This window comes from Molossus molossus, unplaced genomic scaffold (assembly GCF_014108415.1).
Source record: "Molossus molossus isolate mMolMol1 unplaced genomic scaffold, mMolMol1.p scaffold_m16_p_8, whole genome shotgun sequence".
NCBI lineage: Eukaryota > Metazoa > Chordata > Mammalia > Chiroptera > Molossidae > Molossus > Molossus molossus.
In genome coordinates, this window is record NW_023425402.1 from 4,357,273 (window position 1) to 4,499,214 (window position 141,942).

At 46.4% G+C, this 141,942-nt stretch overlaps 5 protein-coding genes and 1 pseudogene across 9 annotated transcripts; 1 reads left to right on the forward strand and 5 right to left on the reverse strand.

Moving 5' to 3' along the window:
• Positions 1 to 18,304: 18,304 nt before the first annotated feature.
• On the reverse strand, positions 18,305 to 32,975 carry LOC118621319 (annotated as a pseudogene).
• An 11,908-nt stretch (positions 32,976 to 44,883) lies between these two features.
• On the reverse strand, positions 44,884 to 50,213 carry LOC118620932 (HLA class II histocompatibility antigen, DO beta chain-like). Of its 2 annotated transcripts, none has more exons than XM_036248018.1 (6): positions 50,077 to 50,213; positions 46,599 to 46,868; positions 45,916 to 46,197; positions 45,405 to 45,515; positions 45,132 to 45,163; positions 44,884 to 44,979 (listed from the first exon to the last, which is right to left on the reverse strand). In XM_036248018.1, the coding sequence occupies exons 1-6, from the start codon at positions 50,165 to 50,167 to the stop codon at positions 44,932 to 44,934; spliced, it is 834 nt and encodes a 277-aa protein (XP_036103911.1). In that variant the 5' UTR covers positions 50,168 to 50,213; the 3' UTR covers positions 44,884 to 44,931. The 2 variants fall into 2 exon arrangements, with proteins under 2 accessions (XP_036103911.1, XP_036103912.1); XM_036248019.1 differs by lacking the exon at positions 50,077 to 50,213 and adding an exon at positions 48,272 to 48,451.
• A 10,977-nt stretch (positions 50,214 to 61,190) lies between these two features.
• On the reverse strand, positions 61,191 to 72,964 carry TAP2 (transporter 2, ATP binding cassette subfamily B member). 3 transcript variants are annotated; one of them, XM_036248942.1, is made up of 12 exons: positions 72,871 to 72,964; positions 71,963 to 72,462; positions 71,757 to 71,871; positions 69,722 to 69,852; positions 69,331 to 69,536; positions 66,241 to 66,438; positions 64,417 to 64,545; positions 63,190 to 63,378; positions 62,867 to 63,040; positions 62,540 to 62,699; positions 62,156 to 62,292; positions 61,191 to 61,817 (listed from the first exon to the last, which is right to left on the reverse strand). In XM_036248942.1, exons 2-12 carry the CDS (start codon positions 72,453 to 72,455, stop codon positions 61,641 to 61,643), a joined length of 2,109 nt encoding a protein of 702 aa, XP_036104835.1. In that variant the 5' UTR covers positions 72,456 to 72,462; positions 72,871 to 72,964; the 3' UTR covers positions 61,191 to 61,640. The 3 variants fall into 3 exon arrangements, with proteins under 3 accessions (XP_036104835.1, XP_036104834.1, XP_036104836.1); XM_036248941.1 differs by lacking the exon at positions 72,871 to 72,964 and adding an exon at positions 72,565 to 72,630; XM_036248943.1 differs by lacking the exon at positions 72,871 to 72,964 and adding an exon at positions 72,565 to 72,631 and having other exon boundaries at positions 61,660 to 61,817; positions 62,079 to 62,292.
• Positions 72,965 to 74,477: 1,513 nt separating this feature from the next.
• On the reverse strand, positions 74,478 to 78,087 carry PSMB8 (proteasome 20S subunit beta 8). 2 transcript variants are annotated; one of them, XM_036248405.1, is made up of 6 exons: positions 77,882 to 78,087; positions 76,992 to 77,139; positions 76,162 to 76,273; positions 75,613 to 75,742; positions 75,179 to 75,227; positions 74,478 to 74,798 (listed from the first exon to the last, which is right to left on the reverse strand). In XM_036248405.1, the coding sequence occupies exons 1-6, from the start codon at positions 78,026 to 78,028 to the stop codon at positions 74,713 to 74,715; spliced, it is 672 nt and encodes a 223-aa protein (XP_036104298.1). In that variant the 5' UTR covers positions 78,029 to 78,087; the 3' UTR covers positions 74,478 to 74,712. The 2 variants fall into 2 exon arrangements, with proteins under 2 accessions (XP_036104298.1, XP_036104297.1); XM_036248404.1 differs by having other exon boundaries at positions 75,023 to 75,227.
• A 1,115-nt stretch (positions 78,088 to 79,202) lies between these two features.
• On the reverse strand, positions 79,203 to 87,194 carry TAP1 (transporter 1, ATP binding cassette subfamily B member). Its single transcript, XM_036248531.1, has 11 exons — positions 86,540 to 87,194; positions 85,972 to 86,086; positions 85,731 to 85,861; positions 84,625 to 84,830; positions 83,997 to 84,194; positions 82,681 to 82,809; positions 82,341 to 82,529; positions 81,593 to 81,766; positions 81,238 to 81,400; positions 80,530 to 80,666; positions 79,203 to 79,797 (listed from the first exon to the last, which is right to left on the reverse strand). The coding sequence occupies exons 1-11, from the start codon at positions 87,135 to 87,137 to the stop codon at positions 79,585 to 79,587; spliced, it is 2,253 nt and encodes a 750-aa protein (XP_036104424.1). The 5' UTR covers positions 87,138 to 87,194; the 3' UTR covers positions 79,203 to 79,584.
• A 491-nt stretch (positions 87,195 to 87,685) lies between these two features.
• PSMB9 (proteasome 20S subunit beta 9) lies at positions 87,686 to 92,261 on the forward strand. The gene is made up of 6 exons (XM_036248453.1): positions 87,686 to 87,818; positions 89,541 to 89,608; positions 90,325 to 90,456; positions 91,040 to 91,169; positions 91,391 to 91,532; positions 92,092 to 92,261. Exons 1-6 carry the CDS (start codon positions 87,759 to 87,761, stop codon positions 92,217 to 92,219), a joined length of 660 nt encoding a protein of 219 aa, XP_036104346.1. The 5' UTR covers positions 87,686 to 87,758; the 3' UTR covers positions 92,220 to 92,261.
• Positions 92,262 to 141,942: the final 49,681 nt, after the last annotated feature.

Sequence of the window (141,942 nt, forward strand, 5' to 3'; positions counted from 1 at the left end):
GTTTGAAGAAATAATGACAAAAACTTCCCCAATTTTGTGAGGGGAAAAGTCACACAAGTCCAGGAAACACAGAAAGTCCAAAATAAGAAGAACCCAAAAAGACCCACAGCTAGACACATCATAATTAAAATGGCAAACATTAAAGACAAAGAAAAGCAGACTACCAGTCAAGATGGCGGCGTAGGTAAATGCGGTATCCTGTCCTCCCACAACCACATCAAAACTACAACTAAACTACAGAACAACCATCATTCAAAACCCCCTGAAATCAAGCAGAATGGAAGTCCTACAACTACAAAATTAAAGCAACAGCCACATCAAGACTGGTAGGAGGGGTGGAGGTGTGAGGGGCGGAGGTGCAACGGGCTGGTCGCACACCCACATGTGGTGGATAAAAATCAGGAGGATACCTTGGCTGGGAAGGTCCTTCCTGAGGACTGAGGGGTCCTCGTCCGACACCAGGTGCCCCGCTCAGTTACCTACAAGGGAGTTCCCATAAGGCTGTCAGCTGATTTCTCAAAAGAAACTTTGCAGGCCAGAAGGGAGTGGCAAGAAATATTCAGAGTGATGAAAAGCAAGAACCTACAACCAAGATTACTCTATCCTGCAAAGCTGGCATTTAGAATCGATGACCATATAAAGACTTTCCCAGACAAGAAAAAGTTAAAGGAGTTCATCACCACCAAACCATTATTATATGAAATGATTAAGGGTCTTTTTGAAGAAAAAGATAAAATATATGAACAAACAAAATGGCAATGAATACATAGCTATCAACAACAAAATCTACAAACAAAATGAACAGGTAGAATAGAAACATTCTCATAGATACAGAGAACATTTTGTTGGTTGCCAGATGGGAGGGGGGTTGGGGGAATGGGTGAAAAAGGTGAAGGGATTAAGAAGTACAAATTCATTGCTAGACTGACAAACCTCAAGGGGAAAGGGGTTGCAGGGGGAGGGAAGAGATAAACCAAAGAACTTATATGCATAACCAATAGACACAGACAATAGTGTGGGAAAAGGCAGGAGGGGCGTGGGAGTGGGGAGGAGGGGGTCAATGTCGGAAAAATGAGGAACATCTGTAATACATTCTACATTCAACAATAAAGATTTAAATTTTAAAAAAGACAAAGAAAGAATCTTAAAGGAAGCAAGGAAGAGGCAAAAAGTTACTTACAAGGGAGCTCCTATTAGACTGTCAACTGATTTCTTCATAGAAACACTTCAGGCCAGAAGGGAGTGGCATAAAGTATAAAAAGTAATGAAAGGCAAGGGTTTGAATCCAAGCCTACTCTATCCAGCAAGGCTATTATTCAAAACTGAAGGTGAAATAAAGAGCTTCACAGACCAAAAAATAAGAGCTAAATGAATTTATCACCACCAACCCAGCACTGCAAGAAATCCTAAAGGGTCTGCTGTGAGAAGGAGAAGAAATAGAGAGCGAGAGAGGAACACAGGCATAAAATAAAAATGGCAACTAAAAAGTATCTATCAATAATAACCTTAATTATTATTCCAAAATGGCAGTGGAGTGAATGGAAGCTACACAGACCATGTCCCAGGACCAAACTGGAATTACAACGAAAATATAGACAAATCATCAGGAAAAAGCAACAGAAAAGCAGCTTGGAGGATCATATAACCAAGGACACTGACTTGATCCTGGTAGGATTACAGAGGCACAAAAGGGGGGCTGGGAGCCCACAAAGAGCAGCATTCTTAGCTGTGACCAGTGCCCTCGGGGTTAAAGTCCCAAGCAGCTCCATGACTCAGAGCTGGGACAGATGCTAAAATAGCCACAGCTACTCACCTTGGGCTTTGGCAGAGGGAGAGCAACTGGACTGAAACTGTGTGGGGACACTTGGGATTTCGAGGGTGCTCAGAGCTTTTGCTGAGGTGCAGCCATGCAGGACGGTGGCCTTCTTACTCCTTCCCAGGGCTCTGAGGAGAGGTGGCCCGACCCTGTGGGTCATTGAAATGCAAATTGAGGCTCATTAACAACCAGCATCTGCCCCACCCTCGGGAAATACCCTTATGCTAAACACCTGAGGGAGCTTTTAATTCAACTGAGAACCCAAAGCTGTTCAAGTAACTGCGAATAGTAGGCTCCAGACAAAAAGCTAGAGAATAACTGAGGCATTCCTGGGCTAGCAACTCTAACCAGAAAAGTAAGACTTGACAGTGCTCTTTACATGAATCATCCCACACTCATCCAAACCCAGTAGAGGAAGCCACAAACCGCAGAACACCAACACCCACACGGAAAATTTGGCAAGCTCCAAAGCCCACTGTGATAGCCAAAATGGTGAAACAAAGAAACAAATGCCAAATTAAAGAACAAGAAAACTCTACCAAAAATGAGATAAATGAGGTGCAGTTAAGCAAGTTAACAAAACTAGAATTCAGAGCCATGATCTTGAGGCAGCTCAACAGCATGAGTAAGGACATCAACACCATGAGTAAAGACATAGAAACGTTGAAAAGCAACCAACTGGAAATTAAAAACCACCAAGAAGAAATGAAGAATGACGTATCAGAAATAAAGAACACATTGGAAGGCCTAAACAGCAGAGTAGAGGAAGCTGAGGACTGAACAAGTCAATTAGAAGATGGTGTAGAAGAAATCAACCAATCAGCAAAACAAAAGGAAAAAATAATTAAAAAACAGGAAGACAGCTTAAGAGAACTGTGGGGCAACTGGAAACGTAATAACATTCACATCATAGGAGTCCCCGAAGAAGAAGAAAATGAGCAAGGGATAGAGAATATATTTGAAGAAATAGTGACAGATAATTTTCCTAAATTGGTGAAGGAAAAAGGCATTCAAGTTCAAGAATCACAGAGAGCCCCAAGTAAGAAGAACCCAAATAAGCCCACACCAAAACACATAGTAATTAAAATGACAAAAATTAAAGACAAAGAAAGAATACTAAAAGCAGCAAGAAGTAAGCAACAGGTTACCTACAAAAGAACCCCCATAAGGCTCTCAGCTGACTTCTCAACAAAAACACTACAGCCAGAAAGGAGTGGCATGAAGTAATCAAGGTCATGAAAAACAAGGATCTGAATCCAAGACTACTCTACCCAGCAAGGCTATCATTCAAAATAGAAGGTCAAATAAATAGCTTACCAGACAAAAAAAAAAAAAAAAGGCTAAGGGAATAATGCTTTGATAGAAAAACACAGAGTAGCCCTGGACAGTTTTGCTCGGAGGTTAGAGCGTTGGCCTGTGGGCCAGACAGTCTCTGCTTTGATTCCTGCTAAGGGCACGTACCTCGGTTGCAGTTTGTACCCAGCCCTGGTTGGGTCGTGTGGGTGGCAACCACTCCAGGTTTCTCTCTCACATAGCTGTTTCTCTCTCTCTCGCCATCTCTCTGTCCCTCCCTCTACCCCTCCCCTCCCGCTTTATCTGAAGATAAATGAAAAAAAAAAAAATAGAGGAGCTGATTGGATAAGAAAGCATGACTCATCTATATGTTGTTTACAAGAGACCCACCTCACAACAAATGACTCACATAGGTTGAAAGTGAAGGGATGGAAAAAAAGCTTCCAAGCAAAAGGAAAGAAAAAATAACCTGCGGTGGCAATACTCATATCTGATAAAGTAGATTTCAAAATGAAGGCCATAACTAGAGACAAAAGAGTCCACTACATAATATTGAAAGAATCTATCCAACAGGAAGATATAACCTTGATAAACATATATGCAACTAATATAGAAACACCCAAATATATTAAAAACCTTCTGGAGAACTTCAAAGGAGAAATTGACAGCAATACGATCATAGCAGGGGACTTCAACACCTTGCTGACATCACTAGATAGATCCTCTAGACAAAAAATTAGCAAGGAAACAAAGACACTAAATAAAGCACTAGACCAAATGGATTTAATAGATATCTACAGAGAATTACACCCCAAAACTACAGGATTCATATTCTTCTCAAGTGCACATGGGACATCAAAGACAGACCACATGATAGGACACAACCTAAGTCTGTACAAGTTCAAAAAGACTGAAATCATATCAAGCATCTTCTCAGATACAAAGGCATGAAACTAGAAATCAATTGCAACAAGAACATGCAAAGACATTTTGACACATGGAGGCTAAATAGCATGTTATTAAACAATGATAGGGTTACTGAGGAAATCAAGGAAGAAATTAAAAACTTCCAGGAAACCAATGAAAATGAAGACAGAACAACACAAAATCTATGAGATGCAACAAAAGCAGTTCTGAGAGGAAAGTTCATAGCACTACAGGCCTACATGAAGAAGCAAGAAATATTTCTAATAGACTATCTAAACTCTTTCTTAAAAAACTATAAAGCAAACAACCCCAGAGCAAGTAGAAGGAAGGAAATAGTAAGATCAGAGCAGAAATAAGTGACATGGAGACCAAAAAACAATTCAAAGGATCAATGAAACAAAGAGCTAGTTCTTTGAAAAGATAAACAAGATTGATGGACCCTTCGCTAGACTCACCAAGAAACAATCTAAGCAAAATAGACAAATTCCTAGAAAAACATAGTATCCCAAAACTCAACTGGGAAGAGATAGAAAACTTTAACAGACCAATAACAACAAAAGAAATTGAAGATGTAATCAAGACTCTCCCAACAAACAAAAGCCCAGGTCCAGAAGGCTTCACAGGGGGATTTTACTGAACATTCAAAGAACTAATACCCATTCTCCTCAAACTATTTCAAAAAATTCAAGAAGAAGGAAGACTTCCAAACTCGTTTTATGAGGCCAGCATAATTCTAATTCCAAAACCAGAAAAAGACACTACAGAGAAAGAGAACTACAGACCAATATCCCTGATGTACATAGATGCCAAAATCCTGAACAAAATACTAGCAAATCAAATCCAGCAATAAATCAAAAAAAGTATTCACTTTGACCAACTGGGATTCATCCCAGGGATGCAAGCCTGGTACAATATTCACAAATCAATAAATGTGATACACCACATAAATAAAATGAAAAGTAAAAACCACATGATCATATCAATACATGCTGAAAAAGAATTTGACAAAATTCAGCATCCATTTCTGATAAAAATGCTCTGCAATGTGGGAATAGAGGGATCATATCTCGACATAATAAAGGCCATCTATGAAAGCCCTACAGCCAACATCATACTCAATGGGCAAAAACTAAAAGCATTTCCCTTAAGAACAGGAACAAAACAGGGATGCCCACTTTCGCCACTCTTATTTAATATAGTACTAGAAGTCTTAGCCACAGCAATCAGATAGGAAGAAAAAATAAAAGGGATCCAAATTGGAAAGGAGGAAGTGAAACTGTCATTATTTGCAGATGGCATGATACTGTACACAGAAAATCCTAAAAACTCCATAAAAAATTTACTGAATTTAATAAATGAATTTGGCAAAGTAGCAGAATACAAAATTAACGTCAAGAAATCAATGGCATTCTTATACACCAATGTTGAAGTCACAGAAAGAGAAACTGATAAAACAATCTTATTTACCATCGCAGCAAAAAAATTAAGATACCTAGGAATAAACTTAACCAAAGAAATAAAGGAGCTATTTGCAGAAAACTACAGGACACTGAAAAAATAAATAGAGAAAGATATTAAAAAGTGGAAGCACATACCTTATTCATGGATTGGAAGAATTAACATCATTAAAATGTCCATATTACCCAAAGCAATCTATAGATTCAATGAAATCCCCATCAATATACCAACAACGTATTTCACAGAACTAGAACAAATACTTCAAAAGTTCATATGGAACCAAAAAAGACCCTGAATAGCCACGGCAATCTTGAAAAGGAACAATAAAGTAGATGGAATCACAATACCAGATATCAGATTATACTACAAAGCTATTGTAAGCAAAATAGCCTGGCTGGCACAAGAACAGGAATATAGACCAGTGAAACAGAACAGAGAACCCAGAAATAGACCCAAGACATTATGCTCAATTAGTATTTGACAAAGGAGGCAAGAGCATACAATGGAGTAAAGACAGCCTCTTCAACAAATGGTGTTGGGAAAATTGTACAACTACATGCAAAAAAAAATAAAACTAGACCATCAACTTACACCATACACAAAAATAATGAATAAAAGACTTAAATGTGACCCATGAATCTATAAAAATCCTAGAAGAAAATATAGGCAACAAAATTTCAGACATCATACGCAGCAGAATTTTCACTGATACATCACCTAAAGCAACAGAAACAAAGGAAAAAATGAACACATGGGACTACATCAAACTAAAGAACTTCTGCACAACAAAAGAAACAACCATCAAAATGTAATGGCAACCCACTGTATGGGAGAGCATCATTGCAAATGATACAACAGATAAAGGATTAATTTCCAAAATATATAGAGTACTCATACAACTCAACAAAAGGAAGACAAAGAACCCAATTTAAAAATGGGCAGAGGAGCTGAATAGATACTTCTCCAAACAGGACATACAAATGGCCAAGAGACATATGAAGAAATGCTCGACATCACTAATCATCAGAGAGATGCAAATTAAAACAACAATGAGGTATCACCTCACACCTGTCAGAATGGCTGCCATCAACAAATCATCAAACAATAAGTGTTGGTGAGGGTGTGGAGAAAAGGGGACTCTAATACACTGCTGGTGGGAATGCAGACTGGTGCAGCTACTGTGGAAAACAATATGGTGTTACCTCAAAAAATTAAAAATTGAACTTCCATTTGACCCAGTGATCCCACTTATAGGAATATACCCTAAGAAGTCTGAAACACCAATCAGAAAGAATATATGTACCCCCATGTTCATAGCAGCACTATTTACAATAGCTAAGATCTGGAAACAGCCCAAGTGTCCATCAGTAGAAGGATGGATAAAAAATCAGTGGTATATATACACAATGGAGTACTATGCAGCTGAGACAACATAGAGGGACCTGGAGAGTATTATCCTAAGCGAAACAAGCCAAGCAGAAAAAGACAAATACCACATGATCTCACTTATTTGTGGAATATAATGAACATAACAGTCTGAGGAATAGGGTAGACTCAGAGACGTGAAAGTAGGGTACAGACTGACAACACTCAGAGGAGGGAGTGGTGGGGGAGGGAAGAGATAAACCACAGAACTTCTATGCATGTACACATAACCAATGGACACAGACAACAAAGCCGGGGATGGGGTGGGGGTTGAAGAGGAGGTTGCTAAAGGGGAAAAAAGGAGAAACATCTGTAACAAAATTAAAATTAAAAATAAATAAATATAATAAATAAAAATAATAAAATAACCTTAAATGTAAACAGCTTAAATGCTCCAATGCAGACATGGGGTAGCTGACTGTATGAGAAAACATGATCCATATATATGCTGTCTACAAGAGACCCACCTCACAACAAAAGACTCACACAGGATGAAAGTGAAGGGATGGAAAAAGATTCTCCAGGCAGATGGAAAAAAGCTGGTGTAGCAATATTCATATCTGATAATATAGACTTCAAAACAAAGGCCATAATAAGAGACAAAGGAGGTCACTACTTAATATTAAAATGATCAAGCCAACAAGAGGATATAACCCTGGTAAAAATATATGTACCAAATACAGAAGCACCAAAACATATCAAAAAAAACTTCTGGAGGACTTCAAAGGAGAGATTAGCAGCAATGCAATCATGGTGGGTGACTTTTTTTTTAACTCATCTATATCGTTGAATGCATTACAGATGTCCCTCTTTTTTTCCCATTGACCTCTTCCTTCCCAGTCCTGACCCCCTACTGTCTTCCCCACACTATTGTCCGTGTCCCTTGGTTATGCATATATGCATAGAAGTTCTTTGGGTTATCTTATTCTGCCCTCCCTCCACCCTCTCCTCTGAGGGTCATCAGTCTAACAACCAATTTGTACTTCTTAATTCCTTCATCTTTTTTACCCAGCCCTCAGCCCCCCCCCCCAATCTGGCAAGCAACAAAAAGTTCTCTGTATCTATGAGTCTGTTTCTGTTCTGATTGCTCATTTTGTTTGTAGATTTAATTGTGGATAAATGTGTATTAATTCATTTTATAGTGCACATTTTTGTTCTTTTTCAAGAAGACCCTTCAGCATTTTATATACTGGTTTGGTGGTGATGAACTCCTGCAGCTTTTTTTCATCTGGGAACTCTTGATGTGTCCATCGATTCTAAATAATAGTTTTGCAAGATAGAGTAATCTTGGTTGTAGGTCATTGTTTTTCATCACTTTGAATGTCTCTTGCCACTCCTTTCTGGCCTGCAAAGTTTCTTTTGAGAAATCAGCTGACAGTCTTATGGAAGCTCCTTTGTAGGTAACAAACTGCTTTTCTCTTGCTGCTTTTAAGATTCTCTCTTTGTATTTAACTTTTGGCATAGTAGGTGACTTTAACAACCCACTGACATCACTGGAAAGATGATCTAAACAAAAAATTAACAAGCACACAGAGTCCTTAAATGATTAACTAGATCAGTTAGATTTAATTGATATTTACAGAAGATTTCACCCCAAAGCTGCAGAATATACATTTTCTCAAGTGTTCACAGGACATTCTCAAAGATAAACCACATGTTAGAACACAAAGTAAGTCTCTACAAATTCAAGAAGATTGAAATCATATCAAACATCTTCTCAGATTACAATGGTATAAAACTAGAAATCAATTACAACAAAAACATGCAAAACATTCAAACACATGGAGGCTAAATAGCATGTTATTAAACAATGAATGTGTTATAAAGGAGATCAAAGAAGAAATTTTAAAATTCCTGGAAACCAATAAAAATAAAAATACAGCAACACAAAATCAATGGGAAGCAGTAAAAGCAGTCCCAAGACAGAAGTTCATAGCACTACAGGACTACCTCAAGAAACAAGAAAACTTTCTAATTCAATTTCTAACCCTACAACTTAAAGAACTAGAAAGCAGCCCTGGTCGGTTTGGCTCAGCGGTTGGAGCGTCGGCCGTGGTCCAGAGAGACCCGGGTTCGGTTCCCACTAAGGGCATGTACCTCGGTTGCAGTTTGTCCCCGGCCCTGGTTGGTCGTGTTGGTGGCAGGCACTCGATGTGTCCCTTTCACGTCGATGTTTCTCTCTCTCTCTTCTGATCTCTCCCTCCCACTCTGTCTGAACAAAAAATGGAAAAATGTCCTCAGGTGAGGATAAGAAAAAAAAGAACTAGAAAGCAAACAAAAAGAAAAACCCAGAGCAAGTAGAAAGAAAGAAATAGTAAAAATCACAGACATTCAAAAGATCGATGAAGCAAAGAACTGGTTCTTTGAAAAGATGAACAATATTGATGGATCCTTAGCCAGATTAACCAAGAAACAAAAAAAGAGGACACAAATAGATAAAATCAGAAATAAAGGTGGAGAAGTAACAACTGACACCACAGAAATACAAAGAATCATTAAAACATACTAAGAACAATTATACACTAACAAATTGGACAACTAGGTGAAATGGACAAATTTCTAGAAACACACAGTCTCCCAAAACTGAACTGGGAAGAGATAGAAAACTTGAACAGACCAATAACAACAAAACAAATTGAAGATGTAATCAAGGCTCTCCCAGCGAACAAAAGCTCAGGCCCAGATGGCTTCACAGGGGAGTTTACCAAACATTCAAGAAGATCTAACACCCATTCTCCCAAAACTATTCCAAAATCCAAATAGACGGAAAACTTTCAAATTCATTTTATAAGACCAACATATTTCTAATTCCAAAACCAGATGAAAACACTACAAAGAAAGAAAACTACAGGCCAATATCCCTGATGAACGTAAATGCCAATTTTTTTTTTATTATTCTCACCCGAGGACATTTTTCCATTTTTTGTTCAGACAGAGTGGGAGGGAGAAAAAGGAATAAAAAGAGAGAGAAACATTGACATGAAAAGGACACATCAAGTGGCTGCCACCCACATGACCAACCAGGGCCGGGGACAAACTGCAACTGAGGTACGTGCCACTAACGGGAACTGAGCCCGGGTCTCTCTAGACTGCAGGCCGACGCTCTAACCACTGAACCAAGCCAGCCAGGGCGATGCCAAAATTCTTAACAAAATATTAGCAAATCAGATCTAGGAGTGCATCAAAAAAATTATTCATCATGACCAAGTGGGATTCATCCCAGAGATGCAAACCCATAAATGTGATACACCACATAAACAAAATGAAAGATAAAAAGGCATATGATCATGTCAATAGCTGCTGAAAAAGCATTCGACAAAATCCAGCACTCATTTCTGATAAAAATGCTCAGCAATGTGGAAATAGAGGGATCATATCACGACATAATAAAGGTTATATATGAAAAACCTACAGCCAATATCATACTCAATGGGCAAAAACGACAAGCATTTCCCATAAGAACAGGAGCAAGACACGGATGTCCACTCTCGCCACTCTTATTTAGCATAGTACTGGAAGTCTTAGCCACAGCAATTAGATGTGAAGAAAACATAAACGGAATCCAAATTGGAAGGGAGGAAGTGAAAGTGTCATTATTTGCAGATGACATGATACTGTACACAGAAAATCCTAAAAACTCCATCAAAAATCTGCTAGTTTTAATAAATGAATTTGGTGCCCTGTCCAGTTTGGCTCAGCAGTTAGAGCATCGGCCCACAGACCACAGAGACCCTGGTTCGGTTCCCACTAAGGGCACGTACCTCAGTTGTGGTTTGTCCCTGGCCCCAGTTGGGGTTGTGTGGGTGGCAACTAGTTGATGTGTCTCTCTCACATTGATGTTTCTCTCTCTCTCTCTCTTCCTTCCTCTCTCCCTCCCACTCTATCTTAAGATAAATGCAAAAATGTTCTTGGGTGAGGATTAAAAAATAAAATAAAAATAAATAAATTTGGAAAAGTAGCAGTATACAAAATCAGAACCAAGAAATTGGCAGCATTCTTATACACCAACAATGAGCTCATGGCAAGAGAAACTAAAACAGCAATCCCATTTACCATTGTGGGGAAAAAAAAAATTAAGGTACCTAGGAAAAAACAACCAAAGAATTAAAGAACCTATTTGCAGAAAACTATAGGTCATTGGGAAAAAAAAAATAGAGGAAGATATAAAAAAGTAGAAGCATATACCTTGTTCATGGGTTGGAAGAATTAACATCATTAAAATGTCCATACTACCCAAAGCAATCTATAGATTCAATGCAATAACCATCAAAATACCAATGACATATTTCACAGAACTAGAACAAATACTCCAAAAGTTTATATGGCACCAAAAAAGACCCCAAATAGCCACAGATATCTTGAAAAAAAAGAACAAAGTAAGAGGGATCACATTACCAGATATTAGGTTATACTACAAAGCCATAGTAATCAAAACAACCTGATACTGGCACAAGAACAGGCATATAGATCAAGGAAAAAGAACAGAGAACCCAGAAATTGACCCAAGACATTATGTTCAATTAATATTTGACAAAGGTGGCAATAGATGAGTGGATAAAAAAGCTGTGGTACATGTACATAATGGAATACTACGCAGCTGTAAGAAAAAAGATCTCTTATCCTTTGGGACAACATGGAAGGTCCTGGAGAATATTATCCTAAGTGAAAAAAGCCAGTCAGAGAAAGACAAATATCACATGACCTCCACTTATTTGTGGAATATAATGAATAAAATAAGCTGATGAACAAATTAGACCTGGAGACATAGAAGTACAGTTAAGACTGACAAACATCAGAGGAGGGGTAGGGGTAGGGAAGAGATAAACCATAGAACTTACATGCATGTATGCATAATCATAGACATAGACAATACTGTGGGGGTGGGATCGGGAGGAGGGTGGCAATGGGGGGAAAACATCTATAATAAAAATTAATTAATTAATAAAAATAAAGAAAATAACAGTATATAATTAATAAAATACAAGAAATAATTATGTTTCTCTTCAAGCCAATCCATCCAAAAGCATAGATAATAGTCCTTTTTGTTAAGAGGCACTCTTTCTGACCTTGACCAGATTCCAAGATAACAGTCAAATAGTTGTGCAACGAATGGAACTGGTAAACATGGGTTTGCTCCACAGAAACATTCTGGGAAGTGAGTTTGATGAAAAGACAATACATAGAAAGAGAAATGATTGATACCCAGAAAGAAGCAAGGAAATATGTGTGAAGGTGTAGAATGACCATTTAAGAAGTTTCCAAATGTAATACAATGTAATTCTTCCCTCATCAAGGTACAAATGTCTCCCACTTAACAAGCCATTTACTGGAATGTGTCCTGGGATGATGACTCACAGGAGTCTGCCTCTTTGTCCCCCTTTCCTGCCCATTCACAGGACAAGAAGGAAATAAGTACATTGGAGACCTGAGACTATGGTTAAAACAACTAAACCTGCAGTAAAGAGAGAGAGAAACTACAAGAATTGAGGCTGCATTTAAGGACTCCCCATTTGGTTGGGAAAATGCTTTAAAAATAATTCAGGATTGCACACAGGATTGCATCCAGTGTGCCTCACCAAATTAAACACACCAAAATATAAAGGACTACTAAACTGTGGGACTCACAGAAGAACCCAGGCCTGACCACCTCACAGAGACGGCCATGTAGGATGAGGGACAATGCGGACCCTCCTCAGGAAAAAAGCTGAGATCCAGTGCAGTTCCGTACTCCTCCTCCCTCCTCTGCCAGCGACATGAGCAGGACTTGCTCTGAACCTTTTCCCAATTTTCAGATTGTAGTTTTGTTGTGGTTTTGCTCCTGTTTCCTACTGTAGTGAAGGGAGCTGAATTTATTAATTCATTTATTATTTCCCCCTAGTTGGCAGGGCCATGAAAGCCGCATCCACAACAGAAGGGGAAATTCATATCACTCGAGGTCCTGGACTTGGAGGGCAATGTGATTTGGTATTTTCTCCTTTTAGACTCTGACAAGTGAAGCTTTGCTTATACATAGACTACATAAATTTTACTTGGAGGGAACACCTTTTGAATTTTTTTTTTTTAGGTAAAGATGATTTTTATTAGCTTTTTATTTCAAGTTATCTGTGTGTATTATATACAAACAACAGAAGTTAAAGAAAGAATAACACTCATATTAGGCATATCAGTCACTATACTATCATTAAAACCAATATATATCACAAACAAGCATAGGTCTCCAACAGTTTTAGTCATTGCTTTCTCTGGGCAAGTTTCTTGTGCCGTAAACCACAAAGAGGAAATTAAAAGAAAAATAGATATTATAGACAGTGTATATATGGGTTATGTTTTCTTCTTCATTCAGTTACCCTATGTCTTTTGATTGGAGCATTTAATCCATTTACATTTAAGGTTATTATTGTGCTTCTTTAATTTCATTTTTTTTCTTTATGTCTATGTTTCTTTCTCTACCTATTTCTCCTCCTCCTCCTCCTCTTTCTCCTTCTCCTCCTCCTCCTCCTTCTTCTTCTTCTTCTTTTTCTTAAAGCAGTAACCTCTAGCATCTCTCGCAGTGCTGGTTTGGTGGTACTAAACTCCTTTATCCTTCTTTTGTCTGGGAAGCTCTTTATTTTACCTTCGATTTTATTTTTATTTATTTATTTTTTATCCTCACCCGAGGATATTTTTCCTTTTTTTTTTTTTTGTACAGATAGAGTGGGAGGGAGAGAGAGGAAGGGAGAGAGAGAGAGAAACATCAATGTGAAGTGACACATCGAGTGGCTGCCACCCGCACGACCAACCAGGGCTGGGGACAAACTGCAACCGAAGTACATGCCCTTAGCGGGAACCAAACCCGGGTCTCTCTGGACCGCAGGCCAACGCTCTAACCGCTGAGCCAAACTGGCCAGGGCTTTACCTTCGATTTTAAATCATAGCCTTGCTGGTTAAAAGATAGGTTCTTGCTTTTCATTACTTTGAATATTCCATGCCAATCACATCTGGCTTGAAGTGTTTCTGATGAGTAATCTACTGACAGTCTTATGAATGCTCTCTTGTAGGTAACTGTCTCTCTCTCACACTGCCTTTAATATTCTCTCTTTGTCTTTAGCCTTGGCCACTTTAATCATGATGTGTCTTGGTGTGAGTCTCTTTGGGTTCATCTTGATTGGGACTCTTTGTGCTTCCTGAACTTGTGTAATTTTTTCTTCCACCAGGTATAAGAAGTTTTCTGTGATTACTTCTTTAAACAGATTCTCTATCCCTTGCTTGCTTTCTTCCCCTTCTGGTACCATTATGATGCAGACATTGTTACATTTCATATTGTCCCACAGTTCCCTTAAACTATTCTTGTTCTCTTTTATTCTTTTTTCTTTTTGTTGCTCTAATTGGGTGTTTTTTCCAACTTCGTCTTCCAAATTGCTGATTCTATTCTCCACTTAATTCACCTACTTTTAATTCCTTTCAATATTTTCTTGATGTCAGATAAGCTATTCTTCATTTCTGACTGGCTCTTGTTCAGAGTTTCTTTTTTTTCATGTTAATGCAGCTTTCATGTAGTTCCTAAGTTGTCTGAGCATCCTTACAACCATTATTTTGAACTCTGTGTCTGATAAGTTGCTTCTTTCCATTTCATTCAGTTCTTTTTCTGGAGATTTTCTTTTTTCATTTGGGTGTTGTTTCTTTGTCACCCCATTTTAGCTGTCTCTTTGTGTTTGTTCCCATGTGTTAGATAGAACTATTATGACTCTCTTATATAGTAAATGCCCTGTGAAACACAGTGGTGAAGTCTCCTTGATATCCTGAGCTGAATGCCTTAAAAATATCTCTTGTGTGGGTTATGTGGATCCTCCTGTTATAATTGGGAGCTGATTGTTGTTGGTCCATTCATGGGTGAGATTGACTTTCACCCCTTGGAAAAGAGTTTAGCAGGCTGGGGTCAGCAGGATTTGGAAATGCAAATCCAACTGGCCCTTTGATTGGGCTGACATGGGCCATTGCCCCTCGAGAGGGGAGCTAGCTGCTTACCTTCTAGCTCAGCAGTGCCCTGCCAGAGACCCTGAGGGGAGGCTCCAAGAGGCTCACACCAGATACCCCAGTTTTGAGTTGTGTCTCCTTTCACCTGTGAGGCTGCACCAGCAGGATGTGTCAGCCAGGGCTTGGAGGAAGAAAACAATGCTTCCCCCTCCAGTTGGGGTAGCACTGGCCCTTGGGGGAGAGAGAGCTGTTCTCTTTCTATCTCTGCAGAGCACAGCCAGAGGCTCTGGTAGAGTGCTCCAAGGAGGTTGTGTCCAATGTCCAAGCTCTGATTTGCACCCCTTTCCCCCAGTGGATATGAGTTTGGCAGGGTGGGACCAGCAGGATCTGGGAATGCAAATCCAATCTACCTTGCCCTGGCTGGTTTGGCTCAGTGGCAAATCCAATCCACCTTTTGATTGGGGTGGCATAGATTGGATATGCGAGGGGAAGGTTGAGGAGGTAGCTGCTCTATTTCTAGCATCATACCAGAGCTCCTGAAGGGATGCCCCTTGGGGGTCACACCAGATTTCAAAGTTCTGAGTTGTGACCCCTTTCCCCTGTAAGGCTGCACCTGTAGGAAGGTACAGACGGGACTTGGAGAAATAGATCAATGCTGCCCCCTCTGCTTGAGGTGGCACCAGCTCTTGGGAAGGGAGAGAGCTTGTCACCTCCTTCTATCTCTGCAACTCACTGCCAGAGGCCCTGATGGAGGTCTCTGAGGGGTTGCTCCAAAGGTCTCTGTTCTAGTCTGCACTTTCTTCCCACTGTGGGACTGTGCTTTGAAGGTGATGCCCACAGATTTGGGGAATGCAAATCCAAGCAACCCTTTGTTGGGGGTGGCTTGGGTCCTCAGCTGGGTAGTTAGCCACTTGCTTTCTAGCTTGGCGGCATCCTGTCAGGGATCCTGAAGGGAGGCATGCCCTTAGCTCTGCAGCTGCCTGCTGCCTGAGGCTGTGACCAGAGTGCCTTCTATTGAGGATGGCACCTGCCTAGCCCATGGGAGGGGGGGAAATTGGCTTCTGTTCCCAAGCCACTCAGTTCAATATTTGTCTGAAACTGTTTATAATTTCTCCAGAAAACAGTGTACCTCAGGTCCCTTATAGGAACAGACAAAAGTCCTTTATTCTGGACTTTAGCTTGGCAGAGTGGAGTCACCAGTACTTGGAGGTCAGGGTTAGTGCACTTTCTGCAGCTGGTGCTGTAAGAATAGAAATACTGGACCCTGAATGATGGCAGCTGAGGGCGGTGTGGGATGTTGGCTCAGGACTGGGGCCTCAGAAGCCTAACGTCCCAACTGATCTCCAGCATTGTGCCACCCAGAACTTCTCCTTATGGCTTCCGTGTACCCTGACTCTCCTTCCCTCTACCACAGCCCTGGGTGAGTGCCCAAAAGCAAGTTCCTGTGTGTTAGCCTTTAAGGAGATTGTCCAGGATTCAAGCAGACCCCTCCTCTCCCGGTGGACAAAGTCCCCATTTACTTTTGCTGCCAAATATTTATGCTCTTCTTCCAGGCCTTGGTGCTCTGGGTTAGGTGTCCCGACATGGGATTGAGACCCCACTTTCTTCGGGGTGGGGGGCTTTTGCAGCTGCAATACTTCTCCAGCTTCACAGCGGCTGCCCCTGGGTGCAGGGACCAGCTCTTTCCATGTCTCCACCCTTCTTACCAGTCTCTGTGTAGCTTCTTTTTTTCAATCCTTGGATATAATACTCCAGTTCAGGTGACCTTCTATTGTTAATTCAGGTTAATTGCTCTAAATTTTATCTGTAACTCGGGTTCATTGCCGAGAGGAGGTGTGTGTTGCTTCCACCTATTCCACTACCATTTTCCAGTATCCCTCATGTCCCATTCTCACATGGGCCCTGAGTGAGACCAAGAATGGAGACCCACGATTTTCTAGTCTCCTTGCCTGGATAGCAACTGAACTTGAGAATCTGATCTTAGTTTTGCTCAGTGTTCCCCAACCAACCGTCATCATACACAAGCAGAGTTGGAATACAAGTGATACAAAAATTTATTTAATTTTGGAAAAACTTTATTGAAAGATAAGAGCTTGACACTGAATTCATGGGCAGTCTTCTAAAAGAGAACAAGATCTGAAATTCCTTGAGAATACTTATTGTTCAAACAGACACAGAAAGCACAGCCTCTAGCACCAGGGTACCAATCAGAGCCACAGGCTGAGATGCAGCAAAGACAAGAACATAAGAGATATGGCAGCTGCTTCTCCATCCCTGTAGGAGCAGGATCTCAGGGGTGACAGCTGGCACAGGTGGCTTGCTCATAGGCCTGATGCAGGGGAGGCTGGGAACCACAGACAAGGGTAACAGCAAGGCAAGACCAAGGAAAAGAGGTGTCAGATCCCAGGAAGAAGAATGGTTGGTCAGTGCACAAGTCCTGGAGGAGAGAGAAGAAAGAGTCATAAACCACACCTTCCCTGTGTAAACTCAGCCCCTGCCCTCCCTCAGGGTCTGTCTGCAACATCAGGACATGAAGGATGATCTTGTGTCAACACCTGCTCCTCATTCCCACTCCTGGCAATGAGTAAACACCATGCTCTGCTAACGTGAGCACAGACTTCAGCTTGAAGGGGCATAGAGAAATGCTTTGGTGAGGCCCAGCCCGGGACTAATGGACCGGGTACAGACTGTAATGCCCTGTCGTCCCACCTACTAGCAAGTTCAGCAGCATTTCCTGTCATTTGGATCCTGAGGTTCTGTCCTCCAAACCTCACTGAATGGAGGGTCTTAGTCTGGGAAATGACTATGCAGAATGTTCCAGAATTTTCTCCAGCCCCAACTCACATGAGAATGAATGTGGCATGAAGCCAGGACAACATAGCAGAAGCATGTCAGAGTGTCCAGACAAACCCACTCAACTCCTTTTTCTATTTCATGTGAGTCATGTTTCTGCACAAGAGGAGTGAGAACATCACCTGTGGGCAGAGCCTGGGGCTGTTCTATCGTCAAGAAGAATGAAAAGAGAAAGGGAAAGAACTATTAACCTGGGCAGCAGGAAAATGGTACCTGTCCCTCCTTATCTCACCTCCACAAGGAGCTCTAACTCCAGAGCTCCACATGTTTCATCCTGCAGCCGCACCCAGGTACAATAGGCTTCAACTGCCATAATGTGAGCTCCCCCCAAAGTCACTGAGCCGGTCACTGAAGGAAGGAAGGTGAACAGAGACTATGCCTGTTCTAAGGAAGGGAGCTCAGAGCAGGAAGTTGTGTATTACTAACTGCCTGGCAGAGGTGAGGACAGCTGGAGAGGGGCTCTTCTCTACCTGAGAGCCTTTACCAGTCACCTCTGTGATGAAGCAGACATGACCCAGAGTGAGGAGATCTAGTCTCTCAGTTTCTGCAACCTCCTACCATTCCCATCTCAGCTCCCCTTCATTTTGGGGTCAGGTAGGAAGAGTTACAACAGAACACCTCTGTCCCAGCACCAGTCCTCCCCATTTTCTCCCAAGGTGCCTTACCTTTCTTCTTCCAGAGGTGGATGATAAGGCCCGAACCAAGAAAGGCCAGCCCCAGCACAAACCCCCAGTTCCACTCAGCATCTTGCTCTGGGCAGACTCAGACTGTGCCCCTGGGAAGTAAAAGTCTGTAGGTCAGTGTGTGTTTCCACACTCCACAGTGTCCTCGTCTGGAAGCCTAGAGTCTAGTCCAGGACACAAGACACAGAGGCGCTCTGGAAGCAAACAGAGGAGGGGGGAGGGCATGCAGACCCCAGGGAGGCAGCGTAGATGGATGAGGGGGAGGGGATGGCAGCTCCTCAGGAAGTACATCCATCTATAACCCCACAGACCTTCTCCTAGGCACCAGCCTTACTGTCAGAGCCCAGAACTCCAACCCTTGAGAAGACACTGCTGAGCCTGAATTGCAGCCTGGGGGGTTATGCAAAAGGATCACATCAGGTCTTGGGAGAAGATGAGATCTGCACTCAACACATGCCTTTCGGCTTGAGATAATGGGATCTCAGTCTTCCATAGTCCCACCCCAGAAATTAGATTGGAGAATGAGCGAAAGAGAAGGCATGAGATATGCCGACACAGCAGGGATAAGGAGGGGCCCCACCCCGCCAGACCCAAGGTCCTCCCTGCCCTCTGTGTTTTCTGAGTCCATGGTGTCCGAAGTGCCCCTTATGCCACTCCACTGTGATGGGGTTGCAGAGGCTGAGGGGCTCCACTTGGCAGAAGTAGGCATCTCCACCTGTGGGACTATTTCTAGCATCAAAGAACCTGGTAGGCCCAGTCCCCGTTCTGAATAATAGGTGTGGACACAGCTCCAGCTCTCTCCTCCTGGTTATTCCGGAACCACCTGACTTTAACTTGACGAGGATGGAAATTTGTCACTGAGCAGACCAGCGTGCTGTGGTGGTTTAGCACCTCCGTCCTGACTGGGGAGATGGTCATCGCGGGCTCCACGAAGAGGCATAACAGAAAGTTAGAGGGTGAGGCAGCAAAGAAATTCTCACCTTGGGCTCGAGTCCTCTCACGGGAAAGCAGTTGGCTAACAGGTTTTAAATAGTCGTGTGTTAGAATCCCAGCTCTGGACATTAGTCAGCTCACTTGTTAGCCCGCTTTTTCGGAAAATCATACCCTATTCTGTGTTTACTTATTTATTAATCAAGATAATTAGTGTAAAAACTCTTTGCAACATGGGCTGATAATTTTTAAAATATGCATATAGACATACACAGGCATGTACACATACGTGCAGTGTTGGGAGACCAACTCTACTCCACCGGGCAGCTGACAGAGTTAGATGTCGCAGGCACTGTAGTAGTCCATCAACCTGAGGGACTCGGAGCCGCCACATAGGGCTGGACCTTCGGACCTTGGAAGGACTGGGGTTCAGAGCAGTGAGGTGCCACCTGCGGCCCAAATGCAGAGTTCCTCCTGCCCAGATGGCAGTGCCCCTCCCCAGCGGGCCCAACACTCTCCCCTGGAAGGTGAAACCCGCCCGCAATGACCGAGATCTTAGGCAGCCACAGAAGGTCCCTTGCCCAGGGCCTGCCCACTAGGTGCTGGGCGGAGCTTGGGCCACCCGGGGCCGCTCTCCGCTGAGCCGTGAAGTGAGCGGTCTCCTTGCAGTTGTGTCTGCACAGCACGTCCACCTGGGCCCGAAACTGCGCCAGGAGGCCCTTCTGGCTGTTCCAACTCTCAGCGATGGCCCGCCCCAGCTCTGTGACAGCCACGAACACCCCCAGGTCGCTGTCGAAGCGCACGATCTCCTCCGGTTGTAGATGTGTCTGGCCCGGAGCCGCCGGCTGGGTCCGTGGCCGAAGCAGCACTGGCCCTCGAACTGGGCATGAAGTCCTCTGCGGGATTGAGTCCGCTTGCGGCGCCGCCAGCCACTTAGTGTGGGCTCGTCGGGAAGGGAGGGGAGACACCAGTACAGCCAGGTGACTACACAAAACTTGTCAACCCTCAGAATTATACCCAGGAAGAATTAGATGACTTCTCTGCCTCAAATCCTGAACTGAACATTTATTAGAGAAAACCGAACATAAAGCGTGCAAAATAATGGAACAATGAATGGTTGGTAGTGAAGAGATAAAACTGTCAGTTTTGCCCAGCCGGTCAGTGGGTGAGCGTGGACCCCTGCACCAGGAGGTCGCTGGTTCGATTCCGGTCAGGGCACATGCCCAGGTTGTGGGCGGATCCCAGTGGGGGTGCGGCACGCAGGAGGCAGCTGATGGATGTTCTCTCTCACGATGTTTCTGTCTTTCTCTCCCGCTCGCCCTTCCTCTCTCTCTAGAACCAATAAAGAAAAAACATTTTTAAACTGTCAGTGTTTACATATGAGAAATCTGTGAATAAAGAAATCCATCCACTGCTGAGCAAACTTAAAGCAATGGCTTAGCAGGCAGCTGGATAGGAGATCTATTTCAAATACATAGCCCAAGAACGGATTTTCGGTTATTTTATGAGACATATTAAAAGATTCATAAATTAATAAAAAGATACATTTTGTGCAAAGATTGAAAGACTCAGTATTATAAAGGTGACAATTATCCCAAGTGAATTTATGGATTTTATGCATATCAATTAAAATTTCTAGTTTGTTTATCATTTAAAACTTCACAAGCTACCTTGGGCTCCGGCAGAAGGAGGGCAGACTGGACTGGAACTGTGTGGGGACACTCGGGATCTGGAGGGTGCTCAGAGCTTAGGCTGAGTGGAGCCACTCAGGACGGTGGCCGTATTGCTCCTTCCCAGGGCTCTGAGGAGAGGCAGCAGCCCCTCCCTCGGAGATCCAACCCCACCCTGTGGGCCATTGAAGTGCTAATTGAGGCTCACTAACAACCAGCATCTGCCCCACCCTCGTGAAAGCCCCTTGTGCTGAGTACCTGAGGGAGTTTTTCAATCAACTGACAACCAAAACTCATCAAGTAACCTCGACTGCTAACCTCCAGGCAAAAAGCTGGAGGATAACAGTACATTTCCTGAGCTGGCAACTTTAACCAGGAAAGTAAGACTTGACAGTGGTGTTCAACCTGGGTCCTCCCTCGCTCATCTAAACACAGGTGAGGGAGCCACAAACAGCAGAACACCAACACCCACAGGGAGAACTTGACAGGCTCCAAAGCCCACAGTGATAGCCAAAATGGTGAAACACAGAAACAGAAGCCAAATGAAAGAGCAAGACACCTCCACCGAAGATGAGATCAATGCGGAGCAATTAGGCATGTTAACAGAGCTAGAATTCAGAGCCATGATCTTGAGGAAGCTGAACAGCATGAGTAAGGACATAGAGACACTGAAAATAAGCCAATTGGAAATTAAAAACCAACAAGAAGAGATAAAAAATGACATATCAAGAATGAAAAACACACTGGAAGAGTTAAAAAGCAGAGTAGGGGAAGCTGAGGACCGGATCAGTGAATTAGAAGACAGGGTAGAAAAAATCAACCAATCAGAAAAACAAAAGGAAAAAACTATTAAAAAACAGGAAGACAGCTTAAGAGAACTATGGGACAACTGGAAACGTAATAATATTCGCATCATAGGAGTCCCCGAAGAAGAAGAAAATGAGCAAGGGATAGAGAATATATTCAAAAAAATAGTGAGAGAAAACTTCCCTAATTTGGTGAAGGAAGAAGGCATTCAAGTTCAAGAAGCACAGAGAGTCCCAAGTAAGAAGAACCCAAACAGGCCCACACCAAGACACATAGTAATTAAAATGCCACAAATTAAAGACAAAGAGAGAATCCTTAAAGCAGCAAGAGATAAGCAACAGGTTACCTACAAAGGAAACCCCATAAGGCTCTCAGCTGACTTCTCACAAGAAACATTACAGGCCAGAAGAGAATGGCATGAAGTAATCAAAGTCGTGAAAAACAAGAATCTGAATCCAAGACTACTCTACCCAGCAAGGCTATCATTCAAAATAGAAGATCAAATAAAGAGCTTCCCAGACAAAAAAAGGCTAAGGGAATACATTAGCACCAAACCAGCACTGCAAGAAATGTTAAAAGGACCGCTGTAATTAGCAGTAGAAATGGGAAGAAAAATAGAACCACACTAAACAAAAATGGCAATAAATAAGTACATATCAATAATCACCTTAAACATAAATGGATTGAATGCTCCCATAAAGAGACAGAGTAGCTGATTGGATAAGAAAGCATGACTCATCTATATGTTGTTTACAAGAGACCCACCTCTCAACAAAAGACTCACATAGGTTGAAAGTGAAGGGATGGAAAAATATGTTCCAACCAAATGGAAAGCAAAAAAAAGCTGCGGTAGCAATTCTCATATCTAATAAAATAGATTTCAAAATGAAGACCATAACTAGAGACAAAGACGGCCACTACATAATATTGAAAGGGTCTATCCAACAGGAAGATAAAACCTTGATAAACATATATGCACCCATTATAGGAGCACCAAAATATATTAAAAATCTTCTGGAGGACTTCCAAGGAGAAATCGACAACAATACAATCATAGCAGGGGACTTCAACACCCCGTTGACAGCACTGGATAGATCCTCTAGGCAAAAAATTAGCAAGGAAACAGAGACTCTAAATGAAGCACTAGAACAAATGGATTTAATAGATATCTACAGAGAATTACACCCCAAAACTACAGAATACACATTCTTCTCAAGTGCACATGGGACATTCTCAAAGATAGACCACATGATAGGACACAAACTAAATCTCTACAAGTTCAAGAAGATTGAAATCATATCAAGCATCTTCTCAGATCACAATGGCATGAAAATAGAAATGAATTGCAACAAGAACATGCAAAGACATTTCAACACATAGAGGCTAAATAGCATGTTATTAAACAATGAATGGGTCACCGAGGAGATCAAGGAAGAAATTAAAAACTTCCTGGAAACCAATGAAAATGAACACACAACAACACAAAATCTATGGGATGCAGCGAAAGCAGTTCTGAGAGGGAAGTTCATAGCACTACAGGCCTACCTCAAAAAACAAGAAAAATTTCTAATTGACTGTCTAACCTCACAACTTAAAGAATTAGAAAGCAAACAAAAAGAAAACCCCAGAGCAAGTAGAAGGAAGGAAATAGTAAAGATCAGAGCAGAGATAAATGACATAGAGACCAAAAAAACAATTCAAAGGATCAATGAAACAAAGAGCTGGTTTTTCGAAAAGATAAACAAGATTGATGGACCCTTAGCTAGACTCACCAAGAAACAAAGAGAGAGAACCCAAATACACAAAATCAGAAATGAAAGAGGAGAAGTAACAACCAACACCACGGAAATACAAAAGATCGTTAACAACTACTATGAACACCCATATGGCAACAAATTCGACAATCTAAGCAAAATGGACAAATTTCTAGAAACACACAGTCTCCCAAAACTCTTCCCGGAAGAGATAGAAAACTTGAACAGACCAATAACAACTAAGGAAATTGAAGAGGTAATCAAGACTCTCCCAGCAAACAAAAGCCCAGGCCCAGATGGTTTCACGGGGGAGTTATACCGAACATTCAAAAAAGAACTAACACCCATTCTCCTCAAACTATTTCAAAAAATTCAAGAAGAAGGAAGACTTCCAAACACGTTCTATGAGGCCAGCATAATTCTAATTCCAAAACCAGAAAAAGACACTACGAAGAAAGAAAACTACAGGCCAATATCCCTGATGAACATAGACGCCAAAATCCTGAACAAAATATTAGCAAATCGGATCCAGAAATACATCAAAAAAATTATTCACCATGACCAAGTGGGATTCGTTCCAGGGATGCAAGGCTGGTACAATATTCGCAAATCGATAAACGTGATACACCACATAAACAAAATGAAGAATAAAAACCACATGATTATATCAATAGATGCTAAAAAAGCATTCGACAAAATCCAGCATCCATTTCTGATAAAAACGCTCAGCAATGTAGGAATAGAGGGATCATATCTCAACATAATAAAGGCCATATATGAAAGACCTACAGCCAACATCATACTCAATGGACAGAAACTAAAAACATTTCCATTAAGAACAGGAACAAGACAGGGATGTCCACTTTCACCACTCTTATTTAACATTGTACTGGAAGTCTTAGCCACAGCAATCAGACATGAAGAAAAAATAAAAGGGATCCAAATTGGAAAGGAGGAAGTGAAACTGTCATTATTTGCAGATGACATGATATTGTACATAGAAAACCCTAAAGACTCCATCAAAAATTTATTAGACTTAATAAATGAATTTGGCAAAGTAGCAGGATACAAAATTAACGTCAAGAAATCGACGGCATTCTTGTACATCAATGATGAACTCACAGAAAGAGAAACTGAAAAAACAATCCCATTTACCATCGCGCCAAAAAAATTACGATACCTAGGAATAAACTTAACCAAAGAAGTAAAGGACCTATTTGCAGAAAACTACAGGTCATTGAAAAAAGAAATAGAGGGAGATATAAAAAAGTAGAAGCACATACCCTGTTCATGGATTGGAAGAATTAACATCATTAAAATGGCCATACTACCCAAAGCAATCTATAGATTCAATGCAATCCCCATCAAAATACCAACGACATATTTCATAGAACTAGAACAAATACTTCAAAAGTTCATATGGAACCAAAAAAGACCCCGAATAGCCACAGCAATCTTGAAAAAGAAGAACAAAGTAGGTGGGATCACAATACCAGATATCAGGTTATACTACAAAGCGACTGTATCCAAAACAGCCTGGTACTGGCACAAGAACAGGCATATAGACCAGTGGAACAGAACTGAAAACCCAGAAATGGACCGAAGGCAATACGCTTAATTAATATTTGACAAAGGTGGCAAGAGCATACAGTGGAGTAAAGACAGCCTCTTTAATAAATGGTGTTGGGAAAATTGGACAGCTACATGCAAAAAAATGAAACTAGACCATCAACTTACACCATACACAAAAATAAACTCAAAATGGATAAAAGACTTAAATGTGACCCTTGAATCCATAAAAATTCTAGAAGAAAATGTAGGCAACAAAATTTTGGACATCATACGGAGCAGAATTTTCACTGATACATCACCTAAGGCAACAGAAATAAAGGAGAAAATGAACACATGGGACTACATCAAACTAAAAAGGTTCTGCACAGCAAAAGAAACAATCATCAAAATGGAAAGGCAACCCACTGTATGGGAGAACATCATTGCCAATGATGTATCAGATAAGGGGTTAATTTCCAATATATATAGAGTGCTCATACAACTCCACAAAAGGAAGACAAAGAACCCAGTTAAAAAATGGGCAGAGGAGCTGAATAGACACCTCTCCAAACAGGACATACAAATGGCCAAGAGACATATGAAGAAATGCTCAACATCACTAATCATCAGAGAGATGCAAATTAAAGCAACAATGAGGTATCACCTCACACCTGTCAGAATGGCCGCCATCAACAAATCATCAAACAACAAGTGTTGGCGAGGGTGTGGAGAAAAGGGGACTCTAATACACTGCTGGTGGGAATGCAGACTGGTGCAGCCGCTATGGAAAACAATATGGTGCTACCTCAAAAAATTAAAAATTGAACTTCCTTTTGACCCAGTGATCCCACTGCTGGGAATATACCCTAAGAAGCCTGAAACACCAATCAGGAAGAATATATGTACCCCCATGTTCATAGCAGCACTATTTACAATAGCTAAGATCTGGAAACAGCCCAAGTGTCCACCAGTAGACGAATGGATAAAAAAGCTGTGGTACATATACACAATGGAGTACTATGCAGCGGTAAGAAAGAAAGATCTCTTATCCTTTGAGATGACATGGAGGGACCTGGAAAGTATTATCCTAAGTGAAAGAAGCCAAGCAGAAAAAGACAAATACCACATGATCTCACTTATATACGGAATATAAAGAACACAACAGTCTGAGGAATACAGTAGACCCAGACACATGGAAGTAGGGCACAGACTGACATCCCTCAGAAGAGGGGAAGGGGGGTGGGGGGGTAGGAAGAGATAAACCACAGAACTTATATGCATGTATGCATAACCAATGGACATGGACAACTAAGCCGGGGACGGGGCGGAGGTGGGGTGGGGTAGGGGGTGCCAATGGGGTAAAAAGGTAAAATATCTGTAACAAAAAAATAAATAAAAATTCTTAAAAAATAAATAAATAAATAAAACTTCACAAGCTAATCCTAAAATTTAATAGGAGCAACAATTAGCCAAACTACTCTTGAAGAAGTAAATACCATGAAAATTTTTTGTCTACTAAATATCAAATAAAACTGTGGTAATTACACACTGTGTTTTTGACACAGACATAGGAAAACGGATGGCAGACTATATCCCAGAATGAGTTCCATGCATATATAGACACTAAATCTTCAACCAAGGTGACATCGTGGCTCAGTGGGGAAACAAGGCTTTTGTTCGTAAAGGGTGTGCTTGATGGAGAAGAGAGGAAGAGGTCAGCCGCCTCACGCGTGCAGACTGCTCCCAGGTGAGGACTACATCGTCACCTTCGTGACTGCAGTCATAAAGGACTTGCTAAACAATCATTAAAAGCACTAACTGTAAAGAGATAAGGATAAATTCAACTTCATTAAAATTAACTTCTGCCCATCAAAAAGATATTATTCAGAGAGTTAAAAAGATCAGCCCAAAGTACAAACAAGTATCTACAAAGCAAGTATTGACATGGACTTGATTCACATTACATTTTTTATTATTACTATTTTTCTATCTTCACCCAAGGATATGTTTTTGTTGATTTTTAGAAAGAACGAAACATTGAGGTGAGAGAGAAACATCAATCAGTTGCCTCCTGTACGCGCCCCAGTCAAGGATCGAACCCACAACCTTTGGGTGCACAGGACGATGCTCCAACCAGCCAGGGCCACAGTACATTTTTATATCTTCTAAAAAAAAAAAAATAACAAAAGACAGATAATATAATAGAAAAAAAAGAAAAATATGTAAATAGATACTTCAACAAATAATAAATCCCGATGGATGATAAACGAGCAGCATGGCTCGTCCTCATCAGTGAAAACATGGTGAAGCATCACTGCGTACCCACAAGCAGGGACACACGGGAAAGCCTGAAACACCAAGGGCTGCCAAGAAGGGGCCTGCCCTGCACTGCCTGAGTGGTGGAGACAAACAACGTGCGGAACCGCCGGCCGTCCTGCTGTGGAGCCCAAGGCGACCATAGCGTCTGGACCCACCGATTGCAATCCGAGTATATACTCTAGTCTGAAACAGTTCATGCTCGCCCTGGCTGGTTTGGCTCAGCGGTTAGAGCGTCAGCCTGCGGTCCAGAGAGACCCGGGTTCGGTTCCCATTAAGGGCACGTACCTGTTGCAGCTTGTCCCCAGCCCTGGTTGGGTGCCACTTGATGTGTCCCTTTTATGTCAATGTCCTTGACAAAACATGGAAAAATGTCCTCGGGTGAGGCTAAATAAATAAATAAATAAATAAATAAAACAGTTCAGGCTCATATGCTCCAGGACACATGAAAAACCAGAATCAACCCAAAAGTGTGTCCACGTGAGAATCAGTCAGCAGCACTGCACCCTGGTAAACTGGAATCTAGTCCAGACAGGGAGCATGGGTGGACGCTGTAACACGAGAGGTCTGCGACCCAGCTGCTCAAACACAGAGTTAGACAGAAGACGCAAGACAAATACCACATTTATGGGACATTTAAAGGGTAAATACTAATCTATATTGTGTAAGGATACATTCATATATGTTAAACTCATTAACAGAAAGCAATAACATTAAGATTACAAGGGAGATATATATATATATATATATATATATATATATATATATATATATATATATATTTTTTTTTTTTTTTTTTTTTTTTTTTTGGTACATGCCCCTAGTGGGAACCAAACCCGGGACTCTCTGGTCCACAGGCCGATGCTCCAACCGCTGAGCCAAACCAGCCAGTGCTCAAGGGTCATATTAATGCTGGCTTCCAGCAAGTAGAAGTGGGTGTTATTGGGAAGAAGCACATGGGATTGTTTTGGGATGCTGGTAATATTCAGTCATTTATGACCTGGTCATTAATTATTTGGATATTTCTTTATAACTTTTGTTAAATTTTATATTTGTGCTTTACATAATGCCTGTATTGTGTTATATTTCAAAATAGCTAATTTTAAAAAGTGGGATAATGCCCTAGAGCCGTGTGTGTGTGTGTGTGTGTGTGTGTGTGTGTGTAGAAGGGTTAGTGACATGGTTTGTATAATTGATATCACCACAGGATTTCAGAATTAGTGGGTGCAAAATAATTATTCATTTCCTTGTTTTTTCATAATTCTCATTTAGCATCAATACTGACTCAAGTTTGTACATAAAGTCAAAATTAGTGAGTCACCGCCGGTCCTCAGCCCATAAGGATCCGCATCTCAGACGCCAGACGTTGTCTCCGCAAACCCGCAGCCCGCACCGAGAGGGGTTTGCCCTCCTCAGACAGGAAGTGCAGAGACTGGCTGTCGGGAGCCCCCGCAGCCCTGGGACCACCTGAACACCGCTTGGCCCTGGAAGTCCCTCAGCAGGAGACTCCTTTAAACTAACCCTCTAGGTTTCTTAATGCTTCTCAAGTGGTCTCAGAAACCTTTTCCTTTTCCTTCTTTATTTACTAAGGTGTAGTAGCTTACAGCATTGTCTTAGTCTCAGGTGTGCCGCACAGTGACGTGACACTCGCACCTCACGACCTGCTCACCACATGCAGTCTGGTAACCACCTGTCACCAGGCAAAGTCATTGCCATTTGCGGCAACATGCTAAGTCAGACAGAGAAAGACAGGTACTGCATGATTTCACTTAAGTGAAGAATATTTTTTAAAAATCAAAACAAACAAGCAAACAGAACAGACTCTAGAAACAAAGAACGAACTTGCCCGAGGAAGAGGAAGGGGTGGATGAACAAGGTGAGGAGGAATGTGGTGAGCCCTAGAGCGGCGGCCTGGCGGGTGCTCAGTGGGTTGGGGTGCAGTACTGAGAAGGTTGTGCCTAGGTTTCGGGTCCCGCCCCGGTCAGGTGCATACAGGAGGCAACCAATCGGTGTTTTTCTCTCTCTCTCTCCCTTCCTCTCTCTAAAATCAATGGGCATATCCTTGGGTGAGGATTAAAGGGCAAAAAAATAATAATAATAGTGGTATATAGTAGTTTTGTCTTGCATGGCATAAAAATGCACTTTCTCTTTTTCTTCCAACTCTGAGATCCCAAAGTTTTTTCCTGAGAGAAACTATTCTCCCTTCAACTGCAAAGGTTGAACAAAACAATCTAGCAACATTTTTTTTTTCCTAGGGAGGAGAGATCTGGACCGTCACAGCAGCCCTTCCCAATGCTACCTGGGACTTGGTCAGAGTGCAGCGTACCCAGCCCTGAGCCGCAGAGCCCCAGGAAACCCCAGATCTGGGCTCCCGGGGGAGTGGCCGCCCAGCACTTACCTGGAGCTCTGTGGGGTGAGCGTGGGCGACCTGGCACTGTGAGAACAGCCAGCACCACTCCAGCTCCCGCAGGGGTTCCTGGGGATGGCTGCGGCCATCTGTCCACACTGGAAACAGAAACAATGTCACAGAGCGACGGCGGTCGCGACAGCTGCCACCAGCTCACCAGTGACTCACTTTGCAGGGAATGAGAGTGAGGAAACCTCTATGAATCTTAGGATTGGACAGTTCTTAGGGGAAAAGCCAGTCAACCCAATAACTTAAGTTCTCATTTTCTCTGGGCAAACACTTTTAATGAAAGCTCTCAAGGCAAAAAATTACCCACGGACCATCTTCCTGGTGCCTAGCGCTAGGTCATCACCAGAGAGCACTGAACTCTGTGATATGCTGAAATATATTCAGAGGTTTGGGGAGCCAGGAGAAGAATACAATTTGAAATATTTCTTCCTGAGACATTTATTTAATTTCTATGGTTTTTATATTTAGGGTTTGACAGTAGGGAGGTAGATGGAAATGAAATGTTAGTCCATGGGAGAGAAGATACTTAAAACCTGTTTATTTCCTTCCTTGACTTAGCACTGGGACACCATGGGATATAGGGCAGATGATATAGATTAGATAGATAGATGATAGATGATAGATAGATGATAGATAGATAGGAGAGAGAGAGGGAGAGGGGGAGGGGGAGATGATAGACAGACAGGCAGACTCACGGCGGGAGAGGAAGGAGAGCTGTGTCTTGGCCCCTCCGCCCCCGTGTCCCCTGCACAGAAGCAGCAGCAGAGACTGTTGAGCGGCCACAGCCTGGGCTGCTCTAGGCCCTGCCGGTGTGGTGCTCACAGAGGGGGGCCGGCTTCCTCCATAGAAGTGAGTGTGGAACAAAGGGTGAGGGTCCGGGAAAAGTCTAAAACATCTCACTGCAGAAGGTGAGGACTGGCTGGAGAAGGGAAAGTTCAAGGTCGGGGTCAACTGCAAAGGAAAGGCACCGCGTGGGGTGTCTGCGTTCCAGGGCTGGGACCTCCCGTCCTTGTTGCTCCGGTTTGTAAGGCACCGGTGGCCTTGTCCGTGGAGATGTTCAGATTACTCTGGGGCCAAGAAGAGAGGATTTGGGCACAGACGTTTGCAAGAGTTGTCTGGGAACACCTGGGGAGCACCTGGGGACCTTCAGTCCGAGGGGAGCTGTGAGGAGGGAAACCTCCGGTTGACGGGACGCTGAAGACTGGCCTTAGGCATCCAGCTGGCGGAAGAGCCCCAGGCGGCCTCTGAGCTCCTGGGTGCGGGCCTTCTCCTTCCCCGTTGCACAGTGGTCAGTTAGGGTGACCTGCGTGGCTGCTCCCTGCACAGCACCGTGGTCAGCAAACAAACGGCAAATGGTGCCTTCAAATGTGAGCCTCTAATTTTTTTTTAAATGCAAGGTCAGAATTGCAGAAACTGGTTTGCAGTCAAGCTGTAAGTCACATGAAGAAATCTTATAACATATTCTAGAGCTGATAAGGTCAAGGTTTTTCATATGTCTCCTAAGAAACACCATATAGTGCCTGTGCCTATGTATCTGTCTGTGCATTTGTGTGTGTGTACATGTGTGCATATACTTAGATGAGGGGTCAGTGCTAACAAAACTATTCGTCTGGGAAGAAATAGGAAAGGAGAGAACAAATGAATGTGGTCAGGATCGAAGAAAGAAAATAACATCATTTAGGTACTGCTGACAAGAGGAAAATCTCCCCAGTTCTCTGGCCACTGACCTGCTTTAAGGGGAGATGAAGGGCGGTGATTGTGGGGCAGCGGTGGTGGGGGAGGAGGATATGGGGGGTAAGTGGTGATGGAAAAAATGAAATAGAGAGAACGAGAGAGAAAAAAAGAGGAATGGAGACTTTCACACAGTAATTAAGGCTGAAAGACTCTAAGTAGAAACATTGTTGGTGTTACACAAATCAGTGAAAGGAGCACCGGACTGAAAACCCGAACACCTGGGCTCTGGGACTGGCCTTGCCTCCATCTGGCTGGAACAGTATCGCCTGGGTTTTTCCACTTCGTTCAACAAGTGTCTGTGAGCAGCACTGTCCTGGGCACTGGGAATGCGTCAGTGAAAAGGAAAGGAGGGTCCATGCCCTCCCCGAGCTCAGTTCTACCCTCTGCAAAATGTGTGGTCAGCGCCGGGTCCTCTCTGTTGTCCCTCCTGGGCCTTCGACCTGTGATTAGATGCCCGAGGTCATCTCATGCTGACTGGGAAGCTGGCCAGTGCCCGGAGGTCACAGAAGAGCCAATTCGCCAAATGGACTTGCTTCTTGTAAGTCTTAAGTTTTAGTTAACCAGATTTTGTCTTATAGCCATAAGATCATCTTACAGAATATTACATCTAATTTGTCTTTGACCCAGGTTCCTGACACTGGAGACTTCAGTGATAAAGGGGTGATTAAGAACGGCAGCTGGAGATGGATGGACCGGAGGTATTGTGCTAAGTGAAATAGCTCAGTAAGAGAAAGACAAGTACCATAGGATTTCACTTGTATGTGGAATCTAATGGACTAAATAAACAGGCTCATAGACACAGAGAACAGACTAATGACTGGCAGATGGGATGGGGCTGGGGGCTAGGTTAAAGAGATGAAGGGATTGAGAAGGACAGGTTGGTAGTTACAGCATAGTCATGGGGTTGTAGAGCTCCTCATAGGGAACATAGTCAATAATGTTGTAATAATTAGTATGGTGCCAGGTGGGTACTAGAAATAGCAGGGGGGTCACTTTGTCAAGTGTGTGGATTGTCTAACCACTATGCTGTACACCTGAAACTAACAAATACAAATTAATGTTGAATGTAAACTGTAATTGAAAAAAATAATTTAAACAATTAAAAAAAAAAAAAAAAACAGAACCGCGGGGAGAGGTGACAAGGGCCCGGCAGACAGCACCAGGAGCTGGGCTGGCAGATTCGCGCTCCTCCCTTTCCTACATTTCCACACTCCCACCTGTCTGTCAGAGCCTCGTGGACAGAGGCAACGTGAGAAAGGAAGGAAACTCAAACGCTGTGTGGAAAGCCCCCCGTAAACGTGGGTTTCCACGGATTCCCTCCGCAGAGGAAGTGAAAAAATCAACTCAAACTTCGATCTCGTTCGCCATCTGGCGGTCGAAGTGCCGCATCACAGCCTCCAAGCCTCGTCTCCTGCTGGGCTAGAACACCGGGCTCCTGTAAAATGTTTCTGAACTTTTCCCAACGGTAATTTGTTTGAGGTTAATCTCACATCATGATGATGTCCTTTGCTTTGACATAAAACCCCATCTTCTTTCAGCTCATTCCTGGTGTCAATGTAAGAAACATTCAAACCTATGAAGAATTTTTGTGAGTTTATTTGAGCCCAAACTGACAATTTTCAGTAAGCAAAATCTCAATGCACCTTATTTTATACATTATAATCAAAAGAGAAGATGCAAATGGGTTACATAAAATCCACTGGTGATGGATTAGGGAGGTAGGAGAAAGCAAAGGGGGGAACCCTCTGGGATTGGATAAAAAGCACAATGATAAACACACACATCTTTTACATAGGCAGGTACAGGCTAATTAACAGTCAACAAGTAACTCAGTACCAGTGAAGGGATTTGTGGTCTCTGCAGACTGGTGCCTGTGCTCTGAGGAGCCCAGAAAAAGGAAAATTACTTTGACATTCCAAAGATACGTTACCATAGATGCAAAAAGACAACACGCTTAATTAAGGTAAAGATTGATCTTTGTCAGGGAAGGTGCTGGCCTAGGAGGACATGACTACCCACCACAAACTGCTTTTAGTTACAAAGTTTTAATTTCACACCACCCTGTGGTTACTCTAGGTCTCTGAGTCTGCAAGGCCACCACACGGGCCTCCCTTGAGCCTGTCAGGTTGGCATGTGGCCCCTTTTCGTCCACACTGGTTTATCAAGGATGTTGGTTTATTAAAGGAGATCTTTCTGCCCCAACCACCCCACCCACAGAGGACCTGTGACTGCCTCTCCCACCTTAACCTTCCCCTCCCACAGCAAGGCTGGGGCCCAACCCTAAGAGGTGCGGGGCTAAGTATAGACAGACATGTCAATACTTCTCCCACGTGAATGCCCCTGGCTGGGCTAATCAGCTGAAGGGGCAGATTAGCAGGAGAAAACCAAGGTTAAATACATGGGAAAGTCACATAAAGCATGGCAATTCCAAAAACAGCGAGGCAACAGTGGGCATTTAAGACATTTTTGGACAAGGAAAGTGAGAATGGACGATTTACAGGTAGTGGAGGAGAAGCAGAACACGCGTGGCAGGTAACTTCCTGCCCGGCGCTCAGAGACCCCGGGGCGCAGAGGACCTGGGATCTGGCTAACAGGCTGGAGTCCTGGCTGCAGCCGGGGTGAGGATTCCGTGGGTGATTAAGCCAAGGCTCCTTCCCAACGCTGGTTTCTCTGTCTGCATCCCTTGGGCAGGAAAGGGGGAGGGTCAAAGTCTCCTTCTAAGTCTTGTTGCTTAATAAACAGCTTAAAATCAACATTCTAAAAAGCAGCTTCAGGGTGGCAGAACTCGTTTCGTTCAGAAGCCACCACACTCCCTGGTACAGTGATGAAAAAGCAAGGCAGCAGGAGCAGTGTCTGGCCAAATTCTGGGCAAGTCCCCGCTGCCAGGGACACTCCACAGAGCCTCCCTCCCTTAGGCACCCCCTGGGCACGAGCAGCAGCATGGAGCACGGAGAGCCGCGGTCCTCTGTGACACTGGCGGGAGGCCGGGAGAGCCTCTCACTGACAGTCCGTCAAAAGTTGAGCCTCCAGTAAGATCTGGAAACAGGCCAAGTTCCCATCAGTAGATGAGTAGATAAAGAAGCTGCGGTACATCTACACAATGGAACACTACGCGGCTGTAAGAAAGAGAGATCTCTTACCCTTTGAGACAACATGGAGGGACCTGGAGAGCATTATGCTGAGCAAAATAAGCCAGTCAGAGAAAGACAAATACCATGTGATCTCACTTATATGTGGAATATAATGAACAAAATAAGCTGATGAACAAAATAGACCCAGAGACATAGAAGTAGGGTTCAGACTGACAGACCTCCGAGGAGGGTGTGCGGGGAGGGAAGAGATAAACCACAGAACCTATATGCACATCTGCGAAACCAATGGACGTAAACGACAGGGCTGGGGAGGGGGGTGGGATAGGGAGAAGGGTGTCTGGGGGAGGGGAAGGAGAAACATCTGTAACAAAAATAAATTAATTACTTTTTTTTAAGTTGCACCTCCCAGTTCAGGATCACACACAGAAGAGCAGACAGTGGGGCTGTGGGACCAAGGCTGCTGCTCACCGACCGCATCAGAGCGAAGAGCCATGGAGTAAAACCTGCACTCGGAGCGGGGAGAAAGAGGCCGGGCCCAGGGGCAGGAGACTCAGCCATCTGTGCCGTGGCCCTGGGGGGTGATGTGGCAACACAGGCAAGAACAGGAGAGACTGTTCGGGTGGAAGCTGGGACACGGCAGGAGCAATGAGGTGGCGTCACTCGTTACTAAAGTCCTGCGTGCGGAACAGCCAGCCGAGCTCTGGAGATATAGAAAAATGAATATAATGCAGAGCCCTGCTCACCATCTAGAAAACATGAACACGGGGGCTCGGCTGCAGTCCGTCTAAAACACAGTGGAGTCACAAGGATCAGGAAAATGTTCACGTGGAAGAGACATTCCGGCGGACCCAGGGGACCTGGAGAGGGGCTGCCGAGTGTGGCGACGCCGGAGAGGCCTGCACAGAGAAGGGCACGGGGTTTTGAGGGAGGTGTCGTAGTGTGGGATTGGTCAGTAGGAGGGGACGGTGAAGCTAAAGGGTTGGGGATAGATGTCTCATCGTCAGGCTCGGTTCTGTCACTTCATTCTGCAGGCAGCAGGGCCAGTGTGCAGGTTGAAACAAGGGAAGTACGGTGAGGGTTTCACGTCCCAGGAAGAGCTCTGCGGGAAGGTGGTTGGAGGGGGACACGCTGGAGCAGGGACAGCGGGGAGAGGACTGTCAGAGCAAAACGGGCCAGACCTAAGCAGGTCAGGGTGATGCCCAGGGCCAGGGCGATGTGAGGCGTGGTCGGCCTGCCGTGTCCGTATCAGCCGCGTGCAGGAGAGCCCAGGGCAGCAGCAGACGCGGGGAGAGCAGGGGGCGGTTCCAACCACCACGGACAGCAGCACGGATGGAGGTTCAAGGGGGAAGAGAACATTCTTCATTCAGATGAAATTTGCCCTGTGTGGAGGGCAGAATAATGCGTCTCCCCGTCCGAATCCCTGGAGCCTGCGCAGCTCACATGGCAAAGGGACTTTGCATGGGTGACTAGGATAAGGAATCTGACATCAGAGATTACCCCGGATTATCCAATTGCGCCCAACATAATCACAGTGTCCTTGTAAGTGAAAGAGGGAGGCCGGAGCATCAACGAAGGAGATGTGATGACGGAAGCAGAGGTCAGAGTGTGAGCGGAAAGGGGACCTGGCCCTGAGCGGGTCTGCCTGGGGCCGGCTCATAGTGTGTGGGTTCTTGAGCTCGTGCAGGAAAAGTTTCACAACAGGAGTCCGGGTGAACTTTAGGGGATGTTTATTAAAGCTGGGGACAGTGCAACAAGGAGGGCTGGGAACTGAGCCCAGGCTGGGCTGCTTTGGCTCACTGAGAAGTCAGAGCAGAGGGGGCCTTGGGGTCAGGTTCAGGGGTTTGCCTGGATGAACTGCTGCCCATTGCTGCCCTGGTTGGAAACCTCATGGGGTCCCTTAACTCCTAGGAGATGCTGCCTGTTGGGGGGGGGGGGCACAGGCATGCTCCTGGGAAGGGGAGCTCACACTGGGTCCTTTGTCTTGAGGATTTCATCTCTCTCTTGAGAGGGGAGTGGGGTCGAAGGGGAGGTCTCTGGGAGGGTTCAGCAGACTGTTCTCAGTTCTCTAGGTGTGTCCTGCAGGTCGGTCCTCACTGATTGGTCAGTGTCAGAAGGGTGCTGCCTCACTGCAGCTGGTGCCGCCCACCTGGTTTCGCTGCCTTCTGGGCCTGGGGCTGAAATACAGCTGAGGCCTCGCTGTTATCCTAGGGGGGGACCTTCTGTGTCTGCTATAATTGCTCTGCCAGCTTGTTCAGCCCTGCCTCAGTTTCCCTGTCCCACCTGTCCTGGCCCGCCGGCCTGTCCCAAGAGCAGTTATTTCCGGAAGGAGGCCTCTGGAAGCTGGGTGGGAAGCAGATCCTCCTCCACAGCCCCCAGAAGGGGCACAGACCTGCAGACACCGAGTGGCCCCATATGACCCATTTCAGGATCAGAACCTCCAGCACTGTCAAATGAGGCATGTGTGTTGTTTTAAAGACACTAAATTTGTGGTCATTTGTTACAACAGAAACAGGAAACTGATACATGTTGTAATTGAGACGCAATATAGCTCAGAACTCAGGCTCTGGGTCAAAAAGATTTGAGTTTTATCATAGCTCCGCCGCTTCCCACCATGTGACCTTGGTGTGTTCATTAACCTCTCTATGCCTCTGTTTACTCATCTGTAAAATGGGACTATCTCATAGAATTGTGCCCGGAAAGAGAAAATGGGGAGGCAGTAAGGTCTGCTGTTTTTCCTAACAAGCATACAGAAATGTCTGACACTTTAAATCATATCCATGTGTAACTATTTAAAAAGAGAAGTGATTCTAAAATATGGAAATACCTAGGGAAGTAAAAAGACTTTCATTTCTATTTTCTCACACACTTCATTTTTAATCTCCTCCCAAAGCAAAAGTAACTACCATACTTGTGAGATTTACAGCAAGTCCACACAATTAATATCAAATATATCAGAATATAGATCCTATCTCAAAATGTGTTCAATACAAATTTAACTGTCCTAGGCTAAAATGTTAACAATATTCTGCTCAATGATCACCGCAGTATCCCGCTGAGCGGACTGACCCAGAGGAAACAGAAGCGGCCCTTCCCACACCACAGCCAGGCGCAGCGGACCTCCGGGTGCTCGCCGCCAGGCCGGCTCGGCGCAGCGCTGCCGCCACGTCGTGGACAGGGCTAGTAAGACACGGACAACGGTGAGTCACTTTACTGCACAGTGAGCCACCCTCTTTCCGAACTGCATACATAGAAATTCCAGGGAATCTATGTATAAACTACCAGAACTGCAGTGGGTCCAGCTAGGTTACAGGATACAAGATAAACATATAGAAATCAGTTGTATTTCGATATACTAGCAATGAACTCACAAATACCAAAATTAAAAAATACAGTGCCACATGAAATCATTGGGATTTCTGGGAGGAACAGTCTCCCCATGACAACATGCCTCGCGCCAAGGCTCCCCTTCCTCCCCCTGCCGAGAGGAAACAGAAGAGCACGTGGCGGGATCCCAGCTCCCACTGTGTGGATGGGACCTGCCCCGACGCTGTAAAAGCACCGCCGTCCGTCAGCACAGACTGCGGTTGTGTGTTGGCTGCGCCCCGCCCCCTGTCGGCCCACAGGAGGAAAGCAGGCTGACAGAGGAGGCTCCCTCAGACGGAAGCAGCACCAAGCCCGAATCAAGGTGAGTGGGAGCCATCCCAAGAAACACCTTTTGGATTTTTTAAATCACTCAAAAATTAAAATGTAGGTATTACTCTAACAAAATATTCAAAATTTATATGCCAAAAACTACACAGTACTGTCAAAGAAATAAAAAATAAGTACGTAGGAAGACAAACTCATTCATGGATTGGAAGAGTCAACCTAACAGATATGCCAATTCTTTCAAATTGGTATACAGTTTGCACTCAATTCCTATTAAAAATAGCAAGATTGCCTATATATATGTACACACACACACACACACACACACACACAAAGATTATTCTAAAATTTATATTGAAAGACAAAACAATTAGATTGGTGAAAACAATTTTGAGAGAGAAGAATATGATATGAGAGGAGTCCACCTGCCTGCTTTTAAGACTTGTCATATGCTAGAGTAACCAAGACTGAGGTATTGGTGGAGATGCAGACACACCGGTCAAATGAACAGAACAGAGAACCAGACACCGACCCACCCCACTTGCCCCCTGACATCTGACGAAGGGGCGAAAGCAACTCCGTAAAGGGGAGGCGGACTCTCCAACAAACGGTGTGGCGGCAGTTGGACATCCATAGGCAGAAAGCATCACACATTACATGAAAAATGACTTGAAGTCAGTCACAGACTAACACATAAAAGTAAAACCAGAAACTTTTAGGATTTAATCTTTAAGATCTAGGACTAAGCAAAATGTTCTTAGACGGGACACCAGAAACATGATTCATAAAAGAAAAAATTATAAATTGAATTTCAACAAAATTAAAAACTTGTTCTCTGCAAAATACCTTTTTAAGAGAATGAAAAAACAAATTGCAGACTGGGAGGGAATATTTGCCTATCACTAACCGGCGGGGGACTAGTACCTGGATGTGCACAGTCGGCTCTCCATCCCTGTGGGCCCCGCATCCACAGATTGAACCAACTACGATGTTACACTGTAGTGAGGCCTACACTGGTTGCATCTATACTGGATGTGTGCAGGCTTTTTTGGTCATTATTCCTTAAATAGGACAGTATAACATCTATTTACATAGATTCACATTGTATTAGGTACATAAATAATCTAGAGATGGTTTAAAGTATACAGGAGGATATACGTAGGTTGCAAACAAATACACCACTTTGTATAAGGGACTTTGAGCATCAGTGGATTTTGGTATCTGTGGAGGGTCCTGGAGTCAATCTTCTATGGATACCAATGGATGTCTGTATAAAGAACTTTTAAAATTCAACAGTAAAAGGCAAACAATCCATTAGAAAATGGGCAAAAGACACAAAGTGGCCTTTCACCAAAGAGGATATACAGTTAATAAGAATATGGACATGAAAAATTATACATCATTAGCCATTAGAGAAATGTAAATTAAAACTAAAATAAGATATCACTACACACCAACCAGAATGGCTGAAATTAAAATAGAGACAGCACTGCCCTGGCCGGTGTGGCTCAGCAGTCAGAGCACTGGCCTGTACACCAAAGGGTCTCGGCTTCCATTCTGGTCAGCCAATCCATGGGCCTCTCTCACATCAGTGTTTCTCTTCTCCTCCTCATCATCCTTCTTCTTCTTCTTCTTCTTCTTCTTCTTCTTCTTCTTCTTCTTCTTCTTCTTCTTCTTCTTCGTCTTCTTCCTCCCCCCGCCCCACCCTTCCACTCTCTCTAAAAACATTTTAAAAACATATAAAATACAATGAAGTAAGGCAGGGCCCCACCGCGTGCTGGCGAGGGCGCAGGGACGCGGCCCTCACACCGCTGGCAGGAGTGTGACGCGGGGCAGCCGCGCTGGAAGCTTCTTCAAGACCTAAACCTGCGACCACCCCACAGCCCAGCAGTTACTCTCCTGAGCACCTGCCCAGAGAATGCGGGATTTGTGGTCACACAGAAGCCTACACATGAACGACGGCAGCTTAATTCCTAGCAGCCGACGCTGGAAGGAACCGGTGCTGCACATCGGGGACCGCGACCCGCAGAACAAAGGAGCAAACTGGAGGCACCGCAGCAACCTGGCTGCCCGAGGAACTGGGCTGGACAGGCCCGTCCCGGAAGATTACCTGTACGATTCCGTTTAAATTACTCGTTTGAAATGACAAAATTATAGAAATGAAGACGGATTAAAGGTTGCCAGGGTTACGGGAGGAGCGGGACTGGGAAGCAAATGGCGAGGCCGCAAGGGACCAGCTGGGTCGCTGTGGTGACGGAAACCTCCGTCGGATGGTCAGTGTGGTGCCCAGGTTGGGGTGTTCTACTGTCGTTTACTAGGTGACCCGCGGTGGAGGGTACCCGGGATCTCCGTATTATTTCTTTTAAGTACACGTGAATCTACAAATATGTCCAAATACAGGCAGACCTCAATGTATTGAGATTCGCAAGACCCGCCGCCAGCGCAAGGGCCCGCTCGCTGAAGGCTCGGCGGTGGTAAGCATTCTTTAGCAATAAAGTGTTTTCTAATTAAGGTACGTACATTGTTTCTTTGACATGTCTCTATTGCACACCATGGTGGAAACAACTTCTACGCGCGCTGGGAAACCGACAGATTTGCGTGACTCGCTTCGTTGCCATATTCGCTTTACTGCGGTCTGGGACAGCACCCGCTCTACCTCCGAGGTACGCCAGTTGAAAGATGAATTTGTAAGCATGTTAACGTCTTCAACAAACGAGGTGACAAGGTACCTCCATGAACCTTAAACTACAAGTTGGTGGCGACAAACACTGAGTCGCAAGATCTGCCTGGAATAAGTGTCGGCTCTGGAGGTGCAGAGGACAGCCAGGCACGCACCCATCTGAGGACGTGACAGCCGCCAGCCACCCAACAGGCCCACTGGAAACACCGCAGAGGAAACTCAGTGGGGGTCTGCCCAATGCAAGGGCCGCTGCACATGGGACCCAGGAAGGTCAGAGGGTGTGAGTCTCACTCACAAGAAGTCTCTAAACTGACCACAGTCACCTTCCCAAGGCAGGGTCCTACACTGAGGGAAAATTAGAGGTGGTAAAAGCAAGATTGAGCAACAGCTGATGTGGCTCAGTTGGTTGAGTGATGTCCTGTGCCCCAAAAGGTCACCAGTTTGGTTGCCAGTTTGATTCTGGTCAGGGCACATGGCCGGTAGGGGGCGTGCAGGAGGCAGCCAATCAATGTTTCACTCACATGGATGTTTTTATCTCTCTCTCCCTCTCTCTAAAAGTTAATTACTTTAAAAAAGTTAAAAGAAAATGGCTGAACCAGACAGGGACAAGGCACTAAAGGAAAAGAAGTTCAAAGTGAGAGTGGAGGCTCTGGAACTCTCAGAAGACCGCACTGTTGAGCACCAGGGAAACCACAAGGGGGGAGCTGTGTGAGGGCCTCTCCTGAGCTGGCCTCCTTCCAAAGTCCAGGACAAGGCCCCGCCTGTGGCTCGGGGGGGTGAGTGTTGACCCATGCACCAAGAGACCAGAAAAAGGGTATGTGTAAAAAATAAAAGGTAGAAAATAATGACTGAAACAATAATAATAATTTTAGAAGGTAGTAATGCTCATTTAAATAAACTATAGAATAAAAAAGAGAAAAGAGAGAAAGAATTGAATTTTTAAAAACCCCACATACCAAGCTAACCACAACAACAACAGAAAAAAACACCCTTGGATCTGCTCTTTATGGAGATCACCGGATTTTGCTCTTATGTAGTTGGATCTGGACCCCTGGTGTGGGTCCCTGTCCTCTTGGGCAGTTGTCTGGTATAGGCCAATGTGAATTGCTGTCCCTGCCTGGTCCTTGGCCTCCTGGCTGAAGCCCTGCAGGGCGCGGTCCCAGGTAGTCCTATGAGTCCTCCCCTAGCCCAGAAGCTGGGTCGCCTTTAGGGCTGGCCGCGCGTATGTATGTATTTGTTCTGGCTGCTTTCCCTCCCCCCCTGGCCCTGGGCTCTGTGGGGTATCAGGACCAGTCACGGTGGTTTACACAGATTGTCTTCAGGTGGTGCCTGTAGCTTATAGGAGGGGCAGGCAGTCTCTTCCTCTCCTTCCAGTGCCTCAGGTCTGCCTGGGTTGCTGGTGCCACCCCAAGCAGGTGAAAACAGAAAAGGGGGAGAAGGGGTGGTAATGAAAAGAGAAAAAAGAAGAAGAAGAAGAAATGCTCTGCTTGGCTCTTCAATCTTTCAGCAAGGCCGGCTCATGATGGGTGGGGCTTCTGCCCAGGCGCCCACCCAGCCGAGGTCTGAATCCCCAGCACGGCAGGCACTGCCCTGGGTGCCCATCCGCACTGTTCCTCCTGGGGGTGGGACACCTTCTCTTCGATAGCAGTGGGAGGAACAAGCCTCTTTTTCTAGGCACGACGTGGGCTCCCCTCTCCTTCTCTGTTGCTGTCTTTGGGCATCTCTGAGTGGGGCTGTTTCTTCTCTCCCAGGGGCAGGAGCTGCACGAGTTCACGTACAGGCTTCACAGTCTCCTCCCATCTCCTCTCCATGGCTGCCTTGCTCACAGTATTTCTAGTCAGCCATTGTCAGGTGGTTTTGCAAGTTGAATGCTCTATAGTTTAGCCTCTGGTCTGGTCCTGTGTTTGGAGCAAGCACATGGAAATTCCTTAGGCTTCAGCCATCTTGCCTCCCAGTCCAGTAAAATAAACTCTGGACCTATCTTTTTCCTCAGTTTCTTTTGTTCATTAGATTCCACAAATAAGTCAGATCATGTGATACTTGTCTTTCTCTGACTGGCTTATTTCACTTTAGCATAATAATCTCCAGGTCCCTCCATGCTGTCTGAAAGGATAAGAGATCTTTCTTTCTTACAGCTGCATAGTACTCCATTGTGTATATGTACCACAGCTTTTTTATCCATTCGTCTACTGATGGGCACTTGGGCTGCTTCCAGATCTTAGCTATGTAAATAGTGCTGCTATGAAAGGAGGACAAGTTTATAAGTGAATAAAGAGAGAAGTGATTTAAAGGATTCAAGAGAAAAAATGACAAATATATAAGATGTGCAAAATTTTTTAACATGTAAATGACAAGTCTCTGAGTAAGAAAACCCAAAGGAACACTAAAGACGATAACTCAGTAAAACGTTCCTAAAATGTTGAACAACATAGTAAAAAGAGAATGTGGTTTGTTTGAGAAACTCAACTACCAAACCCAAGATATATTCTAGTAAAATTTCTGAACATTCAAGAAAAAGACAATATCACCACGGCATCCCAGCAAAAAGACTGACTTGATAATTAGATTATTGTCAGACATTCTTGCAGTTGTGGTTAATCCTCACCCGAAGATATTTTTTCCATTGATCTTTTAGAGTGGGAGGGAAAAAGGGAGAGAGAGAGAAACATCAATGTCAGAGAGACACATCGATTAGTTGCCTCTCACATGAACCCAACCAGGGCTGGGGATCAAACCTGCAGCCTAGGTAGGTGCCCTTGACTGTGAATGGAACCCTCCACCCTCGAGTCCATGAACCAATGCTCTAACCACTGAGTCCAGGGCTCATCAGACATTTTAATAGCAATGTTACGTGAAAACACAGTAACATATTAAGATACTGCAATAAAGCATGTAAGTGAAGGCGTGGTGGAATCAGAACACCCCATTCTGCACTCCCCAGGAATCGAAGGACCCAGGCTCTGAGCACCGGTGTCCTAACATCGTGAAGACAGACAACCAGACACTTCCTGGTGGTGACAACCACAGCACCACCTGCGGACCTTCCAAAGGAGCCCAGCTCAGCCTGAGGCAGCCCCTGCGTCTAGGTGCTGACTTGCAGGAAACGCAGAGGACGGGGGACGAGTAAAATCGCCCTGCCATCTGCACTCAGCAAAACCCAGACTATGGAAAACTCTGCGGTCAAATGGCACAGGCTTGTCAACATATTAATCGTTAGTGAAGGAAAGGGGTGGAGGAGAGGCCTGTGGAGTGTAAGGGACACAAAAGACAGCTGGGGCTGCACTGTCTGGGGGCTCATACTTGAGTGAATAGACTACACAGAAATACCCAGAAAGTGGTTTCTCAACAAGTAGGAGCTGGGATACGATTACCCTCCAGCAGAGAGTAGTGGGAACTAAAGGAAACCGCGAGACAGGTGGCTTTTGACTGGCCTGCGGCCCACGGAGACCGCAGTGGCTGGCAACGTCTGCCTCTTGACCTGAGTGGTCATTAACGGAGATTTGTCTTAAGTGATTTATTAAATTATACGTTTGTGTTATCTGTATCTCAATTTTATTTTACATTTTTTAACAGTTTTCTGTTTTGGGGGGTTTTTTTTAGGAGTGCAAAGGAAAGTGAGGATCTGAGCATTTGTCTTCTGAAGACTGCGGAGCCTGCCGCTGGACGAGGGGGAGGCGGGGACACTACTTAGGGGTTAGGGCTGCAGCACAGAGTGAACAGCCTGGGCTGGAAGGAGTCGGGGCTCAGGGGAATTTCTGGACACTGTCCTGAGAACAGGGACTCATGACATGTACAAGTAGGAACAAGAAGTGCAGAGGGTGAGAGGTGCATGATCTCAGAACCCGGACTCTAGAATCAGGTCGGGGCTCTCCAAGGCCTCACGGACAGCGCCACCCGGTGCTACTTTGGGCTCCAGGGCGAAGCTTCAGCTGGGACCTTGCTGTGGGGCTGGTGAGAGAACAGCCCCTGAGACCTGCAGGGACAGTGATAAAAGTCTCACGTGGGAAGCCCCACCCCCACATTCCAAGGACTCAGCAGACGGTGCCACCCAACCAGAGCCCCCCTTGCATCTCATCCCATGACATCTCCCTGTCTGCCACCCAAAGACAAGGAGGAAGACATTACCTCGTCACCAGATGGCTGAGTCTCCGCACCCCCTGCAATGAAAGGGGAAGAGCCACACATCCATTTGGACTAACTGCCGTGATTACCCTGAGAGGCGGGGTCACCGGCATCTCTGCTCCCCCCACCCGAGCATGTCTCTGGCTTCAGAAGAGACTATTCCAGGAACACTGAGAAGTACAGTCAGCCTCCGCACCTCACACTGTCCACGTTGGGAAACGTGGGAAGTAGGGGAAACCACAGGACAGGGGGCAGGTCCCCCACCAGACTCACTACCTTTCCGAGCCCTGCAGTGAGTGGCGATCCCCACCAGGAGGAAGATTAGCCCGAGCAGGAAAGTTGCGGCTCCACGTAGCATCTTTCTCCAAGAATATCCAGGTGAGGCTCCTATGGGAAGCAGGTCCTTACGTCAGTGAAAACTCCCACTGTTTGGCGTGCCTTCCTGAATCCCAGAGCCTGTGCTGGGGAAAATCGGTTTGGAAATGGTTCCTCCACAGCAAGGCCTGAGCCATGGAGTTTCTGTTACTGACTCTTGCAGCCCATAAGAATGTCCTAGATACCAAGACAAAGCGTGAGAGGGTACCAGCTCCCAGCTCTGGGAGTAAGTGGGAGTGAAACCTGATTTCTTGGGAGATTAAGGAGAGATTCTGCTGTGCTTTCTCCCACTTTGACTCAGATCAGGGGAGACAGGATTGGTGTGTGACCAAGACGAATGAGGAGGCAACATAGGCTCCCACGAGTCGGTGTGACCCTGCGGGGGCCCGAGAGCAGGAGAAGCGGTTCTCACTCCACTCCACAGAGACGGGGCTCGGCAGGCTGGCGTGGTCAACCAGGCAGGTGTAGACGTCTCCCAGCTCAGGAGTCATTTCCAGCATCACCACTGTCTGGAAAGTCCAGTCTCCGTTGCTGATCAGGCCAGGGGACATGACCCCCGCTCTCTCCTCCCGCCCATTCCGGGACCAGCGGACTCTGATGTCCCCCGGGTAGAAGCCGGTCAGGGCGCACAGCAGCACGTTGGGGTGCCCCAGCACTGGGGGCCGCTCTGGATACACCGTCACCTCTGGTTGCACTAGGAAGGGGGAGGAAACGGAGGCATGGAGGACCCCACAAAGCCAACACGGGAGTTTCTCTAGGGGCTCTCGCTGTCCCTGACCTCTCTCCCCCAGGAGGAGAGGGACATGTGAGGAAATCTCAGTGCCCCAGGCAGGACGTGGGCCTTGTCAGACACCCCGATCGCCCCGTGTTTGACAGCACACAGTCCTTAGAGTCCCTGAGAGCCTGGGGCCCCGGGGCCAAGATGACAGGGACCTGCCCTGTGAGGACAGCGAGTGAGTGTGGTGGGGACAGGCCGTGTACACAGGCTGCCCTGCTCCTAGCCCAGGCATCCTGAAGCCTGTGATCTGAAGAAGAGTGGTGGCCAGCTCACCCGGGGGAGACCGCTGATCCCCGTGGGCCTCACCTGCCGCTCACCTCTTCTCCCCACGATGAAGGGTGCGCCCAGCGCGTAGTTGCGCCGGCAGAGCGCATCCACAGAAGCCCTGCTTCTCTCCAGGATGTCCGGCCGGTGGTTCCACAGCTCCACATCCGGCCGCCCCAGCTCCGTCAGGGCCACAAAGCCCCCCACGTCGCTGTCGAAACGTGCATACTCCTCCAGGTTATAGACGAATCTGACCACAAACCGCACCCGGTCGGTCCCGTTGGTGAAGTAACACTCAGCCTTCGCCTGGATCACGAAGTCTTCTGGAAAACCGAAAGAAAGACTATAAACCAACCCCACCTTTAGGAAACACACACCTGGGAAATTGTGCCAGATCGGACGATTTGAGAGGTGGCCCTGACCTCAGTAAACAGGCCGAAGTAGCCTTTTCTCCCCTGGGCCCCACCCTGGTTCTCCACCATCGGGAGAAGCCTGCGGCCCATCCTACCAGGCCAGCCACATAGGAGACATGTAACCTATTAACCCAAAGAAACAAACCAAAGAAAGTCCCGCAAGAATGAAAATTCATCCAGCAAATATTCATTCATTCATTTGACAAATTGTGTTGACTGCTTTGCCAGACACAGGGCTAAGTCTCTCCAAACCAGGTTTGCAGAAGCCCCGGGCTTGAACTCCCTTTATTATCAAGTCAGAAGGTCCCTCCCTACATGGAATCGTTCAATAACAGCCTTGCCTGTATGTAGCTGCTTCATTCTACACCCCCCCGCACACACACACACCCGTGTAAAGTGCAGGAGTGACCGAGGTGGGCAAAGCACTGCGCGACAGGCACATCGTGGGTGTGAAGTGACCTCCCCTTCTACCTCCATTCACGATGGGTTTTCTCCAAGAATTTTCTCCTGGGCCTTTTCCTTTGTATTCTTATTCAGAGATCTCGTCTCCTCTGTTGGCTCTAGTGAGACCATGACCTACCTCATGACCTCTACTAATGTTGGATGAAATGTCATTAATCATGACTTGAAGATGCCTCATCATCTCATCATCATCATCATCATCATCACTGGCACAATGCCTACATACAATCTAGTAGTTGCAATAACTTGGTGATGGGGATATAAGGTTAACTTAAACCTTCTTTGGGGCCCTGGCCGGTTTGGCTCAGCGGGTAGAGCGTCGGCCGCGGTCCAGAGAGACTCAGGGTTCGGTTCCCCCTAAGGGCACGTACCTCGGTTGCAGTTTGTCCCCGGCCCTGGTTGGTCGTGCGGGTGGCAGCCACTCGATGTGTCCCTTTCACATCGATTTCTCTCTCTCTCTCTCTCTCTCCCTCCCACTCTATCTGAACAAAATATGGAAAAATGTCCTCAGGTGAGGATAAAAAAAAAAACCTTCTTTGGGGGATTTTATATTAAACATTGCTATTTCAGATGGAATTTAAAAATCCAGTTCCATTTTCCATTCTGATTTTCTACTTTCAAAGTACCTTTCTAATATTGATAGTGATAAATTTGAGCCATGTATTAATTTTAGTTCCTCATTTCTAACCTGCTCATGTTCTTCAATGTAATTTAATTTTCCAAAGCTATTTAATCAGTCCTCATAGGTTAAAAAAAAAAAAAAAAAAAAAAAGGTGTCTTATGTGTAGAGCATACAGTGTGCTATGTTCTGAATGTTATATCCCCCAAAATTCATATGCTAAAATCCTAACCCTCACAAGGTGACGGTATCATCAGGTGGGGCCTTTGGGGTGCTTCAGGTCGTGAGGGTGGAGCCCTGGTGGACGGGCCCAGAGGCACCCCCGTGCCTTCGCCAGCTGGGCTGGGAAGCAGACCTCCACCAGGACACCACCACGCGGCTCCTTGGCCTCGGGCTTCCCAGCCTCCGAATCCTGAGAAAGAAATTGCTGTTGTTTGTAAGTCACCCAGTCTGCAACATTTCATTATAGCAGCTCTGACAGACTAAGGCAGTGATATTTGTCTTAGGTTTGAAGAACTGGAAAAGTTTAACCGACAGTCTGGTAAATAGCTCTGGGATAGGCCTCAGTAGTTTTGCAAAGAAACAGACACCCTCTCGGACCTGCTTCCCCACTGGTAGAGGTGGTTTGGGTTCATGCCCAGCAACTCAGGTAGCGCTCAAAGCATAGTAGGTGAGAAAAGGAATAAAATGTGATTCAATGAACAATGACATTTATTAAAATTTTTAAATACGCACAGGAAAAACAATGCTACATATTTGTAAGACATGCCAGAGCCATGAGAAGAGACATCGGTGGAAGAGAGGAGCCGAGAAGGGAGGAAGGGAAGAGGGCAGAGTCCTTGTCCTGACCGGGCTGCACGGTGCTGTGAAGGAGGGGCAGCTGCAGTACTTCCTACAATAAAGATACATCCAAAAAGGAATAATAACAAATAAATAAATAATTTAAATTAAAAAAAAAGAGTAACTCCATTCTATGCGCTTGAGAACGATAATAAAAGGAAGCTCAGGTGGGTGAACAGTGCCAGTTGGCAGAACAGATCCCCCGAGGAAATGACATTGAAGCTGAGACTTGGAAGACAGTTGAGAACTTGCTCCGGTCCCTGGGTTCCGAGGCTGCAGCAAGCACTGGGCGAGCTGCCCGGGTGGCGGCGCCCCTCCCTCCCCGGCAGCCGCTCACCCCTCCTCGCGCTGTTGTCTCTGGCCCTAACCTCCCTTCTCTATTCCCCCTGCGGTCAAACAGAAAATAAAAAACAAAACTTTTTTGCTTTTATTTAGATCTGGTTCAGATTTAAGATCTGGACTGAATTTCTTTTCATGTGTGCTGTTTAACGAACATTATAAGTTCAAAGAGGTTTCTATTGTCTAAAAACAACGATCTCCCACCCACCCCCAGGTTTGTTCCTCTTTCGTAGTTCATGAGACTTGGACCTGCAAAGGGGTTTTGTTTTTAGCACATTGCATCCTGTTTTCTGCTGGTAAATGTTTTCATGGTGCACTACGTCTTCAGGTTTGCGTAGCCTGTCCCCTCCGCTGGAAAAACAGCAGCAATAAGTACACGAGCCCTGTAAGCCAAGCTCAGGGATACTGCATTCAACCTCTCTTGTTTCTCAAAACTGCCTGATACAATTCTAACCGTATAATATGGCCTTAATAAATGCCAGAAGAAGCAACTTTGTCTCCGGTTTCTCTTGTTCGTATGTTTGGACAGATACAGAAACAGTCACAGGCTTGGAGGATGGCAGCTTTCCTCAGACTGCTCCTGGCCGACAGTGATGCGATACAAACGAAAGCCAGACAGAGTTTCCCGTCCTCCTGCCTCCCACTCCTCCACTCTGTGGCTCTGGTACAGGAAGTCCCCTTCCCGGTACTCCCTTGTGTGTGGTAAAGAGGAAAGAAATACTTCCCTGTCAAAGGGAGGAACTCTCTTTAAAGCCAGAAGCCACCTCCAGTCTTGTCTGCGGCCTGGGCCTGTAGGGGAAGGCGCCCCTGCCCCACGCCAATTCTTGCGCACACCTGGGAAGGATCACCTGTTCTTACCTGGAGAGTCTCTGCCTTGAGTCACAGAGGAATCCAGCCCGATTAGATTCACTAGCAGAGCTGCCACCCAGGGAACCCACCCAGAACCCATCCTGCAAGGGAAGAACGGGGCAGGAAAAGCATCAGCCTCTTCAGAATGGGGCTTGCCCTTAAAAATTACTCACTCAGTGTATACCTTTCTGGCCTCCCCAGCAATGGAAACTCCCCACATTGGTAACCAATCAAGACAGAGAAGTTTTGCATCATTAGGTGCTGGGTAGAATACTTTTGGAAAGTTGTGTTATACTCATCAGGAACTTTATCTCTGCGAAATCACTGACAGCAGCTCAGGTATGTGGGAAATGGGTTGGGAGAAAAAGAAAAAGTATTCTACATCGTAGGTGGTCCTGGAAGAACTGGGCAGATTGTTTATCATGTATCCTGATGTCCTCGTTTAGCACTGTCCCTGTCCCGTCTCCCTTCCTACAGGGTGGTTGACACTGTTAATGAGACAGAAAGCAGACAGCATTCTGAAGCATATGCCTTAAGAGTAGTTCGTGAAGGGATTATCAGAGAAGAAAGAGAAAGGATTGGGAATAACCTAGAGAATATGGCTTCCTGTAAACCAAACAGGGCCACACAAGGGTGGGGGAGACATAAAGAGAGGATTCTCAAGAGAATAAAATGCTGCAGAAATGTTCAAGAGGATAAAACATAAGAAAGCGTTTTATTGTGTCTTGTGACTGGTGGTACACCATAACCTTCATGGGACATGGAGTGTTGAAGGTCGAAGATGTACTTCAGAAACTGGACATGAGGAAATGAAGGCAGCAGATGTCAACAGTCCTTCAATTTTGGGAAATGAAAATAGAGAAAAAGGTGAGACTCTTGCTTGAGAAAAAAATGACAACAAGATAAAATGACTTTTAAGATAGGAAAGACCTTAACAGTTTTCTGAAGCAAGTACAAGATATCTGTAGACAGGAGAGGTTGAAGATAAAAGGGAAAGAAAGAAATTTCCCCCAAAATGCTGAACGGAATCCAAGGATGAAAGAGATTGCCAGTCTTGGCAACAAGAAGGGATGCTTCTTCAGATACAAGGATGAAGACAGGAAGATTTGGGATGAAAAAGAGGGAAATAAGGAGGCTCCAGCTGTATGACTTCAGTGAACTCAGTTTGGAATAAGGCAGGTCTTCTGCTACAATAAGTGCATTTGGTAACTGAGGAGAGGCGGACTCCTTCCTCGCCAGGGTGGTGTGTGAGCGCGTGATCATGCCGTTAGCACAGAGCTGCCCGTACTCAGCACTGGGCTGGCCAGTGGGGAACAGACCATCTCTTGCCCTGCAGGAGTGGATAACCCAGGCGCAGTGACGGGGAAACAATCCACTGTGATGTCAGGAAGAATGAAGCTAACTTTGTGAAGTTTGAGCACATAAAGAGAGTATTTCTAACTTACTCTAGAAAGAGTTTGTGATGAAGTTGATATTTGATACAATTGGCCTAACAAACAGAATTTTAGAATTCAAACTATTCCATGCATGTGGACAACAGAGAGATAAACAGTGAAACAAAAAAAAAATTTATCTGGAATCCCTTAAAAATTACTTTTTTTGATACTTTTTAATTGAAGTTATTGTGGTGATATTGGTTAATAAAGGTTTCAGGCGTGCAGTTCTATAATACATCATCTGCATATTGTATTGTGTATTCACCACCCCAAATTAAAATTACTTATTACCCACAATAAATAAATAGACGCACGCCACTTCATTGAATGGGAGAAAATACAATAGAATTTTCTTCACCTCCCTAACGGAACACAGGCTTTGATGGGTATGTAAGGTGGGGTTATGGTGGCAGCTGCCCCGGAGACCCAGGAATATTGAGGTACGCCTTACCTGGCATGCCCTCAGGAAAGCTTCACCCATAAACAGTGATAGCAAATTGTAAATCAAAGGTTTACTCTATTATTCGCGGGTCAAATCCCCGACACCCCAATAGTTTTATGATAAGCCTCTCTGAAGCCTGAGACCCCAAGCAAGGTCTCCTGTTCCCTCTTGAACCCACTGTGCCACCAGCCAACCGTGAATCCTGAAGGGTTAGAGTGTCTGAGCAGATGACAGTCACAAAGGGACTCTGACAAGGTGGCAGAAAGGGTTCAGAAGAGAAGTGAAATGCAGCTATGGAGCATTTTAACATACTGTGACCCCCACTCTCGCTGAGCATGCCCTGCCCTGGAATCTGGCCCATCAGAATAAGTTCTCCCCTTGAAGATCATGAAAGAATAAAGAAAAAGATGGGGAAGTGTTCATCAGCTTCCCCTACTTCCTAGGCCCATGGGAAACGATACCTCCCAGCCTCCGGGACTGTGTGACTAGTTCTAGCCAATGGTTAGTGAACAAGACGTTTTTGTCAAAAAATGTAACTACTGCCCTGGCCGGTTGCTCAGTGGTTAGAGCATCGGCTCACAGACCAGTGAGTTCCGGGTTCGGTTCCCACTAAGGGTGTGTACCTTGGTTGCAGTTTGTCCCCAGCCCTGGTTGGGGTTGTGTGGGTGGCAGCCACTTAATGTGTCTCTCTCACATTGATGTTTCTGTCTCTCTCCCTCTGGCTAAAATAAAAAATGTAACTACCATTGCATGATTCTTTCTCTCTTCCTGTCCCAATTCAACCAAGACAGCTTGGTGTTGAAATGTGGAATCAGAATATAGAAACAGTGTAATTAGCTGCAGCATCATGGGGCACCACCAGCGCCCACCAAGCATGCTGTAGGGATGGGAGGTCACTTGGGTTTCATCAGGGCACTGGGGGTTGCTGGTTACCACAGCCTGGCCTAACGACCTAACTCATGCAGGACAGTACGGGACACTGACCCCCTTCACCACCTCCCTCAGGTAGATTTCAGTGATCACGAATGACGTCTGACCACAGGCCAGAAAATCGTAGACACCATGTAGAGTGGACGACCGTGACTGAGTCCTTCCAGAGCGGGTGGCTGGCCGCTCCCCGGGGGGAGGGAGTGTGTGAAGCGGAGTAAAAAGGGGGCAGACAGGAGCTCAAGGCACTGTGTTCACTTCCTCTCCTTCTTACACACTCGCACTTTAGTCTTTCCCACGTGTCTTCGCTCATTTGGCAGTGGAGAGAAGCATTTGACTGGACGCGGAGTGGATAAGATGATCAGAAGCAGTAAAAGCCTGGGAGGGCACGAGAGGCACGAAATCGAAACCTTCTCTCTCCCCTGCAGGAGAAGCACCCTGGCTGGCGTCCGCACTGCTCGCAGGAACAGAAGGGAGGCCGGGAGGGTAGAGATTGGAGGGAGGCTTGAACTTGGATTTAGAGGGAAGAGAAGGCGTTGTCAGATGCCTTGGGGGTGAGGGGGCAGAGTAGAGGACATGGATGCTGGTTCAGACAGTAACTGCTCTTTCTTCCTTCTGGGGTGAATGTTTCCAAGGCCCATCGACACTAAGTTTGGACTTGCCTACATTGTAATAAGAAGAACCAATATTTGTTAATTGCTCATAATGAGTCGGTTTTCTAAGCACTATATGAATGTGTCGGTGTGGGGGGGAGAAGGACAGAGAGGAAGAGAGATCATCACAACAACCGTTCGCAGCAGATACTGTTACGATCCCCATTTTATAGATGAAGTAATGAAAGAATGAAGCAAGGGTCACATAACTAGTACGTCCACAGGCCATGCTCGTTCCATTGCACTGTATTTCTTACTTGGGAACCCGGGAAAGCTTTATTCTAAACCTCAGCATCTCTGCAAAGATAAGATGCACACGGGGACAACATAACTGAAGAATTTTATTATAAGCATTTGGTGTTAGGACAGAGCTCCATCATACCCTGTCTCACAAAAGGAAGCCGATGGTCTCGGGCATCCCCGGCAGGGAGAGGCGCAGCGTGTCTGCAGGCACTAAGCAGAGAAAGCAATGCCGCCTGTGAGTTCCCCTTGCCATGGCCCCTGAGTCATCTCGCATACACCGCAGTACCTGATCCGTGCAGTCGGAAGCTTTGTGGAGTCATTTTCCACACTTGGTGTCTGTGTCTACAGGGGAAGGGCCTGGGCTCCTGGCTCAGCAGAGAGACTGTCCAGTTCCAGGAGACAGCTGACAAAGGGAGAGGCTGCGGCCTGGTTCCCTGCTCCCACATTTTTGTGTTCGTGTTCTATTTGTATGAGCTTGAAAATAAGGGGAGGCATTTTTCTCTTTTTATCCAGCCTGACCTGAGCCCAGAGTCCTACCTAACACAGACATGATCTCCTGTGCTGTTTCGCCCCAGTTCGTATTTTGCATTTCTCTTCCTCTTTCTCTCCCATTCTCTAGAGAAAGAAATTGGGTGTGATGTATGTGGTTGCTTCTCGACAGTGGTGACAAACGATTCTCCCCATTACCTGACACAATTACCTTCATTTGCTATTTTGGTGACTTTAAATTTGAAATGAACTGTTCATTTAAATTCATGTTCCTCTTTCTACACCTTCCTACCACCAGAAACATAAGCTAACTTGGAGAAGTTAGAAAAATATTCTGAGATACTAGACAAGAAATTAAAACATATTTTTAGAGAACGCTTTGTGTTGAGCTAGTTTAATTGAAGGGATTGTACTAGGCTAAGAACACTGCCAGCTCAAAACACGTAACTGCAAAATTTCTGTGGGGATTGTCGTCCCAAACCACAGGAAGCCGCCACGTGGGGAAGGTAAGAAGGAAGAATGTAAGAAATGACAGAAATAGGTGGAATTTAGGGTGTCCACAGCAAACTCACGATCTCACTCAGAGAATCCATTTGGGAACCGAGGAACTAATGGTTCTGGGTTCTAATCAGCAATCACTCCTTTGATATGAAGTCTGAATAATGGATTCACCTACGTACTGATTAGTGTGTATTACATGACACCATTCTCCTACGATGTTTTGTCTATCACTTCTCCCTGGGAACGTGAACGTTCTGCTAATTTGTTCATTGAAGTCATTGTTCCTAGGAAATAGCCACTTAAATTATAATATTATGAACTTCAGAAAGGTTTTCTAGAACTAACCCAACTTGGTTCTGATGTTGTTTTTTGGGGTTTTTTGTTGTTGTTTTTTTATCTGTGCTAGATTCTATTTGCAATATTTTTAGCACTTTTACATCAATATTAATAAGTAAATCCATCTCTAACTTTTTTGTTCATTGTCATAGTTTAACATCAATATTATACTTACTTTATTAAAATAATGCTTTTTATGCTGTTGAGCCATTTAATTTGAATTGGAATTATCTTTTTTTCTCTTTAAAGACCTTATTACATTCCCTAAATATCTGGAGATAATGCTTTTACAATTTTTTCTATTTGTTCTATGAATATTATTGTATATAGATATTCTACCTCTGTATGGGTGGCATATGTATTATAGTTTTCAAAAGAATTATTCATTTAATCCGTAAAATTGAACAAAGCAGTCTCTTCTGATTTTTCTTCTTTTTCTATATTAATTTTGTCTTTGCCATTTCTTATTTTCTTTACTTGCAACATCTCTACTTTTTTCATGATGAAGTTTATCTTACTGAAAAAAAAAATAAAGTTTCTGAATTTATGCCTCCTACTGTTCTTTAATTTTCTAACTCTTCGATTTTTGCTTTTATCTGTATTACCTGCTCCTGCTCTCATTTGATTGATTTTGTTGTTCTTTTCACTTAATTCATTTGGTTCATTCTTTTCTTTTGCTGATATAAGTAAGGCCATAAATTCTCCTCTGTGTACTGCTTTACCCATATCCCAAACGATTTGAAATGTGATTTTTAATTGTCATTTTTCTAGAAAATTTTTAGTTTTTTTTTAACCTCTGACCCAACACAGAGACCATTTCTTTAAGTTTCTATGTGAAAGAGCACTTACCTTGTTTTGTTTTCTTTGCAGAAGAGCATTTCTTGCTTCTGATTTTCTTATCATTATCTAGCTTGTTCCATTAAAGTCATTCCTACTTTTGGGAACTTATTGAGATTTTTTGTGTGCCACAATATATGGTCTATTTTCATTATGTTTTGGTGGAACTTGAAAAGTTGTGTTCTCTATTTTCAATAAAGAAACTTTAATATAGCCCTGGCCAGTTTCGCTCAGCGGTTAGAGCATGGCCCGAGGACCAAAGAGTCGCAGGTTCAATTTGGGTCAAGGGCACGTACCTCGATTGTGATTCATCCCCAGCCCTGGTCGGAGTCATGCCGTAGGCAACCAGTCCATGTGTCTCTCACGTCAATGTTTCTCTCTCTCTCATTCCCTCTCTCTCCCTCCCTTTCACTCTACCGAAAGATAAATGGAAAAATGTCCTCAAGCGAGGATTAAAAAAATAAAAAGAAACTTTAATATATATTTATCAGATCTAATTATTTATTATGTTAGTAACATCTTCTCCATTCAGACTTATTTTTTGTCTACTTAATCAGTCTACTCCTGGGAAAAGTGAAGCAGAGTCACCTATGAGTGCCTTTGTGAATATTTCCTTGTAGCCACCTACTTTCTGTTTATGAGAGCTCCTTCTGTGCTATTTGGAACTTACATATCTCAGATCATTATCAATTTCACACTTACATCAGAAAGTACCTTCTTTGTATTACTCAATTTTTGTTTTGAATTTTGATGTGCTTATACTAACACTGTGACCTCAGCTTCCTCTCTGTTTGCCTTCTTACGCTGCCTTTCCCCGTGGTGCTGTTTGTTCACTAAGGAGCAACCTTTCCTGAGTCACTTTGTTTTAGGTTTGTGTTCTGTATATGGCAAACAGCAGAGTTTTTCTTTCAAGCTAATCTAAAAATATTTATTTTTATTTTATTTTATAGATTAATTAAGCACATTTAGTTATTATGTAGCAAACAGGTTGTGTAAATTAGAGATTGTTGTTTTCTGTTAAATATGTTTTTTACATGAGTGTTTCTTTTGAAAAATCAGTGTGTCGTTTTTGTGGGTTTTTTTTTTTTTATCCTCACCCGAGGACATTTTTCCATTTTTTGTTCAGGTAGAGTGGGAGGGAGAGAGAGGAACAGAGAGAGAGAAACATCGATGTGAGTGGCTGCCACCCACACGACCAACCAGGGCCGGGGACAAACTGCAACCGAGGTACATGCCCTTAGCGGGAACCGAACCCGGGTCTCTCCAGACCACAGGCCGACGCTCTAACCACTGAGCCAAACCGGCCAGGGCTTGTGTTTTTTTTAAACTGAAGTTTTTTAGGTACTTAGGAAGGTATATGTTTTGGGACTGTCTTGATAATTTTATTTTCATATAATAGAATTAGTTCCCTCTTTTGAGAGGTGGTTTCTTATTAGTTTTCTACTATGAACATTATAAAACTAACTTATATCCTCTCTCTTCCTCTTCCATTTTATTTGTGCTTATCTCCGCACTCCTGAGCATGTTCTAATACAACTACTTGATTTATCCATTTTTAAGGAATAGCTTTTGACCCAGATATTACAGACAAGGCCACCAGCAAGCTTACTCATATTTCCAATCAATCTACAAGTATTGAGAAGTGTGTTTTTATTTGTCCATTTTTTCTTGTAATTCTGTCTACATTTTCTAACATATTTTGTGACTTTGTTGGTAGGCGCAGACTGTAACATTCTGGTGACTTCTTATCATGGTGCAATGAGCATCTTCGTCTCTGCAATTGCCTTTGCTCATATCTATAATATATATATATATTTTTAATTCTCACCCAAGAATATGCTCATTGATTTTACAGAGGAAGGGAGGGGGAAAGAGAGAGACATCGATCAGTTGCCTCTTGTACGCTTCCCAACTGGGATCAAACCCACAACCTGGGTATGTGCCCTGACCAGGAATCACACCAACAGCCTTTTAGTGTACGGACAACACTCCACCAATGGAGCCACCCAGCCGGGGCTAGACTATATTTTTAAATATCAACGTAACCAGACAAGCTGACTTCTGTTGTTGTTAGTTTTGTACATCATGTTGCATGTTTTGATTTTAACCTTTTCATGTCTTTAGGGTTTTGTTTTGTTTTTTTGTGATTCATGTGAAAAGCATATAACTGGATTTGGTGATAGTATTAATCCAACCTGAGAACTTCTTTAACTTCTAAATTTAAGCTATTTACATTTATTGGGATTACCAGCTTTTCTGGGTTCGTTTCCATTTCATATATTTTTATTTTTATTTGTTATGTTCTTTCTTTGCTTCTTTTTTTCTCCTTTCATGTTTTATATTAAATTAAAAATTTTCAGTGATTTCTAATGACCCCTACTGGCTTGGGGGTTTTAAATTCTATTAGTTAAGAGTTATCCCTACATTTTTAACATGACAACTTGGCAGCCACTGGCTGACAACTGAAGTTCATGGATGCGTCTACCTTCCTTCCAAACAAGACAAAGCTCTTAGAAGGCTTTTACTTTATCTTCCTCGTTCTCATGTTATTTGTGATTTTTCTGTCTTGTTCTTTAATGTAATCATCATTACTGCTAGCGATTTTTATACTTATAGTCATTTTTATTTCTCATTTAATTTAGCAATATTTTAGACAGGTGTGCTGCCACCTGTGTCTGTGTGTGCGTTTCTTGTCTCTGCTGCTTCATCTCAAGTACTCTTTCTGAGTCTTACTTAAGTGGTAGTAAAAGAAAAGCAAATGACAACTACAATATGGTGCAACTTCTTATCTATAAAACTGGCAAAATCTAAAAAGTTAAAACTCGTTGGTGAGAAACAGAACAATATCTGTCGATGTTAGTAACACACTTGGACTCCGCCACTCCCCCTCCAAGCTTTTATCCCAGCGAATTTCCTGCAAGGCATTGCTTATAATAACCACACCACCCATCAACAGCAGACAGGCTAGGAAAGATGGTACTTTTATCAAAAGACCATATACATCGTGGGGCAAAAGCAGGTTTACCGTTGTTCATATGTAAAATAATACAATAATTAATAATAATACAAGAATAAACTCTGTGTTTTGCATATTCACAACTGTAAATCTACTTTTTCCCATCCTGTATTTCTAAAGTTTAAAAAGACAAGTTCAGAACAAGGAATTTAGGGAGTTGCTATCTGTAAAACTGGGGAGCAAGCACACACACGCGCACACACACACACGTGGTTGCGTGCACACGCACTTCTCTGTAGGGACGGGCATGAAGCCCGAGCGTGGGCGGCCCAGCAGGAGCATCGGCAAACCAGGGGGAAGAACAGGCTTCCTCTGTGTACTTTTTGTGCCTTTTGAATTTTAAACCACATTAACTAATTACCTATTCAAGTACATTGTGTCTTTTTGAAAAGAATACGGGAGGGTGAGGACAGGACGGGCAGGCCCCTCTCTGGAAGAATTCTGTAAAGGTGGGCAGCCCCAGGCGGGTCAGTACCTGTTTCTAAATCTCCATCTCCTCATTCCTACAACTGAGGTTAGTAAGGCCTGCAAAGTAGAATTGTCTTGAAGATAAAATAAGAATATATATCAGGCACTCCGCATAGCAGTAGCACACAGGAAGGACTCAATAAATGATTATTGTTACTGAATTATTATAATTCAGGAGTCCTTAGAACTGTTGAAAACCCAGGATTTCCTAGAACCACTAGATGGCATTGGACTCAAATAACTGGGTGCTCCTTTCACCTGAGCACCGAAGCAGGGAGATGTTTGTTCCGCTTATTCCCAGCCCTTCCCCCACATCTGACAACCCAACTTCCTCCTCTCCGTTCCCCACGGCGTGGGAGGCTGCCCCCCCTGGCTGGGACACAGGGACTGGAAATTCGATGTTGGGCAGGACAGATGAGATGGGGGTTGTTTTGGGGTCCAAAGAAAAGAGAGTTTCCTAAGGTTCCCCTTTTCTATTCCTATCTTCCTTTTTAAAGAGTGAACCATGGCTGAGTGGGGAAGATTCTGAAGGTCAGCGACAAGAAGGGAACATCACATGGTGCTGAGGGGTAGGAGGCGTGAGTGGGAAGAACCGCAACTCGGGGACAAACAGAACTACGAATAGCTGTGGTGACCAGACCACACCCCTAGGGTTTGTCTGTCCAGGCTGACGACCCTGACTGACAGGGAACATTCTTCTGTGTCCCTGACATAAGGGTCACCTGGGAGTTTCCCTGAGATAACACATTCTGGGGACACCTTAAGGTCCTAGGTCTGCTGCACCATCCTGTACTCCCGGCCCAGCTCCTCCCCCACCCCCAGATCTACTGCTGAGGAGCTTGTGGCTTAGGGCCACTTTCCTTTCCGGTTTCAAGTAGCATGAGTCTACGTGTGCGGTTGTACTGAGGACATCACAGGATTTGAAAGGCCATCTTCTTCCCTGAGGGCTGTAGCTTCCATAAGGTTGGGAGACGCAGGAGCTGTAATCCCCGCTGCACACCTGCAGGGAGGATGTTTGGTGAGCAGGGGAGGACTCGGCAGTCCTGTCTCTCCAGAGGCACGTTCACCCTCGCGACACTGCAGACAGAGCTGGGGGGCCGCGGGCAGGAGCAGGACGGAGCAGGATGGAGCAGGATGGAGCAGGATGGAGCAGGACGGAGCAGGATGGAGCAGGATGCGCGAAGGCTTCTCTCCCATCTGCTGCCTGAGTTTCCAGGCAGAACAGGATCCCACAGCAGACGCTTTGGCTAGTTCACCGACTCACTGGAAAGTACCTGCTATTTCTGGGAATGTAAAAGCTACTGTTTCCTAGAATAGGAACCTTCAAAGGCAAGTCCCTCCCAGCAACCAGAAGTGTGTGCGGCTTTGCATTCTCATCGGTAGGTCCATGTACAGAGGATTGAGAATGGGGACAGTGGGAGAAAGAGACGTATTCATTTATCCAACAGACGTTCAGTGCTCTCTCCTGTGTCTCGAGCCCTGTGCCAGGCAGTGCTACAGAGCCAGTATGACATGTGGCCTAACGTGGACTCAGTCAGGGCTGATCCAGGCGCCAGCTCCACCACTGTGTAGGCCCGGGAAAGTGATTTCATCTCTTTGAGACTGTTTCCTCTACTACAGAATGGGGGTGATAATAACCAACCTCCTGGAGTGAGAATAAGGACTCAAAATGATAATACACGAAAAACACTTAGCATAGTTCTTACACTAAATGCTATAAACAGTAGCTGCTATCAAATTTTTATTAACACTGCCCCTCCATACCCTAGCTCCCCAAATATCAGACACTGGTGGAATGGGGAAGGATACAGAAAGGCAGCCTCAGGAACATTTATGTCCATTTGGCTAATATTTATCTCAAAGAACAGATAAAAGATTAATAGGCTAGCCAGCAAAATAGTAACCGTGGTTACCTCTGGGAAGTGAAACAAAGGTTAGACTTACTTCTCTGTATGAATGTGCGCTATTTATATGATAAGCAAAAATATTTTAAAATATATTTATTATGCACAGTACACTACTCAGCACCAGGCACCGCTCTGCTCATCAAGGGAGGAAGGTCCCTGGACACAGGCCGCAGCCCCCTCTCCGCAGACAGAGGCAGGCGAGGTGCAACCTCCGCCTGGAACCTCCGCCGGAACAGCCAACCCGCAGAGGCGGCCCCAGGGAGGCTCCAGGCGGAGCTGCCTGCGGTGAAGGCGGCCCTGAGGAGGGCGGGCCGGGCCTCAGTCCTCCAGCTGCTGCACCAGGCGGGAATAGAGGTCCTGCCCCTCCAGGAGCTGGGCTCGCTCCACCAGCTGTCCCTGCCTGAGCACCAGGACCTGGTCAGCGTCCCGAACCGTCTGCAGCCTGTGAGCGATCACCAGCACCGTGAGGTCCCCGCGGGATCGCCAGTCCTGCAGCTGAAGGTGAAGGGGAGGGTCGCAAGCCTCAGGAAGAGAAGGGGATGCACACCACACCCCCACCTGCCCGCCTCTTCCAGTTTCGGGTACAGGCAGGACAGGGGAGGAGAAAGGGCTGTGCCGCCTTCTCTCAGCGGCACCCTGGCAGCTAGGGGGGGGGGCAGGTATCTGGGGGGGGCTGTCTCCACACCACATCCTCCATTCCACCACCCCCCCGGGCCGCGAAGATGCAGATACTCTTTCCACTAGGGGGCCACTAACCCCCCACTGCCGGATTCTGCACAGCTGGTCCTTCGAACATGACAGGCCAAGTCCCACTGTCCCCTGGCCCCGCTCACCGCCTGCTCACACTGGACGTCCAGGGAACTGGTGGCTTCGTCCAGGATGAGGACACGTGGGTCCCGCACAAGGGCCCGGGCAATGGCCAGACGCTGTTTCTGCCCCACAGCCAACAGGTTCCCTTTCTCCCCTACATCTGAGGAAACGAGAAACACCCTTTTTCAGACACAAGTGACCACGACAACACCCTCCCACAAGCAGAGACAAGGGCACAGCCAGGAGGGCCCTGGGCAAGGCGGAGTGGGGTGTGCACCTGCCAGCTGCCCCCTGCGGCTCCTGGGGCCGGGGAGGGGCCGGGAGCCGAGGGAGGACGAGGGGACAGTGGACGCGGAGTCACAGGGACACCGCCCGAGAGTAAGCCCGTCTGTCTGGACGGAAGGCACCTGTAGACAGGCCGTGCTCCATGGCTTCTATGAACTCCTCCGCTCCGGCAGCCTGGGCCGCGGCCACCACCTTGTGCTCGCTGCAGCTCTCCAGCCCGTAGGTGATGTTGTACCTCACGGACCCCGAGAACAGCACAGGCTCCTGCCCAACCAAAGCCACCTGTGCAGGGGGGACAGGAGCAGAGGACGGTGTGGAAAGCCCCTCGGTGGGTCCTTCTTGCCTCCTCGCCCACCTCCCTCAGAACGGCCACTGAGTGTCTCCGCACAGATCTTCGGAGCTGTCTGCTGTCGCCCCCCCATCCCCTGCCCTTCCTCCTCCTCACACACCTGTCGGTGCAGGTAGCGGTGCTCATACTGGGAAAGGGGCTTCCCGTCCAGCAGCAGCTTCCCCCCGGTGGGCTGGTACAGATTCTGCAGCAGGGCAGCCACTGTGCTCTTCCCAGACCCATTGGGCCCCACCAGCGCTGTCACCTCACCAGGACGCAGGGTGAACGTCAGCCCCTGAAACGCCAGGAAAGAGTAAGGGCCTGTCTCTCCTCCCTCAGGGCCCCTTTCTCCCTCTGTGGAGGTGAGGTCAGCTTCTCAGAGCCAACGGATCTACAGGCTGAGGCCTGGCTGCACCGAAGTGGGGGACGGGTCCACTCAGGCACCTTGAGCACCGGCTGGTCGGGGCGGTTGGGGTACGCGAAGGAGACGTCCTGGAATTCCACCAGCCCCTGCAGACAGGGTGGCTCCAGGGTCCCCGCCGGGGGCAGGCTTGGCTGCCGGTCCAGGTAGCTGAAAACCTTCTCGGCTGCCCCCACGTTGCTCAGCATGTCCCCATACATGTACACCAGGGTCTGCAAGACACAGCAGGGTCCGCGAGTCACACCCAGCTCGCCAACTGCTCACGCCCCTGCCACCACCAGCCACGCTCCCTCATCCAGAGGAGCGCCTGTCTTTAAATGTGTGACTTGGATGGAATTTCAGCAGCACAAATACCCTCCTGTTCCAACTGCACTGTAAAGATGGAGCCATCCATCCCCTCCCCCACAGCGTGGCTCTGTCCCCGCCCTTCCCAGTTACTGTTCTGCTGCCAGCACAGGACTGTCCTGCTTAGAAGGGGCGCCCGGAGAGGCAGGCACGACAGCCCCGGGCACCTCCCGCAGTTCTCCACATACAAAAGATGTTTAACCAGTGTCTAGGGACATTATAAAATAAAGTCCAAGGTGAGGTAAATTGCTGAAACCCGGTAAATACATGGAAAGTGCCAAATGCTCATTCTGTCCTTTCTAGTCAGACTGCATGGCCAGGTGCCCGGTGGTCCACGAGGGGACGTCTGTCCAGCTAACAGGTGAAGGGAAGGGAGGACGTTGCTGTCTGCCACCCCAGGAAGCTCGTGGATCTAGGTACTGAGCACTCAGGCCGATGCCACCACAGATGCATCCGAGACAGGGCAACGTGATACATACACGTATCACACGTATGAGACAGTGCAAATGTGACCACTGACTGCCCGGGATGACTTTAGGAATCAGTGTGCATTTTACAGGTGTGGTAACGGCTTTGTGGTTATATGTTTAAGGTTTATATTTTAGAAATACAATGAAAATATTTACAGATAAAATTATGTCATGGATTTTCTTCAAAATAATGTGGGTGGGGCAAGAGGGTGAGGGTGCAGATGGAACGAGAATGGGCGTGAGTGTTGTTACGTGGTGATGGGTACATGCAGGTTCCGTACAGTGTGTCTTTTTGGGGGGACTGTTTTAAATTCTTCATAACACAGTGGGCTGGGATTTTGTCGTCTTGTATTTTTAAGGGCAACCAGTGAAGGCCAAGGCCCAGAGGCCAGAGAGAAAGACAGAGGAACAGAGAGCAGCGCAGCTCCGCCTCACCTGCACGTAGTGGCCCACGTCCTCCTGGAAGAGCAGGAAGGACAGCAGCCCGCCCCGAGTGAGGTCCCCGGCCAGGATCTGCTGCAGCCCACAGCTCAGCATCAGCACCTGCATCCCCAAGTGCAGCGTCTGGAAGGGAGAAGGCGGGGCTGAGAAGGACCCGGTCCCCCCCTCCCTGTCCCAACCACACTGAGTAGCGGGGATCCCAAAACTCCTAAAGGTTTCCCATGGCTTTCCCGGGCCCTTCCCCTCGCCACGCGGCCTTCTCGCCCTGCGGACCCTTCCCCTCGCCCCGCGGCCTTCTCGCCCTGCAGGCCCTTCCCCTCGCCCCGCGGCCTTCTCGCACTCCGGGCCCTTCCCCTCGCCCCGCGGCCTTCTCGCCCTGCGGACCCTTCCCCTCGCCACGCGGCCTTCTCGCCCTCCGGGCCCTTCCCCTCGCCCCGCGGCCTTCTCGCCCTCCGGACCCTTCCCCTCGCCCCGCAGCCTTCTCGCCCTGTGGACCCTTCCCCTCGCCACGCAGCCTTCTCGCCCTGTGGACCCTTCCCCTCGCCCCGCGGCCTTCTCGCCCTGCGGACCCTTCCCCTCGCCCCGCGGCCTTCTCGCCCTGCGGGCCCTTCCCCTCGCCACGCGGCCTTCTCGCCCTCCGGGCCCTTCCCCTCGCCCCGCGGCCTTCTCGCCCTCCGGACCCTTCCCCTCGCCACGCGGCCTTCTCGCCCTCCGGGCCCTTCCCCTCGCCACGCGGCCTTCTCGCCCTCCGGGCCCTTCCCCTCGCCCCGCGGCCTTCTCGCCCTGCGGACCCTTCCCCTCGCCCCGCGGCCTTCTCGCCCTCCGGGCCCTTCCCCTCGCCCCGCGGCCTTCTCGCCCTCCGGACCCTTCCCCTCGCCCCGCAGCCTTCTCGCCCTGTGGACCCTTCCCCTCGCCCCGCGGCCTTCTCGCCCTGCGGACCCTTCCCCTCGCCCCGCGGCCTTCTCGCCCTGCGGGCCCTTCCCCTCGCCCCGCGGCCTTCTCGCCCTGCGGACCCTTCCCCTCGCCCCGCGGCCTTCTCGCCCTGCGGACCCTTCCCCTCGCCGCGCGGCCCTCTCGTCCTCCGGGCCCTTCCCCTCACCACGCGGCCTTCTCGCCCTGCGGGCCCTTCCCCTCGCCGCGCGGCCCTCTCGTCCTCCGGGCCCTTCCCCTCGCCACGCGGCCTTCTCGCCCTGCGGACCCTTCCCCTCGCCCCGCGGCCTTCTCGCCCTGCGGGCCCTTCCCCTCGCCCCGCGGCCTTCTCGCCCTGCGGACCCTTCCCCTCGCCACGCGGCCTTCTCGCCCTGCGGGCCCTTCCCCTCGCCCCGCGGCCTTCTCGCCCTGCGGACCCTTCCCCTCGCCCCGCGGCCTTCTCGCCCTGCGGACCCTTCCCCTCGCCCCGCGGCCTTCTCGCCCTCCGGGCCCTTCCCCTCGCCCCGCGGCCTTCTCGCCCTCCGGACCCTTCCCCTCGCCCCGCAGCCTTCTCGCCCTGTGGACCCTTCCCCTCGCCACGCGGCCTTCTCGCCCTGCGGGCCCTTCCCCTCGCCACGCGGCCTTCTCGCCCTCCGGGCCCTTCCCCTCGCCCCGCGGCCTTCTCGCCCTGCGGACCCTTCCCCTCGCCCCGCGGCCTTCTCGCCCTGCAGACCCTTCCCCTCGCCACGCGGCCTTCTCGCCCTGCGGGCCCTTCCCCTCGCCACGCGGCCTTCTCGCCCTGCGGACCCTTCCCCTCGCCCCGCGGCCTTCTCGCCCTGCGGACCCTTCCCCTCGCCACGCGGCCTTCTCACCCTCCGGGCCCTTCCCCTTGCCCTGCAGCCTTCTCACCCTCCGGAAGAGCAGGTAGAGAGCCCGTTCCAGGTCTCGTCGCCACCACAGCTTCCGGCACCGTTCAAGGGCCTCCTCGTAGCGAAGGGCCTCTTGCTCCTCAGCCCCAAAGCTGCGCACGGTCTGCAGCCCTCCGACTGCCTCCCGCACCACCTGCCCGGCCTGCGCCACCGCGTCCTGGATCTCCAGCAGCACCGCCTGGAGGGAGGCAGGGCACGGTCCACTGGGCCGAAGACGGCAGACCCCTCCCTTTCCAGCCCTGGATGCTCCCCAGTCTACCAGGGAGCAACTGTCATCTTTCCCGCTCCTTACGCTCATTTCCAGAAGGAGGAAGAGAAGGAACAAATGATCATGAGCTCTCGGTGCCAGTTAACGTGAGAGAAACACTCTTTTCTTCCCTTCACTTATGCTCATCCCCACCACCCCGTGTCTGAACAAGAGGGAAGGGGTCGTTTCCCAAGGAGTCACAGCTCTTTAAGAGGGGATGTGACTTACAATGGATCAAAGACCTAAACCTCAGCGCCAAGACGATAGAACTCTTAGAGAAAACACAGAGGGGAAGCTTCAGGACGCGCAATTTAGCAGTGGCTTCTTGGATATGACACCAAAAGCGCAGGTAACAGAATAAAAATAGATAAACTGGACTTCAGCAAATTAAAAACGTGTGTGCCCCAAAGGACTGCATCAATAGAATGCAAAGGAAACCCACAGAATGGGAGAGAACATTTGCTCATCTCTGATACAGGGAGTGGACACAGGACATACAGAGAACTCCTACAGCTCGACAATTTAAAAACAACCCAATTTAAAAACTTTAATAGACATCTCTCCAAAAAATATATTTAAAAAATCACCAATAAGCACATGAAAAGATGCTCAACATCACTAATCACAGGGAAATGTAATTAAAACCATAATGAGCTACTGCCTCACAATCATTAGGATGGTTATTATTTTTAAGATGATAGATAGATAGATAAGACGATAGATAGAAGATAGTAGATAGTAGATAGATAGATAGATAATAGATAGATAGATGATAGATAGATAGAACATAGATATCGATATATGAATATTATTTAGCCATTAAAAAAGGCAACCCTGCCTTTTAAGACAACATGGACCTTGATGGCATTATGCTAAGTGAGATAAGTCAGATCAAGAAAAAAACTGTATGAGTTCAGTTATAAGTAGAATCTAAAAATAAAGCCACCAAATTCAAAGGAAAAGAGATCAGATCTGTGGTTACCAGAGGTGGGTGTGGAGGGCAGGAAAATTGGATGAAGGCGGTCAAAAGGTACAAGCTTCCAGTTATAAGATAAATAACACAGAAGATAACAAGTGTCGGAGACGGATGTGGAGAAAGTGAACCCCCGTCATTGCTGGCGGGGATGTGAAATGGTGCAGCCACTGTGGAAAGCAGCCCGGGGGCTCGTCAAACATTAACAATAAAGTCACACAATCTAGCTATCCTACTTCTGGATATATGCCCAAAATACCTGAAAGCAGGGGTGCAAACAGATACGTGTACTTTATGTGCATAGCAACAGTATTCGCAATAGCCAAGAGGTGGAAGCAACCCAGTGTCCTTCGACAGATGACTGGATAAGCAAAATATGCTGACTGCTTTGATGGAATATTATTCAGCCTTAAAAAGGAGAAAACTTCTGACCTGTGCTACCACATGGATGAACCCTGAGAACACAAATGAAATACGCCAGTCACAAAAAGACAACTACTTTCATAGACAGAGAGTAGCATGGTGGTTGCCAGGGGCTGGGGGAGGGGAGGAATGGAGAGCTACTGTGCAAAGGGAGCAGAGTTTCAGTTTGAGAAGATGAAGAGTTCCGTAGGCAGATGGTGGTGCAGGTTGTGAGACAGGCCACTAAGCCAGGACAAGTGGAACAGGGAAACTGAGACAATTTACAGCAGATACAGAAGGTCCCCTCCCTATAGATAACATGGAGGCCTCAGCTGTATTTCAGCTCCAGGCCCAGAAAGACAACAAAACCAGGTGGGTGATGCCAAGACCAGCTGCAGTGACTAGCAGCCCCTCTCTGACAGACCAATCAGTGGAGACCACGACCCTGAAGGACACACCGAGAGAACTGATGAATATTCTGCTGAAACCTCCCCTGAGACCTCCACTAAGATTCCTGCCTGCAAGAGAGATAAAACCTCAAGACAGGACCCAGCCCATGCTCTCCCTCTGGGGAGCAGCCCCACCCCCTTCCCTTCCCCTCTTCTTCCCCCTCTTCTTCCCCCAAAGGCACCCGTCTCCTAAATTCTAAAGACTTGCAACCAGGGAGCAGTGGGCGCGGCAGCTGGTCCCAGGCTAATCCCCTGACCCTGTCCCCAAGGCCCTTTCTCCTCTGACTTCCTGGAGCGCTAAGGCAGCCCAGCCGGGCTCTCCTGTTGCTTCTATGCTAAGCCCTCTCGTTTCACTGTCCCAGCTTTAATAAACCTTCCCTCATAGTCACCTGGATTCATGTTGTGAAACTTTCCCTGCATGAAGTCAAGAACCCACACAGTCCCGGTGGGCCCTAGGTGTCCCGCTCAGGGTCAGGTTCCCTTTCCGGTAACAGTCGTGCAACACTGTGAATATCTTTAATGCCACTGAAATGGCACATTTAAAACTGGTTTAAAATGGTAAATTTTTGCATTATAACTATTTTACCACATTTGTTTTTTAAAGACAGAGAAGGTGGAGCTAACATTCAGACTCAGGTCTTCCTGACTACACGTTCTACTTTCTCTACACTCCTGCTGATTCCAAAGGGGGAACTCGACCTAAAGCCCTCTCGGACGGCATTTTTAATCTTTTGTGAGCAAGGTGTGTGCAGACTCCTTTGAGAATCTGATGACATCCTCTCTGCAGAAAAATGTGCCCACCCTCCCTCCTTCTCTCTCTCTCTCTCTCTCTCTCTCTCTCTCTCACACACACACACACACACACACACACACACAGCTGCATATAGTCCCATGGGTCATGGACCTTCCGAAGCCTGTCGGAACTGCTGCTCTAAGGGCTGCCAAGAGAAGGCCTCTAGGACTGATTCTTCCCTGGGGATGCCCAACAGCCACACATACCTGGTGGCGGACACTGTACACCTTTTCGGCCGCTATTGTGAGAGGCACCTCGAGCAGGGACAGGAAGGTGAGTCGAGGCGATAGGTTGAGCATGAAGCTGTACAGCCCCACCACCTTCACCAGGTTCCGCAGGAGCACGTTGGCATTGAAAGGAAGCCAGGAACTCATCAGTTTGGTGTCTGAGTTCAACCTCGAATTCAGCTCCCCTGGGCAGAACAGAGCAGATGAGGAAGTCGTATGCAATGTAGACCCCAGAAACTCCCTCCTGACTTCCCCTCTGACACAGCCCCTCCTCTGAGCTGCCTCCTTCACTTGCAGAAAGCCAGGTGCAGGCCAGGGGACAGGCTGTGTGCAGGTGGAGGGAACCCCACACCTGGACTCCAGGCCTCACCTGTCTTAGTCTCCTGGAAGAAGCCGAGGTCCTGGCGCAGAAGGGAGGAGAAGAGCTGTTCCCGGATCCGCAGGTTGATTCTGGACATGGTGAGGACGAAGCAGCCTCCCCGGCAGCCTGCGGACAGCGAGCTTGGGAGGAGACCGGAGGATGAAGGACAGAGACAGAGGGAGGGAATGAGTGAGGGAAACAAAGAAGTAAGTACAGAATAAGAAAAAATGCACAGTTGGGGAAGTATACCGTGAGAGGCAGGAGAGAAACAAGAGAGGGACAGTGGCAAGAGGGGCAGAAATAAACAGAGGAGGAAGTGGGGGGATCGTGAGCTATACGAGAACAGAACCCTAGCCAGTATTTATGGAGTCACTCTGTGCTAGACACAAGGGAGGAATACAATAGAAGTGAAAAGATATCATAAATAGAAATAGGCTGTGGCTGACCCAGCCTCTCTAGAGATATCCCTCCAGGCTTCCCCTGGGTCTTGGTCTCTTTTGTCCCCATCCCTAAAGTCCTTCCAGTCCCGGATACTTGGCTACGGGACCACAGCAATGAACTCCTTGCCTTCCCACGCTCCGGAGCCCCAATCATGTTCCCTGGAGCTGGACAACTCCTCTTAGACAAACCAGCTTTTTACAATAAAACATGAAGGAAAAATGTGAAAGCACGGAAGTGGGTATTTTACAAAGTATGGGTTTCTCGTTCAAATCTAGTTACCATGTTTAGAAGGCTGTTGGGATATGGACGAGCATAAAGAACTGAGGGTTTGGACTTTGGTGGTCACAGCAAGAACGAAGAGGAAGGAGTCACAGGAGACACGCTGTGAAAGTGGAAAGTGACAGGGCTAGTTTTGAACATGAGAAAGTCATCAGCGATGCTGCTGCCTGGAGCCCAGGGTGCTGATGGTTTCATGAGGGGGAATAGGAAGGGGGAGGCGCTTTCAAGAACACCAGGAAGGAGTGTGGCGTATCTGAGCTCCGGGGTGTGGAGTGTGGGGTGACAGCGGGATAGCCGATGGGGGTGCCAGGAAGCCGCGGAGCACAACACTAGAGCTGGAAATATGGATCTTGGAGTCACCTACGGAGATGAACTGAGTTAGTTGAACAGGGAAAATGTTCTTAAAGATCAAGAATTGAGTCATGAGAAGAGTCCCCATTGGAGGGTCCAGAGGAGGAAAATCTCCGGAGTAGGGAGAGCAAGTTGGGAGGTGAAGAGGGAGCTCATAAACACTAACTCGAGAAAGAGATCCGTAACCAGAGATTATTCTAATGCCAAATACCATAGAGAAGCAAAGAAAATTGAGGACCATTTTTTTTTTTAGTTTGACTTTTTAAAAAAACTTTTAAGAAACTGGTTTTAGCACCAAGTAGCAAGACTGGAATGAAACCTAATGAAGGAGCAGGTTCTGAGGCATTCTGAGCGAAGTATGACCATTACAGGACCGCCACCAGGCACTAGGGAGAGGAGAGTCAGGTGGTCTCGACCCCGAGAGTGGGCAGCTCCTCAAACTTCGCACCCTCGGTGCCTCACTCACCTCACCCTAGTCCCAGCCCCAGTTAGTTAGTTAGTTAGTTAGTTGACAGCTGATTCCTGGGTATGTCTAAAAGGAGATGGAAAAGTTAATGAGGTGGAAAAGAGTAAGGATGCTAGAAAGATAAGGGGCAGGGTAAGATCAGAGATGAGCTGGGTGGGGGTCAGAGGGAGAAACATGCCCACCCTGGCAAGAGTATAACTTTGGAAACAAACTTCAGGTGGGAGGGAGACAGCAAAGAAGAAATGGAATGTCATGGAGATTAAAATGCCGAGTCCACTGAGTGCTCTTTGAACCACAGGCACTGTGATAAAAGACGGTGAACAAAAATGACCAATGAAGGGATGAATGGATGAATGGACACATGAAATAGAAGGGTGAATAGATAAATAGATGCATGTTTTAGTTTAAGTATTTTGTGCACAAAAGTATCTGTAAACAGAGTTCGGAATGTGAGGGGCCCTGTAAAGATTTGGGGCTTAGCAAATGGACCCAATGGCCATCACCTACCTCCCAACGGAGAAGAGACACATGAAAAAGATGGCGCTGGCGAAGGCTTCAGGGTCAAAATCTCCTCCCAGAATGTCAATCACGCGACCAGAATAGTAAGGGATTAATGTCTCACCTGAAAGATCAGGATGACACAGGACTGTGCTCGCGCCAGGGCCTTCCCCACCTCCCATCCCCACCTCCCATCCCCAACGCCTCTGGCTCACCCAGCACGGCGACCGCTAGGAAGAAGAAGGCAGCGATGAGGAAGGGCAGGTCAGGCCTGGAGAGCCTCAGCAGCCGCCACATCAAGGCTCTGCTGTTCTTCTGGCCCTGCTCCTTCTCCTGGGCGCCTGGGGGGCTCAGCACGGCCCACACAGCCCCGCTGAGCGCTGCAGCCCCGTACCCCACCAGCAGCCAGCTCCAAGGGGCTGAAGCCACTCGGGCTGGCGGGGCACTCAAGGCCCCGGAGATCAGGGCCCTCAGGGAAAGGAACAGCGGGGTCACCAGGCAGAGCGGGGGCAGCAGTGTTCCCACAAGTCTCAGCAGTCCCCCCAGCTTCAGCAGCCACCATAGCCCTCCAAGTCGCAGGGTCCCCTCCAGCCACAGGCCGGGAAGCCCTCGGGGTAGCAGGGCCCCCAGGGTCCCCTGAAGCAGCCAGAGCAAAGCCAAGTCCGCCAGCAGCAGGGAGGCCCAGGGTCTCAGGTCAGGGAGCCGCATGGTGTGGCTGCGGGATGGAGGGTGAGAAATTAGAGACGTGGAGTCCCAATCCGGGTCCCTACCCTCCGCACCCCCACTCCGCCGACCGTCCCTAGGCTCCTCGCTGTACCCAACCCTCTCCTGAAAGCTCCCCGGGGCGCCCGAGCTCATCAGTACGTCCCTCCCCGACAGAAGGCGCTGCCAGTCGGAGGGAGCTGGGGAGCCTGGCCTTCGGGTACCCTCATCCTTTAAAAAAAAAAAAAATCCCCTGAGCCACCCCCCTCACCCCGCCCCCGCCCCCAGCCTCGGCGGATCCCACCCCCCACCCCAACCACCGCATCCCCAGGTCCCAGGGGGACAGGAAGCAGGGACGCGGGGTGCTGGAGGGGTGGGGTGCGGCTCTGGTAGCGCTCAGGAGGCCACCGCGCGGACTCACCGGCGGCCTCGGGACTGCAGCTCCGAGGTCTCCGGCGCGGTGCTGAGGACGGAGCTGCGAACCCGCTCCCGCAGCTCGGCCTCCCCTCCTCGGCCCGCCCCGCCCTCCGCGCTCCCCAGCCGGGGCGTCCCCGCGCGGCTGCTTTCGCTTTCACTTCGCGCGGGGCCCTGGCTCTGGGCCGCCCGGCCAGCAGGGGGCGCGCGCACCGCACAGCGCCGGGCCCAGCCCCGGCCCGCACCTGCCCCGCACCCCCAGGCTCTCGCCCTCAGCTCCTGTTACTCTAATAGGAAACGACTGCGATTTGTAAAAATTGTCACTAAGTAAAATAAGGCTGTTTCAAGGGTTGGAATGCTTTGTATCTGGAGAACCACTAGGTTGCCTACCTCAAGGTTTTACCACCTCAAGCTCTGAACCTATTCTGAGAGGTGCCCTCTTCCCTCCCCAAGTTTCAGTTTGAATGTCCTGGGGTAAAAGCCAAGGTCTGAGCGAGAAACACACAGGGTCCCCTAAACGGAAGTCAGCAGCCACTCTCACCGGGGCCTACGTGGGTTTCCACTTACAGATTCTGAGCTGAAAGGCCCTGACCCTTTACTTGCAGCACCTTGAGCAGACCACGTGTTCAGAGCCCCTAAGCGTGCGTCCGGACCGCGTCGGAGCACCTTCCCTGGTGAGCCGGCCGCTTGCTCTCTGGGTTTCGCACTGAAGAGAGCAGTGAGCAGGGTGCTCTGGGTCCCGCCTGACCCTGAGCCTATCCATGGAACATGCACATTGGCTGATTCCAGAAATGGCTCTTCAGTTTAAACTACCTCCCAAACTCGAAATATCCTCAACGAGGTGGACAATGGGACTCTGAATCACCCTTCTGAAACGTTATTAGTATGGCCACCAATGAGTCGCTTCAAATAGAAAGTAATGGGGGAGGGGAGAAATTTAAAGTGGCGGATTACTGAAAGTTCTCGAATCCTGTCCATTCTAGGACTTTAAGGATCTCTCCCTAATGAAAAAAGTTTCATGCTCAGCTATGTCCTACTTTCAAGTTTTTCCTTTAACTCTCCTTTGAGAGGTGACATCGTCCATATTCCTTCCTGCAGCTCCAGTGTAAGCCAGAAAACCTCAATGTCTGTCTCATTTTTTTAACCTCTTACTTTTTCCTCATAGGCCCCCCTTGAGGGCGCCCTCCTTAAGTCTTCCTCTTCAGTCATGGCCCTGTTATCTTGCGATTGAGCCTGACACATCATGAAACTGAACCCCTAACGTCCATCTTTACATTCACTATCCAGTATCTCCCAGGTGCTATTTCAGGTCAGGGTGCTGTTTACCACACACGTTGGAGGTGGAGGCTTTCTCACCTGACTCCGAATTCAAAAGCAGTTGTTCTAGGCGCCCTAACCTAAATTCACTTGCAAATAAGCATCCACAGATAACAGTGATCTGGCTTCCTGAGGTCCCGGAGATGAGTGTGGAAGGAACACCCAGGAGAACTATTTGGTGAGGCCCATTTCTTAGGTGGGGGTTTGAGTTTGTCTTCTCAGGAAAAGCTTTTCTTTATTTCCTGTCCCCTCCTCCACCCTCCACAGCCCCAAGCTCACTCAGGCGCACACACAGACTTCTATAACCGTTTCCTTTATTGTACTGAGTGGGGTACCCAGATGGCTGAGTGGGGTGAATGCCCCTTAAAATAGAGAACACACAAAGGATGAACCTGCCCCAATGCCCCTGACCACTGGTTCCCTATCTCTGGGCTTAGGTTAAGACCCTCTTTGTCCTGGAGGGTAGGCTGGCTCAGGTCCCAGAGTCGCTGGGCTTTCCCAGAGAAGACCTGCCCAGCCGCCACCACTGTTACTAATTGGCCTCCCAGTACTGGTGCATCAGGTCACTGACGTCTGTACTCTCCACCTTTACCCAACCATCTTCCTTCATGTGGTACACTGTGGGCAAATGAGAGAGAACATGGAGTCACCTTTCACTTCAGAAGTTCCTGTTAATGATGTGGTGTTGAAGGCAGTGACAATATAGCCCTTGTTACTGGGACTTCAGTGCCCCTCTTCTGACTCTGAAAACCTCCTCCCTGCCACCCTGCATCCCCCAGTCTCCCAATGTCAAATACCCCTTCCCCACCCAGGGCTCGCTGGTGGGAGCATTGGTCTCTTACTATTGACAACACCTCCAGAATAGCTGTCTCGGTGGGTGGCATGAACAATAGCCCTGCGGCCCAGGTCATAGGCCTCTTCAAGGCTAAGATCAGGCCGGTAGCCACTATCCATGACCCCGTAGGCATAGGTGTTCCCACTACCAGTGGAGAACATACTTCCTGAGAGCCGAGTCCCATGTTCATCCACATAGTAGAGTCCAGGACCCTAATGGATGAAAGAAGGGTCTAAGTTGGAAATGGAGAGGGAGTTGTTGGTCACACACAGTTTGAAGTTTGAGCCATAAAAGGTGGGTAAAAGAATAAGAATTTAGCACAGGAATGTTTGAGCTAGGACAGTGCTTTAGTAACAAGCATAGAACTTTGGAAGGGGGAAGAACAAGCTGGAAATCAGCTATTTTATCAAAAGGGACACGTTTATAAAACAATGGTCCACATCTGGACCCAGAAATGGCCATGGATATGCAGGGCAATAGCCCTATAACTGAGGACTCTATGTGCCAGGTATCTTGTAGGGGAGGGAGTGGGAGTGTACAATGGGGAACTGATCTCTTGTCAACAGTGAGGGAGACATGGAGAATGAGAGCACCCACCTTCTTGTCCCAGCCACAGATCATGCTGCCCATGGAGAGGCCCATGCCCCGGTATTGGCACATCATGTTGGAGAGCAGTTTGGAGGCTGCTGACACCGAGATCCGCTCCCCATTCCGCAGATAGTACAGTCTAGGTGAGGACGGGGAGGTAGGGGACAAAGCTCAGGGGTGGCAGAAGGCTAGCTCTCTGATGGGCAAGAAGTGATTGCAGAGTATAAGCATTTGAAGGGAATAGTTTTGTAGGATCTAAGGATCGGGGAGATACTTGAAATGTAAAGTATCTAAGCCACATTTAAAGATCCCAGCAATGATACTACCCCATCAGCATTGACGGTGTCAGTGTTAAATAACTGACAAATTATTGTATTGACAGGAACACAAAGTGAGATTTGGGGGAAGGTTATCACCAAAAGGCTATTTTGTGAAACACTACATTAGCACTAAAATGTTACATTAGCACAGGGGGCAGGGTGATGAGCAGTAATCTGGAGGATCCAGGATCCAGGATTGACCAGTAGTCTTAGAAGGGAGATGCGTGGCCTCGCCTACCTGCACTCCTTGGCCAACAGCCGCTCCCAGTACTGACAGTCCGCTGCACAGCCAGACATGGTGCCAAGCAGGTAAGGGTTGATCTCAATCACCTTGTTTACCCTTAAGGTGGCTGGAAAAAGATGGAGCTTTTTGTTTTGTTTTTGTTTTGGCTTTTTTTTTTTTATCTTCTATTTGAAGGTATTTATTTATCTTCAAATAGAGCGGGAGGAATAGAGGGAGGGAGAGAGAGAGAGAGAAACATCGCTGTGAGAGACACATCGATGGTTGCCACCCACAGGACCCCAACCAAGGCTGAGGACAAACTGCGATCAAGGTACATGCCCTTAGGGGAAAAGGAACCCAGGACTCTCTGGTCCCTGGGCCAACACTCTAACCACTGAGCCAAACCGGCCAGGGCGAAGATGTAGTTTTAAGAGAAGAGGAATGGCCCTGGCCAGTTTGGTTCAGCGGTTGGAGCATCGGCCTGCAGTTCAGAGAGACCCGGGTTCGGTTCCTAAGGGCACGTAAGTACCTCGGTTGCAGTTGGTCCCCAGCCCAGGTTGGGTCATGCGGGTGGCAGCCACTCGATGTGTCCCTTTCACATCGATGTTTCTCTCTCTCTCTCTCTCTCATCCTCTCTCTCCCTCCCACTCTATCTGAACAAAAAAATGGAAAAAAATGTCCTCCAGTGAGGATTAAAAAAAAGAGAGAGAGAGAGAAGAGGAATGACCCCAAAGCTCTCCCTGTGTGTACTAAGTCACATCAGCTTCATTTTGGTGCCGGGGTTGGGCTCCTGCTGAGAAGGGGCGGGGCTTCCTAGAGCTGGCCTGCTGCAACAGGACACTCACCAATGTAATTCCCAGCTGAGGCCCGGGAATCCACCGCCACAATCACTCCGTGCTGGAATTTGAAGGCGAGGGTGGTAGTGCCATGGGCCATCTCAATCTGAACTTTGCTTTCTCTGTTCTCACCCAGGGACCGGAGGAATTCAGTGGGCTAGGCAGAGAATGAGGCAATGAGAACTTCTGATGCAGGAGGCTCTGGGAAAGGATTTTAGAGAGTATTCCAGAGGAGATACACGGAGATTCTCTAACTATGAATAAATGGAATAGTTAACAACCCGTCTCTACAAAGAAATGGCCCAGAAGAGGGAAAAGAGGAGGCACCCGACAGCCTTTTCCATTTTTCAACGCAACAGAAAATTAAAAATAATAAATGCTACCACAACTAAAAATTTTAAGGGTGATTTTCATTTTTTTTTTTCATTAATAGGTCATTTAACCCTCACAAAACACGTTTGTTACTAATATCCCCATTTTCCGGAAGAGGCCCAAATCTAGTCTAAGTGACTTGACCCAAGACACAACAGTGAGCGGCTGAGACGAGACTAACTAGGCAAGTTGGTAGGTTTTCCAAGACACTGCACAGCCCCGCTCAGACGCCGTCTGGGGAGAAAGGCTTCGTGTTTTGCGTGTGATGGAGAACAGGCAGGGAAGCGCTCTTGTCTTCCTATGGGCGCCCCCACCTCACCTCTATTTGTCCTAATCTGCACTTCCTAACCCTCAGACAGTCAGACGCGATTCCCACGTGGCCTCTCCCCGGGCTCGCCCGGACCTGGCTCTCCACGGCTCAGTGATGGCCCCCCTCCGCGTTTCCCCGCCTGTGGGCTGTCTCCAGGCAGACCCTTGGTTCCTCTGCGCCCTCCTCCCGCCTCCCCCGGGATTCTCTTCGCCCTGACCTGCATTCCCCGGGGGAGGGCGAGCTCCGGAGATCGCATTGAGAAACTGTAGTGTCCCGGGTCCGAGCAATGCCGGCTTCCCGAAAGGGGGAAAGCCCAGTCCTCCGGCTGCCCTCGGGGGGCTCCGCACACCTCCAGCAGCGCCATGATCGCCCAGCACCCGGAGATCTGTCCGCTCTCGCAGAAGGAAGTGAAAGCGAAAGCCCGCAGCCTTAAGGGGAGGGAACCAGAATTTGTTCCACATCCCCCTGCCCTTTCCGAGAAGCCAGCGGTGCCTGGGGGCCAGGTACACCACACTGGAGACAGGCTTCCCTGCTCCACCTTCAGGGAGGCTGGGAGCAATGGGTGATAGGCTGTCAGAGGAAAGGAAGAACGAGATGGGGCGGCTTCGAAAGCCCCCTTGGCGATGAGATTTCTGAGACGCCAACAAGTCGGGGCATCCTCTGGGGACATTCGCGGAGTGGGTAGGAGTCTTATCGGGTAAAGGCGTAGCCTCCACCAGAGAGCTGGGGTCCCGAGGGGCTGGGAGCAGTTTCACGTCGGGGTGGGGGAAGGGTGTTAATATGCGCATCACTTTATAAAAGTGGGGGAGGTATGGGAGTAGGTGGGGGCACTGAATCTTGAAGACAGGTTTTGAGGCACCCGAATACACCCGCAGTGTGTGGGGCCAGGGGGCGCCAAGGAGAGGGCGCAGTCGCTGACTCTTTCCACGTGGCCTTCATAGGGCCTCTCCCGGTTCAATGGTCTTCAAACCCTGTAGCACCCACAGGAACTGCCCTTTCTACCCCGCCTCGCGTACTTTTCTCTCCACTGAGCGAGGCTGAGTTTATCTCCTCTAAACCCCGCCTCTCTTTGCAACCTGTGTTGGTCTAATCTGCATAGCAACTGCGAACGTCACACCATAGCCCTCTCTGATTGGGAGAGATTTACCGGACAACCCGGACCACTAGCTGACATTTCCCAAACTAGTGCCGCCTGGGGCGCGGGCGGAGCCCCACGGGCCAGGGCCTGCGCGGAGGTGGTGAAGGGAGCGGTCCTCGGCTCCGGCACTTGCGCTCCTGGTAGCGCGCTCGCCCTCCATCGCCCACCTCAGAAAGGTCCCTGCTCCGAGCGGGGCTGCCCACGCCTTGGAGCGCGCTTGTCCCAGCCTGGCCCATCCTTGGGGCGGGCGTGGGGGACGGGGAGGTGGGGCAGCCAGGGAGAAGGGACCCTTCAGGGGAAGGACGGCGGGTTAGGGCTGTGAAACACGAGGTTGCTGAAGGAGAGAAGACACCCGGCTCCTGCAAAGTGTGCTGCAAAAGTCGGCGAGCCACTTGGTGCACTGAAAACGCGAGCAACCGTAGTACAAAACACCCATTTTATTATAAATAACCAGAATCCACAAGGTGTTTGTGGGTCAGCATAAATACAGCCGATCTTGCCTTTCTGTATATTCTAAATATTTCTCATTTTCAGAATGCGATCCACACCAACCCTGGCTGTAAGCCCAGTTACACCAAAGGTATAAACCAGGTTTTCCAGGAAATCTGCATTTTTCGAGAGGAGCTTGGAGAGGGGGTAACACGCATTGGCAGGATTTCAAGTATCACCTAGGGGGTTACACTTTAGGATGACACTCCTGACTAGTCTGCAGCTCTGGTAAGCTCTTTGTTCCCAAATTCTCCACTATAGAAAGGGAAAAAGGGGGGATTCGATGAGAGGTCTCATTCCGGAGCAGCCACGCCGCCAGGAACCTGCACCATGGTCCAGTAGCGCCCCCTCTGTCTCATGAGCTGCTGGTGGTTTCCCTCCTCACAGATGGTGCCTCCCTCCATAAAGAGGATGTGGTCAGCCCGCTCCACCAAGCTGAGGTGCTGGGTGATGAGAAGCACAGACCGACAGCCCCGCTCAGGGCTCTCATACAGGAGCTGTTCCACCTGAAGAAAGACGGGCTCTGTCAGAGCTGGGGACCCCTCCCATCCCAAGGAGACATCTGTGTTTCCAGAGCTGGACAGACCTGGCCATGGTCAACGCCACTCGTGTGCTTCTCTCTAAAACCGTTGATTCACTAAGGACTGAGGGAGCAATGGAGGAATAAAAACCAAATTCTTATGGTGAAACCAATAAGAAAAGAGGGAAGGATACTAAATAGTCTCTCCACCTATGGACTAAGAATTTTTATATTCTGTTTTAAAGAAGTATAACTTAGGGGTAAAGACATGAGCATTCAAGTCAGGCAGACTTGAATTTGCGTCCAGGCTCTGCTACCGAGCAGATGAATGACACTGAGCGGGTCATTTGACCGCTCTTAGCCTCCATTTCATCATCTGCAGAAAGAGGATAATAGCGGCCAGCTCACTAGCATTCACGAGGAATAAAGGTGTGAGACAGTACATGCAATGGGTCTAATAGAATGCGTAGCAATAGTATAAGCTCAATTAATATTAATATTGATATTAGAGGGGTCTTTTCCTTATGTCTGGCTTCAGAGAATCAGAGAATGTAGATACTCTCTCGGAACTGGTTCTAGGCATCTTGGGGAGAAGCTAACAGGAACTGAGACTGGCAAGGACCACTTTGGGTAATTATGATGTTAGTGTAACTAACATAGGGTGAGTGAAGGAAGGAAGATCGGTGGGGTACAGGCATTGAGAAGAGGACCGTCTCACCCGTAACTGGCTGTTTGCATCCAGGGCACTGGTAGCATCGTCCAGGATGAGTACACGTGGTTTCCGGATCAATGCTCGTGCCAAGGCCACTGCCTGTCGCTGACCTCCTGATAACTGGCTCCCAGCCTCGCCTGCCTCTGCAGAGACAAGAGCCAAGGTGACAGCTGGATAACCACATGTGGACCCAAGTGCGCACGCGCGCACACACACACACACATACACATACACACACACACCAAAGACTGCAGCCACCCAGGACAAAATATGACAGTCTCGAAATAAGGAATAATGGATACAGCTGGACAGGGAAGGTTCAGGGAAGGGGAAGGAGTTCTGAGGATGTGAGGAGGAAAGAGCCATAGGAACAAGGTCTGAAAATTTCAAACTGGTGTCAGCGGATTGGGAGGAACTGATGAATAAAAGCTATTGGGGCCAGCTGGTGTGGCTCAGTGGTTGAGTGTCGATCCATGCACCAAGAGGTGACCAGTTCGATTCCCAGTCAGGGCACATGCCCAGGTTGTGGGCCAAATTCCCAGTTGGGGGGCATGCAGGAGGCGGCCAATCAATGTTCTCTCTCATCAATGTTTCTATGTCTCCCTCTCCATTCCCCTCTCTCTCTAAAAATCAATAAAGAAAAAAAATTTTTAAGGCTATTGGGGTTTCAGTAAGGTACAGATGTCTGGGTGGTGACATGAGAGGACAGAGCACCTGTGTTGTAGCCCTGAGGGAGCTCAGAGATGAAACTATGGGCCCCAGACTCCATTGCAGCAGCTGTGATTTCCTCCGTACTTGGCTCCTGGATCAGGCCATAGGCAATATTTTCTCGGAAACTTCTTCCAAATAGCTGTGGCTCTTGTCCCACTGCAGCCACCTGGGACAAATTATAACGAAGACTCAAAATCTGAACTGATATCATATCACAGAATTACACACCCTCTCTCCTGACCACACCTCCATCTCCACCCAGGGTCTCCCATCATTCCCAACCCTTTCTTCAGAGTGTTCAGTGACAACATTCTTCTTACTTGGTGCTCCCCGCCCCCCAGACCACCTTCTTGCTCACCTGTCGGTGCAGGTAGCGGTGCTCATACTGGGGAAGGGGCTTCCCGTCCAGCAGCAGCTTCCCCCCGGCGGGCTGGTACAGATTCTGCAGCAGGGCAGCCACTGTGCTCTTCCCAGACCCATTGGGCCCCACCAGCGCTGTCACCTCACCAGGTCGCAGGGTGAACGTCAGCCCCTGGAAGCCAGAGAATCAATCACACAATAAGAGGCTGACTGAGGCCCCTAACCTTGAGACTGTCACTGTCTTGTTACATAGCATGATGCTTACCCCAGGAAAAAAATGAGAAAATGGGGACATATAGTCACTCCTACCCACCCCCACATGCAGACTTCTGTTCCTCGGGGATGATAACTCCAGGAGAGTGGAGATGGAAGATGAGGCAAAGACAGAAACACACACTTGTGCCACACACTTGATATCAGATACCACGAGCAAACAGAAAATCACATTCAAGATCACAAAGGGGAAAAAAGAGGAAAGATAGAAGGCTGGAGGCACAGATTTTCCTTTAGCTATTCCTTAGGATGTGAGTGCTTCCTCCCTGAGAGCCTCCTCTCCATTCTGCTTGGAAATCCAAACTGGTTCTTCAGTTTGGGGCAGGGTTATGGATAGAGGATGCTCATCGTTGCCTTTGAGGGGGTAGGAATGCTCTGTCTGCACCTGGTGTTAAGCAGGCTGAAGTGTGGAAGAAAATTTAGGATGGAAGAGTTGAGATCGTGGTGGGGAATGCAAGGACAGGAGGTTGTACCTGCAGCACTAGGACATCTGGACGGTTGGGGTAGGCGAAGGAGACATCTTGGAATTCAACAAGGCCCTCCAAGTTGGAAGGAGTCAACACACCACTGGCTGGGCAGCAAGGGATGCGGTCCAGGTACTCAAATATTTTATCTGAGGAGCCCACAGCCTTCTGCACACTGGGGTAGGTAGAGAGCAGTACCTGGAAGGGAGGTATAAATAGTGAGTGGGGGAGGGGCGCCTAATCTGCTTGCCAGGGTCACGTGACATGAGAAGGTACCGAATGGAAGGAGAATGCCAGGGATGGTGATGGGGCAGGGAAGGAGGGCACCGGGAGTGAATGGAAGGCTCACCTGAACAGCTGTGGTGAACTGGATCTGGTAGAGAACAAACGAGACAAGGCTCCCACTGCTCACAGCCCCGCTCGTCACCAGCTGCCCGCCAGTGTACAGGATTCCCACCTTCAGGAGCATCCCTGAGATCTGTGGGGAGACCACAGAGAAAAGGGATTGGGGGTGATCTAACGGCTGCAAAGAACCAGAATCCTTAGCACTAAGGAGCTAAAAGTCCCTTTCTCCCTAGTAACAACAAGCGGCTCAATAAGTAGAATGGAAGAATGGTCTACTCAGTTCACATGCTAGAAGTCATCACCACCACCACCACCACCACCACCACCATCACCATCACTATCACCACCACCATCACTTTCACCACCACCATCGCCACCATCACCACAACCACCATCATCACCACCATCATCATCACCACCACCATCACCACCATCACCACGACCACCATCATCACCATCACCATCAAGACCACCACCTTGTTTGGGGAGCATTTTGCTCTTCACAGAAGGTTTTCATGAATGTAATGTAATCTAATATTCATATCGAGAGCCCTAAAAACAAGGTTATATCAGGCCCATTTTTCAAAATGAGGAAACTGGCCCGGCTGGTGTGGCTCAGTGGATTGAGCATTGTCCCATGGACTGAGAGGTCCTGGTTTGATTCCTAGTCAGGGCACATGCCCAGGTTCCAGGCTCGATCCTCAGTGGGGGGGTGGGGGGGAGTGCAGGAGACAGACAATCGATGTTTCTCTCTCACATTGATGTTTCTATCTCTCTCTCCCTAAAGAATCAATAAAAACATATTATAAAAAAAATAAAGTGAGGAAACCATCTGGAAAAGGTAAGTAACTAGGTCATGGTCACAGAGCTAGTAAATGGCATCACCAAGCCAGGAACTTGAGATTGCTGGTCCAGTTCTCTGTCAAGTGCATCACAGATGCCCCCGTCCTTGGCTTCTGCTACTCTCATGGCTGTCACTAGCACATCCACACAGTGCCCGCATGACGTGGGCCCAGGCACAGGAATTTATAGCACCCCAAGCACCCCCTGATAAACAAAGGTCCTAGGACTGGAAGACATGCATCTTCCTACAAGGGGGCTTGGTAAGTTTTGTGTATCACAGTGAAAGGAAGCCATCTAGCCTAAAACACAGTAGGTCACGAACACTGAGCAGGGTGACCGAGCCTCAGGGTGCTAGGATGAGGACACTGAACCAACCACTGCCCAGTGGAGGAAGGGTGTGGAGCAGGGTCAAGGGAAAGGGAATGGAGCCAAGGCATCTTGGGGACAAGGGATGGGCATTCATCTCCAGGTGCTCACACTGGTGGTCCAGAGGTCAACTGCGTAGGCCAGGGCCTCTTTCTGGTTGAGTGTTTTCATTTCCTGCTGTTTTTGCCTGAACTTCTGGGCTTCACCCTCCTCGTTGGCAAAGCTCCGGACTGTGGGCATGGCTGACAAAACCTCAATGGCCACCTGGCTGGACTTTGCCAGAGATTCCTGTACCTGTGCTGCCAGCACCTGTGGAGACATAAACAAGAGATGTCACACGGGGTTGGCTACACATAGAGACACTAATACCTGAGTTACCTGGTTGGAGATTGAAGGTGAGAAGAGACAGAGGAACAGAGAGAAGAGAAAGCGACACAGCTCTACCCACTGGGTACTAAATAGATCCAGAGGAGAAGAAAATGACTCGGGAGGGTAATAGGGGGTCATGTTCTTGAGATTGGTGAGCATATTCTTAAAGACAGATTGTGGGCAGAAGTAGAAGAGAAGACACAGAGAATATGAAGATCAGCACTCCCACTGAGTCTGGGCACATGGACAGGGACACGGAGTCCACAAAGATGGAGAATCACTGAGGTGTCAGGAAGGAATCAGGAGGAACTGAGTCCACCAAGGTGGGAGATGAGGGTCTGTGTAGGTTGAGGCAACACCCTGGACATACCTTGTACCGTTTGCCCAGCTTCTTAGGCAGAAGGAACAGCAGAGGCAAGGCCACCAGGGTGACCAAGGTGAGAGACAGTGACCCCCAGAGCATGAGCCCCAAGAGACACAGCCCCCGCACAAGGTACCACAGCAAAAGGTTCAGCTTCTCACTCAGAGACTCACTCAGGGTGGACGTGTCCTCTGTTACCCGAGATGTGATGGCACCTGCCAGAGGTTGGGGAAGAGAAAGTGGAGTGAATGAGGGTCTCAGAGGGATGGGAGGGATGAGCAGTGGGCCAGGGTGCCAGAGGGAGGGGGTCAGCATGGTGTTCTAAGGGTGCTGGGGAAATAGGGGAGGGAGGTAGGGAAGTTCTGGGATCTCAATGCAGGGAGACTGTTAAAGTAGAAGTCTGGCCAGAAGCCTTCGTTTTAACTATAAAGAAACTGACACTCATGTAAACTCCCACTTTGCTGGCGGATTTCTGTTCCCTAAAGAACTCCTGTACCGCATGCTGCACACATGGCAGGGACAGCGTAAGCTGGCCGTGTGACAGTGCTGCAGGAGAAGCAGGGTCCTGCTCGACAGGTCCAGGAGACTGGGATGGCGACGGCCTCTAGAAGGTGACCGGAGTAGACTCCATGGCTCTCTGCAGTTCAGTCTTCCTTTGTACTCAGTGAGCCTCCTGCTGTTACTGGGGGACAGGGGCTTTACATGCCAAGGATTCTGGCTCCCGGCACCCCTGTTACATTTCTACCAAGCACGGATGGGTCTGTCCCCAAGTTCATCACTGTCCATATGTGACCCTGCACAGTTCAGCATTTAGGGTCTGGGCCACAGTTTCTTTCTTTATAAGATTAGGCACTTGGACTCTGCAATCTCAAAATTTCCAGGTTTGCAATTCTATCTAAATACACACATAGGGATAAATTTCTAAAAACCTTGGGCAGAAAACTCAGTTTTTCTGAAGGTAGAGTGCAACATTTTGCTCTGGAGGTACCCACCCCAAGAAGAAGAAATGACGATGTCTATGTGTATCAGAGAGAGATCAAGGGTATAAGTAAAATGGGTACATATGGCGATATAACTGGCATAAGGGTGTATAATGAAGGAGTTTCATGAGAAACCTGTTTGGTTCTGTTGGAAAAACTCTGTCTCCTGGCGCAGGACAGCCTGAAACACGTGGGCCTGCAAGCGGCTGTGCACGCGGCCCATGGTGCCGTTGTAGACCCCGTCACCCACGAACTCCAGCACCGCACTGGAGAGAGACGGAGGGTGTGTTCAGGGGCCAGAGAGAAGGTCCCTGCAGGAGTGCACCTTGGCCAGCAGCCCCAATTTCCAGCCTCCCCTTTCTTAGGGCCCCCAGACCTGGCTATGGTGAGAACGGACATGAGAGTTATGTTCCGGGTGAAGGCTGTGGCTGTTCCATCTTGTAGAATCCAGTCAGTGAGGCGGCCAGTGAAGAAGGGAATGGCCATCTCACCTGGGGAGGGAGAGTAGAGAGGTGTCAGTCACACAATCAAGTCTTTGCAGGTCAGCCTGGACCAGCCGCCCCAGGGCAGCCCTCTCCCACCCCTCACCAACACCCTGGCGGCAGCGCAGAGACCGCACAGCCCTGCCGAACAGGCCGCCCCGACTCCCAGCCCTGTGCCCCGCCAGACACTTAGGGGTTGAATTAGGAAGGAAGCCTAGAGATCCTGGAGTAAGATGCCGGTATAAGACGCTGCCTCGGAGAAAGACCCTGCCGTGGGGCCCGGGAAGCAGTGCCTGGGGCAGCACTGGAGTCCCGACTCCGACTCCCACCCAGTCCAGGCTTGGTCTCAAGACCGGGCCTGGGTCGCCTTCCCCTGATCCACATTTCCCAGAGCTCACTGACCATGCCTTTTGATTCCTGCCCGGTCCCCTAGTGTCCGTCCCTTTTCCCAGAACCCCTTACCAAGACAGGAGAGGATCAACAGGCCCAAAACGAGCGGGAGCCGGCGTATCTCTGAGCCCAGGCAGCCTAGAAGCCGACGCACGGGGTCTCCAGAATCTCCGTGACCTCCGTGCACCCAAAGGCTCCGGAGCTTGTGCCACAGGGTGGCTGCGGGCAGTGCCGCCGCGTAGCTAAGGACAAAGGCGTCGAGGCGACCCCCCCAGTGCAGTAGTCTGGTGCTGTCAGCGTCCCTGGGGACGCCCCACGAGCCCAGTTCTCGGAAAGAGGCAAGTCCCGGCAGAGCTAAGCCCAGCGCCGCCGCCAGTGGCTCCAAAGCAGCCATCCATCCCTGGACTCCTCCGCTTTCACTCTTGGTGCCAACTGTTGCCCTGAGAACCCCACGGGCCCCCAGCCACAGCCCAGCCCAGCGGCCCAGGCCCACCACCCAGACCCGGAGCAGCGGCAGCGCAGCGGGCACCAGCAGGGACGCTATTCGGGGCAGCACCGCCCGGAGCAGCACCCAGTCGGCCAGAAGCAGCAGCGTTGTCCCCAGCCACGCTAGGGAAGCTGGGGAGCGGCAGAGGCACCCGCAGGGAGCGGGGGACCCTGAGCTGGCCATTGGCGCGCGGGGGTAGCGCCCCGGCCAGGACTCTCCGCCGTCCTGGCTGCGGGGGCTCTGGGTGGCGTCCCGGCGTGCGCCCAGGTCCAAGGACCGCGGCGGGGAGGCAGGAGGGACGCAGCGGGGAGGCAGGAGGGACCGGCCGGGGCGGGGCGGAAAGTCCCAGAACCGGCTGAGCCGGGTGGCGCTGGCTGGAAGCGGAAGGTTTAGGGGAAAGAGAAAACGAAAGCGCCGCGGCTCAGTAGACCCGCCCACTTCCCAACGCCGCCCAGACTGCTTGCGGGGAGGGCGTGGAGATCAGATCCCAGGTTCTGGGGTGCAGACTTCGTGCTCCGCCTTCTCAGTCATGCACAACGGCCCTCCTCCTTCCCTTGCCTCCTCTTGCGGGATCCATTTGTCGAGACTTCCCTGCCCCAGCCTCAGGGCGGGACTCTTTGGTCACCTGTCTCCGGGCAGATCTGCCCCACACAGGTTAGCCCGGGGTGCGAGGCCTGGGGAGAGGACACTGGCGCCCTCTGGCGGGCGTGGCGAAGGGGCGGGGCTGTAGGCTGCGCGCAGAGCGCAGCACGCTGTCCCAAGTCGCAATTCCGTGCCCCAGGCAGCGAGAAGCACTGCGCGGTGATGCTGCGGGCGGGACCGCCAACCGGGGACTTACCCCGGGCCGGAGAAGTCCACACTGGGGTAATGAGTCTGGGCTTGAGGGTTAGCAGAAGGGTGGAGGTAGTGGAGCGCCTGGGGGCTCTGGAAGCACCAGGGAGTGAATGTGGAGACCAACAAGAGTGAGGAGTAGCTTGTAGTCCCCAGTGCCCGTACCCGCAGTGAATACCTAGCGTTTCCGTTCTGACCGGGTCATTTAGGGGGCCGTGGAGGGACTGCGCCCGGGAGGCCGATGGAGAAGGGGGTGCTTTGGCTCTTTGCTGGAAGCGTCAAGGGGAAGCTGCTCTAAAGCGCTTTCGCTTTCACTCTAGACTAGAGAGGGGGGCTGGTTAAATCAAGGGAGGGGGTTGGAGAAGGTGCAAAGAGTTAAGGAAATGGTGCCCTGGTGAAACAGGACAGCATTTGGAAGAGAGGAATATGGCACCGCCTGAGAAGGGCCAACTCATCACTCAGACCTCTGATAAACTGGCACCTGGGTAATCATGGCCCCAGCACTGATAACGGGGTTCCATGTGAGCCGGGGTTGCCCTTCCCCAACTTGGCTCAGGAGGGCTTCCGCTTGGCGGGGTACAGCCCGGGTGCAGCCGAGCTCTCTGCCCTGCCCACTCCCACTCACACGTACCGGGGGACTTTGACCCGGGGGTGGGGGATGGCAGCCCAAGACTGACTGGCACTCTTAGCTTGAGGGCACTGTGTGGCAGAGGAGTAACTTTGAGCATGTGCTTGCCCTCTATTCGCGGTCAGTCAGTATCCAGAAAGCCTCCTCAGGCAGTATCCCCGGGGCCAGAGTGGTGAGAAAGAGCAGCCAAAACCACTAATAAGTTAGAAAATCTCACCTCACTGCTACAGGAGCTGCAGAAAGTAGGAAGTAGAAGCCAAACAGGGGGTGGCATTTAGACCCGGATTTTAGTCCCAGGTCTGCGAATGCGTAACCTTGGACAAGTCACTTACCTTCTCTATGACTCGGTTTCTCATTTGAATCAGGGATCTTTAAGACTTTTTCATACTCAACAGAAGTAGAAAAATTGTAGCTTTATCCTCCTTCACTTCTTTCATTTATTTTCTTGACCTGGAAACGTCCTCTCGGGCTCTCCAATCAAATCCTCTCGGTACAGATCTTTTCCCCTGACTCCTGAGATATCCATTCACCTCTCGATCACAAATCCTGAAATGAAATGTTTATTTTAAACTGCCTCGTGTTCCCTGCCGCTTTCCTCCTTCTTTGAAATATGGCCCTGCTGACCACGGTCCCCCTCGGTATTTTCCTGTGTTCAGGAACGGAGCGTTTGCTTCTGATTAAGGGGATGTTAGATGGAGGATTCTGGGCCCAAAAAAGACCCGAGCTTGTTTCTCAAGGTCATGGTAACCTGCTCTGCCAGGTCTGTACCACACCTGCACACACAGCACGTGATGGAGATTGCAATTCACGCGTGGGGCTGGCCCACTGGTGCTTGGAAGGGCCTGCTGAGCCAAACTTCTGCCTCTGGGAGCCTCAGGGAAAGGGTTCCACCCAGCAGGCCGGGGCTCCCGCTGCAGTTCCTCCCGGTTGATCCGCGGCCAGGCCGCCAGGAGAGACAATAGAGAGAATGGGAAGATGGAGAAAAGCCCTATACTGGGACTCAGCTCCGGACTGAATTACTGTATGACCTTGAGCCAGTCCCCTCCTCTCTCTGGGAATGTTTCCGCCTCTGACATGAAGGGATAAAGGCTCCATTTGCTCTGACATTCCCTCCTCTGTCTCTGCAGACAACCATCATGGCCGTGGAGTTTGATGGGGGTGTGGTGGTGGGTTCTGATTCCCGGGTGTCCGCGGGGTAAGTACCAGCGAAGCATATACTTTGGAAGAAAGCTAATGGCCTCATATATGTGTTGTCTTCCCCATTCATGAAGAGCCTGGTGAACCGGAGCTTTGGAGAAACGGAGTCAGCCTTTCGGAAAGATCACTATTATAAGATGTTGGGTGGGTGCTTGGTTTCCGAACTCATGAAGGAGGACCAGGGCTTGAATGCTACGTGCTGTCCCTGGAAGGGACAGGGTCTGAGAAGGGGTAGGGATAGAGCTGGGGGCGCCCTCCTTCCATGTGCATTTAGAGATAGAAAAGATGGGTCTGGCAAGCAGGTGTCTTGGTTTCTCATCTATAGCATGTTGAACTAATTTTGTCTTTCTCCCTCCTGGCCAGTTTCCTCACATGTAAAATGAATATATGGGATTAGATCGATATTACTTATGTTCCATAGAACACATAACTTCCTCCAGATGGTTAATAGCAAAGAAAAATTGATGAATAACATCATCTTTAGCTTACTTTATATTTTACTATAAAATCTAAGCCCGAAAATAAGTCAAATTTTGATCACTGGCAGTGTTTCATTTAGTTGAGATGGTTTTTGCTTCCTGTTTTAATCCAAGCATTAGATTTTGTGTTCTCTGTGGCTGTTCTCTTGTCAAATAAGTTTGAGACACACTGGATGATTAACCTCAAAAAGTGCTGCAACTCTAACGCTGATGACTACTGACTCCTGCCCTACAGCGAGGCTGTGGTGAACCGGGTGTTCGACAAGCTGTCGCCCTTACACCACCGCATCTACTGCGCTCTCTCCGGTTCGGCTGCTGACGCCCAGGCCGTGGCTGACATGGCTGCCTACCAGCTGGAGCTCCATGGGTAGGAAGCTTTGGGGTCCTCACACTACAACCAGTGAACCCCCATACAGTGCCCTGTTCCTGGAGCACTGCAGCAGAACACGAAAAATTCTGGTTTTAACTCCTGCTTTTATTAGCTTTTACCTGTACTCGAATCTGTCTAAGCTGGTCTCCACATCTGTAAAGTGGAGATAACAGTTCCTGCCCTACCTCACCACGTGGTTACTTTGAGAATCAAATGATATATGTGAAAGCAGTTTGAACACTGTAAATCACTATCCTAATATAAATAATGAGGAAGAAAATGATGATGGGGCACACATATCAAGTCACCTTTATAGGAAACCAAGGTCACTGGCGGGGGTACTGCAGCCCCGAGCGCTGCATCACTGAGAAGTGGCGGGCGGAGAGTAAAGGAGAGCAGGTTAAATTCCTCTTCCCCTTGGTGGTGTGAGGCTGGGGCCCCTGCACACGTGGGAGGGGGCTGGAGTTTGACCACTGTAGCTCTAGGTTCCAGGTGTCACCTGGCAGGGACGATGGTAACGGCACACGAGAGTGGAACTTTAGGAGATTATATTGATCCCTCTTCCTAACATTTCATTCAGGATGGAACTGGAAGGACCTCCACTGGTTGTGGCTGCTGCAAACGTGGTAAGAAATATTAGCTATAAATACCGGGAGGAGCTGTCTGCACATCTCATGGTAGCCGGCTGGGACCAACGAGAAGGGGGCCAGGTGAGTCTCTCCCAACGCTCTCCCTCCCGTGGGGTCCCCCAGTGGTCCAGTCCTTCTAGCAGTGAGTTCCAGAGACACTGCCTCTAAAGCAGAGGACAGTCTGCCCCGATGGGGATAGGAGGTACTGGGGCCTCACCGCAGCGCCCGGGGACCACCTGCTTGCTCAGTGGCCAGCAGGGGACCGAGGCTTCTTTAGTCTGACCTGAGGATGCCTCCCCCAGGTGTATGTAACCATGGGGGGCATGCTGACTCGACAGCCCTTCTCCATCGGGGGCTCTGGCAGCACCTACATCTACGGTTATGTGGACGCCGCGTATAAACCAGGCATGTCCCCGGAGGAGTGCAGGCGCTTCACCACAGAGGGTAATGAGCCGAGTGGAAGGGAACCGGGAGGATTCTTAACATGGGAAGGATGTGGACTAGGAGGGACAGGGAGCGGAATACAGGGGCAACCTTAATTTAATGTCCAAACTGGGACACTTTTGAGAGTGAAAGGGGCCAGGACAAATGCTAAGTTAGATGGGACTTCAGGATAAAAGGCATAAACCAACACTGTTCTGAGTACAGCAAGTAAAAAATGCGGTTACCGTGATAACCAGTGGTGCACTAGAGCTGGCTGGGGCTAGCTCATGAGAGCCAGTTGTTAAATATTCAGGATTTGGGAGCATCTGATTAAGCTACTTATGATTAGAAATGAATCATGGTAGGAGTATTGAAACCATGGACATTAGGAGGTGTTCATATAAAGGTGTTTTGTTTTTTTACCTTTTAAATTGGTAAAAAGTTATTAGCACACCACTAACTATGCCTCTCTGAGAGACGGGTTTTGAGGCGGGAAGGTGGACTGGGACAGGAGGGGCAGAGAATGATTTCTGAAGGTAAGCCATCCTCTCCCCGTTTCTCTTCACCTTGACCTCTGCAGCTATCGCTCTGGCCATGAGCCGGGACGGCTCCAGTGGGGGCGTCATCTACCTGGTCACCATTACAGCTGCCGGTGTGGACCATCGCGTGATCTTGGGCAATGAGCTGCCAAAATTCTATGATGAGTGAATCTTCCTCAGACATCCCTCCTCATTTTGTAATAAATTCTCTGAGACCAGACTCGGCATGGTCAATGGGGAATGGGTGCTGCGAGAGACGGAGCTTAGGGGGGGGTCCCCTTCTCTCTTCCCTCCCCGGTGTCAGCATACCTTTTTAGTTCTTTCACCCCAAGGTCTAAAACATCTTTCCCAGGGGAAGGAGGGTGGGGAGTATACTAGAAAAGCCCTCTACATGACAGGTCATTATGTACTGGGATTTTGAAATATTAGGAACAATAAAAATTCATTCTGATGCCCCAGAGATGAAGGTGGAAGCTGGGGAGTTGGGACTGATCCCCTTAAGGCAAAGAACAGTGATTTTCACCCAGTATGAGACAGCACAGCATCTACTTCGGGGCACGCACCTCTTTTCCCTTAGACTGTCAAATTTTAGAAAATGACAACAGCCCACACAGCAATAGCTGTCCAGTGTGAATGAATCAAAATTATACCTGTTATTTTGTCAGATTGGAAGAAATAGAATATGTGTTTGGTGTGCAGCAGGATTTTAGCAGTTAATGTATGCCAGGAGAAGACAAAGGTTGAAAACTGCTGGCTGAGACTGATAGGCAGATAAGATAGTGACACACAGAGTTTGAAGAGCACCAGAAACCTCATCCGTGAAAGAATTCTTTTCATAGGGCATTCATTTACACTAGCGGTCAATACATGATAAATGCTTAATTTTTTTTAAAAAAAGCATTTCAAAGGAGTCACTTGTGAATTTCAAATAATAATAACAACCGAAAAAAGCTACATTTATTAAACTAGGCATTTGCTAAAGGTTTATAAACTTTATCTCTTAGAACCCAAACAAACAAACAGAAAAACAACTGTATAGTATCAACCAGTGGTGGAGGGTCCTTGGCACCAATTCAGCATCAGTAGGAATTCCCAATTTGGGATGCAGTGAAGAAGGAAACTTTATGCAGTGCAAACAGCTTAATGGTGGAACAGCAGAGCTGTGGAGCCGCTCAATTGTGATACAGCACGCGTGAGGCTGCCCTGAGGCCAGGCCCTCTTCTCTAGGCAGTGCGCCTCAGCCCAGCCAGCTCTAGTCTGCCCTGGTCTGGCCCACTGCACTCTGCACCAGTATACTCTGGGGAAAGAGTCCTCAGTCTTCAGTGAAAGGGGGAGCTGGCTTACATGGGCAGAGGTTGTGGCCCTGGTTCCTGATTGGTCTGTTCTTATGCAAATGAGGATTCCAAATCCTCAACATTTGATTGGTCCAAAAGACACTGTCCTGGTTGGACAGAATAGAGCCACTCTGATTGGTCAGAGCTGCACAACTCTGAGTGGATGGGGAAAATCCTCAGTCCTGTTGGTTGAAATAGGATTCTGGAACTCCTTTATAAGGGCTGGTTTAGATGGCAGAAACCAGTGCAGGCTCCTCAGTGAAGTGCAGAGACTCCTGTGCAGAAATGGCTGCAAGGCATTAATTTTTTTTTTTTTTTAATTTGACCGCAGTTAGCCCTTTTTAGTAGGTGTCTTTTTTCTCAGGGGTCACAACAGGTTCTACTACTACTTTTGTCTAAGGACAGATGGAGGCTTAGAAAGAGTAAGTCACTTGACCAAAGTCACAGCAAGTTCAAAAGCTGAAATCTGGGACTAAGTTTTACCATATGCCCTTCTTCTACCACTACATCAAGCTTTCCTGAAGCTTCATATATCATCTCCTCCTTGAAATCTGCGATAGTCAAGCACTTTAGTTGCCACTTAGGAACCTGTTACTAGATGCCTAAGTAACTGTGTTAAACAAGCTGAGTTCTGGCCCTATCTTTGCCATGTGCTTCCTGAGTAACAGCACAAATTATTCCCCGCTGGGAATAATTTCCTTTTCTGTCAAATGAAGGTGTTGAGTGACTTCCACGGGGGTTTACAGCTTTGGCATTTAATGCCCGTTTGCTAATAGGGGAGCAGGGAAGAGCTACATTAACAGAAACCCTAGGCTCCCAGGACGCGGCTGTCTGCTTTCCTTTCTGGACCTCGGCTAAACATACAAATTCAAACTACCTTAAAAAGTCCTTTGCCCTTGGGGGGGAGGATCTAAAGTTTCCAGAGCCTTGAGTTCTTTCTAGCCATAATATTTCATTTATTTTGAAGTTTAAAATGATAGTTGAAGAGCCTACCTCGCCTATTGATCACCACTAGGAACTGGAGAGTAGACTACAAGCAAGGACTAAAGGCCTCTGAACAAGAAATGAGTCAAAACTTGAAGCGGCAACACTCCCGGGGTGGCTTTCGATTGCTTTTCCTCTTTCCTCTCATGACTCTGCTCCGAAGTCAGGCCTCGGTGAGAGCTGCAGTGCAGAGCCAGGAGACACCCCAAATTCCGGCCAGAGGAACCCGGCAAAGGGACCCCTGCGGCGGGAGAGTGCAGGGGCCTGGCAGATGGAGCTGGAGAAGGGGCGCCCTCCCAGGCTGAGCTCAGGGCCCTGGCGGCCCCGGAGCTGCACAGCCTGCCCCTGCCTGAAACAGCACAGCGAGGAGGGAAGCCCTTTAAAATTAGAAAGCTGTCTTTGTCCTATCAGCCAAAAAGTATCCCCTTGTGCCTCTTATTCCAAAAAGGGCTTATAGCAGCTCACGGGGACAGACTCAATTTAAAAAGAAGAAAGAGGACTTCCGGTCAAGATGGCAGTGAAGGTGAACATGGTGTCGCCTCCTCCCACAACCACACCAAAATGACAACTAAACTACAGAACAAGCATCCTTCAGAACCACCTGACATCGAGCTGAATGGCAGTCCTACAACTACGAGATTAAAGAAGCCACATGGAGACTGGGAGGAGGGCGGAGGGCACAGGCTGCTCCCACACCCACGTGTGGCGGATAAAAATCAGGAGGACACCTCGGCTGGGAAGGTCCTCCCTGAGGACTGAGGGGTCCCCGTCCCACACCAGGAGCCCCGCTCAGGGTTCCAGGGCCAGCAAGAGAGTCCCCATCACTTCTGGCTGGAAAAACCAGCGGGAACTGAGGCTGAGGGAGGCTGAGGCTTCTGGAGCCCCAGGTAGCTCCTCTTAAAGGGCCCGCGCACGGACTTACTTGGCCTTGCACCCTCCAGGCTCCAGCATGGGGAAGGCAACTTGAAAAGCACCAGAGACATACAGGGAAGAACTGAGCTGTTTGGCATTGGGGTGAGCGCTGGAGATGCAGCTCTCTCCTGGACAGATGTGCTGGTGGAGGCCCTTGTTCCTTTGGTGAGCCCTCCCCCATGAGACTGGCAGATAGCTGCCTTATCTGGGACTCCAGCTACCTGGCTCACACTGTTTGCCCCCCCACACCCCTTAATTCCCTGAGGCCCTGTCCCAACTAAAGTTGGGACCCACCAAAGCTGTTCCCAGTGGCTTTAACATAGGATTGGCCTATTTTGGCTCCTACTTCAGATTTTCCTAAATTCTCCGAAACAAGCAGCATCTGGTCACAGCAAGCCCCATACCTTTGCTAAGTGGCCCCGGGCCTGGCACTAGAAGCAGCCAACCTTGGTTCACAGCTTGGCTCTGCTTGGGCACCTCCAAGCCCAGCACAAGAAGCAGCCATTGGCAGATCCTTTGTAGCTTATGCCTGGTGGCCCCGGGTAGAACACAGGCAGAGGCTGACCTTGCCCCAGAGCCAGCACACCCAGTGGACAGCTTCAGACCATGTCAAAGCACTACCACCCAACCTCCTCCACAAGTGACACACTCCAGGAGTGGACACAGGGGGTACCAGAACCCTGTTGAGTAAGTCTTGCTCTGTGTGTGTGCTCTGCACAGCTGATCCTCCAAGGTAGTCAGAGGTCGGTGATCAGTGAGCACAGCCAGTCCTTGCAGTGGACCAGCCTGAGTAAAACCCTCCCGTTGACAGGCCAACAGCAATCAAGATTCAATTATAACTAAAGGGTATAAAGTCCACACGAGGGGTGCACCTCGAGGGCCCAGCTGGTTGATTAGGGAGGCTGTGCCACTTGACCCTACAGGACACCTACTATAACAGGCCACCCTAGGAGGCCTAGGAGACATAGCAACTCTACCTAATACATAGAAACAAACACAGAGGCAGCCAAAATGAGTAGACAAAGAAAAATGTCCCAAATGAAAGAAGACAACTAAACTCCAGGAAAATAACTAAATGAAATGGAGATAAGCAATCTAACAGATGCAGAGTTCAAAATACTGTTTATAAGGATGCCTGATGAACTTAGTGAGGGCCTCAAGAGCATAATAAAGGACCAGTCAGAAATGAAGGATGCACTGAAATAAAGAATAATTTAAAGGTAATCAATAGTAGAGTAGGTGAAGTCAAGAAGCAAACCGTCAATTTGGAATATAAGGAAGCAAAAAACACCCAATCAGAACAACAAAAAGAAAACAGAATCCGAAAAAATGAGGATAGTAATAAGGAGCCTCTAGGACAACTTCAAGAGAACCAACATTCGCATCATGGGAGTGCCAGAGGAAAAGAGAGAGGGAAAGAAATTAAAAACCTATTTGAAAAAATAATGACAGAAAACTTTCCTAACTTGGTAAAGGAAACAGACATACAAGTCCAGGAAGCACAGAGAGTCCCAAACAAGATGAACCCAAAGAGGCCCACACGAAGACACATCATAATCAAAATGGGAAAGGTTAAAGACAAAGAGAGAATTTTAAAAGCAGCAAGAGAAAAACAGTTAGTTACCTACAAGGAAATCCCATAAGGCTGTTAACTGATTTCTCGAAAGAAACCTTGCAGGCCAGAAGGGAGTGGCAAGAAATATTCAAAGTGATGAAAAGCAAGAACCTACAACCAGATGTCCGAGGGAGGGGCCACTGTCTCTCCCCAGAGCCCTGGGAAGGATCAAGATGGCCACCATCCTGCGTGGCTGGAACTCAGCAAAAGCTCTGAGCCCCCTCCAAATCCCAAGTGTCCTCACACAGTTCCAGTCCAGTCTTCCCTCCCTCTGCCAGAGCCCAAAGAGTATGAAGGTGAGCAAGAGCCAGGTCCCTGCCCACATGTGAACTGGGGAAGTAGGAGATACAGACCAGCACTGCAACTCCAGAGTGGCTAGTGCTATGAAGGAAGTAAAACATGTCTCTGTGGAGGAGAACCTGGAGCAGCTGCATGCTGTGTGTCACTGGATCGTGTAGTAAACTGGGGAAAAGTGTTCCAGGCAGAGGCACAGCCTGGGTCTAACACAAGGCAGGCATGAACTCAATGAGTTTGCAGGATCATGGTATTTATCACATTATATCATGGTTATGTATTTACATGGCTGCCTGCCTAAGCAGAACGTTACGACATACTTCTCATTCATTTTTTTTTTTTTTTTTTTTTTATCCTCACCCGAGGATATTTTTCCATTTTTTGTACAGATAGAGTGGGAGGGAGAGAGAGGAAGGGAGAGAGAGAGAGAAACATCGATGTGAAGGGACACATCGAGTGGCTGCCACCCGCACGACCAACCAGGGCCGGGGACAAACTGCAACCGAAGTACGTGCCCTTAGCGGGAACCGAACCCGGGTCTCTCCGGACCGCAGGCCGACGCTCTAACCGCTGAGCCAAACTGGCCAGGGCCCTCGTTCATTTTTTATTCTTAGTGGCTAACGGAGTTAGAGAGAGATGCTTGACATGTAACATAGATTTAAAAAATGAATGAGTGCACTAAATTCCTTTTCTAGAAGCTGTAAACATGAAGTTTTTTTCCGCTTTATAAAGGTGAAATAAATAATCATCTTACCTAGCACTTAGTATGTTTACTGAAATACACTTCATTTTTCTTTTATTTTAGAGAGAGAAGAAGGGAGAGGGAGAGATAGAAACATCAATGAGAGAGAACATCAATTGGCCACCTCCAGCATGCCCCCCACTGGGGATTTGGTCCACAACCTGGGCATGTGCCCTGACCAAGAATCCAACTGGAGACCTCTTGTTACATGGGTCAATGCTCAACCACTGAGCCATACCAGCTGGGGAAACCAATAGCTTTTTTTTTTTCTATCCTCACCGAGGACATTTTTCCTTTTTTTTTTTTTTTGTTCAGGTAGAGTGAGAGGGAGAGAGAGAGAGAAACATCAATGTGAAAGGGACACATCGAGTGGTTGCCACCCACATGACCCAACCAGGGCCGGGGACAAACTGCAACCGAGGTGCGTGCCCTTAGCGGGAACTGAACCTGGGTTTCTCTGGACTGCAGGCTGACGCTCTAACCGCTGAGCCAAACCGGCCAGGGCTACACTGCATTTTCAACAATCAAAAAAAAAAAGAACCTACAATCAATATTACTCTATCCTGCAAAGCTGTCATTTAGACTCGTTAGACATATAAAGTTTCCCAGACAAGAAAAAGCTAAAGGAGTTCATCGCCACCAAACCAGTATTATATGAAATGTCGAAGGATCTTCTTGAACAAGAAGAAGGAGGAGGAGGAGGAGGAGGAAGAGGAGGAAGAGGAGGAGGAGGAGGAGGAGGAAGAAAATATGAACAATATAATGATAATAAATACATATCTATCAACAACTGAATCTGCAAACAAAGTGAGCAAGTAGAACAGAAACAGACTCATAGATACATATAGAGAACATTTTGTTGGTTGCCAGATGGGAGGAGGGTTGGGGAGAAGAGTGAAAAAGATGAAGGGATTAAGAAGTACAAATTGGTCTTTAGAATGACGAACCTCAAGGGGGAGGTGGGGAGGGAAGAGAGAAACCAAAGAACTGATATGCATATGTGCACAACCAACAGACACAGACAATTGTGTGGGGAAGGTGGGAGGGGGGTGAGAGTGGGGAGGTGGGGGTCAAGGCGGGGGGAAGGAGGGACATCTGTAATATGTTCAACAATAAAGATAAGTTTAAAGCTCTGCTGGTGTAGCTCAGTGGTTGAGCAACAACCCAGGCACTAAGAGGTCGCTGGTTCGATACCCGGTCAGGGCACATGCCCAGGTTGTGGGCCTGATCCCCAGTGAGGGACATGCAGGAGGCAGCCAGTCCATGTTCTCTCTCATCAATGTTTCTATCTCTCTCTCTTTCTCCCTTCCTCTCTCTAAAATCAATAAAGAAAAAAATTAAAGAAAAGATAAGTTTAAAAAAAAAAATAGAATGCAAACTTTATCTGGAACTGTGCCCTGAGGTCCCATTTTTTGCACCTCCTTGGATTTTAACTACCAGCCTCCAATTCTCAGTTCCTATAACCAGATACCAAACCTTCAAAGGCCACAGGACATCAGCTAACGTTTGCAGCTTGAATTCCCTTTTTGTATCTGGAAAACGAGAACTTTTCTTCTCTTTTTTAAGTTCAGCTATATAATTAAAATATTTTTAAAAATAAAAAAGAAGATGAAAGCAAAGAAAAAATTGGAGCAAGGAGAAAATAAAGTTTAGAAATAAATGAATCCAAATGGACCCTGAATAATAGTCAAAGTGGTGTTGCACAAAATGCAGAGAAGCCATGAAGGAGCAGGGTTGGTGTATTAAATATGCTATTAAGAAGTTGATTTGCATCAAACAAGTGTTGGCGAGGGTGTGGAGAAAAGGGGACTCTAGTACACTGCTGGTGGGAATGCAGACTGGTGCGGCCACTATGGAAAACAATATGGTGTCACCTCAAAAAATTAAAAATTGATCTTCCATTTGACCCAGTGATCCCACTTCTAGGAATATACCCTAAGAAGCATAAAACACCAATAAGAAAGAATATATGTACCCCCATCTTTATAGCAGCACTATTTACAATCGCTAAGATCTGGAAACAGCCCAAGTGCCCATCAGTAGACGAATGGATCAAAAAGCTGTGGTACATATACACAATGGAGTACTATGCCACTGTAAGAAAGAAAGATCTCTTATCCTTTGAGACTACATGGAGGGACCTGGAAAGTATCATCCTAAGTGAAACAAGCCAAACAGAGAAAGACAAATTTCATATGATCTCACTGATTTGTGGAATATAATGAACATAACAGTCTGAGGAATGGGGAAGTCCCAGAGACGCGGAAGCGGGGTACAGACTGACAATCCCCTAAGGAGTGGGGAGGTGGGGGAGGGATGAACCACAGAACTTATATGCATGTATGCATGAACAGTGGACATGGACAACAATCTGGGGAAGGGGCAGGGAGGGGAGGAGGAGGGGGGAATCAGTGGGGGGAAAAGGAGAATCATCTGTAACAAAAATTAATCAATAAAAATAAATTAATTAATTAAAAGAAGTTGATTTGCCCAGTCGGTGTGGCTCAGTGGTTGAACATCGACCCATGCACCAAGAGGCTGCCAGTTTGATTCCTGGTCAGGGCACATGCCCAGGTTGTGGGCCCGATCCCGGTGGGGGGCATGCAGGAGATGGCCAATCGATGTTCTCTCTCATCAATGTTTCTATCTCTCTCTCCCACTCTCTTTCTCTCTCTCTCTAAAAATCAATAAAGAAAAAATATTTTTTTAAAAAGTTGATTTTATTAAAAGTATTATTACTTTAAAAAAATTAGAGAAGCCAAGGTGTAAAACTAATATACAACATGAATATCAAAAAGTCATATGCCCATTCTGTGTTACATTGACTAAGGAGCAGATGATAAGTACTCAGTTTGAAAGGGAGTTGTCAGCCAGTGGCAGCTGGACACTGGTCATGGTGGAAGAATTTATGCCACAGAAACAGGACTGCTACCCGTCAGAACTTCCCCCAGGGAGCCAGCCTGCCAGGACACATCTGTGTCAGCTATACGGTGGATAGGAACCAACTAGCCAAGCTACAGGGTAGTGAAAACAAAGAAGGAAATGAAATTAGGTACAAGATTTATTAAGAAATAAAGATGTTCAAGTCACAGAATATTTACTGAAATAGAATATGTGCTCTGCTATAAAGAAAAAGTAGATAGTATCCCAGGTATTAGTATGTGTGAAACTATCCATGTTCTGTGGCCAGACTGTAATAAAATTACAACTTGACAACAAGAGGGTACCTAAAGTTCTCATGGTTTGCAAACTAAGAAAAAATTGATAAATTATATGGGTTTAATGAGCAATCATAAAAGAAATTAACTCATTTAGAATGAGGTAGTAAAAATGTCACATATCAAATTTTGATATGTAACAGTTAAACATAGTTAAAATAGTTCTCAGAAAGAATTGTATAGTTTCAAATACATTTATTAGAACAAGTTAAAAATAAATAACCTAAAAATTCTCAAAAAAAAAAAATCTGTAATAAGGGCAACTAGAAAACCTAAAGAAATAAGAAGGAAATTATAAACATCAGAATAGAAAGCAATTTAATAGAAAACAAAACTATGTAGTAAAGATTCACAAAACCCAAAGCTGCTTCTTAAAAAAATATATATTTGTGAGATATTCAGACTGATTGTGAATATAGGGCCAAAAGGAATGAATAAACAAAATACAGAATGAAAAGAAGGGCATAGCTACAGATATAACAGAAATATGAAACATAAAGGGTTTTATAATGAGTATATGCTAATGAATTCAAAAACCTCTATGAGATGGATAAATTCCTAGAAAACTTTAAGCTACCAAAATTAGCAAGGAGAAATACAAAATTTGACAATGTCAATAAATATTGAAGAAATAGAAAATGTTGCCAAAGGCCTCTGATAAAATAATAATTTTTTTAAAAAGGCCCCGCCCTGGCCAGTATGGCACAGTTGGTTGTAGTGTGGTCCTGTACACCAAACGGCCGTTGGTTCGATTGCCCATCAGAGCACATGCCTAGACTGTGGTTCAATCCCCAGGCCGGTCTGGGCACATGCAGGAAACAACCAATCAATCTCTCTCTCTCTCTCTCTCTCTCTCTCTCTCTCTTCCCCTCCCTCCCCACTTCTTTCCCTCCTTCCTTCCTTTCCTCATTCCCCCTCTCTCTAAAGGAAAAAAAAAAAAAAATCCAAGAAACTGTCCACAAGTAAGGATTATAAAAATGATGCCCAGATGGTTTCATAGGTGAGATACATCAAACATTCAAGTAATAATGCAACTTCTATCCTATGTTTTTTTTGTGTATTTTTGCCAGAAGATAGAAAAAAGATTAAAAGCTGCTCAGTTAATGTTATCAGGCTAGTACAATCTTAATTCCAAACTGATGTCAAGGAAAGATAATAGGCCCATTTCACCTTGAACACAGGTGGGAAGAATAAAAAATTATTTATGAACTGAATTCAACAGTATTAAAAATAATACTAGTAGATCAAGATCAAGTGGAAAATCCTTAGAATGCAAGGATACTTCAATATAATAAAATCTATTATTATAATTTACCATATTCATAGACTAAAAAAGAAAAATCATCTGCTTTTCTCAATTAATAAAGACATTTTATAAAGTTAAATATCAATTTATGATTTGTGAATAACAGTTAAGCAATCAGGAATCAAATTAAAGTTTCTTATCTTGGTGAGGGTTATATTCCAAAAGATCTATGACAAGCAGTATACATAATGGAAAAAAATCTTAGGTGCCCAAGACAAAAATGCTCACTGTAATTACTAGTTAAACCTTAGCAGTGGAGTTCAGCCTAACACCTAAGGAAAGAAAGAGGAAGAAGAGGACTGGATAAAACTATTGTCACTTGAAGATTATATGATCATCTACTTAAAAATAAAAAACAACAGAAGCAATAAACTATCAAAATAACAACAAAACATTAACCAAGGTTTTCAGCCATAAGAATAACTTACAAAAATTAATAGCATTTCTCTACACCAGAATAACCAATAAGAAATACAATAAAAATTAGAAATAATTTACAATAGCTGAAAAACTATTGAAATATTTACTAACTCAAGAAGTCATAGAAAAATTTAAAACTTTAAAAAAAGTTATTGAATATAATTTGAAATAATAGAAAGTCATTTTGCCCTGGCCGGTTTGGCTCAGCGGTTGGAGCGTTGGCCTGCGGTCCAGAGAGACCCGGGTTCGGTTCCCGCTAAGGGCATGTACCTTGGTTGCAGTTTGTCCCCAGCCCTGGTTGGATTGTGCGGATGGCAGCCACTCGATGTGTCCCTTCACATCGATGTTTCTCTCTCTCTCTCTTCCTCTCTCTCCCTCCCGCTCTATCTGAACAAAAAATGGAAAAATGTCCTCGGGTGAGGATAAAAAAAAAAAAGAAAGTCATTTTGCATTCTTGGATGGGATTACAATTTTATAAAGATATCAACTGCCCCCAAATTAATCTTTAAATTGAATACAATCCTAAATGAAACTCCATTTGACCTTTTTGAGGAAATGTATAAATTATAAAGTTCTTCAAACAGCTGAGCAAACCTCTAAGTAAAAGCAATATAAAAGGAGATTTGTCTTACAAAACATTAAGACATTTTATAGAACTATGATTATTAAAATAACATACTATAAACCCAATAGTTATTCTAAAAAATAATAAATTGGCAAAGGAATGGAAATCCAAAATAAGGCATGGAAATAGATAACTGACAGATAAATATATATATAATAAAATTATGAATAATAAATGAATGGGGAAATTATGGATTGTTTAATGGATGTTATTATAAAAAATGGCTCACTGAATAAAGGAACACAAAGCTGGATCCTGACCTAATGCCACATACAATAGAACATGAGTTAAAGCCCCAAGAGAGAAATGGGACCTGGAGGGACCTGGAGAGTATTATGCTGAGGGAAGTAAGCCAGTCAGAGAAAGACAAGGACCACATGATCTCACTTGTTTGTGGAACATAATGAACAAAATAAACGTAGACTAAAAAAGATGCAGAATCTTGGAAGTAGGGAACAGACTGACAAACTTCAGAGAGTAGGGGGGTGGGGGGGGAGATAAACCAAAGAACTTACATGCAGATATGCCCACTAATCCACATGGACACTAGGCTGGGGAAGGCAGGAGGCGGGGGGGAGTGGGAAGGAGGGGGTCAATGGGGGGAAAAGGGGGACATCTGTAATACTTTCAACAATAAAAAAGAGAGAGAGAGAAATGAGAAACTTTATTAGTTTTGTTTTGTTTTTTGTTAATCCTCACCCGAGAATATTTTTCCCATGAATTCTTAGAAAGAGTGGAAGGAAGGGAGGGAGGGAGGGAGAGAAAGAGAAACATAGATGTAAGAGACACATCAACTGGCTACCTCCCATACCACCCCCACTGGAGCCGGGGAACCTGCAACCCAGGCCTGTGCCCTTGCCTGGAAATCGAACCCCTGACCCTTTGGTCCACACACCGATGCTCTAACCTACGAGCCAAACCAGCCAAGGCAAGAAATGGGAACCTTTAATGTAATAGAATAAAACATAAAAATTACCTTTGTGGGCAGAGACTGGAAAGGACCTCTTTATATAAATCCCCCTAAATCATAATAGGACATCTTATTTCAGTGTATCAAAATAAAATACCTTTTTTTAATGAAGACCATGGACAACTCTTATAGACAAACAGCAGAATGGGAGAGATATTTGCACTGTCTAAAACCATCCAGGGATAATACCCAGAATATACAATGAACTGCAAGTCAGTAACTAAAAGGCAGCACCCCCAGAGAAAAATGCACAAAGAACAGGCATGGACTTTGCAGAAGAGGAAACCAAAAAGGTAACAAGTGTTTGAAGAGAGAGTGAAATTCAACAATAATCCCGGGGAAACAAATGTATACCTTGCTTTGTACCTACTGGGCTGGAAACGGCGCGAGGTGATGCGGAACGCTGCTGAGAAAGCGAGGTAGGGAGCCTCCTGCTCCGCTAGTAAAGCAAACGGGGCAGCCCTTCCGGAGAGAATTCTGACCAGTCAAACTCCGGGGAAACAGGCCATGATCTCACATTCCTCTCCTGAGAATGCGCCCTCCGTACCGCCTGCAGGGGACGAGACTTGCACAAGCACATCACCTGGGAGTGGTAGTGCTGCCGCCTGTGATTGTGCTGCTGCCTGTAAGTGGTAGTGCTGCCGCCTGTGAGTGGTTGTGCTGCTGCCTGTGAGTGGTTGTGCTGTCACCTGTGAGTGGTTGTGGTGCTGCCTATGAGTGGTTGTGCTGTCACCTGTGGTTGTAGTGACGCCTGTAAGTGGTTGTGCTGCCGCCTGTGAGTGGTTGTGCTGCCGCCTGTGAGTGGTTGTGGTGCTGTTGCCTGTAAGTGGTTGTAGCGACGCCTGTAAGTGGTTGTGCTGCCGCCTGTGAGTGGTTGTGCTGCCGCCTGTGAGTGGTTGTGGTGCTGCCGCCTGTGAGTGATTGTGCTGCCGCCTGTAAGTGGTTGTGCTGCCTGTAAGTGGTTGTGGTGCCGCCACCTGTAAGTGGTTGTGGTGCTGCCGCCTGTAAGTGGTTGTGGTGCTGCCGCCTGTAAGTGGTTGTGGTGCTGCCGCCTGTAAGTGGTTGTGCTGCCACCTGTGAGTGGTTGTGCTACTACCTGTGAGTAGGTGTGCTGCCGCCTGTGAGTGGTTGTGCTACTACCTGTGAGTAGGTGTGCTGCCACCTGTAAGTGGTTGTGGTGCTGCCACCTGTAAGTGGTTGTGGTGCTGCCGCCTGTAAGTGGTTGTGCTGCCACCTGTGAGTGGTTGTGCTACTACCTGTGAGTAGGTGTGCTGCCGCCTGTGAGTGGTTGTGCTGCTGCCTGTGAGTGGTTGTGCTGTCACCTGTGAGTGGTTGTGCTGCCTGTGAGTGGTTGTGCTGTCACCTGTGGTTGTAGTGACACCTGTAAGTGGTTGTGCTACTGCCTGTATGTGGTTGTGCTACTGCCTGTATGTGGTTGTGCTGCCGCCTGTGAGTGGTTGTGGTGCTGTTGCCTGTAAGTGGTTGTAGTGACGCCTGTAAGTGGTTGTAGTGACGCCTGTAAGTGGTTGTGCTGCCGCCTGTGAGTGGTTGTGGTGCTGTTGCCTGTAAGTGGTTGTAGTGACGCCTGTGAGTGGTTGTGCTGCCGCCTGTGAGTGGTTGTGCTGCCGCCTGTGAGTGGTTGTGGTGCTGCCGCCTGTGAGTGGTTGTGCTGCCGCCTGTGAGTGGTTGTGCTGCCGCCTGTAAGTGGTTGTGGTGCTGCCGCCTGTAAGTGGTAGTGCTGCCGCCTGTGAGTAGGTGTGCTGCTGCCTGTAAGTGGTTGTGCTGCCGCCTGTGAGTGGTTGTGGTGGAAGACGGAAACTCCGTGTCTAGTGGAGAGATGGTAGGAAAGTGTGAATGCACACCCTGGAGTACTGTGAAGAAGTTAAAAGAAGTACATTAAATGCTGACCCAGTAACATGGGTGGATCTTTAAAACAGAGGGTAGAGGGAAAATGCAAGTAATAGAATGAGCTATTTAGCACAAAGTCACTCACTTTAAATAAAAGAAATACACACAAAACAATACAAGTTTTGTAAGAATATACATAACAATATATATACACAACACATTGGAAGGGTTGCATTCAGTGAGGGAAAGGAAACTGGAGGTGGGAAATGGGGTGAAGGTGAATAATAGAGCAAGCATAGGAGATTTCGTATGGACCAATGAGGACCATGAGCCATGAACGGAAGAATATAAAAAATTTTCCCATTTGCATCTAAAATTTCTTAAAAGTCAGTTAATCAAAGAAAAGCATAGCTCTGCGAGCAATGTCTTTTATATTCTCATGACAAGTAAGAGGTAATTCTACATTTTTCCCATCCAATAAATAAACAGTAAATATAAAGTGTTCATTTGAAGGTCAGGATTTAGAGAGGGTAGGATTTAAGAAGAACACTTAGATTTCCCCTACATTTGCAGCAACCCTCTCCAATGCATATGTTTAATTTTTATTCTAAATCTTTAGAATCTAGTTAACATGTTCTATTTTATAAAAATAAACTAAAATATACGAATTATCTTTGGTCCTCCATTACCAAATTCTTAACTCTGCTGGTTATGGGCCTACATTGTAAGAATAAAATGTTTTAACTCCACTGGACTTATTCAGAAGCAGAAACTGGCTCAACAATATTCGGTTTCACTGTGTGTGACAGTTCTGAGTGGCATGATGGTGTGTAACACAGAACACATGCTCGCAGAAACTCAGAGATGGAGTGTGCGATTCAATTCCCTTCTGAACCGTGTCGACACGGAAGAGACTGGTCTCCCTGGGAAGCGGCCTGCCCCGGGCACCGTGTTAGCCACAGTCCTCTAGGGACACGGAAGCAGTCGGACGCCCGTGTACAGCGCTGTCCTCCGCGGGACTGGCCTACGCAGTGCGGGGCTGGCGGTTCCAAGGCTGCGGGGCAGGCTGGAGGCCCCGCCGGCGCTGCTGCTGCTGCAGTGGAGCTGCAGGGCCAACGGCCCTCGCGCGGGGCACCTCACTCTCTCTCCCGAGGCCTTCACCTGGGTCAACGGCCCACGCGCACTACGGAGGGTAAGGCCCCTTTACTCAGAACCTAGAGACTTACATGTTAGTCTTATCTGAAAAATACCTTCAAGTAACATCTAGACTAGCACCCAAATATCCAGCACCGGAGCCCAGCCACCCTGACACAGAGTCGCCCAGGGCTTCAGGGGAAACCAAGAGAAATGTGACAGGACTGTTGAGGGAGGAAACGGACTCGGCACTGACCAGTTAGGACAGCTGGACAATCGCTGCAGTCCGGCGACCTCATGTCCAAGGGCACGTCAACAAGGTGTTAGCTTACAGACCAGACAGATGCTGGGTGAGTCCGTGAGGTTCCTGTCACCGCCTCCACAGGCTGCTTCAGATCACCCTAGGCAGCGTACACAGGAAAAAGACTAAAGCAAAAGCTTTTCATCCAAACTCGAGGCAAGAATGAATCATTTTGAAAAGCCATTATAGCAGTTTTAAAGGATGCCTTTTCTCCCATAACCCGGCGCCGGCTCAGATGAGGGCCAAGCCTGGGGTCTAGTGATAAAGGCTGTGAAGTTGTACAAACATTCATCTCTAGGCTACAGTAAGGCCACCCACTGGGATGGATTTGGACCCTGAAATATGAAATGGGGACATATGAAGAGAGACAGAACGGTGAACCACCAACTCCCCTGAGCCCCTTTGGGAAGAGGCAGACCCAGTGCATTAGTCAGCTATTGCTGTGTAACAAACGGCACCAAAACTCAGCAGCTTAAAGTGACAGTCACAATGGGCACTACTGAGACAATTGGGAAAATGTGAGTATGGATGTGAATATTTGAAAATATTAAATCTATTTTAAGTCTCTTGGGGGTGATGATGATATTGTAGCTATGTAGGAGAAATGTTCCTGTCCTTAAAACACGTTGGAAAACTCTTTAGGGATGTAATGTCACAGTGTCCACAGATTACTGTCAAATGGTTTAACAAAATAATTTCTCAACGGTAAATGGAGAAATAAGATGTAGTGTATTCATACGGTGGAATATATGAGCAATGCATTTTAACCAACTGCTGATAATACAACATGAATAAATATTATAGAAATAATATCGAGTGAAGATGCCTGACACACAGAAATACACACTATATGCTTCAATTATATATTCTGTGTAGGAAACCAACCCTACACTTTGTGGCTTACAACGAAAGCAATCATTTTATCGTTTCTTGTGTCTGGGTTAGCTGGGCTTTAGGAACACTGACGGAGCTCGTGAACCGCAGCGGGTACCCTCAGCAGCCACTGGGCACAGCGCCTGCCATCCCGTGTGTGGACACTGGCTCTGGTTTCCGGCTGCCCATCGGGTGGGAACGTCTTTAGAATACTGCAGAAATGTCCCCTACATTGTGAGTCTTGCCTCCCCAAAGCACGGTTCAGGAAACTACTTCCCCAGCCCTCTTGGAAGCGAGGGCACAAATAGGGGTCCTAGATTCAATCCAAAACTGAGCAACAGGAAGAAGTTCGGAGTCATTTCACATTCGTCTCACTGACAAGGGTGACCAAGAAGCAACTGGCTCAGTGATCAAAACGGTGAAGTTCCTGGAACAGATGCGGCCTAGGAGGCTGCTGGGTACTGGCTGCAGGAAGTCCTGTTGCCCAGGGTGGGCGGAGCAGACCTGGAGCCGAGGGGGGCGGGGTCCAGCTTCTAATGAACCGCCCATCTGTCCTTCCAGCATTTCCACTCTAAAAGCCTAATTCTGAGAGACATTTATTTGTTAGACTTTTCCGAGTTTTATCAGACCAATTAACCAGGAAGAATACATGAGACTTGATTCAAAGAATATTTGCAAAACAAAGTATGCATGTAACAGGAAAAACTGCTCAGAGATTAAAATGTTTACTGTGCTACAGGGTAATAAAATAATAGCCTTGGCGTTATCACCTTGATGAGAGAAAAGGCAACTCCGGCACACCTTACCGGCTCCCTGCACCTTGGCCTCGAATGGTACAGGGCCAGCCACGTTCTTTCTAGTCAAGTTACAGTCCCTAAGACGCTCAGGTTTGGATCAGGCAGAATTATGAGAAAACGTTCAAGTTTGGTATTAAATAATCAAGCTAGCACAATTCTGCCTTATTTATGATTTTTGGAACGTTTTTCCTACACAGTTCCTGCCCCTATGGTACAGAACTGACCAAATAAGATTTTTTTAGAAATGTTCTAATTCAGTATCATTAATTGCACAGTCGCTTTCATGTGGCCCATTCTGGGACTAAGACATAAAGACCTCCTTGTGTGTAGTTACAAAACAAAGGTCTTATGATAGTAAAGCTAGAGAATTCACATCTGTCTGGAAGGATTTAACTCATATGGTCATAATTTTAATCACTTCTATCATAACCAGAAACATTTTATTCTGAGAAACCTCCCCCAACTCGCCTCCGCAGCGTTTTGCTTATAGAGCCTTCCCCGGTGAGTGGAATCCCACTTTCTCGAGGTGCCCTAAGTTCACCAGGGATCCTGGCCGCTCACGAGTGGCATCCTTTCCACCTGTCAGGTGCGGCCTTGACCCTGAACCAGCATCCTGGAACCTTGCAGGCCTTGCTTCCATGTAGGAACTGCAGAGCTTTCTCTAGAATGCCGACTTGTCATACCCAGCTGAAGGACATTTTCCTTTAAATGTGACGTTTCCAGCTTGTTATGGTCCCAGTCTGGAGACAGGACTGCTGAGCCCTTGTGTATCAGCACACCACCATAAAACATTAAGCAGCCCATAAAAGCACTTTGCAGAATATTTGCAGAAAAGAACTACTCATTAAAATTTCAATAGAATCACATACATTCTACCAGTGATGCGTCTACAAAACTGTTTGTTGCTTGTAGCTGTGTGGTCATGATAAGGATGCAAGTTTCACTTAATGTACTTTAACAAAGGATAACTGAGATTTTCTCAGTTTAAAAAATTGTAGAAGCATTTCTCAGAATTCCAGTTAATAGGGCCTTCAGCATCTGTAATTTCTCCTGATGTGTCTACTTTGTAATCTATATTAAGATTTACTAGAGGATATTTTTTCCTGAATTCTGAAGTTCCATTGGAAAAAAAGATGCCATTCAAAGAACATTTGGTTTCAGTTTCCACAAGCATAAGCTAAAGCAGAGGGTTATAGACAAGTCAAGAAGAAAACTAGTTTTCTCACATGCTCACAGAAAATAAAACATTTAAAACAACATTCTAAAACAAATTATCATGACTGAATACTGGATAACAGTTTTATCCAGTCTTTTTTCTTGTTCCACTGATCTTGGGCTAACAGACGTCGATGAATTAATTCATCTGCTTCTGTCCTAAAAGTCCTGTAAATGCTAATGCTTAAACTGGGAGGTTTCTTCTCATAATTCCGCTCTCTGCAATACCGGGCACAGTCATTTCCACTGAGCTTCTGAGACGGTCCTTTTCTGTTTTCCATCCACAGAGGGAAGGCATTTCTATTGGTGCAGTTAAGATATCATAGTGACATTAATTCTAAACGATGTTTCCATTTTTCAGTCCCATAGTCTTCAGTCTGCTTTCTTGCTATCTTTCCAAACGGTTCTTTGGGACACAATGTTGCTTTAGGTGCAGTGCAAAGGTTCTTTTGCCCTGTTTTAAGACATAAGATATGCAGGGCAGTTCCTCTGGGACCGCAGCTCCAGCTGCACTTTAAAGGGGTTCCATTTATATTTTAACAAGGTGAAAGATTAGGCCTTTGGTGCCATCTAGTGGTCAAATGGGTAATTACTACCTAGTGGAAAATAAAGTTATTTTTAAGTAAATGATAGCGTGACAGTTCAATATTCTGAATTCAGGGTCTGAGTTTCAGGAAGGCAACAGTAAAAAAGAATTTTCAGAGGAAACTGGTCACTTAATTAACATAAGTGTGCAGGTACCTGAGAGCTTCTGCTATCCCAATAACCACAGTGACAAAACATTTAAAAATCAATATATAAAGAAGGCAATGCAATAATTATAAGAAGTCCTTGGTCTCTTGAAAGCAAAGGGTTTTTGTTATCTGTTTTGAGACTGGTTTAACAGCATGACAACACTAGCACAAAGCCTTCAAAGTTATCAGGACAGTGAGTGAAATAATTCCAATAAGAACAGAAATCTCTGCCAGTTGGGCCAATTATACTAAAGGGGAAAAATGTTTTCTACCTCATTTTAAGACTATTCCAAGACCAGATCGTGAACTACAAGTCCTCTCTTTTTTTTGCTTATTAATTTTAATTCATCATTATGTGTGTTTTAAACATACAGAAATGTGCCCTGGCTGATTTGGCTCAGCAGTTAGAGCATTGGCCCGCGGACCAGAGAGTCCCGGAACGTTCCCGCTAAGGGCACGTTCCTCAGTTGCAGTTTGTCCCCGGCCCTGCTTGGGGTCTCACATCGATGTTGCTCTCTGTCTCTTCCCCACTCTGTCCCTCCCGCTCTATCTGAAGATAAATGCAAAAAAAAATGTCCTCGGGTGAGGATAAAAAAAAAAAATTCAGAAATGTAACTAAACCTATTAATATACTAATATATATGCCACATTGAATTTACCACCTCAATTTGAGTTTTGCAAGAAAGTAAACATAGACAATACTGTAAAAGCCACTCAGTGACCCAGCAATTTCTCTCTTTGTCTCTAAGAATTGTTATTTCTTTGAAGAATTTTGCAGGCAATAAAAAGACACTTATTAATTAACTCAATTTAAGTTAGTCCAAAATCATAAAAATCACTTAGGTTGAGGTTACAGAGCAATATAATCACTATTAATCTCAGAAGTTTTTTAAGAGGTGAAATTTAAATTTTATAAAGCGAGAAAGTGGAGTAACTAAGTCAAATGACTTGTAACATTGTCTGAAGTTCACAAGAGCCAATGGTTTAACAAATAAAGCATCTCGTGATCATTTAATTAGATTGAATGCTTATGTTGGCATTTAGGTTTGCTTCTCAGAAAGTGAGACAGCAAATGAGTCTAAGGACAGAGAACTTTTTGTAAAAATCCGTTACGGCGATAGAAAGCGAATCAGTAGCTGTCCAGAGTGGGGCGGGCAAAGGGGCAGGAGAGACCGTGGGGCAACAACGGGCTGTCCATGCAGTGGGGTGGTGGTCACAGCCACATACACTTATCAAAACTCACCAGACTGATCACTTCAAATGCTTCCATTTGTTTTATGTAAATCATACCTCAGTAAAGCTGACCAGCTGGTGTGGCTCAGTGCATTGAGTGTTGTCCTGTGCACGAAGAGGTCATTGGTTCAATTCCCGGTCAGGGCACATGCCCCAGTTACAGGCTCCATCCCCAATATGGGGCGTGCAGGAGGGAGCCGATCAATGTTTCTCTCTAATCAATGTTTTTCTTTCTCTTCCCCCTCCCTTCCACTCTATCTTTAAAAAAAACAATGAAAATATATTTATTAAAGAAAAAAACAGCCCTGGCCAGTTAGGCTCAGCAGTTGAGCGTCGACCTGCGGACCAGAGAGTCCCAGGTTCAGTTCCCGCTAGGGGCACGTACCACCAAAAAAAAAAAAAGAAAGAAAGAAAAGAAAAGAACACATGCAATGAAATAAAAGGTTTTATTTAGGGAGTCTGTGGTCTTTAGCACAGAAAACCAAATAGCTCATCACATCAAGGACAGCACAGCCAAACACCTTTGTCCTGTCTGCCCCTAATTTAGTAGATCAGTCTTTTTTCCCCCTCAATTTATTTAAACTGAAGAAAACAAGTACAATTTATCCATTTCTCTCACCCAATCAAATCCTTTTTGTTAGTCAGGTAGTTTCCAACAAAATAGAAAGAGGACCCAGTCAAGTTGTCAATTACTACATCATCTAAAGTAATTTTTTTTCCCTTTATCTTCACCTGAGGACATTTTTGCATTTATCTTCAGACAGAATGGGAGGGAGGGAGAGAGAGAAACTTCGATGTGAGAGAGACACGTCGAGTGGCTGCCACCCACATGACTCCAACCGAGGTAAGGGACAAACTGCAACCGAGGTACGTGCCCTTGGTGGAAACCGAACCCAAACTCTCTAGTCCGTGGGCTGATGCTCCATCTGCTGAGCCAAACCAGCCAGGGCTAAAGTCATTTCTGATGCTTTAGGAAATATAGTTCTGCAGCAATTCCTCTATTTATTTATGTGCACAGTTTCCAAGTATATGTATATAAATAGAGAATTCAAAATACAGCTGATGCTAAATTTTGTCTCATTCTAGAAATAAGGATTATTCATCCACAGATACATTAAACTAATTGGAAAAGCCCCATCTAGTCCACTAAGAGATTCATTGCCAAGGTAATTTTACTTTTATGTTGACAATTACTTATAAAAGTGTGTAATAAATTTATACTATTTTGAACTACTGTGTACTGTACCTAATTTCAATAAGTCAAACAAGAGAAATAGTTTAATTCTTAGAACTTTATGGCCACAGAAATTCTATATTGACTAATTTTGTTGTTGCACAGAAGTATGATAATGGTGAATAACAAAAAAAATGGGAGTTTGAATTTAGGATAAAATTAGGATTAAACTGGGATAAAATTCTGGTGGGCAAGTTGAGAATGAAATTGGGAAAAAGAAAAACAATGCAAACTGTCCACATGTTTATGTGCATGAAACGGAAGGCAGCATGTATAAAAGCTTGAATACATTTTTAAAATGATGTAGAAGTTTTATTTTTAAAATGCCAATGTTGACCAGAGACTTACATATATTTAAACTTACAATAAGAACCTTGTCAACATCAAAATGCAGGGGGAGCAGACTTCTGCTTCCAATAAATAGAGTCGATGTACCTTTTCCTGTTCCTCCTGCGAAGTACGACTACAGATCCTAGATGTACTGCAAAACAAATATAGGATGGCTCTGGGAGGTGCTGGAAAGAAGACCAAGTGACAAGGGACTTCAGGACCCAAGGAACCTGTTTTCCCTTTGCCGTATGTATCTCAGACTTAGAGCTCAAAAAGCCAGCAACCCAGAAACACCCACAGCCCCAGAGAATAAAGGGGGAGGAAAGCAGCCAGTCTGGCAAGACAGATGGAAAGCTTTTAGACAGCTGCTCTACTTTAGCTAAACCCCATAAAAACCCTACTCCACCCCCACCAGCAAAGGCCCATTGAGGAGCCTAGACTCCACCATCCCTGGGCAGTAAAGACAGTAAAGACCACCTCCCACTTCCCACACATGGGGTGCTGTTAGGGAAAGTAAGTAGAAAGCCAGAACATTCATACCTTCCCATGGAAATGGGCCCCCTCACTCAACCCCCCCCCCCCCAGGGTCTGTGGAGACCTGGAGCTACCCCACCCTCTGGGTGGTGTCATACAATGCCGAGTAGTCAGGATTCCAAAATGGCAGCAGAGTGAATGGAAGCTACATAGACCGTCTCCTGGGACCAAACAGGAATTACAACTAAAATAAAGACAAATCGACGGGAAAAAGTAATAGAAAAGCAGCTTGCAAGGACCATATAACCAGGGACACTGACTCAATCCTGGTAGGATTGCGGAGGTGCAAGAGGAGGGCTGGGAGCCCACAGACAGCAGCGGCCTTAGCTGGGAGCAGTGCCGTCGGGTTAAACTCCCAAGCGGCTCCACAGCACAGAGCAGGGACAGATGCTAAAATAGCCACAGCCACTCACCTTAGGCACTGGCAGAGGGAGGGCAGACTGGACTGGAGCTGTGTGGGCACACTCAGGATTTGGAGGGAGCTCAGAGCTTTTGCTGAGCTGTAGCCACGTAGGACAGTGGTCATCTTACTCCTTCCCAGGGCTCTGGGGAGAGACAGTGGCCCCTCCCTCAGAGATTCAACACCACCCAGGTGGGCCATTGAAATGCAAATTGAGGCCCATTAACAACCAGCATCTGCCCCACCCTCGGGAAATCCCCTTATGCTGAGCACCTGAGGGAGTTTTTCATTATTCAACTTAGAGGCCAAGGCTCTTCAAGTAACCGCTACTGATAGCCTCCAGGCAAAAAGCTAGAGGATAACTGTACCATTCCTGAACTATCAACTCTAACCAGGAAAGTAAGACTTGATAGTGGAGTTTAACATGGGTCCTCCCTCGCTCATCCAAACCCAGGAGAGGGAGTCACAAATGGCAGAACACCAATACCCATAGGGAAAACTTGGCAGGCTCCAAAGCCCACTGTGATAGCCAAAATGGTGAAACACAGAAAAAAAGCCAAATGAAAGAACAAGAGACCTCCACCAAAGATGAGATAAATGAGAAGCAGTTAAGCAAGTTAACAGAGCTAGAATTCAGAGCCATGATCTTGAGGAAGCTCAACAGCATGAGTAAGGACATAGAGATGTTGAAAATCAACCAACTGGAAACTAAAAACCACCAAGAAGAAATCAAGAATGACATATCAGAAATAAAGAACACATTGGAAGGTCTAAAGAGCAGAGTAGAGGAAGCTGAGGACCGAATCAGTGAATTAGAAGACAGGGTAGAAAAAATCAACCAATCAGAAAACCAAAAGGAAAAAAACACTTAAAAAACAGGAAGACAGCTTAAGAGAACTGTGGGACAACTGGAAACGTAATAATATTCGCATCATAGGAGTCCCCGAAGAAGAAGAAAATAAGCAAGGAATAGAGAATATATTCGAAGAAATAGTGACAGAAAACTTCCCTAATTTGGTGAAGGAAGAAGGTGTGCAACTTTAAGAAGCACAGAGAACCCCAAATAAGAAGAACTCAAACAGGCCCACACCAAGGCACATAGTAATAAAAATGCCAAAAATTAAAAAAAAAAAAAAGAGAGAGAATCCTAAAAGCAGCAAGAGATAAGCAACTGGTTACCTACAAAGGAACTCCCATAAAGCTATCAGTTGACGTCTCAAAAGAAACCTTACAGGCCAGAAGGGAATGGCATGAAGTAATCAGGGTCAAGAAAAACAAGGATCTGAATCCAAGACTACTCTACCCAGCAGGGCTGTCATTCAAAATACAGGGTCAAATAAAGAGCTTCCCAGACAAAAAAAAAAAGGCTAAGGGAATACATTAGCACCAAACCAGCACTGCAAGAAATGTTAAAAGAACTACTGTACTTAGTAGAAGAAATAGGAAGAAAAATATAACGAAACTAAACAAAAATGGCAATAAATAAGTGCATATCAATAATCACCTTAAATGTAAATGGACTGAATGCTCCGATAAAAAGACACAGAGTAGCTGATTGGATAAGAAAGCATAACTCATCTATATGTTGTTTACAACAGACCCACCTCACAACAAATGACTCACATAGGTTGAAAGTGAAGAGATGGAAAAAAATCTTCCAAGCAAACAGAAAGGGAAAAAAAGCTGGGGTAGCAATACTCATATCTGATAAAATAGATTTCAAAATGAAGGCCATAACTAGAGACAAAGAAGGCCACTACATAATATTATCCAACAGGAAGATATAACCTTGATAAACATATATGCACCCAATATAGGAGCACCAAAATATATTAAAAATCTACTGGACTTCCGGTCAAGAGGGTGGTGTAAGTAAACACTGTATCGCATCCTCCCACAACCACATCAAAGTTACAACTAAACTACAGAACAACCGTCATTCAGAACTGCCTGAAATCAAGCTGAATGGCAGTCCTACAACTACGGAATTAAAGCAGCAATGCATCGAGACTGGTAGGAGGGGCGGAGGCTGCCAGGCTGATCCCACACCCACATGTGGCGGATAAAAATCAGGAGGACACCTCGGCTGGGAAGGCCCTCCCTGAAGACTGAGGGGTCCCCCGTCTCACACCAGGTGCCCTGCTCAGGGTTCCAGTCCCAGGAGGAGAATCCCCATAACTTCTGGCTGGAAAAAGCAGCTGGAACTGAGGCTCAGGGAAGCTGACGCGGCTGGAGCCCCAGGCAGCTCCTTAAAGAAGCTGTGCACGAACTCATTGGACTCATCCCCACTAAGCTTGGAGGGGAGGCAGCTCCAGGGGCACCAGAGACATACAGGGAAGAACTGAGCTGTTTGGCACTGGAGCGAGGGCTGGAGAGGGGGCTTTCTCCGGGACAAACGTGCTGTCAGAGGCCTTTGTTCCTTTGGTGAGCCCTTCCCTGGAGTGGCAGACAGCCGCCATATCTGGTACTCCAGAACCTGGCTCACACTGGTTGCCCTGCCCTGGTGATTCCCTGAGGACCTGCCCCACCCAACTTTCAGGCCCACCCAAGCTGTTGCCAGTTGCTTAACCATAGGATTGGCCTGTCTTGGATCCTACTTCAGGTTTTCCTAAATTCTTTCAAACAAGCAGCATCTGGTCTCAGCTAGCCCTATACTGCTGATTAAGTAATACACAGAAACAAACACAGGGAGGCAGCCAACATGAGGAGACAAAGAAACAGGTCCCAAATGAAAGAACAGAACAAAACCCCAGAAGGAGAACTAAGCAAAATGGAGATAAGCAACCTAACAGATGCTGAGTTCAAAATACTGCTTATAAGGATGCTCAATGAACTTAGTGAGAACCTCAGTGAACTTAGTGAAGGCCTCAAGAGCATAAAAAAGGAGCAGTCGGAAATGATGAATGCACAGTCAGAAATGAAGGAGGCATTAACTGAAATAAAGAATAATTTACACAGATTCAATAGTAGAGTACGTAAATCCAAGAAGCAGACCATCGATTTGGGATATAAGGAAGCAAAAAATGCCCAATCAGAAGAGCAAAAAGAAAAAAGAATCCAAAAAATGAGGATAGTGTAAGGAGCATCTGGGACAACTTCAAGCGTGCCAACATTCACATCTTGGGGGTGCCAGAAGGAGAAGAGAAAGAACAAGAACCTATTTGTTTCAAAAACCTATTTGAAACAATAATGGCAGAAAACTTTCCTAACTTGGTGAAGGAAACAGACATACAAGTCCAGGAAGCACAGAGAGTCCCAAACAAGATGAACCCCAAGAGGCCCACACCAAGACACATCATCATCAAAATGCAAAAGGTTCAAGGCAAAGAGAGAATCTTAAAAGCAGCAAGAGAAAGGCAGCTACTTACCTACAAGGGAGTTCCCATAAGGCTGTCAGCTGATTTCTCAAAAGAAACTTTGCAGGCCAGAAGGGAGTGGCATGAAATATTCAGAGTGATGAAAAGCAAGAACCTACAACCAAGACTACTCTATCCTGCAAAGCTGTCATTTAGAATCGATGGCCATATAAAGACTTTCCCAGACAAGAAAAAGTTAAAAGAGTTCATCACCACCAAACCATTATTGTATGAAATGATGAAGGGTCTTTTTGAAGAAAAAGATAAAATATATGAACAAACAAAATGGCAATGAATACATATCTATCTATCAACAATGAAATCTACAGACAAAATGAACGGCAGAACAGAAACATTCTCATAGATACAGAGAACATTTTGTTGGTTGCCAGATGGGAGGGGGTTTGGGGGAATGGGTGAAAAAGGTGAAGGGATTAAGAAGTACAAATTCATTGCTAGACGGACAAACCTCAAAGGGAAAGGGGTTGGAGGGTGGGAAGAGATAAACCAAAGAACTTATATGCATAACCAATGGACACAGACAATAGTGTGGGGAAAGGCGGGAGGGGGGCGGGAGTGAGGAAGAGGGGTCAATGGGGGAAAAATGAGGAACATCTATAATACATTCTACAATAAATATTTAAATAAAAATGAATAAATAAAAATCTTCTGGAGGACTTCAAAGGAGAAATCGACAGCAATACAATCATAGCAGGGGACTCCAACACCCCACTGACACCACTGGATAGATCCTCTAGACAAAAAATTAGCAAGGAGACAAAGACTCTACATAAAGCACTAGACCAAATAGGTTTAATAGATATCTACAGAGAATTACACTCCAAAACTACAGAATTCACATTCTTCTCAAGTGCACATGGAACATTCTCAAAGAAGACCACATGACAGGACACAAACTAAATCTCTACAAGGTCAAGAAGATTGAAATCATATCAAGCATCTTCTCAGATCACAATGGCATGAAACTAGAAATCAATTGCAACAAGAACATGCAAAGACATTTCAACACATGGAGGCTAAATAGCATGTTATTAAACAATGAATGGGTTACCAAGGTGATCAAGGAAGAATTTAAAAACTTCCTGGAAACCAATGAAAATGAACACACAACAACACAAAATCTATGAGATGCAGCGAAAGCAGTTCTGAGAGGGAAGTTCATAGCACTACAGGCCTACCTCAAGAAACCAGAAGAATTTCTAATAGACTATCTAACCTCACAATGTAAAGAATTAGAAAGCAAACAAAAAGAAAACCCAAGAGCAAGTAGAAGGAAGGAAATAGTAAAGATCAGAGCAGAAATAAATGACATGGAGACCAAAAAACAATTCAAAGATCAATGAAACAAACAGCTGGTTCTTTGAAAAGATAAACAAGATTGATGGACCCTTAGCTAGACTCACCAAGAAACAAAGAGAGAAAATACACAAAACAAATACACAAAATCAGAAATGAAAGAGGAGAAGTAACAACTGACACCACAGAAATACAAAAGATTGTTAACAACTACTATGAAAAATTATATGGTAACATTCGACAATCTAAGCAAAATAGACAAATTTCTAGAAACACACAGTCTCCCAAAACTGGACTAGGAAGAGATAGAAAACGTGAACAGACAAATAACAACTAAGGAAATTGAAGAGGTAATCAAGACTCTCCCAGCAAACAAAAGCCCAGGCCCGAATGGCTTCACAGGGGAGTTTTTTCTACCCAACATTCAGAAAAGAACTAACACCCATTCTCCTCAAACTATTTCAAAAAATTAAAGAAGAGGGAAGACTTCCAAACTCGTTTTATGAGGCCAGCATAATTCTAATTCCAAAACCAGAAAAAGACACCACAGAGAGAGAAAACTACAGGCCAATATCCCTGATGAACATAGATGCCAAAATCGTGAACAAAATACTAGCACGTCAAATCCAGCAATACATCAAAAAAATTATTCACCATGACCAAGTGGGATTAATCCCAGGGATGCAACGCTGGTACAATATTAGCAAATCAATAAATGTGATACCACATAAACAAAATGAAGAATAAGCCCTGGCCGGTTTGGCTCAGCGGTTAGAGCATCGGCCTGCGGTCCGGAGAGACCCGGGTTCGGTTCCCGCTAAGGGCATGTACTTCGGTTGCAGTTTGTCCCCGGCCCTGGTTGGTCGTGTGGGTGGCAGCCACTCGATGTGTCCCTTCACATCGATGTTTCTGTCTCTCTCTCCCTTCCTCTCTCTCCCTCCCGCTCTCTCTGAACAAAAAATGGAAAAATATCCTTGGGTGAGGATAAAAAAAAAAAAAAAATGAAGAATAAAAACCACATGATCATATCAATAGATGCTGAGAAAGCATTTGACAAAATTCAGCATCCATTTCTGATAAAAACACTCAGCAATGTGGGAATAGAGGGGTCATATCTTGACATAATAAAGGCCATGTGTGAAAAGCCTACAGCCAACATCATACTCAATGGGCAGAAACTAAAAGCAGTTCCCTTGAGAACAGGAACAAGACAGGGATGCCCACTTTTGCCACTCTTATTTAACATTGTACTAGAAGTCTTAGCCACAGCAATCAGACATGAAGAAAAAGTAAAAGAGATCCAAATTGGAAAGGAGGAAGTGAAATTGTCATTATTTGCAGATGACATGATATTATACATAGAAAACCCTAAAGACTCCATCAAAAATCTACTAGACTTAATAAATGAATTTGACAAAGTAGCAGGATACAAAATTAACATCAAGAAATCCATGGCATTCTTATACACCAATGATGAACTCACAGAAAGAGAAACTAAAAAAACAATGTCATTTACCATCATGGCAAAAAAAATTAAGATACCTAGGAATAAACTTAACCAAAGAAGTAAAGGACCTATTTGCAGAAAACTACAGCTCATTGAAAAAGAAAAAACAGAGGGAGATATAAAAAAGTGGAAGCACATACCTTGTTCATGGATTGGAAGAATTCACATCATTAAAATGTCCATATTACCCAAAGCAATCTATAGATTCAATGTAATCCCCATCAAAATACCAATACTTCAAAAGTTTGTATGGAACCAAAAAAAAAAAAAACCCAAATAGCCACAGCAATCTTGAAAAAGAAAGACAAAGTAGGTGGGATCACACTGCCAGGTATCAGGTTATGCTACAAAGCGACTGTAATCAAAACAGCCTGGTACTGGCATAAGAACAGGCATATAGACCAGTGGAACAGAATAGAGAACCCGGAAATGGACCCAAGACACTATGCTCAATTAATATTTGACAAAGGAGACAAGAGCATACAATGGAGTGAAGACAGCCTCTTTAATAAATGGTGTTGGGAAAGTTGGACAGCTACATGCAAAAAAATGAAACTAGACCATCAACTACACCATACACAAAAATAAACTCAAAATGGATAAAGGACTGAAATGTGACCTGTGAATACATAAAAATTCTAGAAGAAAATGTAGGCAACAAAATTTCAGACATCATACTCGGTAGAATTTTCACTGATACATCACCTAAGGCAACAGAAACAAAGGAGAAAATGAACACATGGGACTACATCAAACTAAAAAGCTTCTGCACAGCAAAAGAAACAACCATCAAAATGTAATGGCAACCCACTGTATGGGAGAACATCATTGCCAATGTTACATCAGATAAGAGGTTAATTTCCAAAATATATAGAGTACTCATACAACTCCACAAAAGGAAGACAAAGAACCCAATTAAAAAATGGGCAGAGGAGCTGAATAGACACTGCTCCAAACAGGACATAAAAATGGCCAAGAGACATATGAAGAAATGCTCAACATCACTAATCATCAGAGAGCTGCAAATTAAAACAACAATGAGGTATCACCTCACACCTGTCAGAATGGCCGCCATCAACAAATCATCAAACAAGTGTTGGCGAGGGTGTGGAGAAAAGGGGACTCTAGTTCACTGCTGGTGGGAATGCAGACTGGTGTAGCCACTATGGAAAACAATATGGTGTTACCTCAAAAAATTAAAAATTGAACTTCCATTTGACCCAGTGATCCCACTTCTAGGAATATACCCTAAGCAGCCTGAAACACCAATCAGAAAGAATATATGTACCCCCATGTTTGTAGCAGCACTATTTACAATAGCTAAGATCTGGAAACAGCCCAAGTGTCCATCAGTAGACGAATGGATAAAAAAGCAGTGGTACATATACACAATGGAGTACTATGCAGCTGTAAGAAAGAAAGATCTCTTATCCTTTGAGATGACATGGAGGGACCTGAAAAGTATTATCCTAAGTGAAACAAGCCAAGCAGAAAAAGACAAGCATTACGTCATCTCACTTATTTGTGGAATATAATGATCATAACAGTCTGAGGAATAGGTTAGACCCAGAGACGTGGAAGTAGGGTACAGACTGACAACCCTCAGAAGAGGGGGTGGTGGGGGGAGGGAAGAGATAAACCACAGAACTTATATGCATGTACGCATAACCAATGGACACGGACAACAAAGCCGGGGATGGGGTGGGGGGATGGGGAGGAGGGTGTCAGTGGGGTAAAAAAGGAGAAACATCTGTAACAAAAATAAATAAAATAAATAAAATTAAAAAAACAATGCCTAGTTATCAGTCAGGATTTTTAGCACCACACAGAGCTAATCAGGCAACCCCTGACCCGTGACCCCCACCCCATCTTGGAGTCAGTTCTGCCCCATGTGGGGAGTAGTAAGAGGCACTCCTACCCCAACCAGCAGGGGAGTCCCAGTGAAAGCCCCATGGGGGGCAGCGCTCCCACTCCAGTAATGAGGACCCCGACCCCTCTTGGTGTCAGTGGAGGCTGAACGCGGAACCCGGAGTTCTGCAAGCAAGGACACTGACCTGCCTACCCCTGTTGGAAGGCTGTCTGGAGGAGCCATACATACTATGAGTCCATTCACATAATGACGTGAAATGATAAAAGTGTAGAAACAGAGGAAAGATCAGGGGTTGCCTGCAGTCACGCAGGGGGTGGGAGTGGGAGGAAGGTGGGGAAACCACACAGGGCAGATGAGGGCCACTGGATGGGAGGGAAGTGCTGTGGATCTGGTCTGGCTGTGGCTTCACCGCCCTGCAGTTCCGCAGGAGTTGCTCCCCGGGAAACTGAGCGAAGCAAAGGGCTCTGCCCATGTTATTTCTTACAACTGCATGTGAATCTACAACTATCTCCAAATAAAAGGGTTGCCCTGGCCAGTTGGGCTTGACAGTTATAGCACTGGCTGCAGACCAAAGAGTCTCGGGTTCAATTCCTGTCAAGGGCACATACCTCGGTTGCGGTTCGGTCCCTGGCCCTGGTCAGGGTCGTGCAAGAGGCAGCCAATCGGTGTGTCTCTCACATCGGTGTTTCTCTCTCCCTCCCTCCCACTCTATCTGAAGATAAATGGAAAAATATCCTCAGGCGAGGATTTTTTTTTTTAAGTTAATTTTTAAAGTATGTATGAAGATGTTTACAGTTTTTCAAAATATTTTTAGGAAATGCATGAGCTGAAAGTGAACCAAAATTAGATCTGGAATTCTGGTTGCAAATAAACCTGGGCGAATTCAGCCCGGCCCTTGTGCGACCCGGTTCCAGACCAGCTCTCAGTTCTGCTCTCGTTCACACTGTCCCCGCTGCGGCCAGACAGCCCCTGAGTTATCTGAGTTACCGCCAAAACCCCATCCAGTTTGTTCTCACTCACCTAGGCCTTGGGAGGAAAAGAAAAAGAAATGGAGGAGGAGGCTTTTCCCTTTGCCCTGCTGCCCTCGGTTCTGAGCTGAATTGTTCCCCCCACCCCTCCATAATGCATGTTGTTGAAGTCCTAACCCCTAAATCTCAGAAAGTGATTTTATTGGAAGACTGTGTCTGTACAGAGGTAGTTAAGTTAAAATGAGGATGGGACCTAACCCATTGTGACTGGTGTAGAGATTAGGACACAGGCACACTGAGGGGAGACCATGTGCAGACACGGAGAAGATGACCGTCTCCAAGCCAAGAAGAGAGGCCTCAGAAGACACAGCCCGCTGCCCTTGACCTCAGACCTTCAGCCTCCAGACCTGAGAGAACAGTCTGTGTCGCTTCAGTCCCCACCCGGACTGCGGGGCTGTTTCGGCCGCCCCGGCAAACCGATGCCGCCTCCTGTACTTGCACCTTATTACTTAAGGACCACCCAAATAGACTGTAACATTTAATGCGACTTTACTGAAGGTTTGGGCACAAACGAAGAAAAAACTCTTCCATACCGATGGCAAACATTATGGATCGTAGAGACCACAGGGTCAAGCCCATCTAGGGGTTTTCTAACTGGGAACAGATGAGCCGTGGCCAGCACCCCCTGAGGCTGCCCAGGTCCCCGGGGCCTTCCCTCCACAGCACACCCCTAACACCAGCACGCGCGCCTCTTCCCTGAAGGCTTTCTCCCGAGCCGGGCCAGCAGCCTGCTGGGGCGGCAGTCACATGCCAGGACGCACACCCCTCGCCACCCAGCTGGGACGACCCGGTCAGGCGCCACATCATTCCCCAGGGTTTCCCGTGGGTTAGCTCTGGTCATTTGCCCCGTGTTAGCTGCCCTCCTTCCCTAACTTCCCCCAACCCACTGCTAAAGTTTCCTGCACCTCCAAAATAACCTACTTTCACTCGTTCTTGTCTCAGGAACTGCTTCTGGAAGAAACCAAACTACGGCACTGGCTGGTTTTCTATTTGCTTATACATACAAGTCACCTTCCTCTCCACAATTCCCAGGAGTCGTTAGCATGACTATCAGGGTGGCCGGTCTCAAGAACTCCCGATTCCCTTCCTTTCTTGCCAAGACCGTTCCTTCTCCAGCATGGACCAGTCTATTCCATTGAATATTAAGCAAAGGCAGCCTAGAAACTGTCAGAAATATTTTCATTTTGTTCAAACTTGTAATAAGAGAGACTCTACACCTCCTCTGGCCCTGCCCTTTATGCCAGAAACAGTGAGTTGGGGAGCAGTGATCACCTCGACAGCAGATGAATCAGCGCAAGGACCCCGCCACCCGCTCTCTCCTCAGCCCAGAGACCCGGCATCAACTCCCAGGCAAGAAAACTGGCTTCATCAAGAGTCCTTCCCAAATCTGTCATTCACGACCTCAGATATGTACTAATCTGCGCCTTTCTTCCATCTTGCCTCTACCATTTTAAACTCCAGACTAGATCTTTGGGTCACCACTGTTTTGCTGTGCTTTATCTGCTCCTGCAGTTGAAAGAGAAAACCGTCCTTGGCGGATATCCAGGACTAGTGCGCCCCGCACTGACCGGCCCACGCCCCGAAAGGCCCGGCAGGCCGCTGCAGTGGCTTCTGGGGAGCAGGGCGAAGTGGGAGGGGCCGAGAACAGCGGGGGAGACCTGTTACCCGACGCTATTCTACAAAGCTTGAACCTTTTTATAACAAGAATGAACTTAGTTGTTCACGTGGAATTTTTTAAATAAGAAACTGGACTTTTAAAAACAATGAATCAGTGTCCACTGGGTGGTAGCAGAGAATCATTATCAGTATCAGTCTGAACCTGAAGGGCAGAGGAAACAGCCGTTAAGCTGAGGAGCAAATGCTATTTATAGCCCATTCAAAGTTACAAATGTTTATGAACTAGTGCAGCCTGATGTTTAATTTGTCATAAGTGCCAGATAACATGCAGCAGACTCCATTGAGAGGTGCTTTTTTTTTTTTTTGGTACCTGCCCCTAGCGGGAGCTGAACCCTGGACTCTCTGGTCCACAGGCTGACGCTCCAGCCGCTGAGCCAAACCGGCCAGGGCGAGCCTGCTTTTCTGGTTATGTTCTCCCGTAACCTGCGTTCCCGTAAACTGGCCTGAGATGCACCACTACGGAAACTGGACAGTCGGTGTCTGCTTGGATCCAGAGGCTAGAAATTTAAGAACAGATTCACACACTGATAATAAAAATATACACTCTTTTTCCTTAGGTGATGCAGTAATATACATGGATCAGCACAGTTCTCTGCGTAAGTCTCCCGGGATGACATGAGGCAGCTGTGTCCTGACGGAGGGGCAACCACCAGGCGGCTGCAGCCTCCTCACCTACCTTCCCCAGGCCTACCAGTCTGCTAGGTGACCATTGTCTTCTCCCAGGGGCCGGCCCATTCCTTTACTCTTTCCCATCCCCGTGGGCCAGCTCTGACCTGGCCAGGAAATGTAAGATCTGGATCTTGTCACCTGTGCTGTGCTTCCTTTTCCCTAGAGGCCAGATCTGGTTTCTAATACCCACCTGCATCATCTTGCAGCATCCTTTGAAGAGGGTGCCAGATTCACCTTCCTGTGCCTGGGCTTCCATGGCCCCTCAGATTTATTTCCCTTGGGATCTAAAACCTGCCAGCACTGGACAGCAGTTTAACTCTGCAGTGTGTTCTACTGGACCCTGGGTCATAACCCTTGCTGCTCATACCCCTCCTCCCAAGCTGGGCCTTGCTTCATTTTCTTTGATTCTAACTAGTGCCAATTCCAGGAGAGGCACAAGTCAGAGGCACAGTAATGTGGATGTTCATAACTTTTTATATATTTATGGTCATTAATTTCTTTTTCTGTGAAATGCCTATTCACATCTTTTGACCATCCCTCTCCTAGATTATTCTTAAATACTCTGGATATAATCCTATGTAAATTATGTGTGATGCAAAAAAATCTGACTTATGGTTTTTCAGTTTTCTTTTTTGAGAGTGTACTCCAATAAAAGTTTCTGATCTTAATGTGGCCAGATTTCTTTTATTTGTATTGTTTTTTGTTTTTTTTTTAATTGTGTCTTGTTTAATCAGTATTTCCTTTCTTGAAGTCATAGCTATTTTTTATACATTTTCAATTGAAAGTTTTGATGGTTTGTCTTCAACATTTTAGTCCTTAGTTCATTTGGAATTTGTTTTATGTGTGATGAGTGTATATACAGCTATTTCAGTGTCATTTATTGAACGGTTCATCTTTTGCCCACTGCTCTTTAATGCCCAATCTTCATATAACAGGGAGCCTGCCGATGTTTTACCAGCCTATTCTACTGGTCCGGCTTGCACACATCCTACCATCAATGGTGTATGGTCTTAACTACAGTGGCATTACACTCTCTTGTTATATTTTTGGGAAGCCCCCAACTTCCTCTTTGTCTTCAGTTGTATCTTGCCTCTTTTTTTTTTTTACCTATTTTTATTGTTGAATGTATTACAGATGTTCCTCATTTTCCCCCCAGTGACCCTCTCCTCCCCTCTCCCGCCCCCCTCCTGCCTTCCCCCACACTGTTGTCGGTGTCCATTGGTTATGCATATATGCATATAAGTTCTTTGGTTTATTTCTTCCCACCCTCCCAATCCCCCTTCCCCTTGAGGTCTGTCAATCCAGCAACCAATCTGTACTTCTTAATCCCTTCACCTCCTTCACCCATTCCCCCAAACCCCCTCCCCTCTGGCAACCAACAAAATGTTCTCTGAATCTATGAGAATGTTTCTGTTCTGCTTGTTCATTTTATTTGTAGATTCAATTGTCCATAGATATGTATTCATTGCCATTTTGTTTGTTCATATTTTTTATCTTTTTCTTCCAGAAGTGTTGCATTCAAAATGATCGGAGACCAAAGAAAGCATCAGCAGGCAAGATGTATTCAAGATGAACGGAGGGCTACAGCTCGCTCAGGCACGTAGCACTGATCTCAGGTCCACCGAGGCTTTTATTACAATGTTTAACAATTACATCTGAAGAGCATGTAACTACATTAGCACCACCAATGCTTAGCAAGTGGAGATTATGTTTATGTTAATATCTAACCTTTATCTATATGCCCACAAGCAATGCTTGATAAACAAATGGCTAACTCTATGTTAACATCTAACCTCTAACTATGTGTGCACAAATAATGCTAACCAAGCAGTGACTAGTTCAAAGGCTATTATCTAATCCTTAAGGTTTGCTTGCTTTATAGTGGAAACAAATGGGCCTCATGAACCTTTGAGACAATTCCAAGAATTTGTTTCAGGAACTGCTTGCAGTTTCTTGATCTGTATGAGTCCTTTGCAAGATCACACAGAAACTCATCCTTGGCTGTACTCTAGTTCTTAAGGATCCATCAAAGAAGACCCTTCAACATTTCATATAATAATAGTTTGGTGGTGATGAACTCCTTTAGCTTTTCCTTGTCTGGGAAACTCTTTATATGGCCATAGATTCTAAATGCCAGCTTTGCAGGATAGAGTAATCTTGGTTGTAGGGTCTTGCTTTCCATCACTCTGAATATTTCTTGCCACTTCCTTCTGGCCTGAAAAGTTTCTTTTGAGAAATCAGCTGACAGTTTTATGGGGGCTCCCTTGTAGGTAATTAACTGCTTTTCTCTTGCTGCTTTTAAGATTCTCTCTTTGTCTTGAACCTTTTGCATTTTGATGATGATGTGTCTTGGTGTGGGCCTCTTGGGGTTCACCTTGTTTGGGACTCTCTGTGCTTCCTGGACTTGTATGTCTGTTTCCTTCACCAAGTTAGGGAAGTTTTCTGCAATTATTGTTTCAAATGGGTTTTCGATTTCTTGTTCTCTCTCTTCTCCTTCTGGCAACCCCAATATGCACGCTTGAAGTTGTCCCAGATGCTCCTTACACTATCCTCATTTTTTTGGATTCGTTTTTCTTTTTGCTGTTCTGATTGGGTGTTTTTTGGTTCCTTATATTGCAAATTGATGGTTTGCTTCTTGGCTTTACCTACTCTATTACTGAATCTGTGTAAATTATTCTTTATTTCAGTTAGTGCCTCCTTCATTTCTGACTGTGCATCCTTCATTTCTGACTGGTCCTTTTTTATGCTCTTGAGGCCCTCACTAAGTTCGCTGAGATCCTCACTAAGTTCATTGAGCATCTTTATAAGCAGTGTTTTGAACTCAGCATCTGTTAGGTTGCTTATCTCCATTTTGCTTAGTTCTTTTCCTAGAGTTTTGTTCTGTTCTTTCATTTGGGACCTGTTTCTTTGTCTCCTCATGTTGGCTGCCTCCCTGTGTTTGTTTCTGTGTATTACTTAATCAGCAGTATAGGGCTAGCTGAGACCAGATGCTGCTTGTTTGAAAGAATTTAGGAAAACCTGAAGCAGGATCCAAGACAGGCCAATCCTATGGTTAAGCAAGTGTCAACAGCTTGGGTGGGCCTGAAAGTTGGGTGGGGTGGGGCCTCAGGGAATCACCAGGATGGGGCAAACAGTGTTGAGCGAGGTTGCTGGAGTCCCAGATATGGCGGCTGTCTGCCGCCCCAGGGAAGGGCTCACCAAAGGAACAAAGGCCTTTGACAGCACGTTTGTCCCGGAGAAAGCCCCCTCTCCAGCCCTCGCTCCAGTGCCAAACAGCTCAGTTCTTCCCTGTATGTCTCTGGCGCCCCTTGAGCTGCCTCCCCTCCAAGCTTAGAGGGAGAGAGTCCGATAAGTCCGTGTGTGGGCCCTTTAAGAGGAGCTGCCTGGGGCTCCAGCCGCCTCAGCCTCCCTGAGCCTCAGTTCTGCTGGTTTTTCCAGCCAGAAGTTATGGGGACTCTCTTCCTGGCATTGGAACCCTGTGGGACGGGGACCCCTCAGTCCTCAGAGAGGACCTTCTCAGCTGAGTTACCATCCGGATTTTTATCTGCCACATGTGGGTGTGGGACCAGCCCATCGGCCTCTACCCCTCCTACCAGTCTCAATGTGGCTTCTTCTTTAATTCTGTAGTTGTAGGACTTCCATTCAGCTTGATGTCAGGTGGTTCTGAAGGATGGTTGTTCTGTAGTTTAGTTGTAACTTTGATGTGGTTGTGGGAGGACACAACACAGCGTTTATCTACGCCACCATCTTGACCGGAAGTCTTAATCTTGCCTCTTCTTTACCTTGTATTACTTCATTTTATTTTAGAATTAGTTTGTCTAAATTCCATAAACACCCTATAGAGATTTTTCCAGGAATTGTATTAAACCTATAAATAATATTGGGAAGACTGATATTTTTGTAATATTTATGTTTCCTAGCCACGATTATCATATATCTGTCTGTTCACACAAGACTTCAGCAAAGCTTTCACCATTTTAAATTTTCCCCATTTTAAGATCTTGCATGTCAAAAATAATAATAATAAGGTACCTGCAAATAAATTTAACCAAGGAGGTAAAAGACCTATACTGAGAAAATTATAAGATACTAAAGAAAGAAATTGAGGAAGATACAAATAAGTGGAAGTATATACCATGTTCATGAATAGGAAGAATTCACATCATTACAATATCACTACCATCCAAAGCAATCCACAGATTCAACACAATTCCTATACAAATACCAATGTTGTATTTCATAGAACTAAAACAAATATTCCAAAAATGTATATAGAACCACAAAAGACCCTGAGTAGCCACAGCAATATTAAGAAATAAGAACAAAGTTGGATGTATCATGCTACTGCTATCAAACTATACTACAAGGCCCTAGTAATCAAAATAACCCTGGTCTGTTTGGCTCAGCAGTTAGAATGTCGGCCTGGGGACCAATGAGTTGTGGGTTTGATTCCAGTCAAGGGCACGTACCTTGGTTGCAGTTCGTCCCCGGCCCTGGTTGTGGTCATGTGGGAGGAAGCCAGTCGATGTGTCTCTCTCACATCAATGTTTCTCTCTCTCTCTCTCTCTCTCTCTCTCTCTATCTATCTCTCTCTCCTTCTCTTCCTCCCTCCCTCCCTATCTGAAGATAAATAGAAAAATATCCTCAGGTGAGGATAAAAAAAAACAAAAAACAGCGTGATTCTGGTATAAAAACAGACACGTGGATCAATGGAACAGAATAGAGAGCCCCGAAATCAACCCATGCCTTTATGATCAATTAATATTTGACAAAGGAGGCAAGAATATGCAAATGAAGTAAAGACAGACTCTTCAATAAATGGTGTTGGGAAAACTGGACAGAAAACATGCAAAAGAAATTAAACTAAACCACCTTCTTACACTATTCACAAGAAGAAACTCAAAATGGATTAAAGACTTGAATGTTAGACTCAAAACCATAAATATCCAAGAAGAAAACATTAGGTAGTAAAATCTCAGAGATTTCTTGTAGCAATATTTTTTTCTGATATATCACCTTGGGCAAGGGAAACAAAAGAAAAAAACAAACAAATGGAACTACATCAAACAAAAAACTTTTTTTCACAGCAAAGGAAACCATCAACAAAATGAAGACAACTCACTGAATGGGAGAACATATTTACCCATACATCTGATAAGGGTTTAACATCAAAACTTATAAAAACCAACACACACAAAAAATTCAATAAAAATATGGGCAGAGGACCTGAATAGACACTTCTCCAAAGAGGACATACAGAGGACCAATAGACATGCAAAGATACTCAGCATCACTAGTCATCAGAGAAATGAAAATTAAAACCACAATGACATTACCTCACACCTGTCACAAAAGCTATCATCAATAAATCCACAAATAATGAGAGTTAGTGAGGATGCAGAAAAAAGGGAACCCTCATGCACTGTTGGCGGGACTGCAGACTGGTGCAGCCACCGTGGAAAACAGTATGGCGTTTCCTCAAAAAATTAAAAATGGAACTGCCTTGTGAACCAGCGATTCCACCCCTGGGAATATATCCAAAGAAATCTAGAAGAATACATGCACCCCTGGGTTCACTGCAGTGCTATTTAAAGTAGCCAAGATTTGGAAGCTGCCCAAGTGCCCGTTAGCAAATGAGTGGATGAAAAAGCTGTGGTATATTTATCCAGTGGTCTACTACTCAGCCATAAAAATAAAAAATAAATAAATAAAGGAAATCTTATCTTTCACAACAACATGGATGGACCTAGAAAGTATTGTACTAAGTGAAATATGCCAGAGAAAAACAAATACCAAATGGTTTCATTTATATGTGGAATAATGAACAAAATAAAAACAGACTCATAGATACAGAGAACAGACTGACAGTTTTCAGAAAGGAGGTAGGTTGCGGGGGGAGGGGGGGTGAATTAGGTGAAAGGATTTAAAAAAAAAAACAAACCCATAGACACAGACAACAGTATGGTGATTACCAGAGAGAAAGGGGAGGGCAGAAAGAGGGTTAACGGGGATAAATGGTGACAGAAGGAGACTGGACTTTCAATGGTGAACACACGATACAATATACAGATGATGTATTACAGAATTGTACACTTGAAATCTATATAATTTTATTAACCAGTGTCACCCCAATAAATTCTATAAAAAGATTTTGCATGTCTTTTTCGAGATTTCATTACTGATTACTATAAGCTTGATATTAAATGAGATTATTTTATCACATTTCCTACTTTTTTGTTTTGATAGAAAAATGCAATTGAGATTTTGCATATTTATCCAACCACCTTACTAAACTCTCTTATTAATTCTTGTCTCAGATTCTTCTGTATTTTCTCTGTAATCATATCATATCACCTATAAATAATGAAAGCTTGTATTCTTCCTTTCTTATCCTGACTTTTCTTTCTCTTTTCCATCCTTGCTTTCCCCACTCCCACCTCACCCTTATTTTTTTTTTTTTTTGGCAATTGTTAAAAGTTCCCCATTCCCTGCCTAACTAATCCTGCTACACCATTTTCCATTTAACATAATAAAATCTGACTTTCTAAAAGGGTCTGCCTCTTTTTAATTCAATGCTAATAATGGAATTTTAATTCTTAGCTTTGAAATGCTGGTGACAAGATTCTCAGCCAGATAAGAAGGGGGAAAAAATGTTTTTTTCTGCCCCTGAAGCTGAAGAGAACAATGAACATATTTTTTAACATAAATCTGTCTTTGTAAATATTATTTCTAACAAGGATAATTTGTCAAACCCCTAGACTTCAAAGACATTTAGACAGACCTTTTAAAATGACACTTAACCTGTAAAACATCTGTAATGCTGACCACTCATCTTCCTTAATAATTTAATGCTCTGGTGACAATGCTAACATCCCCATACAGGAAGGTAAACTTTTTTGTGAGTTTTTTGTCAAACCAGAAAAGAATCATCGGCACTTTCCTTTTCTCATACAGACAGAATAAAATGGCTCTACTGGATTTTTATTAAAGAAAGTGTGAGAGACTGTTGGATGAGCGAGCCAAGCAGAGAGCAGTGAGTTCATGCTGAGCCTGAAAATGAGCCCACAGTAAATAAATAAATAAATAAATAAATAAATAAATAAATAAATAAATAAATAATAAATAGTTTTAATTTTAGAAGGTCAAATAAGATGAGTCTCTATTTGGGCCTCTAAGGGAGCCTGCCTGCCTCTGTGATCTTTCCTTCACTAGATCAGAACTTTGGTCAAGAATTATTTGTACTGGAAATCCAGAGCTATGAGAAAGTAAGACAATTATGGGACTTTATTTCGTTGTTGACTTTGGGGCAGCAGTTGAATCGAAGCAGGCGGTCCCCAACTTGAGCGCATCAGAATAGTCTGGAGGGTTGTTAAAAGGCAGATTCCTGGGCCCCACATCCACCATTTCTGATTCAGTGGGTCTAGGGTCAGACCTGAGAACTTGAATTTTCATTCATTTCCAGGGGATGCTGAAGCTGCTGGGTTAGAGACCATGTTTTGAGAACCCCTGACATAGAACAGTTGTTATTCCAGCATGTGTTCTCTCATTTGCTTTTCTGAGTTGATCAAGTAATACTTTCATCTGATTTGAAATGATTGTGAGAAGTGAGGCTGAGAGGGAGGGTATTCCCACCCTGCTGGTGGACAAAAGGCAGAACACAGAGGTTCCAAATGGTTGCTTTTCTTCAGTAACAGAGATACACAGCCCACCACCCCAAGATTAAAAAAGAAAATGAAGGAAAAAATAAGGAAGCTATGTATATTTTCTTCTCTCCTGGATATACAGGGGTTGGCAAAAGTAGGTTTACACTTGTAATATAAACAAATAATACAGTGATTAATAAATAATGATACAAGAATAAGCTGTTTTGCATACTCACAACCATAAACCTACTTTTGCCAAACCTGTATTTTCTCCTTGCTTTTTCTTGGAAGAAAAAGCTCCTGTACAATCTTCAGCTTTCCCAAGAAGTCAATATCTTCTTTGACTTGAGTGGGAGATTTTCCCTGTTTGAAAGCCCATATGAACTGTGGTATCTATATTCATGGAGCGTGACTGACATGATTTTCTTTCCTGGAGTGTCTTTGCAATGTTTTAATATAAAGGCTATACTAGCCTCATAAATGACTAGGGGATATATCCTCTTTTATTTTCTGTAAAACTTCTGTAGGACGAGAATTACTTTTCCTCGAGTATCTGGTACAACTTGCTGGGGTAGCAATCAAGGGTGCGGTTCCTTGGTGGGAAGACATTCAACAATAAATTCCATTCTTTCTGGGGATGATGAGTAAAATGAAGGAGTCAATGCGACTGAAAAATGACTTCATCACCCTGGCCGGTTTGGCTCAGCAGTTGGAGCATCATCCTGCAGACAAGAGTCATGAGTTCAGTTCCAGTCAGGGGCAGTACCTTGGTTGTGCTTCCACCGGCCCTGGTTGGGGTCCTGCAGGAAGCAACCAGTTGATGTGCCCCTCTTTCTCCCTACCCCTCTCTCCCTCCCTCCCACTCTATCTGAAGATAAGTGGAAAAATATCCTCAAGTGAGGATTACAAAAATAAAAGAAAACAAATGAGTTACTCATTGCGCAGTGCACCAACCAGCGGCTATTTTCAGAAAGAGCAAAGCCATTTCCATCCCCTGCCATTTCCTGAAGGAAGGTCACTGGGGCTCAGGGCTCTTTCCTTATAGATGAATCTAAGGGGCAGGGGCAAGGCTCAGAGGAGAAGGCCCGTACTTTGGGAGTTCAGTTCAGGGAGAGGAATCAGTGTTTTTCAAATTTAAAACACACACACACACACACGTATATATACACATATATATACATATATATGTATACACACACACACACACACACTATCTGTGATGCAGGCTGGTATTTTCCATTCTATTTTTTCCTATTCCATTCCATTTTGTACATATAAAATATTTGTTATATACTTTTATATATTACTATACTACATACTGTATATTTGTGGTCCATTCCACTAATATATGTATATGTATGTACATATACTGTCTTTTAGGGTCGTGGGTGAGGTTTGGAAGTGGACTTAGGGGCGCGACCAGCGCTGGGGATTCCTGCCACCCACGGTATCTGCGCCTTCAGGTTGTGCTCTCAGGTTATTCTGCTCAGGGACAGACGAGTCTTGGCCACTTGCCAGTGGGGAAGATTCCAGGGTTGGTCAAGATCCGCATTTACCCAGCAGGCTAGAGTGGACTTGATGCTGAGTACCTGCTGTGGCATCAGGAGAGCCCGATCCTGCTCCTTCCACGGCCTGCGGAGGGGAGCAACCACCGGAGTCGGGCCGAGAGAACGGAATCGACCCTTGAAAGGAAAATGCTGGCGCGGTGCCACTCCCCCACCCGTCAACCCCCCACCCGTCAACCCAATCCCCCCTCCCCCTCCCACTCGGCCCCGCGCCCCCCTCCCGCCCGCCCCTCCCTTCCCCCGCCGTCCCCGCGAGGGGACTACCTGCAGCGCACCTGCGGCTCCGGGGCTGCGAGGGGCGGGAAGTTCAGGAGCAGCCCGGCCCCGAGTCCAGGAGGGTGGGCGTCGGGTCTCCGGGGGCTCAGTCCGGGTTTTTCTGGGTGGCGGCTGGGGGCTGGGTCTGGAGGGAGCGAGGCGGAGAGCTGGTCACGGCCCCGGGCGCGGGGACCGCGCAGACCGGCCGGGAGAACCCGGGGCGGTGCCGGAGGGCGGGACGTCTCAGGTCCCCGCGGAACCGCCCCGAGGGCCTTGGCGAGCCGGCTCCACCCCCGAGCGCCGAGCGCAACCCCGCCCGGGTTTATGCCGGAGGGTCCGGCCGCGTTGCCCCGCCCCCACCGCGCCGAGCCCTGATTGGCTTCAGCCGGGCCCATCAAAGCCTCGGGGCCGGCGCGGTCGGGGCGCGCCCGCGGGACCGATCCCCGGCTCTCAGGTTTTCCACCCCCGGCAGGGACCGTGCGCCGCGAGTCCTGCTCTCCCACAGCCCGCGCCGAAATGCCCGCACCCGGGCCCGGAGACCTGCACTACGTGGGCAGGGCGGCTCGGAACCCCAGGCTCGTGGGAGGCGCCTGGGGCGCAGTCCCGGGGCACCCGCCGGAGGAAGGAGGCGCCCCGAGGCTCTGCAGACGCCTGAAGGACGCGCGGGAGGCGCCACTGCGCGGTGAGGTCTGGGGCGGTAATTGTGTCCCCCACGGGTCGCCCAGCGCGGGTAGCGAGGAGGGGATACGGACCCCTAGATTCCTCTCTCATTCCCTCCGTGGGGCCCGGTGAGGTGGGGGAGAGCAGTGAAAAGGGGTGTCATCCTCGACGAGGGACGGAGGTGTCTGCCCAGACCTTCAGAGACCCTTTGCTCGTGGGAGGCGTCCTGATGCCCCTGTTCTGGCGGAGGGTCCCGGGAGAATACCTCGGGCGGTGCAGTTCTCACCGCGTTTGTTTGGATGCGTAACTCGTTACCTTTACCTGAGGTGGCCTGTTTGTACAGCCGCCGTTTCCTGCCTCCGACACCACCCTCGGGGCCTCTCAGCTGCACCCCTCAGCCTGAGGGGGGTTGGAGTACAGAGGGATATGGGGGGAAGGGAACCCCTTCTCGGACCAGGGAAATCAGGAGCCATCCTGGGTGCCTTAGGCAGAACCAGGGTTCCAGCCTAGAGAAGACCAGAAGCCATCTCCTCTCCCCCTCCCAAAGCCATCTTCCTGCCTCCTGTAATCATCAGGGACGGAACTGATGGTCTACCCTTCCTCGGTGCTCCGGTTATTAGAGTGGAGTTTGGATAATAGAGGTGAAAGTCTTGAGTAGAATGGAAGTGAGGATACCAGGCCTTTTAGCTTGAGTTGTGGGTTTCCCACTCCAAGTAGGTGAGATACACTAGGCCAGAGCTGGTGACTCACAGGTGTGGTATAGCGGATGGAAGGGAGTCTGACCATCGGAAGGCAAGTCTCAGCCTGACAGGCAGTAGATGTGGCCGAGAAGCCACAGCCTAGGGGACCAGCACGTTCCATTGAGTTCCTGCGCTGCTTGGGTCAGAGGAGGTGAATCAAGAGCCTGGTGAAAATAGCGAGGTGGTCAGTCTGAGAAGCAGTCAAGATGGAGAACTGCAGAATCAGCAGTTCAAGTTTTCCAGGAGTCCTGGTGCCCAATGGCAGGCTTCTGCCGGGATGGCCTGCCCCTGCGGGCTGAGCTCCTTGTGCTGGGTGTGCATTCAGATCTCCCCTGCTTATTCACAGGGGCTGGGGACCCGCACCAGGAGCCTGGAGAGTGGTCAGGAGGACACCTGGGCACCTGAGAAATGGTTCCCTTGACTCCAAGAGGTCCACTCCAAGAACTCTTTTCTTGCATTTCCCAAATTTTTCACCAGTGATTCAATGGGCAGAAACCAGGTCCCAGACTTGATTAAGAACAAACAGAAAAACTCTGGGTGAGCTCGTATGTGTGTGTAAATGGTGCTACACAGCCGTGTGACTGCTCAGTCAGAGGGTTATCTACCCCAGGCCTATATGAGGAGCAATCTGGACTCAAAGAAACCTGATGTTGTCCCCAGATGCAGGGTTCATTGGTGCAAAGCCACTGCTCAGCAGACTTCCCACAGTGCAGTTGTCTCCTGTCAGGTCCTATGCCTCTTTCCCCCTTGTTTACATTCTGCCTGGATCTGGCATTAAAATGTATATACTACTTTAAGTACAAGACTAATGGTTTACTCTAGGACCTCACAACCCCCCTTCCACCCTGGCCTCACAGGGCTCATTTTCTCTTCACAGGTAGTGGAAGAGAATACTATTACCATCTTTAAGTAAATGAGGGGGAGGGATTCAAATACAAGGGAAAGGAAACAGTTCTTCGCTGTGGGAAGAATTGCTGAAAGCTAAACAACCTTCTGAGCTGAAGGTAGCTTTGGGGTTTGGTGACTTGGGGTATGGGGTAGCCCTCCAGAATGCCAACATGTGTCTCTCCCTTAGTGTGTCCTTCCTCTACCGACACCCGTATCTTCTCTAGTTGTATATCCATGTTCCTGTCGGGCAACACAGGAAGGGGAAGACTGTTTCAGGGGTGTCCTTTCGCGTCCCTCCGAAGAGAATTGTGAAAGACCACTCTGCCTCCCGCAGGCATAGGTTGACCTGAAATTCTCAGCATGGATTCCAGTAGTTGCAAGGACTATAATTTCCAGCGTATTATGTACATTAACATGTGTGAATAAAACTTTTAATCACTTTTATCACATGTCCAGTGGAATCTAAATACCATAATTTTTGACACCCATAATTAAATTTTAAAATCCACAAACAATTTCTTCCTTAACAGCTGCATTTTTTTTAGCTTTTTTTTTAGTTCTCCACCCTGGCTATATTCTAATATAATATATTTTTGTTCTTGGAAATCTTGACCCATCTATTATGCTTTCTTGCAACAAACTATGTTCTTAGAATGAAATTACTTCCTATTCTGTTTACAAGTTATATGGATTAAGATAATATTATAATTATTACATATACATGACTGACCAAAACAACATAAATAGTATAGATTTTGCTAAATAAAAGTATAAAAATGTAAAATGTAACTGAAAATGCATCTCTTACTGAGATACATAGGAGCTTTATTTTCCCAACTTCATGTTGACAGAAGTTAGTTATCATTATGAGACTGGTTCTATATGATTTCTATTCCTTTAAAACATTTTTACATAAAATAACTAAAGAATATTATTGATGTAAATAAAAATGGGAACAGAATAAGTATGGGAATGGAAATAACTTTTTTATTTTTTTCAATCCTCACTTGAGGATATTTTTCCATTGATGTTTAGATAGAGTGGAAGGGAGCAAGGGAAGGTGGGGGAGGGAGAGAGAGAGAGAAACATCAATGTGAGAGAACACATCTATTGATTGCCTCCCGCACGACCTGACAGGGTCCCGGGATCGAATCTGCAACTGAGATACGTGCCCTTGACTGGGAATTGAACCCAAGACGCTCTGATCTACAGGCCAAGGCTCTAACCACTGAGCAACCCAGCCAGGGCAAAAATGGAAAGAATTTCTAATGTATCCAATTTATCCAAAAATTTACCCAAATTTTTAAAATGTCTTCTTAGCTATATGCCAAAAATCACATAGTGAGCTATTATTAAGTACTATTTTTAATAATCTCATGACTCAAGTGTCAACTTCTTCAACTTTGTTGAAGCAAAGAATTAGAAATTATTTGATTTGCAAAAGAGTTTTTACATATACATTAGGTTCTTTCACTTTCTCAGTTCTTAGAAGTATACTAAAAAGGCTTTATAGATGCTTATTAAATAGCTAATAATTATACCTATTAGTCTTTTGCTTAGAGGCATTTTGTTTGTGAAATTCAGATTAGATGAAACTGACATTAGAAAGAAACAAACCCACAAAATTGAAAATTAAAAATCAATTGGTTCTGAATAAAGACCATTTCCCATTTTTCAAATGTCATCTGGAAGCACCTTTGAAAAATATGACAGAGATGGACAATTTAAAGTAATGTGAATGTAGTTACTTCACTGTAGAAAATGATTAATTTTATAATTATGCATTTGACAGATGTAAGACCGTTTGTCAACATCCAAGAGGGAGAAATTAATCCAAAATAAATTAGCCTGGGTCCTTAAAGTTTAAGGCATTATATCCAAGACTGCTTTTCGAACATTTTGTTTTGTATTCATGCGTAAGTGGATTTCTGCTTTTAAGAGTAGATTTAATCTACTTAGTGGAAATCAACAGGAAAATGAAGAGGAGGTGTTAGATCATCAATAAGTGTAAGTTTATAGAATTTCTGTTATGATTGATATGTGTATTATTTACAGCAGAATCCAGAATTATTTCCTTCAGATTAATCTGAATCAAGTGGGTATATGTTAAAAATGAATAAATGAGCAGAGAAGTACTAGTATGTCACAGACCTGTACCCAAGTAGAAAAATGTATTTATATGATATAATAATATTTTTTAAAGTTAATGAAAATATTTCTCCCATGAGTCTGAATAAGTTCAAGAAAACCTATATTAAAGTTCCCCCAGCACGTGTTTATTTTTACTCCAGAATGTGAGCTGTCAGAAATGAATGTGGAGGTTTTCGCCTTCACTGCCTTGAGACCAGGCGAATAAGCGAGTGAAGTACAGATGTCACTGGTGGGTCTTCCTTGGTACTTAGAGTGCTTTGCAGGAAGTCAGTATTTGTTTACATGAGTTTTATATTTCGAATATTCTAACCTGAAAGAGATCAGGTTTGGAACTTCGCCATGAATTTGTCACTTGAGTGAAATGAAACCGCACTGTCGGTATTTCTTGCCAGCGCTAGGGAGACAGCCATTCTGTACAGATGTCGGGAAAGGGGTCGTTGAGTCTTCGCAGCAGAAGTTTTCAGCATTCCAGCTTCTCCCCCGAGGAGTTATCTGATTTCAGAATACTGTTACCTAGGCCAAAACTCCCCCATTTCTTAAGCCACATGCCACCCATAACACAGGGTTACTCAGCCTGGAGTATTATTGAGGTTTGGGGCTGAATGACTCACTGTGGGGGGCTGCCCTCTGCAAAATGGGGTGATTGGCAGCATTTCCCACTCCTGTCCACTAGATGCCAGCAGCACCAACCCCTCAGCGTGACTACCAAAAATGTCTCCAGCAGGGACAAAATGGTTGGGGATCATTGTCCTTAACAGAAATGTCCATGCAAGGCAAAGATGGGCCCCAAGCAGTGGCTAAAGGGGGCTTTGTGGTCACAGATTTTGATTTATCCTTAAACAGCAAGCATTGGATTAAGCACATAGCTTTTTTAATGTGTGCACATGGATGTTGGAGGTCTAGATTCCCTTCAGTCTTTCAGACAGTGCTGGTACCCCCAGAAATATGAGAACCTTAGTGTGAAGACTGCTACTCCTGGGGACTGGTACAAACTCAGGGCCACTGTGGGTGAAGCAGAGCAAGTAAGTTCCATGTGCAAGGCAGGAAAACCTCTGCTGTTTTGTTTGTGTGTGTGTGTTTTCTCTAAGTTGAAACAAAGTACTAGTTCCCTAAAGTTCCATATCCTGAACACCTCCACCGGCCCAGCTGTTCAACACATATCAGAATGGAATGTGAAAGCAACTGCAGCATTTAGAAACTTTAAGTTTTATGAATTGTTATAACAGAACAATGAATATTATTAGTGTATATCTTTGAATTCCCATAGAAAAATATTAGTTGTGTCATTAGCCAGATATAAATTTTCACAGTTTCCTCAGCAGGTGACACACGGACTGTAAGAAATGTCAGCCCCTCCCGGCAGCTTTAACACTGCCCACCCCGTCATGGGTCATTAACAAGGTCGCCGACATGTGAGACCTGCATGCGCAAGTGCAGCAACAAGCTAGGTCCCAGGTCCCAGAGTCAATTAGGGACTTCAGAAATTTACACAAGGTTAATATCAAAGATAAGT

What these genes read in the sequence shown, in the direction of transcription:
- LOC118620932 (XM_036248018.1), bottom strand. Translation starts at nt 50,167, where the DNA reads ATGGGTTCTGGGTGGGTTCCCTGGGTGGCAGCTCTGCTAGTGAATCTA. An exon ending in CCCCGTCTCTGTGGAGTGGA is followed by an intron (nt 45,516 to 45,915) that starts GTGAGAACCGCT and finishes TGCTTCCCATAG; the next exon opens with GAGCCTCACCTGGATATTCT. An exon ending in CTCAGCCATCTGGTGACGAG is followed by an intron (nt 44,980 to 45,131) that starts GTAATGTCTTCC and finishes CTGTCCCTGCAG; the next exon opens with GTCTCAGGGGCTGTTCTCTC.
- TAP2 (XM_036248941.1), bottom strand. Translation starts at nt 72,605, where the DNA reads ATGAGCTCGGGCGCCCCGGGGAGCTTTCAGGAGAGGGTTGG. An exon ending in AGCTTTCAGGAGAGGGTTGG is followed by an intron (nt 72,463 to 72,564) that starts GTACAGCGAGGA and finishes TCCATCCCGCAG; the next exon opens with CCACACCATGCGGCTCCCTG. An exon ending in ACGTCCAGTGTGAGCAGGCG is followed by an intron (nt 61,818 to 62,155) that starts GTGAGCGGGGCC and finishes CTTCACCTTCAG; the next exon opens with CTGCAGGACTGGCGATCCCG.
- PSMB8 (XM_036248404.1), bottom strand. Translation starts at nt 78,028, where the DNA reads ATGGCGCTGCTGGAGGTGTGCGGAGCCCCCCGAGGGCAGCCGGAGGAC. An exon ending in CCCTCCCCCGGGGAATGCAG is followed by an intron (nt 77,140 to 77,881) that starts GTCAGGGCGAAG and finishes TTCTCTGCCTAG; the next exon opens with CCCACTGAATTCCTCCGGTC. An exon ending in TTCTGGAGGTGTTGTCAATA is followed by an intron (nt 74,799 to 75,022) that starts GTAAGAGACCAA and finishes ATTTGCCCACAG; the next exon opens with TGTACCACATGAAGGAAGAT.
- TAP1 (XM_036248531.1), bottom strand. Translation starts at nt 87,137, where the DNA reads ATGGCCAGCTCAGGGTCCCCCGCTCCCTGCGGGTGCCTCTGCCGCTCC. An exon ending in AGTTCACCACAGCTGTTCAG is followed by an intron (nt 82,530 to 82,680) that starts GTGAGCCTTCCA and finishes CCTCCCTTCCAG; the next exon opens with GTACTGCTCTCTACCTACCC. An exon ending in CAGATGTCCTAGTGCTGCAG is followed by an intron (nt 81,767 to 82,340) that starts GTACAACCTCCT and finishes TCTGGCTTCCAG; the next exon opens with GGGCTGACGTTCACCCTGCG.
- PSMB9 (XM_036248453.1), top strand. Translation starts at nt 87,759, where the DNA reads ATGCTGCGGGCGGGACCGCCAACCGGGGACTTACCCCGGGCCGGAGAA. An exon ending in GATTCCCGGGTGTCCGCGGG is followed by an intron (nt 89,609 to 90,324) that starts GTAAGTACCAGC and finishes CCTGCCCTACAG; the next exon opens with CGAGGCTGTGGTGAACCGGG. An exon ending in TACCAGCTGGAGCTCCATGG is followed by an intron (nt 90,457 to 91,039) that starts GTAGGAAGCTTT and finishes CATTTCATTCAG; the next exon opens with GATGGAACTGGAAGGACCTC.